This window comes from Oncorhynchus masou, chromosome 29 (assembly GCF_036934945.1).
Source record: "Oncorhynchus masou masou isolate Uvic2021 chromosome 29, UVic_Omas_1.1, whole genome shotgun sequence".
Classification (NCBI taxonomy): domain Eukaryota; kingdom Metazoa; phylum Chordata; class Actinopteri; order Salmoniformes; family Salmonidae; genus Oncorhynchus; species Oncorhynchus masou.
Window position 1 is genome coordinate 91200692 of NC_088240.1, and position 110000 is coordinate 91310691.

Sequence of the window (110000 nt, forward strand, 5' to 3'; positions counted from 1 at the left end):
GTGTAACTCTAGTCTGATCCTGAGGTATTGTGTAACTCTAGTCTGATCATGTAACTCTAGTCTGATCCTGGGGTATTGTGTAACTCTAGTCTGATCCTGAGGTATTGTGTAACTCTAGTCTGATCCTGAGGTATTGTGTAACTCTAGTCTGATTCTATAACTCTAGTCTGATTCTGAGGTATTGTGTAACTCTAGTCTGATCCTGGGGTATTGTGTAACTCTAGTCTGATCCTGAGGTATTGTGTAACTCTAGTCTGATCCTGGGGTATTGTGTAACTCTAGTCTGATCCTGAGGTATTGTGTAACTCTAGTCTGATTCTATAACTCTAGTCTGATTCTGAGGTATTGTGTAACTCTAGTCTGATCCTGGGGTATTGTGTAACTCTAGTCTGATTCTGAGGTATTGTGTAACTCTAGTCTGATCCTGGGGTATTGTGTAACTCTCATCTGATCCTGAGGTATTGTGTAACTCTAGTCTGATCCTGGGGTATTGTGTAACTCTAGTCTGATCCTGAGGTATTGTGTAACTCTAGTCTGATCCTGAGGTATTGTGTAACTCTAGTCTGATCCTGAGGTATTGTGTAACTCTAGTCTGATCCTGGGGTATTGTGTAACTCTAGTCTGATCCTGGGGTATTGTGTAACTCTCATCTGATCCTGAGGTATTGTGTAACTCTAATCTGATCCTGAGGTATTGTGTAACTCTAGTCTGATCCTGAGGTATTGTGTAACTCTAGTCTGATCCTGTAACTCTAGTCGGATCCTGAGGTATTGTGTAACTCTAGTCTGATCCTGAGGTATTGTGTAACTCTAGTCTGACCCTGATGTATTGTGTAACTCTAGTCTGATCCTGAGGTATTGTGTAACTCTAGTCTGATTCTGAGGTATTGTGTAACTCTAGTCTGATCCTGAGGTATTGTGTAACTCTAATCTGATCCTGAGGTATTGTGTAACTCTAGTCTGATCCTGAGGTATTGTGTAACTCTAGTCTGATCCTGGGGTATTGTGTAACTCTAGTCTGATCCTGAGGTATTGTGTAACTCTAGTCTGATCCTGGGGTATTGTGTAACTCTAGTCTGATCCTGGGGTATTGTGTAACTCTCATCTGATCCTGAGGTATTGTGTAACTCTAATCTGATCCTGAGGTATTGTGTAACTCTAGTCTGATCCTGAGGTATTGTGTAACTCTAGTCTGATCCTGTAACTCTAGTCGGATCCTGAGGTATTGTGTAACTCTAGTCTGATCCTGAGGTATTGTGTAACTCTAGTCTGACCCTGATGTATTGTGTAACTCTAGTCTGATCCTGAGGTATTGTGTAACTCTAGTCTGATCCTGGGGTATTGTGTAACTCTAGTCTGATCCTGAGGTATCGTGTAACTCTAGTCTGATCCTGGGGTATTGTGTAACTCTAGTCTGATCCTGGGGTATTGTGTAACTCTAGTCTGATCCTGAGGTATCGTGTAACTCTAGTCTGATTCTGAGGTATTGTGTAACTCTAGTCTGATCCTGAGGTATTGTGTAACTCTAGTCTGATCCTGAGGTATTGTGTAACTCTAGTCTGATCCTGGGGTATTGTGTAACTCTAGTCTGATCCTGAGGTATTGTGTAACTCTAGTCTGATCCTGAGGTATTGTGTAACTCTAGTCTGATCCTGAGGTATTGTGTAACTCTAGTCTGATTCTGAGGTATTGTGTAACTCTAGTCTGATCCTGTAACTCTAGTCGGATCCTGAGGTATTGTGTAACTCTAGTCGGATCCTGAGGTATTGTGTAACTCTAGTCTGATCCTGAGGTATTGTGTAACTCTAGTCTGATCCTGTAACTCTAGTCTGATTCTGAGGTATTGTGTAACTCTAGTCTGATCCTGGGGTATTGTGTAACTCTAGTCTGATCCAGAGGTATTGTGTAACTCTAGTCTGATCCTGAGGTATTGTGTAACTCTAGTCTGATTCTGAGGTATTGTGTAACTCTAGTCTGATTCTGAGGTATTGTGTAACTCTAGTCTGATCCTGAGGTATTGTGTAACTCTAGTCTGATTCTGAGGTATTGTGTAACTCTAGTCTGATCCTGAGGTATTGTGTAACTCTAGTCTGATTCTGAGGTATTGTGTAACTCTAGTCTGATCATGTAACTCTAGTCTGATTCTGAGGTATTGTGTAACTCTAGTCTGATCATGTAACTCTAGTCTGATCCTGTAACTCTAGTCTGATTCTGAGGTATTGTGTAACTCTAGTCTGATTCTGAGGTATTGTGTAACTCTAGTCTGATCATGTAACTCTAGTCTGATCATGTAACTCTAGTCTGATCCTGAGGTATTGTGTAACTCTAGTCTGATCATGTAACTCTAGTCTGATTCTGAGGTATTGTGTAACTCTAGTCTGATCCTGAGGTATTGTGTAACTCTAGTCTGATCATGTAACTCTAGTCTGATCCTGAGGTATTGTGTAACTCTAGTCTGATCCTGAGGTATTGTGTAACTCTAGTCTGATCATGTAACTCTAGTCTGATCCTGAGGTATTGTGTAACTCTAGTCTGATCATGTAACTCTAGTCTGATTCTGAGGTATTGTGTAACTCTAGTCTGATCCTGAGGTATTGTGTAACTCTAGTCTGATCCTGAGGTATTGTGTAACTCTAGTCTGATCCTGAGGTATTGTGTAACTCTAGTCTGATCCTGAGGTATTGTGTAACTCTAGTCTGATCCTGAGGTATTGTGTAACTCTAGTCTGATCCTGAGGTATTGTGTAACTCTAGTCTGATTCTGAGGTATTGTGTAACTCTAGTCTGATCCTGAGGTATTGTGTAACTCTAGTCTGATCCTGAGGTATTGTGTAACTCTAGTCTGATTCTGAGGTATTGTGTAACTCTAGTCTGATCCTGAGGTATTGTGTAACTCTAGTCAGATCCTGAGGTATTGTGTAACTCTAGTCTGATCCTGTAACTCTAGTCTGATTCTGAGGTATTGTGTAACTCTAGTCGGATCCTGAGGTATTGTGTAACTCTAGTCTGATCCAGAGGTATTGTGTAACTCTAGTCTGATTCTGAGGTATTGTGTAACTCTAGTCTGATCCTGAGGTATTGTGTAACTCTAGTCTGATCCAGAGGTATTGTGTAACTCTAGTCTGATCCTGAGGTATTGTGTAACTCTAGTCTGATCCCGTAACTCTAGTCTGATTCTGAGGTATTGTGTAACTCTAGTCTGATCCTGAGGTATTGTGTAACTCTAGTCTGATCATGTAACTCTAGTCTGATCCTGAGGTATTGTGTAACTCTAGTCTGATCCTGAGGTATTGTGTAACTCTAGTCTGATCCTGGGGTATTGTGTAACTCTAGTCTGATCCTGAGGTATTGTGTAACTCTAGTCTGATCCTGGGGTATTGTGTAACTCTAGTCTGATCCTGAGGTATTGTGTAACTCTAGTCTGATCCTGAGGTATTGTGTAACTCTAGTCTGATCCTGAGGTATTGTGTAACTCTAGTCTGATCCTGAGGTATTGTGTAACTCTAGTCTGATCCTGGGGTATTGTGTAACTCTAGTCTGATCATGTAACTCTAGTCTGATCCTGAGGTATTGTGTAACTCTAGTCTGATCCTGAGGTATTGTGTAACTCTAGTCTGATCCTGAGGTATTGTGTAACTCTAGTCTGATCCTGAGGTTTTGTGTAACTCTAGTCTGATCCTGAGGTATTGTGTAACTCTAGTCTGATCCTGAGGTATTGTGTAACTCTAGTCTGATCCTGAGGTATTGTGTAACTCTAGTCTGATCCTGAGGTATTGTGTAACTCTAGTCTGATCCCGTAACTCTAGTCTGATTCTGAGGTATTGTGTAACTCTAGTCTGATCCCGTAACTCTAGTCTGATTCTGAGGTATTGTGTAACTCTAGTCTGATTCTGAGGTATTGTGTAACTCTAGTCTGATTCTGAGGTATTGTGTAACTCTAGTCTGATCCAGAGGTATTATGTAACTCTAGTCTGATCCTGAGGTATTGTGTAACTCTAGTCTGATCCTGTAACTCTAGTCTGATCCTGAGGTATTGTGTAACTCTAGTCTGATCCTGAGGTATTGTGTAACTCTAGTCTGATCATGTAACTCTAGTCTGATTCTGAGGTATTGTGTAACTCTAGTCTGATCCTGAGGTATTGTGTAACTCTAGTCTGATCATGTAACTCTAGTCTGATTCTGAGGTATTGTGTAACTCTAGTCTGATCATGTAACTCTAGTCTGATCCTGAGGTATTGTGTAACTCTAGTCTGATCATGTAACTCTAGTCTGATCCTGAGGTATTGTGTAACTCTAGTCTGATCCTGAGGTATTGTGTAACTCTAGTCTGACCCTGAGGTATTGTGTAACTCTAGTCTGATCCTGGGGTATTGTGTAACTCTAGTCTGATCATGTAACTCTAGTCTGATCCTGAGGTATTGTGTAACTCTAGTCTGATCATGTAACTCTAGTCTGATCCTGAGGTATTGTGTAACTCTAGTCTGATCCTGAGGTATTGTGTAACTCTAGTCTGATCCTGAGGTATTGTGTAACTCTAGTCTGATCCTGGGGTATTGTGTAACTCTAGTCTGATTCTGAGGTATTGTGTAACTCTAGTCTGATCCTGAGGTATTGTGTAACTCTAGTCTGATCCTGAGGTATTGTGTAACTCTAGTCTGATCCTGAGGTATTGTGTAACTCTAGTCGGATCCTGAGGTATTGTGTAACTCTAGTCTGATCCTGAGGTATTGTGTAACTCTAGTCTGATCCTGGGGTATTGTGTAACTCTAGTCTGATCCTGGGGTATTGTGTAACTCTAGTCTGATCCTGAGGTATTGTGTAACTCTAGTCTGATCCTGAGGTATTGTGTAACTCTAGTCGGATCCTGAGGTATTGTGTAACTCTAGTCTGATCCTGAGGTATTGTGTAACTCTAGTCTGACCATGTAACTCTAGTCTGATCCTGAGGTATTGTGTAACTCTAGTCTGATCCTGAGGTATTGTGTAACTCTAGTCTGATTCTATAACTCTAGTCTGATCCTGGGGTATTGTGTAACTCTAGTCTGATCCTGAGGTATTGTGTAACTCTAGTCTGATCCTGAGGTATTGTGTAACTCTAGTCTGATCCTGAGGTATTGTGTAACTCTAGTCTGACCATGTAACTCTAGTCTGATCCTGAGGTATTGTGTAACTCTAGTCTTATCCTGAGGTATTGTGTAACTCTAGTCTGATCCTGAGGTATTGTGTAACTCTAGTCGGATCCTGAGGTATTGTGTAACTCTAGTCTGATCCTGAGGTATTGTGTAACTCTAGTCTGATCCTGAGGTATTGTGTAACTCTAGTCTGATCCTGAGGTATTGTGTAACTCTAGTCTGATCCTGTAACTCTAGTCTGATCCTGAGGTATTGTGTAACTCTAGTCTGATCATGTAACTCTAGTCTGATCCTGAGGTATTGTGTAACTCTAGTCTGATCCTGAGGTATTGTGTAACTCTAGTCTGATCCTGAGGTATTGTGTAACTCTAGTCTGATCATGTAACTCTAGTCTGATCCTGAGGTATTGTGTAACTCTAGTCTGATCCTGTAACTCTAGTCTGATCCTGAGGTATTGTGTAACTCTAGTCTGATCCTGGGGTATTGTGTAACTCTAGTCGGATCCTGAGGTATTGTGTAACTCTAGTCTGATCCTGAGGTATTGTGTAGCTCTAGTCTGATTCTGAGGTATTGTGTAACTCTAGTCTGATCCTGAGGTATTGTGTAACTCTAGTCTGATCCTGAGGTATTGTGTAACTCTAGTCTGATCCTGAGGTATTGTGTAACTCTAGTCTGATCCTGAGGTATTGTGTAACTCTAGTCTGATCCTGAGGTATTGTGTAACTCTAGTCTGATCCTGAGGTATTGTGTAACTCTAGTCTGATTCTGAGGTATTGTGTAACTCTAGTCTGATCATGTAACTCTAGTCTGATCCTGGGGTATTGTGTAACTCTAGTCTGATCCTAAGGTATTGTGTAACTCTAGTCTGATCCTGAGGTATTGTGTAACTCTAGTCTGATCCTGAGGTATTGTGTAACTCTAGTCTGATCCTGAGGTATTGTGTAACTCTAGTCTGATCATGAGGTATTGTGTAACTCTAGTCTGATCCTGAGGTATTGTGTAACTCTAGTCTGATCCTGAGGTATTGTGTAACTCTAGTCTGATCCTGGGGTATTGTGTAACTCTAGTCTGATCCTGGGGTATTGTGTAACTCTAGTCTGATCCTGGGGTATTGTGTAACTCTAGTCTGATTCTGAGGTATTGTGTAACTCTAGTCTGATCCTGAGGTATTGTGTAACTCTAGTCTGATCCTGAGGTATTGTGTAACTCTAGTCTGATCCTGGGGTATTGTGTAACTCTAGTCTGATCCTGGGGTATTGTGTAACTCTAGTCTGATCCTGAGGTATTGTATATATAATAATATATATCCCATTTAGCAGACGCTTTTGTCCAAAGCGACTTACAAGTCGGCTGGGGCCACTACTTTTACATATGGGTGGCCCCAGCGGGAATCGAACCCACGACGCTTGGCGTTGCAAGCGCCATGCTCTACCGACTGAGCCACACAGGACTTATTGTGTAACTCTAGTCTGATCATGAGGTATTGTGTAACTCTAGTCTGATCCTGGGGTATTGTGTAACTCTAGTCTGATCCTGAGGTATTGTGTAACTCTAGTCTGATCATGTAACTCTAGTCTGATCCTGAGGTATTGTGTAACTCTAGTCTGATCCTGAGGTATTGTGTAACTCTAGTCTGATCCCGTAACTCTAGTCTGATCCTGGGGTATTGTGTAACTCTAGTCTGATCCTGAGGTATTGTGTAACTCTAGTCTGATCCTGAGGTATTGTGTAACTCTAGTCTGATCCTGAGGTATTGTGTAACTCTAGTCTGATCCTGGGGTATTGTGTAACTCTAGTCTGATCATGTAACTCTAGTCGGATCCTGAGGTATTGTGTAACTCTAGTCGGATCATGTAACTCTAGTCGGATCCTGAGGTATTGTGTAACTCTAGTCGGATCCTGAGGTATTGTGTAACTCTAGTCGGATCCTGAGGTATTGTGTAACTCTAGTCTGATCATGTAACTCTAGTCGGATCCTGAGGTATTGTGTAACTCTAGTCGGATCATGTAACTCTAGTCGGATCCTGAGGTATTGTGTAACTCTAGTCGGATCCTGAGGTATTGTGTAACTCTAGTCGGATCCTGAGGTATTGTGTAACTCTAATCTGATCCTGAGGTATTGTGTAACTCTAGTCTGATACTGAGGTATTGTGTAACTCTAGTCTGATCATGATGTATTGTGTAACTCTAGTCTGATCCTGAGGTATTGTGTAACTCTAGTCTGATCATGTAACTCTAGTCTGATCCTGGGGTATTGTGTAACTCTAGTCTGATCCTGAGGTATTGTGTAACTCTAGTCTGATCATGATGTATTGTGTAACTCTAGTCTGATCCTGAGGTATTGTGTAACTCTAGTCTGATCCCGTAACTCTAGTCTGATCCAGAGGTATTGTGTAACTCTAGTCTGATCCTGAGGTATTGTGTAACTCTAGTCTGATCCTGAGGTATTGCGTAACTGCGGGCTGAAGGACAGCTGTATCAGCACGGGAGGACATCAAAGACAGAGAGGGCGAAACACACACACACACACACACACACACACACACACACACACACACACACACACACACACACACACACACACACACACACACACACACACACACACACAGAGACAGAGGCAGACGTATTGATTTGGAGGCCCCAGACAGAGGGCAGTCTAAGGGCCCCCCTATAATGGGTTTTACAGTAAAGACGTACCGTAAAACTTCAATTAATTGCCCAGGAATTTTTAAATCACCGAACACAACAGGCACTTATTAGAGACAGGCTTCTGTCTGAGCCAGGCGTCTATTAACTTTGCTCATTTAAGTAGTTAATTGTTTAATTCCAGCATTCACTTCCAGCATTAATATATTTCTTCATTTCCTGCACTAAAGTGTTATCGTTTACACACTGTGTCACAGATCTTTTGACTTAGTATGCCTCTGTTTAGATTTCTTTTAAACTTTTCCTTCACATAACAACTATTCTCCTCTTTGACTGTGCATTTGTCAGTTCTTACTTTCGCCACTAGAGGGCGATCAGACGATTTCTAGGGGTCTGTACTCCCAGTTTTTGTGCTTGCCAGTTTGCTAGCAGTTCTCAGCTGTTAGCAGCCAATGGCTAGTAGTTCTCAGCTGTTAGCAGCCAATGGCTAGCAGTTCTCAGCTGTTAGCAGCCAATGGCTAGCAGTTCTCAGCTGTTAGCAGTCAATGGCTAGCAGTTCTCAGCTGTTAGCAGCCAATGGCTGGCAGTTCTCAGCTGTCAGCAGCCAATGGCTAGCAATTTTCAGCTGTTAGCAGTCAATGGCTAGCAGTTTCTTACTGGTGATAAAATGGATGATTGCCATCAATTGTTTGAGTCATTACTGAATTATTAAATCTATCAAATCAAACATTAAACCTCAAAAATAATTAATGGTAATGCATGGTAACCTCATAAAGAATTAATGGTAATGCATGGTAACCTGGTAAACAATTAATGGTACTGCATGGTAACCTCATAAAGAATTAATGGTAATGCATGGTAACCTGGTAAACAATTAATGGTAATGCATGGTAACCTGGTAAACAATTAATGGTACTGCATGGTAACCTGGTAAACAATTAATGGTACTGCATGGTAACCTGGTAAACAATTAATGGTACTGCATGGTAACCTGGTAAACAATTAATGGTAATGCATGGTAATCTGGTAAACAATTAATGGTACTGCATGGTAACCTGGTAAACAATTAATGGTACTGCATGGTAACCTGGTAAACAATTAATGGTAATGCATGGTAATCTGGTAAACAATTAATGGTAATGCATGGTAACCTCATAAACAATTCATTTAGAGTCAGAGTATATTTGAATCAGGCTTTTATTTGCTGAAATGTGTGACGTTGCCCGGCTATTAAGTAGTACTTTATAGTATTTTTACTGAAGTACACTACTGGGGGGTTTTGGGGGGGGGGGGGGGGGGGGGTTGCCTGGCCACTGTGCCCAGGTTAATGAGGAAACAGTATTTGGGGAAGAACATGCGAAGGTAACCTTCTTTTTGAAGTGATTTGTTTGACAATCAGATGAAATCGTCATGACTGGTTGTGTTTATGGCACATTTCAAGGTAATACATTTTTACAGTTCAATTACCGTAAAACTTCAATTAAACACCGAATCTCACGATTCTCGCCTGTCCCTTTTAAGTAGTAACTACTTTGGCGTATCTGTACTCAACTATTTATATTTTTGACATCTTTTATTTCACTACATTTGTAAAGAAAATAATGTATTTTTTACTCCGTACATTTTCCCTGACACCCAAAAGTACTTGTTACATTTGGAGTGCTTAGCAGGACAGGACATGGTCCAATTCACACACTTATCAGCGATGAGCTGAGCAGCCCTTGACAGCGTAATCGTAGGTCCGCCACTGGAGATACAGAGACAGAGAGGCCTTGATTAACTCACATCCCCAAAAATAATACCATCACCTTGTTTCACCCTGCGGTGTGTCAACCTCCCTCTCCTCCCCACTCTGTCAACCTCCCCCTTCTCCCCCCTCCTCCCCTCTCTGTCAACCTCCCTCTCCTCCCCTCTCTGTCAACCTCCCCCTCCTCCCCCCTCCTCCCCTCTCTGTCAATCTCCCCCTCTTCCCCTCTCTGTCAACCTTCCCCTCCTCCCCTGTCTGTCAACCTTCCCCTCCTCCCCTCTCTGTCAACCTCCCCCTCCCCTCTGTCAACCCCCCCCTCCTCTCTGTCAACCTTCCCCTCCTCCCCTCTGTCAACCTCCCCCTCCTCCCCTCTCTGTCAACCTCCCCTCTCTGTCAACCTCCCCCTCCTCCCCTCTCTGTCATCCTCCCCCTCCTCCCCTCTCTGTCAACCTTCCCCTCCTCCCCTCTCTGTCAACCTCCCCCTCCTCCCCTCTCTGTCAACCTCCCCCTCCTCCCCTCTCTGTCAACCTCCCCCTCCTCTCCTCTCCGTCAACCTCCCCCTCCTCCTTCCCCAACACCAGCACAATGACCTCATGCCCAGAGTCATCCAGGCTGCTTGCATTGTTGGAAATCTGAAGAGTCATCTGAGACTGCATCCTTCATGTTTATTCATGGTTTGTGTAGCGTGAATGGGGCCCAGACACCAATAGGGTTGAATGACAGCTGACGAGGACCAAAGGGAGCAGCCGATGCTGGGTTCTTAACGAGCAGGGGGCGTGTTCTGGCAACCGCTGTGGGGTAGGAGGAGCTACAGATTCTAGAACTACTGCTTCGTAATAGGACATCCTGGAGGCTAAGGAGAAGCGGCACAAGAATACTTACGTTTACATTGATCCAATTTAATCCGATTTTCTGAGAGATAAATCAAAAAGCAACTGTATGTATATGACTTATTACTGGGTCTCTACTGCTCTGCTCTCCTCTCCCTGAGAATATCAGGCAGGCATATAGATGAACACCTGTCTGCTCTAGCCTGGCCCTGAAGGAGGCCCCTCCTCCTTGTGTGAGGGAGGAGACAAAGGGGGCCGAGGGGACTATGGAGGCATAGAAATTCTCCTTAATTAGTCCTCTGGACCATCCAATAACAGGGGCTAGGACAGTTATTTGAGACTTAAATTAGTAAAAAATAAATAAATTAAAGAGACGTTTCTACGTGCCTAAATAGTCTGAGGAAGGAACACAGATTAATGTGAGGCCAGGGAATCTTCTCTCTGTATCTGAGGAGATGTTGAAACGACAGTCAGTGAGGAAATGTTGGAGCCTGAAGGGGAGATGCTTGTTAAAATGACAGATTTCCTGTATTGAGTTATAAAAGTATTATTGTTCTGGGTAACAGAATAACAAAGAACCTTCATCTCCTTCTCTGGCAATACAAACACCCACCCATAAACTCTGTCTAGTAGTGCATGACCACACACACACACACACACACACACACACACACACACACACACACACACACACACACACACACACACACACACACACACACACACACACACACACATCCCCTCTGTGTGGGGGGCCCTCACGGATTACAGAAGAGGGTTGTGTGTATGTGTATGTGCGTGTGCGTGTGCGTGTGGTAGGGAGGTGTGAGAGGCATGCTCAGTTTAATTTAGAACCACGGGCCAGTGTACGGTTACCATGGAAACCTTTGTCTCCGTGAAGGAGGCGTGGGGCTGAGGAAGAAGGATGCTGATTGGTCCTTGGGGCCCCTGATCAGTGACATAAAGGAGTAGGTGACCTCCTGGACCACACGTCTATTAAACAGCTAGGCTGCATCCCCAATGGGACCCTATTCCCTAGAAGCACCCGTTGGGCTCTGGTCAAAAGTAGGGCACTATGTAGGGAATAGGCTGTCATTTGGAACACTCTTCTATTTCCTCACTGACTGCAGTGTCAACATCTCCTCAGATTCACAAGAAATTTTTCGCTAAACCCGCAATAACATCTGCTAAATATGTGTATGTGACCAATACACTTAGATTTTTACCCAAATGTTATACAATTAGGACTAACCCCTGACTGGTCACTGCTCTACACAGGTTAGATACTGGACTGGACTAGATAGGAGATAGAAACATGGTGGACATACAGGTTACATACTGGACTGTACTAGATAGGAGATAGAAACATGGTGAACATACAGGTTAGATACTGGACTGGATCAGATAGGAGATAGAAACATGGTGGACATACAGGTTAGATACTGGACTGGACTGGACTAGATAGGAGATAGAACCATGGTGAACATACAGGTTAGATACTGGACTGGACTAGATAGGAGATAGAAACATGGTGGACATACAGGTTAGATATTGACAAGTCTCTGGAGTGTAAACCCCATTCTTCTCTCGAGCTGAAGACTTTAAAACATTGTTCTGTTCTCATGACCACTACGCCCTCTGGTGTTCACTTGGAAGAATGACAAGGCACTCTACTCAGAATGACCACTACGCCCTCTGGTGTTCACTTGGAAGAATGACAAGGCACTCTACTCAGAATGACCAAGCCTCAACATGACCTCGGTCCAGAGAGCAGTGATGATTTACGCCCTCCATTCCTGTCCCCCGAGCAGTAATCAATTAAACAACAATAATGAAGTGATCGCAGACACACAATATCTGTTAAAATGGCTGAAGGAGAGACAACACATACTGTATGTACAGGCATTCTGTTTATTTGTATCTATGAGTTTTGAAACAAGTCATGATCATTTTGAAAAGAACGTGCAAGAGAAATATCTGCTCATCATTCAGTTGGGAACTTTTCCGCCCCCCCCCAAAAAAAGCACAAATGTACAAAAATCACACAGCGTTTAATATATACAACACGCAATCATATACAAATAAAAAAAGTTTCCAAGAACACTAAAACACAGACAAGCACTTTGCCATTCAGAAGAAGAAGAAAAAAAAATCTATTTATATTTAAGACAGGATCAATAAAATCAATAAAAAAACAAGAAATAACATCTTATTACATGGCGTGATACCATGGTTGAATTTGCTGCTCTAGAGTAGACTGTGTCGTGTTGTACACTACACGTGTCACGGTTAGGTAGAGCACACGGTCCTTCAGTAGCAGTATATACAGTACACTAACTAAACACATTGACCAGCTGATATTGCCTAAACAGCGAATCAAATCAATCCAGCAATCGATCATTCGATTTGATTGGTTGATAAAACAGTGTCTCCCAGTTGACTAGTTGTTTGATTTGCCCTGAAATTCCATAGCAGCGTCTTCACAGTTACTGTACGTCTACTTGGCTCTGCTCAACAGCTCCCCGTTCACTGAGTAAGACAACTAGTGATATTGTATGTGGAGGCAACCAGGACAGAACAGTGAAATAAAAAAACAAGAAAACATTTCGGACAAAATTCCACTGCCTCTAACCGAATGTCGCTTCTAGATTCCATTGTCTCTAACCGAATGTCGCTTCTAGATTCCACGGTCTCTAACTGAATGTCGCTTCTAGATTTCATTGTCTCTAACCTAATGTCTCTTCTAGATTCCACTGTCTCTTCTAGATTCCATTGTCTCTAACCGAATGTCGCTTCTAGATTCCATTGTCTCTAACCGAATGTTGCTTCTAGATTCCATTGTCTCTAACCGAATGTCGCTTCTAGATTCCACGGTCTCTAACCGAATGTCGCTTCTAGATTCCATTGTCTCTAACCGAATGTCGCTTCTAGATTCCATTGTCTCTAACCGAATGTCGCTTCTAGATTCCACTGTCTCTAACCTAATGTCGCTTCTAGATTCCATTGTCTCTAACCTAATGTCGCTTCTAGATTCCATTGTCTCTAACCTAATGTCGCTTCTAGATTCCACTGTCTCTTCTAGATTCCATTGTCTCTAACCTAATGTCTCTTCTAGATTCCACGGTCTCTAACCGAATGTTGCTTCTAGATTCCATTGTCTCTAACCTAATGTCGCTTCTAGATTCCATTGTCTCTAACCTAATGTCGCTTCTAGATTCCACTGTCTCTTCTAGATTCCATTGTCTCTAACCGAATGTCGCTTCTAGATTCCATTGTCTCTAACCGAATGTCGCTTCTAGATTCCATTGTCTCTAACCTAATGTCGCTTCTAGATTCCATTGTCTCTAACCTAATGTCTCTTCTAGATTCCATTGTCTCTAACCGAATGTCACTTCTAGATTCCACTGTTTCTAACTGAATGTCACTTCTAATAATAATGAGTGATGCTTTTTATTAGCATGTACAGTAAACAAGTCTAACTGGCCAAGTTGTAATTGGATAAAGCTTAGCTTGCATTTCAAGAGCTCCATTTTTTTTTTATGCAATCTCAATGTGTGGCTAGGATTGCCAACAGCTGAGTCTGTCTTATTGATAAAAAAATGAACCATTACAACATTTACGGGGCATGTAAACTGACCGATCTCTATCTCTCTCTCTGCTTATGGCTACAGTGTGAGTGGGCTGAAGAAGTCAATGGCCTACCTCACATAATATGAATCAAATCTGGACAAAGGACAAAAATGACAGTATGAGTAAGTCATATTCTTTAAAAGGCATATGCACACATTGAATGTTTAAACTACGTGTGTGTGTGTGGTGTGTTCCTGTCTCTAGATAGCAGTGTAACTGTTACCAGTGGGTTAGCTAGCTACAAACCAGTGAATCAGCTAGCTACAAACCAGTGGGTTAGCTAGCTACACCCCAGTGAGTTAGCTAGCTACACCCCAGTGGGTTAGCTAGCCACAAACCAATGGGTTAGCTAGCCACAAACCAGGAAATCGGCTAGCTATACACCAGTGAATCAGATAGCTACAAACTAGTGAATCAACAAGTTCGCTAGCTACAAAGCAGTGGGTTAGTTAGCTAAACACCAGCGAATCAGCTAACACCATTAAATCAGCTAGCTACAAACCAGTGAGTTAGCTAGCTACAAAGCAATAAATCAGCTAGCTACAAACCAGGGGGTTAGCTAGCTACAAACCAGGGGGTTAGCTAGCTACAAACCAGTGAGTTATCTAGCTACAAACCAGTGAATCAGCTAGCTACAAACTAGGGGGTTAGCTAGTTACAAACCAGTCGCTTAGCTAGTTACAAACCAGTCGCTTAGCTAGTTACAAACCAGTCGCTTAGCTAGCTACAAACCTCAACACTGCAGTACAGAGAGAGAACATGTTGATGTTGTTGTTTTCCAGACCAGAAACTACTGAACGTTGGATTAGTTGTAATGACGGTCAACTTGGACACGTCGCAACCTCTTACCAGGGTTGGGGTTATTTCCCTTTCAATTCAGCCGAACGCCGAAAGTTAACTGACATTCAAATTTTCCCCAATCAAAGCCAATGAGGAAAATTGGAAATTTTGAATGTCATTAGATTGACTGAATTGAAATGGAATAGACTCCAGCCTCTTACCACACCTTCACCTACAAGTCATGTTGCTGTATAGGGAATAGGGTGCTATGTGGGAGGTACAATAAGATCAAACAGCAAGGCCTGTTAGTGCCAGCCTCCTTCAGCCCTACACCCCTCTGTCTAATCCCTCTTGGCCCTCCCCTTCCTCTTTCTCCGTCCATTCCCGTTGTCCACCCCTGATGACCTCTCCTTTGCCTCCACCTTGCCCCCCACCACCACCACCCCCACCGCTCCGTTCCCCAGTCCCTTGGACAGCCCGTTGGAGACCCCGTTGTTAGACAGAGCCTTGGCGGCCTTGGGCTCCCTGGGTTGGCGTGGCGTGCGGCGGTACGTCTGGTAGTAGAAGTTACCGAACAGGGCGATGAAGGTGAGGGCGTAGCAGATAAGGGCATAGTGCATCCAGTGGGGAAACTCACAGTCCATGTAGAGGGACAGAGCAGTGTGGCCGATGGTAACATGGAACTGGACCTGAGGTAGAGACGGAGGGTGGGATCAGTTCAAACCTTATTATGTTACAGGGCCTTCGGGGAAAAGCATTCAGACCCCTCGACTTTTAACACATTTCGTTACGTTACAGCCTTATTCTAGAATGGATTAAATAACATATCCTCAAACAATACCCCACAATGACATCACAATACCCCACAATGACATCACAATACCCCACAATGACATCACAATACCCCACAATGACATCACAATACCCCACAATGACATCACAATACCCCACAATGACATCACAATACCCCACAATGACATCACAATACCCCACAATGACATCACAATACCCCACAATGACATCACAATACCCCACAATGACATCACAATACCCCACAATGACATCACAATACCCCACAATGACATCACAATAGCCCACAATGACATCACAATACCCCACAATGACATCACAATACCCCACAATGACATCACAATACCCCACAATGACATCACAATACCCCACAATGCCATCACAATACCCCACAATGCCATCACAATACCCCACAATGACATCACAATACCCCACAATGACATCACAATAGCCCACAATGACATCACAATACCCCACAATGACAAAGTGAAAACAGGTTAAGGAGTCCTGTTTCCATTGATAAAAGTAGAACAGGTGTCCATGTATTCTGTTAGGCCATGAAACCCCAGACTGTCCATTAATGCAGAGACGTGACGGTGTGCAGAGGTACAGTGCATTCAGAAAGAATTCAGGCCCTTTGACTCTTCTACATTTTGTTACGTTACAGCCTTATTCTAAAATGGATTAAATAAAAAAACATTTTCCTTATCAATCTACACACAATACCCCATAGTGACATACAGTATATGACAAAAGTGAGCACAGCCCCTCACATTTTTTGTAAATATTTGAGTATATCTTTTCATGTGACAACACTGAAGAAAGGACACTTTGCTACAATGTAAAGTAGTGAGTGTACAGCTTGTATAACAGTGTACATTTGTTGTCCCCTCAAAATAATTCAACACACAGCCATTAATGTCTAAACCTGCTGGCAACAAAAGTGAGTTCACCCCCTAAGTGAAACTGCCCTGCGGCCCAGTCTCCGATCCCTTTGTGATGTACTGTAAGTATTCAGACCCTTTGCTATGAGACTCAACATTGAGCTCAGGTGCATCCTGTTTCCATTGATCATCCTTGAGATACTTCTACAACTTGATTGGGAGTCCACCTGTGGAAAATTAAATTGATTGGACATGATTTGGGATGGCACACACCTGTCTATATAAGGTCTCACAGTTGACAGTGCATGTCAGAGCAAAAACCAAGTCATGAGGTTGAAGGAATTGTCCGTAGAGCTCAGAGACAGGATTGTGTTGAGGCACAGATCTGGGGAAGGGGACCAAAACAGTTCTGCAGCATTGAAGGTCCCCAAGGACACAATGGCCTCCATCATTCTTAAATGGAAGATGTTTGGAACCGCCAAGACTCTTCCTAGAACTGGCCACCCGGCGAGTCTTAGTCAGGGAAGTGACCAAGAACCCGATGGTCACTCTGACAGAGCTCCCTAGTTCCTCTATGGAGATGGGAGAAGCATCCAGAAGGTCAACAATCTCTACAGCAGTCCACCAATCAGGCCTTTATGGTAGAGTGGCCAGGTGGAAAACCACTCCTCAGTAAAAGGCACATGACAGCCCACTTGGAGTTTGCTAAAAGGCACCTAAAGGACTCTCAGACTATGAGAAACAAGATTCTCTGGTCTGATGAAACCAAGATTGAACTCCTTGGCCTGAATGCTAAGTGTCACGTCTGGAGCGAACCTGTCACTATCCCTACAGTGGTGACATGGTGGTGGCAGCATCATGATGTGGGGATGGTTTTCAGCAGCAGGGACTGGGAGACTAGTCAGGATCGAGATGAACGGAGCAAAGTACAGAGAGATCCTTGATGAAAACCTGGTCCAGAGCACTCAGGACCACAGACTGGGGTGAAGGTTCACCTTCCAACAGGACAATGTCCCTAACAGCCAAGACAATGCAGGAGTGGCTTCGAGACAAGTCTCTGAATGTCCTTGAGTGGCCCAACCAGAGCCCGGACTTGAATCCAATCGAACATCTATGGAGAGACCTGAAAATAGCTGTGCAGCGACGCTCCCCATCCAACCTGACAGAGCTTGAGAGGATCTGCAGAGAAGAATGGGAGAAACTCCCCCAAATACAGGTGTACCAAATTTCCGTTAAAAAAAAATATACATTTGCAAAAATGTCTAAAAACCTGTTTTTGCTTTGTCATCATGAGATATTGTGAATAGATTGATGAGTCGGGGAAAAAACGTTGTAACGTAACAAAATGTGGAATAAGTGGTCTGATATCTTCTCGAATGCTCTGGACAGGACAACAGGGCTATTCAACTGTGGACATGTAGAAGGCTATCTGAGGGAAGAAGGTGAAACACAACCTTTCTGGTTTTCATGAACTCTCCAGGTAGAGAAGATGACCAGCTGGTTTTCATGATCTCTCCAGGTAGAGAAGATGACCAGCTGGTTTTCATGATCTCTCCAGGTAGAGAAGATGACCAGCTGGTGTTCATGATCTCTCCAGGTAGAGAAGATGAGCAGCTGGTGTTCATGATCTCTCCAGGTAGAGAAGATGAGCAGCTGGTTTTCATGATCTCTCCAGGTAGAGAATATGACCAGCTGGTGTTCATGATCTCTCCAGGTAGAGAAGATGACCAGCTGGTTTTCATGATCTCTCCAGGTAGAGAAGATGACCAGCTGGTTTTCATGATCTCTCCTGGTAGAGAAGATGACCAGCTGGTGTTCATGATCTCTCCAGGTAGAGAATATGACCAGCTGGTGTTCATGATCTCTCCAGGTAGAGAAGATGAGCAGCTGGTGTTCATGATCTCTCCAGGTAGAGAAGATGACCAGCTGGTTTTCATGATCTCTCCTGGTAGAGAAGATGACCAGCTGGTTTTCATGATCTCTCCTGGTAGAGAAGATGACCAGCTGGTTTTCATGATCTCTCCTGGTAGAGAAGATGACCAGCTGGTTTTCATGATCTCTCCAGGTAGAGAAGATGACCAGCTGGTGTTCATGATCTCTCCAGGTAGAGAAGATGAACAGCTGGTTTTCATGATCTCTCCAGGTAGAGAAGATGAGCAGCTGGTTTTCATGATCTCTCCAGGTAGAGAAGATGAGCAGCTGGTTTTCATGATCCCTCCAGGTAGAGAAGATGACCAGCTGGTTTTCATGATCTCTCCTGGTAGAGAAGATGACCAGCTGGTATTCATGATCTCTCCAGGTAGAGAAGATGACCCAGCTGTACTACATGATCTCTCCAGGTAGAGAAGATGACCAGCTGGTTTTCATGATCTCTCCAGTTAGAGAAGATGATCAGCTGGTTTTCATGATCTCTCCAGGTAGAGAAGATGAACAGCTTCTGCCTTCGAGGTTCACTAACTGAATAGTCCAGCAACCCAGTAGTTATGATATGACATAATGCCATGACTGACTTTACTGTAAATCCATCAGAATCAAGTTAGACTGACTTTACTGTAAATCCATCTGAATCAAGTTAGACTGACTTTACTGTAAATCCATCTGAATCAAGTTAGACTGACCTTACTGTAAATCCATCTGAATCAAGTTAGACTGACCTTACTGTAAATCCATCTGAATCAAGTTAGACTGACTTTACTGTAAATCCATCAGAATCAAGTTAGACTGACTTTACTGTAAATCCATCAGAATCAAGTTACTGACTTTACTGTAAATCCATCAGAATCAAGTTACTGACTTTACTGTAAATCCATCAGAATCAAGTTAGACTGACTTTACTGTAAATCCATCTCAATCAAGTTAGACTGACTTTACTGTAAATCCATCAGAATCAAGTTAGACTGACTTTACTGTAAATCCATCTGAATCAAGTTAGACTGACTTTACTGTAAATCCATCTGAATCAAGTTAGACTAACTTTACTGTAAATCCATCTGAATCGAGTTAGACTGACTTTACTGTAAATCCATCTGAATCAAGTTAGACAGACTTTACTGTAAATCCATCAGAATCAAGTTACTGTAAACGGGATCTCTTACCATCTGGATGACAGTCAGGTACTTCTTCCACCACAGGTACTTCTGGATCTTGGGTCCAAAGGAGGCCAGCCCATAGTACAGATACATCAGGACATGGATGGCTGCGTTCATGTGTGCACCAAAGAATGCTGCAAAGGAGGGAGAAGGGGAACCCATCAGATAATGTGATGAGGTCCGTTACCAAATTACCAATAACGCAGGAATTTCTAATAAAAGGGAACGTAACACGTTACTGCATTGGGAAACAGTTCAACGTAGAAGAAGAGATTCATTTTTTCTAAAAAGGAAGTTGCTGGTTAAGTAAAACAGACGAGTAGAGGGGATACTCACACTGTCCGCCAGCGACCCAAAGGAAGTTGCTGGGTTAAGTAAAACAGACGAGTAGAGGGGATACTCACACTGTCCGCCAGCGACCCAAAGGAAGTTGCTGGGTTAAGTATTTTAAAAAACAGATAAGTAGAGGGGATACTCACACTGTCCGCCAGCGACCCAAAGGAAGTTGCTGGGTTAAGTAAAACAGACGAGTAGAGGGGATACTCACACTGTCCGCCAGCGACCCAAAGGAAGTTGCTGGGTTAAGTAAAACAGACGAGTAGAGGGGATACTCACACTGTCCTCCAACGACCCAAAGGAAGTTGCTGGTTAAGTAAAACAGACGAGTAGAGGGGATACTCACACTGTCCGCCAGCGACCCAAAGGAAGTTACTGGGTTAAATAAAACAGACGAGTAGAGGGGATACTCACACTGTCCGCCAGCGACCCAAAGGAAGTTGCTGGTTAAGTATTTAAAAAAACATATAAGTAGAGGGTATACTCACACTGTCCGCCAGCGACCCAAAGGAAGTTACTGGGTTAAGTAAAACAGACGAGTAGAGGGGATACTCACACTGTCCGCCAGCGACCCAAAGGAAGTTGCTGGTTAAGTATTTTAAAAAACATATAAGTAGAGGGTATACTCACACTGTCCGCCAGCGACCCAAAGGAAGTTGCTGGTTAAGTAAAACAGATGAGTAGAGGGGATACTCACACTGCCCGCCTGCGACCCAAAGGAAGTTGCTGGGTTAAGTAAAACAAACGAGTAGAGGGGATACTCACACTGTCCTCCAACGACCCAAAGGAAGTTACAGGGTTAAGTAAAACAGACAAGTAGAGGGGATACTCACACTGTCCTCCAACGACCCAAAGGAAGTTGCAGGGTTAAGTAAAACAGACAAGTAGAGGGGATACTCACACTGCCCGCCTGCGACCCAAAGGAAGTTGCTGGTTAAGTATTTTTCTAAACAGACGAGTAGAGGGGATACTCACACTGTCCTCCAGCGACCCAAAGGAAGTTGCTGGTTAAGTAAAACAGACGAGTAGAGGGGATACTCACACTGCCCGCCTGCGACCCAAAGGAAGTTGCTGGGTTAAGTAAAACAGACGAGTAGAGGGGATACTCACACTGTCCGCCAGCGACCCAAAGGAAGTTGCTGGGTTAAGTAAAACAAACGAGTAGAGGGGATACTCACACTGTCCTCCAACGACCCAAAGGAAGTTGCAGGGTTAAGTAAAACAGACGATTAGAGGGGATACTCACACTGTCCGCCAGCGACCCACTTGATGCCGATCCACCAGAGGGTGAACATGGAGCAGTGGTGGTAGACGTGTAGGAAGCTGACCTGGTTAAACTTCTTCCTCAGGATGAAGAACACCGTGTCCAGGTACTCGACTCCTTTAGAGACGAAATACCACCACAACGCTGCTGCTATCTGTGAAGGGGGCGGGGCGGGGGGCGGGGACATTAGTATCATCCAGGAAGATTTGGACAATTATCTCCAGACAGGTTATATTTCTTCCGGAGACACCTGAAACCCCACCTCTTTAAGGAATACCTAGGATAGGATAAAGTAATCCTTCTCACCCCCCCCCCCCTAAATGATTTAGATGCACTATTGTAAAGTGGCTGTTCCACTGGATGTCAGAAGGTGAATTCACCAATTTGTAAGTCGCTCTGGATAAGAGCGTCTGCCAAATGACTTAAATGTAAATGTAATGTAAATGTATTTCATAACTTAAGGGGGGAGGGGGGAGTTTTTATGCGGCTGCTAGAATCTGTCGACCAGACTATAGCCTGATATGATCCCTGGCCTTTGACCTTTCATCATCACCAACAATTGGACACAAAATGGTCGCTGACGACAGAGAGGAAGAGAGGAAGAGGCGAAGCGGAAGGGATAAACTGGGCCCAAAATGTGTCTCCTCTAGCAGGTGGGGTTTATTTATTATTGTTTTACTCAACGTTTCATTTGTGTTGAGGGGGGGGTCCCTCACCAAAAACTGTAATGGCTTATTTGATACATGAGGCTTGATTGGTCGAATAGAACACTCTATTCCTGTAGTTCACACGTATATCTGCCCTCTCATTGGCTAGATCGGTCCCACTTGATTGGTCGAATAGAACACTCTATTCCTGTAGTTCACACGTATATCTGCCCTCTCATTGGCTAGATCGGTCCCTCTTGATCTTGCCTCCTTCCGACGGCCTTCCATTTTTTGTTGAAGACATTTATTGTCATTGTTAGAGCGGCCATTTGAGTATCTGGTTAATATAATGGATCATCTGTATGGACGTGGCATGCTGCCTGGTGTAAACGTCATGGAGAAGTAGCTAGGTAAAACTGACCCCCCCCCCCCCCTGCTGGCCCCGTCTGTCTGATAGGAGGGTTTGATCAGATGGATAAAAGCCTGATCGTGTTTCTGAACGTCTCCCAGAGGTGAGGGAAAGAGAGAGCTGGTGTCTAATTTCATGATCCCAGTCGCTGCAAGGATCAAGGCCAGCCAGCATCTCCCAGTTACCGGTCATACCTGTACTATTGGTCACACTTGTACTACTGGTCATACCTGTACTACTGGTCATCACTGTACTATTGGGCATACCTGTACTACTGGTCACACCTGTATTACCGGTCATACCTGTACTACTGGTCATCACTGTACTATTGGGCATACCTGTACTACTGGTCATACCTGTACTACTGGTCATCACTGTACTATTGGGCATACCTGTACTACTGGTCATACCTGTACTACTGGTCATCACTGTACTATTGGGCATACCTGTACTACTGGTAACTACTGTACTACTGGTCATACCTGTACTACTGGTCACCACTGTACTACTGGTCACTTCTGTACTACTGGTCACACCTGTACTACTGGTCACACCTGTACTACTGGTCACACTGTACTATTGGGCATACCTGTACTACTGGTCATACCTGTACTACTGGTCATACCTGTACTACTGGTCACTACTGTACTACTGGTCATACCTGTACTACTGGTCATACCTGTACTACTGGTCACTACTGTACTACTGGTCATACCTGTACTACTGGTCATACCTGTACTACTGGTAACTACTGTACTACTGGTCATACCTGTACTACTGGTCACCACTGTACTACTGGTCACTTCTGTACTACTGGTCACACCTGTACTACTGGTCACACCTGTACTACTGGTCACACTGTACTATTGGGCATACCTGTACTACTGGTCATACCTGTACTACTGGTCATACCTGTACTACTGGTCACTACTGTACTACTGGTCATACCTGTACTACTGGTCATACCTGTACTACTGGTCACTACTGTACTACCGGTCATACCTGTACTACCGGTCATACCTGTACTACTGGTCACTACTGTACTACTGGTCACTACTGTACTACTGGTCACTACTGTACTACTGGTCACTACTGTACTAGGGGTCACTACTGTACTACTGGTCACTACTGCACTACTGGTCACTACTGTACTACTGGTCACCACTGTACTACTGGTCACTACTGTACTACTGGTCACTACTGTACTACTGGTCACTACTGTACTAGGGGTCACCACTGTACTACTGGTCACACCTGTACTACCGGTCATACCTGTACTACTGGTCATTACTGTACTACTGGTCACTACTGTACTACTGGTCACAACTGTACTACTGGTCACTACTGTACTACTGGTCATACCTGTACTACTGGTCACAACTGTACTACTGGTCACACTTGTACTAGGGGTCATACCTGTACTACTGGTCACTACTGTACTACTGGTCATCCCTGTACTACTGGTCACTACTGTACTACTGGTCACACTTGTACTAGGGGTCATACCTGTACTACTGGTCACTACTGTACTACTGGTCACACCTGTACTACTGGTCACACCTGTACTACTGGTCACTACTGTACTACTGGTCACACCTGTACTACTGGTCACACCTGTACTACTTGTCACTACTGTACTACTGGTCACCACTGTACTACTGGTCACCACTGTACTACTGGTCACCACTGTACTACTGTACTACTGGTCACCACTGTACTACTGGTCACCACTGTACTACTGGTCACTACTGTACTACTGGTCACCACTGTACTACTGGTCATACCTGTACTACTGGTCATCCATGTACTACTGGTCACTACTGTACTACTGGTCATACCTGTACTACTGGTCACACCTGTACTACTGGTCACACCTGTACTACTGGTCACTACTGTACTACTGGTCACTACTGTACTACTGGTCACTACTGTACTACTGGTCACACTTGTACTAGGGGTCATACCTGTACTACTGGTCACTACTGTACTACTGGTCACACTTGTACTAGGGGTCATACCTGTACTACTGGTCACTACTGTACTACTGGTCACACTTGTAATAGGGGTCATACCTGTACTACTGGTCACTACTGTACTACTGGTCACACTTGTACTAGGGGTCATACCTGTACTACTGGTCACTACTGTACTACTGGTCATCCCTGTACTACTGGTCACTACTGTACTACTTGTCACACTTGTACTAGGGGTCATACCTGTACTACTGGTCACTACTGTACTACTGGTCACACCTGTACTACTGGTCATACCTGTACTACTGGTCACACCTGTACTACTGGTCACACCTGTATTACTGGTCACACCTGTACTACTGGTCACACCTGTACAACTGGTCACACCTGTACTACTGGTCACACCTGTACTACTGGTCACCACTGTACTATTGGTCACACCTGTACTACTGGTCATACCTGTACTACTGGTCATACCTGTACTACTGGTCACTACTGTACTGTTGGTCACACCTGTACTGTTGGTCACACCTGTACTATTGGTCACTACTGTACTACTGGTCACTACTGTACTACTGGTCACTACTGTACTACTGGTCACCACTGTACTACTGGTCACCACTGTACTACTGGTCACCACTGTACTACTGTACTACTGGTCACCACTGTACTACTGGTCGCCACTGTACTACTGGTCACTACTGTACTACTGGTCACCACTGTACTACTGGTCATACCTGTACTACTGGTCATCCATGTACTACTGGTCACTACTGTACTACTGGTCATACCTGTACTACTGGTCACCACTGTACTACTGGTCACTACTGTACTACTGGTCACCACTGTACTACTGGTCACACCTGTACTACTGGTCACTACTGTACTACTGGTCACACCTGTACTACTGGTCACACTGTACTACTGGTCACACTTGTACTAGGGGTCACTACTGTACTACTGGTCACTACTGTACTACTGGTCACTACTGTACTACTGGTCACCACTGTACTACCAGTCATACCTGTACTACTGGTCACTACTGTACTACCGGTCATACCTGTACTACCAGTCATACCTGTACTACTGGTCACTACTGTACTACTGGTCACTACTGTACTACTGGTCACACCTGTACTACTGGTCACACCTGTACTACTGGTCACACCTGTATTACTGGTCACACCTGTACTACTGGTCACACCTGTACTACTGGTCACCACTGTACTATTGGTCACACCTGTACTACTGGTCATACCTGTACTACTGGTCATACCTGTACTACTGGTCACTACTGTACTGTTGGTCATACCTGTACTGTTGGTCACACCTGTACTACTGGTCACTACTGTACTACTGGTCACTACTGTACTACTGGTCACTACTGTACTACTGGTCACCACTGTACTACTGGTCACTACTGTACTACTGGTCACACCTGTACTACTTGTCACACTGTACTACTGGTCACACTTGTACTAGGGGTCACTACTGTACTACTGGTCACTACTGTACTACTGGTCACCACTGTACTACCAGTCATACCTGTACTACTGGTCACTACTGTACTACCGGTCATACCTGTACTACTGGTCATACCTGTACTACTGGTCACCACTGTACTACTGGTCACTACTGTACTACTGGTCACTACTGTACTACTGGTCACCACTGTACTACTGGTCACTACTGTACTACTGGTCACACTTGTACTAGGGGTCACTACTGTACTACTGGTCACACTTGTACTAGGGGTCACTACTGTACTACTGGTCACTACTGTACTACTGGTCACCACTGTACTACCAGTCATACCTGTACTACTGGTCACTACTGTACTACCGGTCATACCTGTACTACTGGTCATACCTGTACTACTGGTCACACCTGTACTACTGGTCACCACTGTACTATTGGTCACACCTGTACTACTGGTCATACCTGTACTACTGGTCATACCTGTACTACTGGTCACTACTGTACTGTTGGTCACACCTGTACTGTTGGTCACACCTGTACTACTGGTCACTACTGTACTACTGGTCACTACTGTACTACTGGTCACTACTGTACTACTGGTCACCACTGTACTACTGGTCACCACTGTACTACTGGTCACCACTGTACTACTGTACTACTGGTCACCACTGTACTACTGGTCGCCACTGTACTACTGGTCACTACTGTACTACTGGTCACCACTGTACTACTGGTCATACCTGTACTACTGGTCATCCATGTACTACTGGTCACTACTGTACTACTGGTCATACCTGTACTACTGGTCACCACTGTACTACTGGTCACTACTGTACTACTGGTCACCACTGTACTACTGGTCACTACTGTACTACTGGTCACACCTGTACTACTTGTCACACTGTACTACTGGTCACACTTGTACTAGGGGTCACTACTGTACTACTGGTCACTACTGTACTACTGGTCACCACTGTACTACTGGTCACTACTGTACTACCGGTCATACCTGTACTACTGGTCATACCTGTACTACTGGTCACTACTGTACTACTGGTCACTACTGTACTACTGGTCATCCCTGTACTACTGGTCACCACTGTACTACTGGTCACTACTGTACTACTGGTCACTACTGTACTACTGGTCACACCTGTACTACTGGTCATACCTGTACTACTGGTCACTACTGTACTACTGGTCACTACTGTACTACTGGTCATCCCTGTACTACTGGTCACCACTGTACTACTGGTCACTACTGTACTACTGGTCACACCTGTACTACTGGTCATACCTGTACTACTGGTCACACCTGTACTACTGGTCACTACTGTACTACTGGTCACTACTGTACTACTGGTCATCCCTGTACTACTGGTCATCCCTGTACTACTGGTCATCCCTGTACTACTGGTCATCCCTGTACTACTGGTCACACCTGTACTACTGATTATACAGGCGTCCGACTGAGTTTAAATACTACCGTTTGCTTTATCCTGTCTATAATGCCAGATGAGTGGATGTTTGCAATTTTGTGAATATTCTATATGATGCCTGTCCATTGCATCAAGCCACACGAAAGATTTTGAAATTATTTCAAATACTACTTGAACCCAGGTCCCGGGTCGTTTCTGGGTGAACTCACCCGGACTTCATTGGGGTCGTCTGAGTAGTCAACAGACTGGCAGATGTAGCTGTAGCCGGCCGCCCGAGCCGCCAGGAAGAGCTGAGAATAGAAGAGATCACCACACACTTTACTGAGAGAGAGGGGAGGAGAGAGACAGAGAGAGACAGAGAGAGAGACAGACAGAGACAGAGAGAGAGAGAGACAGAGAGAGAGAGAGAGAGAGAGACAGAGAGAGGTGAGACAGAGAGAGAGAGAGAGAGAGAGAGAGAGAGAGAGAGAGGGGAGGAGTGGAACTAAGAGCAGACAGATTTCAACTAAATGGAAACAGGGAATCTAAGTAGTCTTACACAACTAAATTACACTTTGAAATGTTTTATGAACGCTAAAAAAAAAGGTGAAAGTGAAATAAAATATTCAACAACTCTTGGAGGACAGTGAAAGTCAGCTTAAATTAGTCTCAAGTCTCTAGTGATTAAATGGAGAAACTGGCCAGACCAGCAAATACACACAGTATTTGGTTCTGGGTCGTGTGATGAGATGAGATGAGACAAATGAAAGATGAAGCGTCCACCTCTTTGCAGATGAAGAAGTTGAAGATGACCATGCTGAAGTTATAGAAGATGAGTGTCTTCTTGAGCTGGAAGGGTTCTCTGTTCTCCATGTACTTGGGCCCCAGCCACAGGAACAGCAGGTAGGAGGAACTGATGACCAACGTTGGGATGGGGTTGTCCATCAGAGGCCATTTCTCCACTCGCTTGTCTTGGTGGACAGTACAATTACACTCAGTATTACTGGCATGATAAAAGGTGAGAAATACAAAACATCTGACATTTCTTCCTCTACACTGAACAAAAATAGAAACGCAACATGTAAAGTGTTGGTTCCATGTTTCATGAGTTGAAATTTTTAAAAAAGTCACCAAATATAAAGTAATCCTTCTCACCCCCCCCCCCCTCCTTAAATGATTTAGATGCACTATTGTAAAGTGGCTGTTCCACTAGATGTCAGAAGGTGAATTCACCAATTTGTAAGTCGCTCTGGATAAGAGCGTCTGCTAAATGACTTAAATGTAAATGTAAAATGTTCCATACGCACAAAAAAAACATATTTATCTCAAATTTTCTGCACAAATTTGTACACATCCCTGGTAGTGAGCATTTCTCCTTTGCCAAGATAATCCATCCACCAGACAGGTGTGGCATATCAGGATGCTGATTAAACAGCATGATATTTTACACAGGTGCACCTTGTGCTGGTTGGACAATAAAAAGGTCACTCTGAAATGTGCAGTTTTTTGTCACCCAACACAATGACACACAGATGTCTCAAGTGTTGAAGGAGCGTGCAATTGGCATGCTGATTACAGGAATGTCCACCACAAGTTTGTTGCCAGAGAATTGAATGTACATTTCTCTACCATAAGCCGCCTACAACGTTGTTTTAGAGAATTTGGCAGAACGTTCAACCAGCCACACAACCGCAGACCAGGTGTAACCACGCCAACCCAGGACCACCACATCCGTCTTCTTCACCTGCGGGATCGTCTGGGGGGGGCTTTTCTGGGGGACAACTCATTCTGATTGGCTGGGACTGATTTCCTTCTATAAACTGTAACTCAGTAAAATCGTTGAAATTGTGGCCTGTTGCGTTTTATATTTCTGTTCAGTATAGAAAGAGACTTGTCATCTGAGTTTGAGATTCTCGCAAACCAAGATCAAGATCAATATGAAACCTCAATGACTGACACACACACACACACAAACAATGACTGACACACACACACAAACAATGACTGACACACACACACACACACACACACACACAAACAATGACTGACACACACACACACACAGACTGGCACTGAATGACACAGACACACACACACACAGAGACAATGACTGACACACACTGGCACTGACTGACACAGATATACACACATACGGGAGAGTGTGAGGATTACCTGCGATGGTAAGGGCCCATTTATATAAATTAATGGTATCATTTATCAGATGTGTGGTGAGCTCCATCTTTGCAGACCAGTATCTGAGTTCCCCTGGCAGAAAGACACAGAGAGAAGACAGCAGTAGAGCTCAATAACACATCCTCAGGTGTCTAACAGTTGCCCTGGCAGAAAGACACAGAGAGAAGACAGCAGTAGAGCTCAATAACACATCCTCAGGTGTCTAACAGTTACCCTGGCAGAAAGACACAGAGAGAAGACAGCAGTAGAGCTCAATAACACATCCTCAGGTGTCTAACAGCAGTAGAGCTCAATAACACATCCTCAGGTGTCTAACAGTTGCCCTGGCAGAAAGACACAGAGAGAAGACAGCAGTAGAGCTCAATAACACATCATCAGGTGTCTAACAGCAGTAGAGCTCAATAACACATCCTCAGGTGTCTAACAGTTGCCCTGGCAGAAAGACACAGAGAGAAGACAGCAGTAGAGCTCAATAACACATCCTCAGGTGTCTAACAGTTGCCCTGGCAGAAAGACACAGAGAGAAGACAGCAGTAGAGCTCAATAACACACCCTCAGGTGTCTAACAGTTGCCCTGGCAGAAAGACACAGAGAGAAGACAGCAGTAGAGCTCAATAACACACCCTCAGGTGTCTAACAGTTGCCCTGGCAGAAAGACACAGAGAGAAGACAGCAGTAGAGCTCAGTAACACATCGTCAGGTGTCTAACAACATCCAGCTATCACTGAACACTACCACGCCCCCCCCCCCCCCTAGAGCGCGTGGATAACGCCGTGTGATTTAATGATCTCTGAACGGAAGCCTAAATATGACGCCCCCCCCCCCAATCTGTTGAGGAGGTCATCCTCTCTGACAGCTTCTACAGTATTACCAGGATGAAATAGGAGCTATAGAGCCTCTTGGAATAACTCAGGGCTTCATTCAGTCAATTAAGCCATTTAATTTAGGCTATTCTTATTCAACAACATTTCTCAACACAAGTTAAAAAAAAAGCTGAATCTTACAGTCCTTCCGCACATTCTGATGTAAAGTAAACAAATAGACCTCCATCAATATCTATCCGTTCCTGACAGACCACCGGGGGGAGAGAGGATGTAGGGGGGCGACACTGCGCTGCACTGTTCTGTTCTGCTCCGTGACGTGAACGTTGAATGGTCCTCTATTCTAGCGACGCACAAAACCCGTGAGCATGTTTTTTGACTCCATCGGTCTGACTGTCCGCACCGCCCGTTAACCGGAATCCAATCTGTAGTCCGATGCTATTTCCTTCAAAACTACAATTAGATGTTACATTCGACACGTTTTATATCCAACCAGGTCATTGCACGGTGCGCAAGCAGAGTAGTAATAATATAGTATATTGGCCAAGAGCGCGTGGATAACGCCGTGTGAGTTAATGATCTCTGAACGGAAGCCTAAATATGACGCCCCCCCCCCCTCCTTCTGACTCGCAACCAGGCAGCATCTGCACGAACCCAAACCGTATTCAATCTGATGGGAATAAAGCATTATGACCAATTAAAATATAGGCATATTACAAAATAATATATGTCTGGATATTTGAGTAGGGTAGAATAGGCTATATAGATGATTAGCATATCCCACTGGCCCTCCACGTCACTGTGATAACACGGCAATGTGCTATTCATTGATCATACACCGACCATTTCCCCCATCCTATAATTTGATCCATAAAATAAAGAAAAACTAGCAAGCTAGCTAATTGTATCCAGTAAAATAAGTCAAATCTACCGAAGCTCTGCGCACTAGTATTTGATGAGATTGAAGATTCCTGTCATCTTACCGTGTCGACAGATTGGGCTATATACGGTCCTTTTATTGCGACATTCAGTACAAGGTCATGTAATCTAACAGATCCACAGTTTCGGCTACTAAAAACCCTAATATATATGTTTTTATATCCGTGGTTATGTTCCTATAGAAGACTAGTTAACATAACGGCGGAACAGAGAAATCCGTAATAGAGGCAACATAATGACCGCAACCCTTTTCACTGCAGCTGGAAACGGTTCTCCGGTGCGACTCGTTGGACTGATGACGGACACTGTTTGATGGTGCGCATGCGTAGATCTGTAGTCGAATGCAGCAGTAGTGGAGACAGGGAATATGTAACCGGTATTTTTTTTACCGACCTCTCCGTTGTGATCTTGGCTGTACTTCACAGGCTACCTGAGCATTTCCTCATCCTCGATCTGTGTGCGCTATGAACCGCGTATGTGGATATCTTGCTCAGTGTTTTATAGCCTTATACGCACCGGCCTAGTTGAGTCGTAACGAAACGACAAAAGACCTGAAGTCCCTTTTATTTGTGATGATCGTTTCTATTTGTTGTCTATGGACCGGATCCACCATACAATGATAGGCACGGAGGATATGTCCCGGTAGAAAATGGGCCTGTAACGAACCGATATTTCTAACGTTCTCCTTATAAGGAGAAGGACAGAGAAAACGGAAAAATGAAGATCTGGAGTACTGAACATGTTTTCAGGTTAGTCGGCCAAGAGTCTCTAAACCGAGCACATCGATAGGCTAGTTTACCGCTACCGTTAAATGCAGTGTTGCTTGTTTGTACAACCGTGGTCTTTTATTTGAATTAGTTGAATCTCTATCGTTCCAAATGTTAGTCTACATTAAGAGGCTTGTCGAAATGAGCGCAGAGCAGCGATGCGATCCTACATGGTTCCCTCGCCCATTGGGCATGTGAGGGATACGGTGTTACTATTGAGGTCCCGGTGTTGTGCCGAAAATCTCCCCACCTGACAGAATTTGAACCCAGTGTTTTTTGAAAGTGTCAGGCTAATAATTCAGCCATAGTTGTTCTGAAATGTTTATTGCTTGCCAGCATTTTACTCCCTCCTCTATGTTTAATATAACACACATTGAATTATTAATTGCGGTTGCCTATCCTAACGTGAAGTTTGTTCTGTAGAAAGTATTTGACTCTAGCCACAAAAGTAAGGAAATTATAAGGGGTGGAGGGGGTGAGAATTCTGTCAGGGGGGTGATTTTCGGCACAACACCAGTTTTACAAAGTATCACTGTCACACAAACGTTTGAACACGTTGTTCTACAATGTGTCAGTTGTGTGAAACGAGGAGCCAAACGTTTATGATTAAAGGGATAGTGGCCAAACGTTTATGATTAAAAGGATAGGGGCCAAACGTTTATGATTAAAGGGATAGGGGCCAAACGTTTATGATTAAAGGGATAGCGGCCAAACGTTTATGATTAAAGGGATAGTGGCCAAACGTTTATGATTAAAGGGATAGTGGCCAAACATTTATGATTAAAGGGATAGGGGCCAAACGTTTATGATTAAAGGGATAGTGGCCAAGGGATAGTGGCCAAACTTTTATGATTAAAGGGATAGGGGCCAAACGTTTATGATTAAAGGGATAGTGGCCAAACGTTTATGATTAAAGGGATAGCGGCCAAACGTTTATGATTAAAGGGATAGGGGCCAAACGTTTATGATTAAAGGGATAGCGGCCAAACGTTTATGATTAAAGGGATAGCGGCCAAACGTTTATGATTAAAGGGATAGGGGCCAAACGTTTATGATTAAAGGGATAGTGGCCAAACGTTTATGATTAAAGGGATAGTGGCCAAACGTTTATGATTAAAGGGATAGTTCATTCAAAATCACACACTATGCTCTAACACCAAACTTAATTGAGCCTCACGGTGGTCCTGTGTAGTTCAGTTGGTAGCACATGGCACTTAGAAAGCCAGGATAATGGGTTTGATTCCCGGGACCCATCTATATGTAGCATGACTGCCAGTTGCTTTGGATAATAACATTTGCTAAATGGCATAAATTATTGAAACAACCCATTTTGAAGATAACTACAGGTCTAATGATTATGACCATTTCATCTGGTTTAGTGACCTGGCTGTTATTCTGCTTTAGTGATTGGGCCATATTCACAATGTTTAACCTGGCTGTTATTCTGCTTTAGTGATTGGGCCATATTCACAATGTTTAACCTGGCTGTTATTCTGCTTTAGTGATTGGGCCATATTCACAATGTTTAGTAACCTGGCTGTTATTCTGCTTTAGTAATTGGGCCATATTCACAATGTTTAACCTGGCTGTTATTCTGCTTTAGTGATTGGGCCATATTCACAATGTTTAACCTGGCTGTTATTCTGCTTTAGTGATTGGGCCATATTCACAATGTTTAACCTGGCTGTTATTCTGCTTTAGTGATTGGGCCATATTCACAATGTTTAACCTGGCTGTTATTCTGCTTTAGTGATTGGGCCATATTCACAATGTTTAACCTGGCTGTTATTATGCTTTAGTAATTGGGCCATATTCACAATGTTTAACCTGGTGTGTCAAAGGATCATATTACCATGTTTAGAGACCTGACTGATTTTCCTGTACTTAGAGACTGTGCTCAAGGCAGCGATGAGAAAATACCCTAACAGTCGTCCTCCTCTCTCTCTCTCTCTCTCTCTGTATCTCTCTCTGTCTCCGTCTCTGTCTCTGTCTCTATCTCTGTCTCTATCTCTGTCTCTCTCTCTGTCTCTCTCTCTCTGTCTCTCTCTCTCTGTCTCTCTGTGTCTCTCTCTCTGTCTCTCTCTGTCTCTCTCTGTCTCTCTCTCTGTCTCTCTGTCTCTCTCTGTGTCTCTCTCTGTGTCTCTCTTTGTGTCTCTCTTTGTGTCTCTCTCTGTCTCTCTCTCTGTCTCTCTCTCTGTCTCTCTCTCTGTCTCTCTCTGTCTCTCTCTCTCACTCTGTCTCTGTCTCTCTCTCTGTCTCTCTCTCTGTCTCTCTCTCTGTCTCTCTCTCTGCCTCTCTGACTGTAGCTACCCGTGGGAGACGGTGATCAAGGCAGCGATGAGGAAGTACCCTAACCCCATGAACCCTAATGTGGTGGGAGTGGATGTGTTGGACAGGAACCTGGATACCGACGGACGGCTCCACAGCCACCGACTCCTCAGCACCGAGTGGGGCCTGCCAGGCATCGTACGAGCGGTCAGTAAGCTGTCTGTCTGTCTGTCTCTCTCTCACTCTGTGTCTCTCTCTCTCTCCTAGTCTGGTGTCTCTCTCTCTCCTAGTCTGGTGTCTCTCTCTCTCTCTCTCTCCTAGTCTGGTCTCTCACTCTGTGTCTCGCTCTCTCCTAGTCTGGTGTCTCTCTCTCACTCTGTGTCTCTCTCTCTCTCCTAGTCTGGTGTCTCTCTCTCTCCTAGTCTGGTCTCTCTCTCTCTCTCTCTCTCTCTCTCTCTCTCTCTCTCTCTCTCTCCTAGTCTGGTGTCTCTCTCTCTCCTAGTCTGGTGTCTCTCTCTCTCCTAGTCTGGTCTCTCTCTCTCTCTCTCTCTCTCTAGTCTGGTCTCTCTCTCTCTCCTAGTCTGGTCTCTCTCTCTCTCTCCTAGTCTGGTGTCTCTCTCTCTCTCTCTCCTAGTCTGGTGTCTCTCTCTCTCTCTCACTCTGTCTCTCTCTCTCTCTCTCCTAGTCTGGTGTCTCTCTCTCTCTCTCTCCTAGTCTGGTGTCTCTCTCTCTCTCTCTCCTAGTCTGGTGTCTCTCTCTCTCTCTCTCCTAGTCTAGTGTCTCTCTCTCTCTCCTAGTCTAGTGTGTCTCTCTCTCTCTCGCTCTCCTAGTCTGGTGTCTCTCTCTCGCTCTCCTAGTCTGGTGTCTCTCTCTCGCTCTCCTAGTCTGGCGTCTCTCTCTCTCTCTCCTAGTCTAGTGTCTCTCTCTCTCTCTCTCCTAGTCTAGTGTCTCTCTCTCTCTCTCTCCTAGTCTGGTGTCTCTCTCTCTCTCTCTCTCTCCTTCTCTCTCTCCTAGTCTGGTCTCTCTCTCTCTCCTAGTCTGGTCTCTCTCTCTCTCTCTCCCCTAGTCTGGTCTCTCTCTCTCTCTCCCCTAGTCTGGTCTCTCTCTCTCTCTCTCTCCTAGTCTGGTCTCTCTCTCTCTCTCTCCTAGTCTGGTCTCTCTCTCTCTCTCTCCCCTAGTCTGGTCTCTCTCTCTCTCTCTCTCTCTCTCTCCCCTAGTCTGGTCTCTCTCTCTCTCCTAGTCTGGTCTCTCTCTCTCTCTCTCTCTCCTAGTCTGGTCTCTCTCTCTCTCTCCTAGTCTGGTCTCTCTCTCTCTCTCCTAGTCTGGTCTCTCTCTCTCTCCTAGTCTGGTCTCTCTCTCTCTCTCTCTCCTAGTCTGGTCTCTCTCTCTCTCTCTCTCTCTCTCTCTCCTAGTCTGGTGTCTCTCTCTCTCTCTCTCTCTCTTAGTCTGGTGTCTCTCCCTCTCTCTCTCTCTCTCTCTCTCTCTCTCTCTAGTCTGGTGGTACAGTCTGTTTTAGCCAATGAAACAGAGGTTGTTCTTAGACCTGGACACTTGGGTTAGCTCTTCAAGCTAATACCTGGGCTTCGGCTCAGTGCACAAACACAGTCTTGCGTGCTGCTGCCTCTAACCCTATTTATTTCTAGTCTTGTTAGACTCACCGGGCAGTTTATTAGGTACACCCATTGAGTACCTGGTCGGACCCCCCCTTTGCCTCCAGAACAGCCTGAATTCTTCAGGGCGTGAATTCTACAAGCTGTCCGAAATGTTGAAACGTTCAATTAGGGACCTAACGTGTGCCAGAAAAAAACATTCTCCATACCTTCACACCACTGTACCGTTGACACCAGGCAGGATGGGGCCCAATCCTGACTCTGCCATCAGCAGGACGCAACAGGAACCGGGACTGGTTGGACGAGGTGATGTTTTTCCACTCCTCAGTTGTCCTGATGATCACGCGTCCACTGGAGCCTCTTCTTGTTGTTTCTATCTGATAGGAACCCGGTGTGGTCGTCTGCTGCTACAAGGACCTACCAGTTGGGCATTCCCAAGATGCAGTTCTGCACACCACTGTTGTACTGCGCCGTTATTTGCCTGTTAGCTTGCCCGATTCTTGCCCTTTTCCTTCCACCTCTCATCAATGAGCTGTTGTCACCCACAGGACTGCCGACCTCTCATTAATGAGCTGTTGTCAATCACAGGACTGCCGACCTCTCATCAATGAGCTGTTTCACCCACAAGACTGCCGACCTCTCATCAATGAGCTGTTTTCACCCACAAGACTGGCGACCTCTCATCAATGAGCTGTTTCACCCACAGGACTGCCGACCTCTCATCAATGAGCTGTTTTCACCCACAGGACTGCCGACCTGTCATCAATGAGCTGTTTTCACCCACAGGACTGCCGACCTCTCATCAATGAGCTGTTTTCACCCACAAGACTGCCGACCTCTCACCAATGAGCTGTTTCACCCACAGGACTGCCGACCTCTCATCAATGAGCTGTTGTCACCCACAGGACTGCCGACCTCTCATTAATGAGCTGTTGTCACCCACAAGACTGCCGACCTCTCATCAATGAGCTGTTTCACCCACAAGACTGCCGACCTCTCATCAATGAGCTGTTGTCACCCACAAGACTGCCGACCTCTCATCAATGAGCTGTTTCACCCATAAGACTGCCGACCTCTCATCAATGAGCTGTTTCACCCACAGGACTGCCGACCTCTCATCAATGAGCTGTTGTCACCCACAGGACTGCCGACCTCTCATCAATGAGCTGTTGTCACCCACAGGACTGCCGACCTCTCATCAATGAGCTGTTGTCACCCACAGCACTGCCGACCTCTCATCAATGAGCTGTTGTCACCCACAGGGCTGCCGACCTCTCATTAATGAGCTGTTGTCACTCACAGGACTGCCGACCTCTCATCAATGAGCTGTTGTCATCCACAGGACTGCCGACCTCTCATCAATGAGCTGTTGTCATCCACAGGACTGCCGACCTCTCATCAATGAGCTGTTGTCATCCACAGGACTGTCGACCTCTCGTCAATGAGCTGTTTTCAACCACAGGACTGCCGACCTCTCCTCAATGAGCTGTTTCACCCACAAGACTGCCGACCTCTCATCAATGAGCTGTTTTCACCCACAAGACTGCCGACCTCTCATCAATGAGCTGTTTCACCCACAGGACTGCCGACCTCTCATCAATGAGCTGTTTTCACCCACAGGACTGCCGACCTTTCATCAATGAGCTGTTTCACCCACAGGACTGCCGACCTCTCATCAATGAGCTGTTTTCACCCACAGGACTGCCGACCTCTCATCAATGAGCTGTTTCACCCACAGGACTGCCGACCTCTCATCAATGAGCTGTTGTCACCCACAGGACTGCCGACTTCTCATCAACGAGCTGTTGTCACCCACAGGACTGCCGACCTCTCATTAATGAGCTGTTTTCACCCACAGGACTGCCGACCTCTCATTAATGAGCTGTTGTAACCCACAGGACTGCCGACCTCTCATTAATGAGCTGTTGTCACCCACAGGACTGCCGACCTCTCATCAATGAGCTGTTTCACCCACAGGACTGCCGACCTCTCATCAATGAGCTGTTTCACCCACAGGACTGCCGACCTCTCATCAATGAGCTGTTTTCAACCACAGGACTGCCGACCTCTCATCAATGAGCTGTTTTCACCCACAGGACTGCCGACCTCTCATCAATGAGCTGTTTCACCCACAGGACTGCCGACCTCTCATCAATGAGCTGTTTTCACCCACAGGACTGCCGACCTCTCATCAATGAGCTGTTTCACCCACAGGACTGCCGACCTCTCATCAATGAGCTGTTTTCACCCACAGGACTGCCGACCTCTCATCAATGAGCTGTTTTCACCCACAGGACTGCCGACCTCTCATCAATGAGCTGTTGGACTCACCCATCAATGAGCTGTTGTCACCCACAGGACTGCCGACCTCTCATCAATGAGCTGTTTTCACCCACAGGACTGCCGACCTCTCATCAATGAGCTGTTGTCACCCACAAGACTGCCGACCTCTCATCAATGAGCTGTTTTCATCCACAAGACTGCCGACCTCTCATCAATGAGCTGTTTTCATCCACAAGACTGCCGACCTCTCATCAATGAGCTGTTTCACCCACAGGACTGCCGACCTCTCATCAATGAGCTGTTTTCATCCACAAGACTGCCGACCTCTCATCAATGAGCTGTTGTCACCCACAAGACTGCCGACCTCTCATCAATGAGCTGTTTCACCCACAGGACTGCCGACCTCTCATCAATGAGCTGTTTCACCCACAGGACTGTCGACCTCTCATCAATGAGCTGTTTCACCCACAGAACTGCCGACCTCTCATCAATGAGCTGTTTTCACCCACAAGACTGCCGACCTCTCATCAATGAGCTGTTTTCACCCACAAGACTGCCGACCTCTCATCAATGAGCTGTTTTCACCCACAAGACTGCCGACCTCTCATCAATGAGCTGTTTCACCCACAGGACTGCCGACCTCTCATCAATGAGCTGTTTCACCCACAGGACTGTCGACCTCTCATCAATGAGCTGTTTTCATCCACAAGACTGCCGACCTCTCATCAATGAGCTGTTTTCACCCACAGGACTGCCGACCTCTCATCAATGAGCTGTTTCACCCAAAGGACTGCCGACCTCTCATCAATGAGCTGTTTCACCCACAGGACTGCCGACCTCTCATCAATGAGCTGTTTCACCCACAGGACTGCCGACCTCTCATCAATGAGCTGTTTTCACCCACAGGACTGCCCCTGACTGGTTGTATTTTATTAGTCTCCCTATTCTCGGTAAATCCCTTAACACTGTCGTGCCTGTAAAACCCCATGATGCCGTCCGTTTCTGAGATACCGAAACCCGGCGGGGCCCGGCACCGACGCTCATCCCACGCTCATCCCACGATCATCCCACGTTCATCCCACGCTCATCCCACGCTCATCCCACACTCATCCCACGCTCTTCCCACGCTCATCCCACGCTCATCCCACGATCATCCCACGCTCAGAGTTGTTGAGGTCCCTCGTTTTGCCCCATTCTAACGTTCGATCAAACAGTAACTGAATGCCTCGACGATCGCCGGCCGCCTGCTTTATAAAACAAGCCACGGCCACGTGACTCACTGTCTGGAGGAGCGAACCATTTCTGTGAACGGGGTGTTATACCTTATAAACTGGTCTCTGAGTATGTCTATACACTACCGTTCAAATGGTTTAGGGTCACTTAGAAATGTCCTTGTTTTCCATGAAAATTATACATGAAATGAGTTGACAAGATTATAAATAATGATTTTTAATTGAAATAATAATTGTGTCCTTCAAACTTTGCTTTTCGTTAAAGAATCCTCCATTTGCAGCAATTACAGCCTTGCAGACCTTTGGTATTCTAGTTGTCAATTGGTTGAGGTAATCTGAAGAGATTTCACCCCATGCTTCCTGAAGCACCTCCCACAAGTTGGATTGGCTTGATGGTTACTTCTTATGTACCATTCGGTCAAGCTGCTCCCACAACAGCTCAATAGGGTTGAGATCCGGTGACTCTGCGGGCCACTTCCTTATAGACAGAATATCAGCTGACTGCTTGTTCCCTAAATAGTTCTTACATAGTTTGGAGCTGTGCTTTGGGTCATTGTCCTGTTGTAGGTGTAAATTAGCTCCAATTAAGTGCCGTCCACAGGGTATGGCGTTGCAAAATGGAGTGATAGTCTACCTTCTTCACGATCCCTTTTACCCTGTACACATCTCCCACTTTACCACCACCAAAAGCCCCCCCCCCTCCAGACCATCACATTGCCTCCACCATGCTTGACAGATGGCGTCAAGCACTTCTCCAGCATCTTTTCATTTTTTTCTGCGTCTCACGAATGTTCTTCTTTGTAAACCAAACACCTCAAACATAGATTAATCTGTCCATAACACTTTTTTCCAATCTTCATCTGTTCAGTGTCTGTCTTCTTTTGCCCATCTGAATATTTTATTTTTATTGGCCAGTCTGAGATATGGCTTTTTCTTTGCAACTCTGCCAAGAAGGCCAGCATCCCCGGAGTCGCCTCTTCACTGTTGACTAGTGAGACGGGTGTTTTGCAGGTAATATTTAATGAAGCTGCCCGTTGAGGACTTGTGAAGCGTCTGCTTCTCAAACTAGACACTCTAATGTACTTATCCTCTTGCTCAGTTGTGCACCGGGGCCTCCCACTCCTCTTTCTATTCTGGTTAGAGCCAGTTTGCGCTGTTCTGTGAAGGAAGTAGTGCACAGCGTTGTACGAGATTTTCAGTTTCTTGGCAATTTCTCGCATGGAATAGCCTTCATTTCTTATAACAAGAATAGACTGACAAGTTTCAGAAGAAAGGTCTTTGTTTATGGACATTTTGAGTCTGTAATCGAATCCACAAATGCTGATGCTCCAGATACTCAACTAGTCTAAAGATGGACAGTTTTATTGCTTCTTTAATCAGGACAACAGTTTTCAGCTCTGCTAACATAATTGCAAAAGGGTTTTCTAATGATCAATTAGCCTTTTAAAATGAACAACTTGTATTAGCTAACACAACGTGCCATTGGAACACAGGAGTGATGGTTGCTGATAATGGGCCTCTGTACATATTCCATTAAAAACCAGCCGTATTCCAGCTACAATAGTCATTTACAACATTAGCAATGTCTACACTGTATTTCTGATCAATTTGATGTTATTTTAATGGACAAAAAAAAAGAAGTTTGCTTTTCTTTCAAAAACAAGGACTTTTCTTCAGTGCTTTGCGAAAGTATTCGGCCCCCTTGAACTTTGCGACCTTTTGTCACATTTCAGGCTTCAATCATAAAGATATAAAACTGTATTTTTTTCTTTAGAATCAACAACAAGTGGGACACAATCATGAAGTGGAACGGCATTTATTGGATATTTAAAACTTTTTTAACAAATCAAAAACTGAAAAATTGGGCATGCAAAATTATTCAGCCCCTTTACTTTCAGTGCAGCAAACTCTCTCCAGAAGTTCAGTGAGGATCTCTGAATGATCCAATGTTGACCTAAATGACTAATGATGATAAATACAATCCACCTGTGTGTAATCAAGTCTCCGTATAAATGCACTGTAAGTGACCCCAAACTTTTTGAACGGTAGTGAGTGTTTTTTTATATATATAGACTGACCTGAATGTTTCTCTTGTAGATCTTGGGGACCGGTCATACCCAGACATACGTCAAGGAGCACTCCATAGTGGATCCCGAGGAGAAAACGATGGAGCTTTATTCAACTAATGTGAGTGGAAAGCGGTCCCCTTCTCTTGTATAATTAAGTTTCTGTTGTTGTTGGTATCCCCATGAACGTTTAATACAAATTCTTGTCTTCTTCTTCGTCCCGCAGATAACTCTAACCAATCTGGTGTCAGTGGATGAAAGACTGGTTTACAGTCCTCATCCAGACAACCCAGAGGTGTAAGTAGAAACAAAGCCCCAACCTAGCAGGATAACACATTACAACCTAGCAAGATAACACATTACAACCTAGCAGGATAACACATTACAACCTAGCAAACAATTACAACCTAGCCACATTACAACCTAGCAGGATAACACATTACAACCTAGCAAGATAACACATTACAACCTAGCAGGATAACACATTACAACCTAGCATGGTAACACATTACAACCTAGCAGGATAACACATTACAACCTAGCAGGATAACACATGACAACCTAGCATGGTAACACATTACAACCTAGCAGGATAACACATGACAACCTAGCATGGTAACACATTACAACCTAGCAGGATAACACAACCTAGCAGGATACAATTACAACCTAGCAGGATAACACATTACAACCTAACACATTACAACCTAGCAGGAGAACACATTACAACCTAGCAGGATAACACATTACAACCTAGCAGGATAACACATTACAACCTAGCAGGATAACACATTACAACCTAGCAGGATAACACATTACAACCTAGCATGAGAACACATTACAACCTAGCAGGATAACACATTACAACCTAGCAGGATAACACATTACAACCTAGCAGGATAACACATTACAACCTAGCAGGATAACACATTACAACCTAGCAGGATAACACATTACAACCTAGCAGGATAACACATAACACATACAACCTAGCAGGAACACATACAACCTAGCATTAACACATTACAACCTAGCAGGATAACACATTACAACCTAGCAGGATAACACATTACAACCTAGCAGGATAACACATTACAACCTAGCAGGATAACACATTACAACCTAGCATGATAACACATTACAACCTAACACATAGAGAACACATTACAACCTAGCAGGATAACACATTACAACCTAGCAGGATAACACATTACAACCTAGCAGGATAACACATTACAACCTAGCAGGATAACACATTACAACCTAGCAGGATAACACATTACAACCTAGCAGGATAACACATTACAACCTAGCAGGAGAACACATTACAACCTAGCAGGATAACACATTACAACCTAGCAGGATAACACATTACAACCTAGCAGGATAACACATGATAACACATTACAACCTAGCAGGATAACACATTACAACCTAGCAGGATAACACATTACAACCTAGCAGGATAACACATTACAACCTAGCAGGATAACACATTACAACCTAGCATGATAACACATTACAACCTAGCAGGATAACACATTACAACCTAGCAGGATAACACATTACAACCTAGCAGGATAACACATTACAACCTAGCAGGATAACACATTACAACCTAGCAGGATAACACATTACAACCTAGCAGGATAACACATGACAACCTAGCATGGTAACACATGACAACCTAGCATGATAACACATTACAACCTAGCAGGATAACACATGACAACCTAGCATGGTAACACATTACAACCTAGCAGGATAACACATTACAACCTAGCAGGATAACACATTACAACCTAGCAGGATAACACATTACAACCTAGCAGGATAACACATTACAACCTAGCATGATAACAGATGGTAACACATTACAACCTAGCAGTGATAACACATGTTCTACACTATCTTGTTCCCAGGAGAACACATTACAACCTAGCAGGATAACCATTACAACCTAGCAGGATAACACATCTGTAACACATTACAACCTAGCAGGATAACAGTGCTGTTCTAACTATAACTTACAACCTAGTAACACATCCCCCTAGCAGGATAACACAACCCAGGATAACCATTACTGTCCCTCTTACAGTGCTGTTCTAACTATCTTGTTCCCCCATCCACCCATTACAACCTCCTCTGTCCCTCTGTGCTGTTCTAACTGTTCTCTTCTTGTTCCCCCTCCACCCCTCCTCTGTCCCTCTGTGCTGTTCTAACTCTCTTGTTCCCCCCTCCACCCTCCTCTGTCCCTCTCAGTGCTGTTCTAACTATCTTGTTCCACCCGTCCTCTGTCCCTCTCAGTGCTGTTCTAACTATCTTGTTCCCCCTGCACCCCTACTGTCCCTCTCTGTGCTGTTCTAACTATCTTGTTCCCCCCTCCACCCCTCCTCTGTCCCTCTCTGTGCTGTTCTAACTTGGTTGTTCCACCCCTCCTCTGTCCCTCTCAGTGCTGTTCTAACTATCTTGTTCCACCCCTCCTGTCCTCTCAGTGCTGTTCTAACTATCTTGTTCCCCCCTCCACCCCTCTGTCCCTCTCAGTGCTGTTCTAACTTGGTTGTTCCACCCCTCCTCTGTCCCTCTCAGTGCTGTTCTAACTATCTTGTTCCACCCCTCCTCTGTCCCTCTCAGTGCTGTTCTAACTATCTTGTTCCCCCCTCCACCCCTCCTCTCTCCCTCTCAGTGCTGTTCTAACTATCTTGTTCCCCCCCTCCACCCCTCCTCTGTCCCTCTCAGTGCTGTTCTAACTATCTTGTTCCCCCCTCCTCTGTCCCTCTCAGTACTGTTCTGACCCAGGAGGCCATCATCACAGTAAAAGGAGTCAGTTTGAGCAGTTACCTGGAGGGAATGATGGCCCTCAGAATGTCAGCTAATGCCAGAAAGGTGCTGTTGTAACCCTAACCCCATACAGTATAACCATACCTCAGAATGTCAGCTAACTCCAGACAGGTGCTGTTGTAACCCTAACCCCATACAGTATAATCACACCTCAGAATGTCAGCTAACTCAGAATGTCAACCCCATATAGTATCACCATAACTTGCCAGACAGGTGCTGTTGTAACCCTAACCCCAACCCCCTCAGAATGTCAGCTAACTCCAGACAGGTATAATCACACCTCAGAATGTCAGCTAACTCCAGACAGGTGCTGTTGTAACCCTAACCCCATATAGTATCACCATACCTCAGAATGTCATGCTAACTCCAGACAGGTGCTGTTGTAACCCCCCATAACCCCATAATGTCAGTAACTCCAGACAGGTCAACCATAACCCCATCAGAATGTCAGCTAACTCCAGACAGGTGCTGTTGTAACCCTAACCCCATACAGTATCACCATACCTCAGAATGTCAGCTAACTCAGAATGTCAACCCCATATAGCTAACTCCAGACAGGTGCTGTTGTAACCCTAACCCCATACAGTATAATCACACCTCAGAATGTCAGCTAACTCCAGACAGGTGCTGTTGTAACCCTAACCCCATACAGTATAATCACACCTCAGAATGTCAGCTAACTCCAGACAGGTGCTGTTGTAACCCCAACCCCATACAGTATAATCATACCTCAGAATGTCAGCTAACTCCAGACAGGTGCTGTTGTAATAAGTTACTCTACAGAATCTCCTTAAGCGATACTGATGTTACAATCCCTGAGCGTGTTCTGCATGCAACGTTTAGCCTTTATGCTTTCCTGACTGTGAAGAGAGACGGTCCACGGACCAAATTATCATTAAACGTCTCTGTGTGGCTGACCTCGACCATGTTTTCTCTGAAATGGGTTGGGATGCTCTATCTAAGATCTTCTCTGTGTGTTACTGTCTCTATAGGGTTGGGATGCTCTATCTAAGATCTTCTCTGTGTGTTACTGTCTCTATAGGGTTGGGATGCTCTATCTAAGATCTTCTCTGTGTGTTACTGTCTCTATAGGGTTGGGATGCTCTATCTAAGATCTTCTCTGTGTGTTACTGTCTCTATAGGGTTGGGATGCTCTATCTAAGATCTTCTCTGTGTGTTACTGTCTCTATAGGGTTGGGATGCTCTATCTAAGATCTTCTCTGTGTGTTACTGTCTCTATAGGGTTGGGATGCTATTGAGTGGATCATTCAGAACTCTGAAAGGGAGAACGTTCCTCTTGTGTGAGCTGTACTGACTCTGGTAACTACTCTTTCCTGGCTGAGCCGAGCAGCACCTGACTGGTAACTACTCTTCCCTGGCCGAGCTTAGCAGCACCTGACTGGTAACTACTCTTCCCTGGCCGAGCTTAGCAGCAGCTGACTGGTAACTACTCTTCCCTGGCTGAGCTTAGCAGCACCTGACTGGTAACTACTCTTCTCTGGCTGAGCTTAGCAGCAGCTGACTGGTAACTACTCTTCTCTGGCCTAGCTTAGCAGCACCTGACTGGTAACTACTCTTCCCTGGCTGAGCTTAGCAGCACCTGACTGGTAACTACTCTTCCCTGGCCGAGCTTAGCAGCACCTGACTGGTAACTACTCTTCCCTGGCCGAGCTTAGCAGCACCTGACTGGTAACTACTCTTCCCTGGCCGAGCTTAGCAGCACCTGACTGGTAACTACTCTTTCCTGGCTGAGCTTAGCAGCACCTGACTGGTAACTACTCTTCCCTGGCCTAGCTTAGCAGCACCTGACTGGTAACTACTCTTCCCTGGCCGAGCTTAGCAGCACCTGGCTAGTAACTACTCTTCCCTGGCCTAGCTTAGCAGCACCTGACTGGTAACTACTCTTCCCTGGCTGAGCCGAGCAGCACCTGATTGGTAACTACTCTTCCCTGGCTGAGCTTAGCAGCACCTGACTGGTAACTACTCTTCCCTGGCCTAGCTTAGCAGCACCTGACTGGTAACTACTCTTCCCTGGCCTAGTTTAGCAGCACCTGACTGGTAACTACTCTTCCCTGGCTGAGCTTAGCAGCACCTGACTGGTAACTACTCTTCCCTGGCCTAGCTTAGCAGCACCTGACTGGTAACTACTCTTCTCTGGCTGAGCTTAGCAGCACCTGACTGGTAACTACTCTTCCCTGGCCGAGCTTAGCAGCAGCTGACTGGTAACTACTCTTCCCTGGCTGAGCCGAGCAGCACCTGACTGGTAACTACTCTTCCCTGGCCTAGCTTAGCAGCACCTGACTGGTAACTACTCTTCCCTGGCCTAGCTTAGCAGCACCTGACTGGTAACTACTCTTCCCTGGCCGAGCTTAGCAGCACCTGACTGGTAACTACTCTTCCCTGGCCTAGCTTAGCAGCACCTGACTGGTAACTACTCTTCCCTGGCCTAGCTTAGCAGCACCTGACTGGTAACTACTCTTCCCTGGCCTAGCTTAGCAGCACCTGACTGGTAACTACTCTTCTCTGGCCGAGCTTAGCAGCACCTGACTGGTAACTACTCTTCCCTGGCCGAGCTTAGCAGCAGCTGACTGGTAACTACTCTTCCCTGGCCTAGCTTAGCAGCACCTGACTGGTAACTACTCTTCCCTGGCCGAGCTTAGCAGCAGCTGACTGGTAACTACTCTTCCCTGGCCTAGCTTAGCAGCACCTGACTGGTAACTACTCTTCCCTGGCCGAGCTTAGCAGCACCTGACTGGTAACTACTCTTCCCTGGCTGAGCTTAGCAGCACCTGACTGGTAACTACTCTTCCCTGGCTGAGCTTAGCAGCACCTGACTGGTAACTACTCTTCCCTGGCCGAGCTTAGCAGCACCTGACTGGTAACTACTCTTCCCTGGCTGAGCTTAGCAGCACCTGACTGGTAACTACTCTTCCCTGGCTGAGCTTAGCAGCACCTGACTGGTAACTACTCTTCCCTGGCTGAGCTTAGCAGCACCTGACTGGTAACTACTCTTCCCTGGCTGAGCTTAGCAGCACCTGACTGGTAACTACTCTTCCCTGGCCTAGCTTAGCAGCACCTGACTGGTAACTACTCTTCCCTGGCTGAGCTTAGCAGCACCTGACTGGTAACTACTCTTCCCTGGCTAGCTTAGCAGCACCTGCCTGCATGCTGCTGTAATGGTTCATTTAGACAATGGCCATTATCCTGCTACTTTCCCGTTTTCCATTCATGTTCTTCTATCTTGATAGTTAGAACCAGACAAGATCCAATACTTTCAGCAATGAAATGGGGAAAAACCTGAAAGCGCCTGTCAACTTTCTGTCAATAACACTTCTGCTGTTGTTGCCTGCAGGAAGAGCCAATCAGAGGACAGTGTCGACTACATGATCAGGGACTATATCATCCTACACCAAGCAGCCCAGACAAACCTCCCACATGGCAGCCAGCCAAGGCAAACCTCCCACATGGCAGCCAGCCAAGGCAAACCTCCCACATGGCAGCCAGCCAAGGCAAACCTCCCACATGGCAGCCAGCCCAGACAAACCTCCCACATGGCAGCCAGCCAAGGCAAACCTCCCACATGGCAGCCAGCCAAGGCAAACCTCCCACATGGCAGCCAGCCCAGACAAACCTCCCACATGGCAGCTGGGAATCACAACCCTCCCTGGTGACCAGGCTCCATAGAGGGCATCACAACCCTCCCTGGTGACCAGGCTTCATAGAGGGCATCACAACCCTCCGTGGTGATCAGGCTCCATAGAGGGCATCACAACCCTCCCTGGTGACCAGGCTTCATAGAGGGCATCACAACCCTCCCTGGTGACCAGGCTTCATAGAGGGCATCACAACCCTCCGTGGTGATCAGGCTCCATAGAGGGCATCACAACCCTCCCTGGTGACCAGGCTTCATAGAGGGCATCACAACCCTCCCTGGTGACCAGGCTCCATAGAGGGCATCACAACCCTCCCTGGTGACCAGGCTCTATAGAGGGCATCACAACCCTCCCTGGTGACCAGGCTCCATAGAGGGCATCACAACCCTCCCTGGTGACCAGGCTCCATAGAGGGCATCACAACCCTCCCTGGTGACCAGGCTTCATAGAGGGCATCACAACCCTCCGTGGTGACCAGGCTCCATAGAGGGCATCACAACCCTCCCTGGTGACCAGGCTTCATAGAGGGCATCACAACCCTCCCTGGTGACCAGGCTCCATAGAGGGCATCACAACCCTCCCTGGTGACAAGGCTCCATAGAGGGCATCACAGCCCTCCCTGGTGACCAGGCTCCATAGAGGGCATCACAACCCTCCCTGGTGACCAGGCTCCATAGAGGGCATCACAACCCTCCCTGGTGACCAGGCTCCATAGAGGGCATCACAACCCTCCCTGGTGACCAGGCTCCATAGAGGGCCTCCCAACCCTCCGTGGTGACCAGGCTCTATAGAGGGTATCACAACCCTCCTCACAACCCTCCCTGATGACCATAAAGAATGTTGCTGCTGTCAAGTGGACGATCAATAGAAACACAAGGGTTGTTACTATATCATCAGAAAGACTGCAATCATTGATGCTTCCACAGAAGATCTCCCTACTGAGGGATCGAGGCCAACGTTGGTGTCCAGGAGGATATTGATTGGATACAAAGGTCTATGATAGATGTAGGTTGCGTGCTATTTAGGATGACATTTAGGATGCTATTCAGGATGACATTTAGGATGCTATTTAGGATGCTATTTAGGATGCTATTCAGGATGACATTTAGGATGCTATTTAGGATGCTATTTAGGATGACATTTAGGATGCTATTTAGGATGACATTTAGGATGCTATATAGGATGCTATTTAGGATGCTATTTAGGATGCTATTCAGGATGACATTTAGGATGCTATTTAGGATGCTATTTAGGATGCTATTTAGGATGCTATTTAGGATGCTATTCAGGATGACATTTAGGATGCTATTTAGGATGACATTTAGGATGCTATTTAGGATGCTATTCAGGATGACATTTAGGATGCTATTTAGGATGCTATTTAGGATGCTATTCAGGATGACATTTAGGATGCTATTTAGGATGACATTTAGGATGCTATTTAGGATGCTATTCAGGATGACATTTAGGATGCTATTTAGGATGACATTTAGTGTGAATTACATATCAAAGCTACAAAACGTCATTCTCCATATGAAAAGCAGATGGTATATGCTATGGAAATGATCTGCTGCTATACACTGTATGAAGTATGCATTCAGCATTCTCATATGGAAGGTTCTCTAGGAATCTGTCACAGCATTCTCATATGGAAGGTTCTCTAGGAATCTGTCACAGCATTCTCTTATGGAAGGTTCTCTAGGAATCTGTCACAGCATTCTCTTATGGAAGGTTCTCTAGGAATCTGTCACAGCATTCTCTTATGGAAGGTTCTCCAGGAGTCTGTCACAGCATTCTCTTATGGAAGTTTCTCTAGGAATCTGTCACAGCATTCTCTTATGGACGGTTCTCTAGGAATCTGTCACAGCATTCTCTTATGGAAGGTTCTCTAGGAATCTGTCACAGCATTCTCTTATGGAAGGTTCTCTAGGAATCTGTCACAGCATTCTCTTATGGAAGGTTCTCTAGGAATCTGTCACAGCATTCTCTTATGGAAGGTTCTCTAGGAATCTGTCACAGCATTCTCATATGGAAGGTTCTCTAGGAATCTGTCACAGCATTCTCATATGGGAGGTTCCTCTAGGAATCTGTCACAGCATTCTCATATGGGAGGTTCTCTAGGACTCTGTCACAGCATTCTCATATGGGAGGTTCATCTAGGAATCTGTCACAGCATTCTCATATGGGAGGTTCTCTAGGACTCTGTCACAGCATTCTCATATGGGAGGTTCATCTAGGAATCTGTCACAGCATTCTCTTATGGGAGGTTCATCTAGGAATCTGTCACAGCATTCTCATATGGGAGGTTCATCTAGGAATCTGTCACAGCATTCTCATATGGAAGGTTATCCAGGAGTCTGTCACAGCATTCTCTTATGGAAGGTTCTCTAGGAATCTGTTACAGCATTCTCTTATGGAAGGTTCTCTAGGAATCTATCATAACATTCTCTAATGGAAGGTTGTCCAGGAATCTATCACAAATGTGAATGGTGTTTCATATGTAAACAAGAGTTTATTTGACGTTTTTAAACACAATGGATTTTTCTTTGCACATAGAGAGTCTAGGATTATGAAGGTATATACATTAAATTAATGTACAGTGACCTCACATAGATAGGAAAACTACAGTAGAGCTAACAATGCAGTAAAAATATATCTAAATATATAGCTAACAATTATTGGTAGCTGCTGCTGTCATTAACAACACTGGACCTGTGTCTAAAATGGCATTCCTATTCCCTATGTAGTGCACTACTTTAGACCAGATCCCTATATAGTGCACTACTTTAGACCAGAGTCCTATGGCCAACTAAGACACTTTACTGACTGGTGTTTATTTATTTATAGCGTCTTCATATACTCGAGTTATCACAGTTGATTTAATTGAATGTTAGAAATATATTTATTTATTTTTGTTTTAACATTGTGAAAATTGATTTTTTTTAATTTTAATTTAGTTTTTACTTCAGTTCATTTTAGTAAATACTTTCATAACTTATTTTTCTTTAAATTGTACATGTTGTGTTCGGCGCATGTGACAAATAAAATTAGATTTTGATTTGAAACCTGCTGTGGACTAGTTACTCTCTCTTTACATACATGCAAATTAGTTGGAAATATGCAAAAATGGCCTATTTTGTCAACAGTCACTGGCCAATGAATAGAGGACCATTCTGCAGCACCATCACTGACCAGCCAATAGGACAGAAGATCAAGCTGCAGTAAAACCAAGTGGTCAGTCGATGGCGCAATTGAGCCATGACTGACAGAATGCTGGACAACAAACAAAATGTTGAAATGTTTTGGATCATAATTGTCTGTGTGAACCCAGTATATAGAAAAAAAGAGATTATAGATTCTGGATGACACGGGTTGCAACTTGATCATCGTCTAGTTAAATAAAACATAAACCTCGGGATGATCACAGCTAGAATAGAAGAACATATTCATTAGTGCATTTAATTCATATTCTAATAACGTAGGACAAATGACTGAATATTCATGGAGAGACAGCTAAAACAAAAACAACAACAATCAGAAGGATTTTCAGTTTATTTATTGAACAGAAACATGGACATAGAAAACACTGCATGTATTAGACATTACTCTACTGCGTAGGCAGTATGAATAGGGGTCGAAAGACTACATCCCAAATGGAATACTAGCACTTTTGACCAGGGCTCATATAGTGCACTATATAGGGAGGGGGTAGGGTCCCATTTGGGACGTACCAGAGTCAAGATTGCACCACTCAACAGGCTGTTCCATCATGCTTCCTCTACCCATCCACACAGGCTGTTCCATCATGCTTCCTCTACCCATCACAGGCTGTTCCATCATGCTTCCTCTACCCATCAACACAGGCTGTTCCATCATGCTTCCTCTACCCATCAACACAGGCTGTTCCATCATGCTTCCTCTACCCATCAACACAGGCTGTTCCATCATGCTTCCTCTACCCATCAACACAGGCTGTTCCATCATGCTTCCTCTACCCATCAACACAGGCTGTTCCATCATGCTTCCTCTACCCACCAACACAGGCTGTTCCATCATGCTTCCTCTACCCACCAACACAGGCTGTTCCATCATGCTTCCTCTACCTACCAACACAGGCGGTTCCATCATGCTTCCTCTACCCATCAACACAGGCTGTTCCATCATGCTTCCTCTACCCACCAACACAGGCTGTTCCATCATGCTTCCTCTACCCACCAACACAGGCTGTTCCATCATGCTTCCTCTACCCACCAACACAGGCTGTGCCATCATGCTTCCTCTACCCACCAACACAGGCTGTGCCATCATGCTTCCTCTACCCACCAACACAGGCTGTGCCATCATGCTTCCTCTACCCACCAACACAGGCTGTTCCATCATGCTTCCTATTCCCACCAACACAGGCTGTTCCATCATGCTTCCTATACCCACCAACACAGGTTATTCAATATGTCAGACACACAAATCATTTAGAAAAACATCTGGGTATTTAAAAAAAAGCATAATCATGCAGGAAGCCATAAATAAACAAGTTATGAATTATTAAATAAAAAGAAGTCCTTCAAGCTTTTAAAATATATTGGTTTTCAAAGCTGCTCCTTCAGTACCATGTCAAGTTCTTCTTGTAAATAGATGTCTCCTAGATTAAAAAGTTAAAAACACAAGAATCTGAAAACATCCCACTTTTGTTCTTAACCAGCTGCTCTTGGGCAAACCACCATAGCGATTATTATCATTATTATTATTCAGTGTGTTTGTAATATCGTTGGTAAAGCATTGGCAGCTAGTGACGACACACAAGCAAAATACAAAAACCTTTGTAAATATCAAATATATAAAAGTGAAAAAGGGGATGGGGTTGTGTTTAGAAAATATATGCAGTCAACATATCAAAGAATATCATACCAGTCAACTTTGGTGAAAAACACCTTAGTAAAAAAAAATAACATTCTCCCAAAATGTGTCCCCCCCCCCCGGATTCTCTTACCTTTTCCCAGATTACCAAAAAAGTCACATACATAAAAATGTTGAAAATGTTTTTGTCCTTGAAATTGAACCAAACTACTTACAAACTTCAAATCAGTTAATATATTCCCCTACCTTTTAGAAAATGAAAGCCATTATGTTTTAAAACTAGGGCTGTCAAAGTTAACTCGTTAAATAACGCGTGACATTTGTAATTCCGTAAAAACAAAATTGGACACCGCTAAATCTCCATTTCTTCATCACACGGGACCTCTCTGAGGGCTCGTTTCCGCACGGACCGTTTTAAGCGCAACACACAACACGCTCTGTGCCTGGTCACGCCTCCCAGTCAGTGTGACCTCGGTCTCAGTAGCGCCGTCGGGCTCTTGTGGTGCACGACGCGCACAGCTTTGAACAACAGTTAAAAGGATAACTGACATGAAGTTCAACCATAAACACATTCCCAGGCGTTTCTTTAGAGAACAGCAAAAACATCATTTGTACAAAAGCGGTTAGCTTAGTTATGCTAACGCTAGCTAGCTAACCCAACTAAACTGTTTACAATGCCATGCCTGATTGCATCTTGAATCAACTAGCTAGCTAACTTCCCACAAAAACAGTAAATCCATTCCATTTACCTAACGTTACTGTTTTAGTTCCCAGGTTAAGTTCAGAAAAGTATTCTAGTAACAGCTTGTGACTAGTTGGTGTTGAAGAACATAGATCAGTATCCTAGGCTAGATCTAATAGTTGTATTATATTTGACATGACCTCAGACCGGTCTGATCGGTTGTTAATTGGACAGGTTAATTAACATTGGACAGGTTTAAAAGCTCTTTGTCTCCATGGATACAGTTCTATTTTCCTTATAGTCAACCCTCCAATCAGAAATGGGCAGAACACTCATTTAGAATGCCTGAAGCCTTCAGGACGTGAGTGTGTGTGGCAAATGAGAAAGTGTTAAACTTCAAGAACATTGATAAGAGGGAGTAGAGGCCTACTGAAACATTGGGAGCGTTAACATCTATGTTCACAGTGACTTTTGTGCCGTTTATAGTTTAAAATGCCATTAAAAACATTCATACAGATGATTGTCTCTTTCCCTTGCAATCCGACCATAGTATGTCTATAACACAATGCACTGCTTTTTAAAATGATCCATTTTTTTTAGGTCCAAATTTAATAAAAAAAAAAATAATAAAAAAATACTACTAATGCTATTAACTCTTAATTATTTGAATCGTTTGACAGCCCTATTTAAAAACTAAACAAATTCACTTTTGCAAATGATTTCCTTTCTGGAAAATGTTTCCACTTAGTATGCTGTTATGGTAGCCATGCAATAACTGCACTCAGGAAGAGAAGTGCACTTAATTTGAATTTACATTTTTAAAAAGGACCAAACTTATTTAATAAACTTCAGAGTACTCTGTTCCACCTCATCCCCCTCTTCTTGTTCCACCTGTCTTTGATCAGTTTGTCAAGTTCACTTGTTCTCAGCTGTAGAATTCCAGCTCCCAGAATCCTCAGCTCTCCAGAAACCACCAGCACCACTATACACATACTAAGGGCCTGTTTGAATCCATTTGATCGCACTATAAAACAGTTCTGTACCGTATGTACAAAAGTCAGGCTCCGTGTGGCTCAGAACTTGAAGAGGTTGATAAAGCCTTGTGGAGAAACAGGCTTACAGCAGCTCTCTGTGTTGTTGGCTGTACAAGGGTGGTTTGTATCCTGAAACCACACAGAGAGAGAGAGAGAGAGAATTTAGTATAGTAAATTCATTCTAAAGAAACAGAAATAACTGTCTAATTACTACTATGTAATAAGAAAGTGTCACTTGTATTTGAATAGAGAGAGACACAGAGACAGAGAGAGAGAGAGAGAGACAGAGACAGAGAGGGTGATGATGGAATAAGAGATGTTGAAGTGTTCCCAACGCTACCTTCCAGAAGAGGATGTGACAGTGTGTGACACAGAGAGAGACAGAGAGGGTGTGATGGAATGAGAGATGTTGAAGTGTTCCCAACGCTACCTTCCAGAAGAGGATGTGACAGTGTGTGCAGAACTGCAGGGTTTCACTGTATTGCTCTCTGACAGGGTAGCAGCGACACAGCTTAAAGTACATCTTCTTCCACTCCAACTGGCCCTTGTCTGACACCATCAGACGCTTACGGATCTGCACAGAGAACACACACACACACACACACACACGTTTAACTCCAAATGCTTGCAGCTTTTGAGATCTGCACTGCAACAAAATAAAAACACACACGCACAAAAAGAGATGCATTCAGCTTGTTTTGCTTGTTAACTATGTGTGGTGCAGAGCTGGGTTCAATGAGGCTTCATAACAGTCCAGTAAAACAGGTATCCATTTATTCTGTTAGGCCATGAAACCCCAGACTGTCCATTAATGCAGAGACGTGACGGTGTGCAGAGGTACAGCGCATTCAGAAAGAATTCAGGCCCTTTGACTCTTCTACATTTTGTTACGTTACAGCCTTATTCTAAAATGGATTAAATAAAATATATCCTCAATCTACAAACAATACCCCACAATGACATCACAATACCCCACAATGACATCACAATACCCCACAATGACATCACAATACCCCACAATGACATCACAATACCCCACAATGACATCACAATACCCCACAATGACATCACAATACCCCACAATGACATCACAATACCCCACAATGACATCACAATACCCCACAATGACATCACAATACCCCACAATGACAAAGTGAAAACAGGTTAAGGAATCCTGTTTCCATTGATCATCCTTGAGATTTTTCTACAACTTGGAGTCCACCTGTGCTAAATTCAATTGATTGAATATGATTTGGAAAAGGCACACACCTGTCTATAAAAACGGTCCCGCAGTTGACGTTGCATGTCAGAGCAAAAACCAAGCCACGAGGTCGAAGGAAATGTCCGTAGACAGGATTGTGTCGATCCACAGATTTGGGGAAGGGTACAAAAACATTTCTGCAGCATTGAAGGTCCCCCCCCCCAAAAAAACTTTCTTAATTGGAAGAAGTTTGTAACCAACAAGACTCTTCCTAGAGCTGGCCACCCATCCAAGCTGAGCAATCGGGGGAGAAGGACCCTGGTCAGGGAGGTGACCAAGAACCCAGTGGTCACTCTGAAAGAGCTTCATCTGTGGAGATTGGAGAACCTTCCAGAAGGACAACCATCTCTGCAGCACTCCACCAACCAGGCCTTTATGGTAGAGTGGCCAGACGAAAGCCAATCCACAGTTAAAGGCACATGACAACCCGCTTGGAGTTTGCCAAAATACCCATAAAGACTCTCAGACCATGAGAAACAAGATTCTGTCTGATGAAACCAAGAACTCTTTGTCCTGAATGCCAAGCGTCACGTCTGGAGGAAACCTGGCACCATGCCTACAGTGAAGCATGGTGGTGGCAGCATCATGATGTTTTTCAGCAGCAGGGACTGGGAGACTAGTCAGGATCGAGATGAACGGAGCAAAGTACAGAGAGATCCTTGATGAAAACCTGCTCTAGAGTGCTCAGGACCTCAGACTGGGGCGAAGGTTCACCTTCCAACAGGACAATGACCCGAAGCACACAGCCAAGACAACGCGCAGGAGTGGCTTCGGGAGAAGTCTCTAAAATGTCCTTGAGTGGCCCAGCCAGAGCCCGGACTTGAGCCCAATCGAACATCTCTGGAGAGACCTGAAAATAGCTGTGCAGCGACGCTCCCCATCCAATCTGACAGAGCTTGAGAGGATCTGCAGAGAAGAATGGGAGAAACTCCCCAAATACAGGTGTGCCAAGCTTGTCCCGTCATACCCAAGAAGACTGGAGGCTGTAATCGCTGCCAAAGGTGCTTCAACACAGTCCTGAGTAAAGAGTCTGAATACTTATGTAAATGGGATATAGCCCGTTTGTATTTTTGTGTGTAGATTAAGGGGGGAAAAACGATTTAAATCAATTTTAGAATAAGGCTGTAACGTAACAAAATTTGGAAAAAGTCAAAGGGTCTGAATACTCAAAGCACTGTGTGTGTGTGTGTGTGTGTGTGTGTGTGTGTGTGTGTACATGTGTTTCACTATACTTGTGGGGACCAGAAGTCCCTAAAAATTTTACCAACTGAGGGACATTTTGTTAGTCCCCACAAGGTCAAATACTATTTCTAGGGGATTTAGGGTTAAGGTTAGAATTAGGTTAAGGGTTAGGAGCTAGGGTTAGAGTTTTAGGGTTAAGGTGAGAATTAGGAGCTAGGGTTAGAGTTTTAGGGTTAAGGAAAATAAGATTTTATATGAGACTGAATTGTGTGTCCCCACAAAGTTAGTTATACAAGACTGTGTGTGTGTGTGTGTGTGTGTGTGTGTGTGTGTATATATATAAATACAAGTCTGTACCTGTCTGTCAGTGAAGTGGTACTGGCAGAGCCTCTTCCACAGCAGCCTGTCCTCAGTGAGTTGTCCCAGGTCTGGAGTCACCTGTCCCAAACTGACCAGGTCCCTGCCATCTGACAGGCGCTCCATGATGTTCAGCTGCAGGCTGGCAGGCAGGTCTGTCAGGGTCATACCCTTAGACACAGGCTGGAGGGGGAGTGGGGGGAGACAGTGGGTTAACTGCCTGTTCAGGGGCAGAATGACAGATTTGTACCTTGTCAGCTCGGGGGTTTGAACTTGCAACCTTCCGGTTACTAGTCCAACGCTCTAACCACTAGGCTACCCTGCCGCCTCTACACTCTAACCACTAGGCTACCCTGCCGCTTCTACACATAAGGTGGAAGCTTTTGGGTCGGCTTCCTTTCTACCTTCAGCAACAATATATTCCTTATATCCATTCTTATTAAAGGGGAAGGCATCTCTAGTCCTGGGGGGTGTCAATATCAGTGATGGGATGAATTAGTCCTGGGGGGTGTCAATATCAGTGATTGGCTGAATTAGTCCTGGGGGGTGTCAATATCAGTGATTGGCTGAATTAGTCCTGGGGGGTGTCAATATCAGTGATTGGCTGAATTAGTCCTGGGGGTGTCAATATCAGTGATTGGCTGAATTAGTCCTGGGGGTGTCAATATCAGTGATTGGCTGAATTAGTCCTGGGGGGTGTCAATATCAGTGATTGGCTGAATTAGTCCTGGGGGGTGTCAATATCAGTGATGGGCTGAATTCCAACTAGCTGGGTCTCACTGGTCTAAAACAACGAAGGTAAATACAGAAACGGGGAGATGCCTGCAGGATCCCGGGACCAGAGTGGCCCTCCTCCATTCTATTATAGTCTTTCATTTCCTTGACGGATTCCTTATGATCCTGGAAACGTTTGGGGGCTCAACCCTGTTGATCTGAATGTTGTCCAACTGTTGTTCCCACTGCGGGATGTTCTCCATGCTAACTAGCTAACTAACTAGCTAACTAACTAGCTAACTAACTAGCTGTGCCTGTCCTACTCACCCTGTTGATCTGAATGTTGTCCAGGTGTTGTTGCCACTGCAGGATGTTCTCCATGCTAACTAGCTAACTAACTAGCTAACTAACTAGCTGTGCCTGTCCTCCTCACCCTGTTGATCTGAATGTTGTCCAGCTGTTGTTGCCACTGCAGGATGTTCTCCATGCTAACTAGCTAACTAACTAGCTGTGCCTGTCCTCCTCACCCTGTTGATCTGAATGTTGTCCAGGTGTTGTTGCCACTGCAGGATGTTCTCCATGCTAACTAGCTAACTAACTAGCTAACTAACTAGCTGTGCCTGTCCTCCTCACCCTGTTGATCTGAATGTTGTCCAGGTGTTGTTGCCACTGCAGGATGTTCTCCATGCTAACTAGCTAACTAACTAGCTAACTAACTAGCTGTGCCTGTCCTCCTCACCCTGTTGATCTGAATGTTGTCCAGGTGTTGTTGCCACTGCAGGATGTTCTCCATGCTAACTAGCTAACTAACTAGCTAACTAACTAGCTGTGCCTGTCCTCCTCACCCTGTTGATCTGAATGTTGTCCAGCTGTTGTTGCCACTGCAGGATGTTCTCCATGCTAACTAGCTAACTAACTAGCTAACTAACTAGCTGTGCCTGTCCTCCTCACCCTGTTGATCTGAATGTTGTCCAGGTGTTGTTGCCACTGCAGGATGTTCTCCATGCTAACTAGCTAGCTAACTAACTAGCTGTGCCTGTCCTCCTCACCCTGTTGATCTGAATGTTGTCCAGCTGTTGTTGCCACTGCAGGATGTTCTCCATGCTAACTAGCTAACTAACTAGCTAACTAACTAGCTGTGCCTGTCCTCCTCACCCTGTTGATCTGAATGTTGTCCAGCTGTTGTTGCCACTGCAGGATGTTCTCCATGCTAACTAGCTAACTAACTAGCTAACTAACTAGCTGTGCCTGTCCTACTCACCCTGTTGATCTGAATGTTGTCCAGCTGTTGTTGCCACTGCAGGATGTTCTCCATGCGATGGACCCAACAGTTGATGTTCCCCACCAGAACAGACTTCCCCATATCCTGCACCAGGCCACACAGAGACACGTACAGGGTCTGAAGGAGCTCCTTGATGGGCCGAACATTCTGCTGGTCACCGAGGACTGTGGAGGGTAGAGGACAGGAGAAACATTTTTCAGCAACTCTCAGGAAGACAAATGGAAGTAGATTTCATTAGTACTTCTAAACGTTGTATTATGAATGTGTTATTTGATTTAAAAAAAAGACACATCGTGTCAGTGCAGTTAATATACATGGTGTCCCTTGGGTAGTGCTATTTACACCACCCTGAGCAGTTAATACACATGGTGTTCTGTGTCCCTTGGTAGTGCTATTTACACCACCCAGAGCAGTTAATACACATGGTGTCCTGTGTCCCTTGGCAGTGCCATTTACACCACCCTGATCAGTTAATACACATGGTGTTCTGTGTCCCTTGGTAGTGCTATTTACACCACCCAGAGCAGTTAATACACATGGTTTCCTGTGTCCCTTGGCAGTGCCATTTACACCACCCTGATCAGTTAATACACAGTGTCCCCTTGGCAGTGCCATTTACACCACCCTGATCAGTTAATACACATGGTGTTTCCTTGGGTAGTGCTATTTACACCACCCTGATCAGTTAATACACATGGTGTTTCCTTGGGTAGTGCTATTTACACCACCCTGATCAGTTAATACACATGGTGTCCATTGGTAGTGCTATTTACACCACCCTGATCAGTTAATACACATGGTGTCCATTGGTAGTGCTATTTACACCACCCTGATCAGTTAATAAACATGGTGTCCCTTGGTAGTGCTATTTACACCACCCTGATCAGTTAATACACATGGTGTCCCTTGGCAGTGCTATTTACACCACCCAGATCAGTTAATACACATGGTGTCCTGTGTCCCTTGGTAGTGCTATTTACACCACCCTGATCAGTTAATACACATGGTGTCCCTTGGCAGTGCTATTTACACCACCCAGAGCAGTTAATACACATGGTGTTGTGTCCCTTGGCAGTGCCATTTACACCACCCTGATCAGTTAATACACATGGTGTCCCCTGGTAGTGCTATTTACACCACCCAGAGCAGTTAATACACATGGTGTCCCTTGGTAGTGCTATTTACACCACCCAGAGCAGTTAATACACATGGTGTTCTGTGTCCCTTGGCAGTGCCATTTACACCACCCTGATCAGTTAATACACATGGTGTCCCTTGGTAGTGCTATTTACACCACCCTGAGCAGTTAATAAACATGGTGTTCTGTGTCCCCTTGGCAGTGCTATTTACACCACCCAGAGCAGTAAATACACATGGTGTTCCCTTGGCAGTGCCATTTACACCAGCCATTCTAGATCTACCAATGGGTTCATAACATTACCTAAACAACATGAACCTTTGTTTAGCCTGAAGGAACATCTAGTTTACACAGGAGGACTGTGTGTTGACTGTTATCATTTCCACTGGAGAACCATTATGTAGCGGCCATGATTCATTACACCTTCTATCATGAAAACACGCCGGTCAGCGAGCTGATGGTTCAATGGGTTTTGATGACATTTACATGACCCGGTCTCTTGAGCATGATAAGAGGAAGTATGGAGGTCGTAGTGCTCCCCAGACCTGGTTGTTGACATGATAAGAGGAAGTATGGAGGTCGTAGTGCTCCCCAGACCTGGTTGTTGACATGATTAGAGGAAGTGATTTGAGATTCAAGCAGAAAGAGAGCTCACCTTTCTGCACCACTCTCTCCAGGATGTTCATGTAATTCTTCTGAGCCACTCCGCTGAGCGAAGGCAGCTGGGACTTGGCAATGAGCTCCAGCAGCTAGAGAGAGAGAGAGAGGGAGACAGAGAGACAGGGAGACAGACAGACAGACAGACAGACAGACAGACAGACAGACAGACAGACAGACAGACAGACAGACAGAGAGAGAGAGAGAGAGAGAGAGAGAGGGAGACAGAGGGACAGAGAGAGTGGGAGACAGAGACAGGGAGAGAGAGAGAGGGAGAGAGAGGGAGACAGACAGACAGAGAGAGAGACAGAGAGAGAGGGAGACAGACAGACAGACAGAGACAAAACAGACATAAATATCAGCAGGCCTACTGTCAGACTCACAGACTCGCCCTGTTCCCCCATTACTTATTGTTTGCTATGCTTGTCTGTCTCCGAGTCACAAATAGCAAGGCTCTGGTCAGAAGCAGTGCACTACAAAGGGAATCGGGTGCCATTTGGGACTCAAGCTGTTCTTCCATGACTGACTGCTTATTATGGGTTCTCTCTGTAGAAAGACAGACGGAGCTCATTTCAAAACAACAATCTCCTGGTCTCTAACTATCAGCAGACTGTTGGAACAGAGGAGGTGTCTCCTGGTCTCTAACTATCAGCAGACTGTTGGAACAGAGGAGGTGTCTCCTGGTCTCTAACTATCAGCAGACTGTTGGAACAGAGGAGGTGTCTCCTGGTCTCTAACTATCAGCAGACTGTTGGAACAGAGGAGGTGTCTCCTGGTCTCTAACTATCAGCAGACTGTTGGAACAGAGGAGGTGTCTCCACGTCTCTAACTATCAGCAGACTGTTGGAACAGAGGAGGTGTCTCCTGGTCTCTAACTATCAGCAGACTGTTGGAACAGAGGAGGTGTCTCCTGGTCTCTAACTATCAGCAGACTGTTGGAACAGAGGAGGTGTCTCCTGGTCTCTAACTATCAGCAGACTGTTGGAACAGAGGAGGTGTCTCCTGGTCTCTAACTATCAGCAGACTGTTGGAACAGAGGAGGTGTCTCCACGTCTCTAACTATCAGCAGACTGTTGGAACAGAGGAGGTGTCTCCTGGTCTCTATCAGCAGACTGTTGGAACAGAGGAGGTGTCTCCTGGTCTCTATCAGCAGACTGTTGGAACAGAGGAGGTGTCTCCTGGTCTCTAACTAACAGAGGAGGTGTCTCCATGTCTCTAACTATCAGCAGACTGTTGGAACAGAGGAGGTGTCTCCTGGTCTCTAACTAACAGAGGAGGTGTCTCCTGGTCTCTATCAGCAGACTGTTGGAACAGAGGAGGTGTCTCCTGGTCTCTAACTATCAGCAGACTGTTGGAACAGAGGAGGTGTCTCCTGGTCTCTATCAGCAGACTGTTGGAACAGAGGAGGTGTCTCCTGGTCTCTAACTATCAGCAGACTGTTGGAACAGAGGAGGTGTCTCCTGGTCTCTAACTAACAGCAGACTGTTGGAACAGAGGAGGTGTCTCCTGGTCTCTATCAGCAGACTGTTGGAACAGAGGAGGTGTCTCCTGGTCTCTATCTATCAGCAGACTGTTGGAACAGAGGAGGTGTCTCCTGGTCTCTAACTATCAGCAGACTGTTGGAACAGAGGAGGTGTCTCCTGGTCTCTAACTATCAGCAGACTGTTGGAACAGAGGAGGTGTCTCCTGGTCTCTATAAGCAGACTGTTGGAACAGAGGAGGTGTCTCCTGGTCTCTAACTAACAGCAGACTGTTGGAACAGAGGAGGTGTCTCCTGGTCTCTAACTAACAGCAGACTGTTGGAACAGAGGAGGTGTCTCCTGGTCTCTAACTATCAGCAGACTGTTGGAACAGAGGAGGTGTCTCCACGTCTCTAACTATCAGCAGACTGTTGGAACAGAGGAGGTGTCTCCTGGTCTCTAACTATCAGCAGACTGTTGGAACAGAGGAGGTGTCTCCTGGTCTCTAACTATCAGCAGACTGTTGGAACAGAGGAGGTGTCTCCACGTCTCTAACTATCAGCAGACTGTTGGAACAGAGGAGGTGTCTCCACGTCTCTAACTATCAGCAGACTGTTGGAACAGAGGAGGTGTCTCCTGGTCTCTAACTATCAGCAGACTGTTGGAACAGAGGAGGTGTCTCCTGGTCTCTAACTATCAGCAGACTGTTGGAACAGAGGAGGTGTCTCCTGGTCTCTAACTATCAGCAGACTGTTGGAACAGAGGAGGTGTCTCCTGGTCTCTATCAGCAGACTGTTGGAACAGAGGAGGTGTCTCCACGTCTCTAACTATCAGCAGACTGTTGGAACAGAGGAGGTGTCTCCTGGTCTCTATCAGCAGACTGTTGGAACAGAGGAGGTGTCTCCACATCTCTAACTATCAGCAGACTGTTGGAAAAGAGGAGGTGTCTCCTGGTCTCTAACTATCAGCAGACTGTTGGAACAGAGGAGGTGTCTCCTGGTCTCTAACTATCAGCAGACTGTTGGAACAGAGGAGGTGTCTCCTGGTCTCTATCATCAGACTGTTGGAACAGAGGAGGTGTCTCCACGTCTCTAACTATCAGCAGACTGTTGGAACAGAGGAGGTGTCTCCACGTCTCTAACTATCAGCAGACTGTTGGAACAGAGGAGGTGTCTCCTGGTCTCTAACTATCAGCAGACTGTTGGAACAGAGGAGGTGTCTCCACGTCTCTAACTATCAGCAGACTGTTGGAACAGAGGAGGTGTCTCCTGGTCTCTATCAGCAGACTGTTGGAACAGAGGAGGTGTCTCCTGGTCTCTAACTATCAGCAGACTGTTGGAACAGAGGAGGTGTCTCCTGGTCTCTAACTAACAGCAGACTGTTGGAACAGAGGAGGTGTCTCCTGGTCTCTAACTATCAGCAGACTGTTGGAACAGAGGAGGTGTCTCCTGGTCTCTAACTATCAGCAGACTGTTGGAACAGAGGAGGTGTCTCCTGGTCTCTATCAGCAGACTGTTGGAACAGAGGAGGTGTCTCCTGGTCTCTAACTAACAGAGGAGGTGTCTCCTGGTCTCTAACTATCAGCAGACTGTTGGAACAGAGGAGGTGTCTCCTGGTCTCTAACTAACAGCAGACTGTTGGAACAGAGGAGGTGTCTCCACGTCTCTAACTATCAGCAGACTGTTGGAACAGAGGAGGTGTCTCCTGGTCTCTAACTAACAGCAGACTGTTGGAACAGAGGAGGTGTCTCCACGTCTCTATCAGCAGACTGTTGGAACAGAGGAGGTGTCTCCACGTCTCTAACTATCAGCAGACTGTTGGAACAGAGGAGGTGTCTCCACGTCTCTAACTATCAGCAGACTGTTGGAACAGAGGAGGTGTCTCCTGGTCTCTAACTATCAGCAGACTGTTGGAACAGAGGAGGTGTCTCCACGTCTCTAACTATCAGCAGACTGTTGGAACAGAGGAGGTGTCTCCACGTCTCTAACTATCAGCAGACTGTTGGAACAGAGGAGGTGTCTCCTGGTCTCTATCAGCAGACTGTTGGAACAGAGGAGGTGTCTCCTGGTCTCTAACTATCAGCAGACTGTTGGAACAGAGGAGGTGTCTCCTGGTCTCTATCAGCAGACTGTTGGAACAGAGGAGGTGTCTCCTGGTCTCTATCATCAGACTGTTGGAACAGAGGAGGTGTCTCCTGGTCTCTAACTATCAGCAGACTGTTGGAACAGAGGAGGTGTCTCCACGTCTCTAACTATCAGCAGACTGTTGGAACAGAGGAGGTGTCTCCTGGTCTCTATCAGCAGACTGTTGGAACAGAGGAGGTGTCTCCTGGTCTCTAACTAACAGCAGACTGTTGGAACAGAGGAGGTGTCTCCTGGTCTCTATCAGCAGACTGTTGGAACAGAGGAGGTGTCTCCTGGTCTCTAACTATCAGCAGACTGTTGGAACAGAGGAGGTGTCTCCACGTCTCTATCAGCAGACTGTTGGAACAGAGGAGGTGTCTCCTGGTCTCTATCTATCAGCAGACTGTTGGAACAGAGGAGGTGTCTCCTGGTCTCTATCAGCAGACTGTTGGAACAGAGGAGGTGTCTCCACATCTCTAACTAACAGAGGAGGTGTCTCCACGTCTCTAACTAACAGCAGACTGTTGGAACAGAGGAGGTGTCTCCTGGTCTCTAACTAACAGCAGACTGTTGGAACAGAGGAGGTGTCTCCACATCTCTAACTAACAGAGGAGGTGTCTCCTGGTCTCTAACTATCAGCAGACTGTTGGAACAGAGGAGGTGTCTCCACGTCTCTAACTAACAGAGGAGGTGTCTCCTGGTCTCTATCTATCAGCAGACTGTTGGAACAGAGGAGGTGTCTCCTGGTCTCTAACTATCAGCAGACTGTTGGAACAGAGGAGGTGTCTCCACGTCTCTAACTAACAGCAGACTGTTGGAACAGAGGAGGTGTCTCCTGGTCTCTAACTATCAGCAGACTGTTGGAACAGAGGAGGTGTCTCCTGGTCTCTAACTATCAGCAGACTGTTGGAACAGAGGAGGTGTCTCCTGGTCTCTAACTAACAGCAGACTGTTGGAACAGAGGAGGTGTCTCCTGGTCTCTAACTATCAGCAGACTGTTGGAACAGAGGAGGTGTCTCCTGGTCTCTAACTATCAGCAGACTGTTGGAACAGAGGAGGTGTCTCCTGGTCTCTATCATCAGACTGTTGGAACAGAGGAGGTGTCTCCTGGTCTCTAACTATCATCAGACTGTTGGAACAGAGGAGGTGTCTCCTGGTCTCTAACTATCAGCAGACTGTTGGAACAGAGGAGGTGTCTCCTGGTCTCTATCAGCAGACTGTTGGAACAGAGGAGGTGTCTCCACGTCTCTAACTATCAGCAGACTGTTGGAACAGAGGAGGTGTCTCCTGGTCTCTAACTATCAGCAGACTGTTGGAACAGAGGAGGTGTCTCCACGTCTCTAACTATCATCAGACTGTTGGAACAGAGGAGGTGTCTCCACGTCTCTAACTATCAGCAGACTGTTGGAACAGAGGAGGTGTCTCCTGGTCTCTAACTATCAGCAGACTGTTGGAACAGAGGAGGTGTCTCCTGGTCTCTATCTATTAGCAGACTGTTGGAACAGAGGAGGTGTCTCCTGGTCTCTATCTATTAGCAGACTGTTGGAACAGAGGAGGTGTCTCCTGGTCTCTATCTATCAGCAGACTGTTGGAACAGAGGAGGTGTCTCCTGGTCTCTAACTAACAGAGGAGGTGTCTCCTGGTCTCTAACTATCAGCAGACTGTTGGAACAGAGGAGGTGTCTCCACGTCTCTAACTATCAGCAGACTGTTGGAACAGAGGAGGTGTCTCCTGGTCTCTAACTAACAGAGGAGGTGTCTCCACGTCTCTATCAGCAGACTGTTGGAACAGAGGAGGTGTCTCCACGTCTCTAACTATCAGCAGACTGTTGGAACAGAGGAGGTGTCTCCTGGTCTCTAACTATCAGCAGACTGTTGGAACAGAGGAGGTGTCTCCTGGTCTCTAACTAACAGCAGACTGTTGGAACGGAGGAGGTGTTTGGAAACTCTGCACCTGGCTAGAACTCTCCCCGTCATGACTCAGTGGATACACAGACACATTAATGAAAGGGAACATCTATGCATGAATCCTAAAGGGGCTTGAGAGCGTGCTCGTGCTCGTGTGTGGCTCCCCCTGTGTGTTTACATGCCTACAGTATCCCTGTCACTTTAAAGAAGCCACTAGAACACTGTTCCCACTGGCTGGGGCAGGTTGTCTTGCCCAGGCGCTGGCTGGGGCAGGTTGTCTTGCCCAGGCGCTGGCTGGGGCAGGTTGTCTTGCCCAGGCGCTGGCTGGGGCAGGTTGTCTTGCCCAGGCCCTGGCTGGGGCAGGTTGTCTTTCCCAGGCCCTGGCTGGGGCAGGTTGTCTTGCCCAGGCGCTGGCTGGGGCAGGTTGTCTCTAGGCCAACACAGTGAACACCACGGCCAGGACAGGGGTGGCATGCAACAGACACAGCTACTGACACCATGGAGAAACTGGTCCTTACACAACTCTGGACAGGACATGTGACCATTGTCAGCACCCCCCCCCCAAACAAAACAACTCAGCCGGAGCCTCAGTCGACGCCCCTTCGCCAGTGATTGGTCAACAGTAGGAGTTCTTCAGTTGAAGGGTTTGTTTTCATTCGACGAATATCAAAATCGTTTTCATGCACATTTTTTTTCCACTTGAAAAATATTTAAAAAAAAACATCTTTGTTCGATTGTAAAATTATACAACTAAGATCTCTGTAAAAATGAATGACAGATTGGGGACGGATCTCGAATGGCGCAGCGGTTTAAGGCATCACTCCAGACCCGGGTTCGTTCCCAATGCGGTGTCACAACCGGTCGAGATCGGGAGTACCATTGGGCGGCGCACAATTGGCACAGCGTCGTGCGGGTTCGGGGAGGGGCTTTACTTGGCTCATCGCGCTCTAGCGTCTCCTTGTGGCGGGCCGGGCGCCTGCAGACTGACTCGGTCGCCAGTTGAACGGTGTTTCCTCCGAAACGTCGGTGCGGCTTCCGGGTTAAGCGGGCGGGGTGTTGTGAAGTGCGGTTTTGGCGGGTCATGTTTCAGAGGACGCATGACTCGACCTTCGCCTCCCGAGCACGTAGGGGAGTTGCAGCGATGAGACAAGATCATAATTAAGAAAAAAAAGGAGGTCAAATAAAACAAATATAATAAATTTAAATTTAAATTAATGACAGATTTATTGAGTTATCTGCGATTAATTCTGACTATTTTTAGGAAGTGTATCATGGCTGCAGCATCTCAAAATGGACGCATTTTTCTAGTTTTTCAAGCGAATGTCTTTTATTAAGTTCGGCTAGGCGCCAGCCAAACTGAAGCATGCGGAAGGCTTTACCCTCCCCACAAGTGGCAGTGTGCCTCTCCTCTCCCCTCCCTCCACCCCCCTACCTCTTCACAGCCCCAACAAGAGTATGTGCGTGGAGGAATGGCAGCAGTAGGTCAGGACATTGTGTGTGTGTGTGTGTGTGTGTGTGTGTGTGTGTGTGTGTGTGGAGGAATGGCAGCAGTAGGTCAGGACATTGTGTATGTGTGTGTGTGTGCCTATAGCCTCCACTCTACACTCACTAACCGTCAACGTAGGTTGTCGGTCTCCATTTCCACTAACCCAGAGAGTATTGCCTAATAGATCAACACGTAGCTGTGTTTCCATGATCGTTGTTGTGTCACCCTATGGGCCCTGCTTAAAAAGTAGTGCACTACATTATATAGGGAATACTGTGGCATTTGGGGTCCTGGACAAAGTAGTGCACTACATTATATAGGGAATACTGTGGTATTTGGGGTCCTGGACAAAGTAGTGCACTACATTATATAGGGAATCATTTTGAAATGGAAGGAGTATCAGACCACTGCAAATCTACCAAGACCTGGTCGTCCCTCTAAACTTTCAGCTCATACAAGGAGAAGACTGATCAGAGATGCAGCCAAGAGGCTCATGATCACTCTGGATGAACTGCAGAGATCTACAGCTGAGGTGGGAGACTCTGTCCATAGGACAACAATCAGTCGTATATTGCACAAATCTGGCCTTTATGGAAGAGTGGCAAGAAGAAAGCCATTACTTAAAGATATCCATAAAAAGTGTTGTTTAAAGTTTGCCACAAGCCACCTGGGAGACACACCAAACATGTGGAAGAAGGTGCTCTGGTCAGATGAAACCAAAATGGAACTTTTTGGCAACAATGCAAAACGTTATGTTTGGCGTAAAAGCAACACAGCTCATCACCCTGAACACACCATCCCCACTGTCAAACATGGTGGTGGCAGCATCATGGTTTGGGCCTGCTTTTCTTCAGCAGGGACAGGGAAGATGGTTAAAATTGATGGGAAAATGGATGGAGACAAATACAGGACCATTCTGCAAAAGACCTGAGACTGGGACGGAGATTTGTCTTCCAACAAGACAATGATCCAAAACATAAAGCAAAATCTACAATGGAATGGTTCAAAAATAAACATATCCTGGTGTTAGAATGGCCAAGTCAAAGTCCAGACCTGAATCCAATCGAGAATCTGTGGAAAGAACTGAAAACTGCTGTTCACAAATGCTCTCCATCCAACCTCACTGAGCTCAAGCTGTTTTGCATGGAGGAATGGGAAAAAATTTCAGTCTCTCGATGTGCAAAACTGATAGACACATACCCCAAGCGACTTACAGCTGTAATCGCAGCAAAAGGTGGCGCTACAAAGTATTAACTTAAGGGGGCTGAATAATTTTGCACGCCCAATTTCTCAGCTTTTGATTTGTTAAAAAAAGTTTGAAATATCCAATAAATGTCGTTCCACTTCATGATTGTGTCCCACTTGTTGTTGATTCTTCACACAAAAAAAATACAGTTTTACATCTTTATGTTTGAATCCTGAAATGTGGCAAAAGGTCGCAAAGTCCAAGGGGGCCGAATACTTTCGCAAGGCACTGTATACACACACACACACACACACACACACACACACACACACACACACACACACACACACACACACACACACACGCCACTACTACCGTTACCTAAGATATTATTCTGATGATCGTCTGTACTTACTGTTCAGAATAGTCTAGTTCTCTTTTAAATCAACAGAGAGAGAGAGGTGTTCAAAGCAGACCACCAAACACACACCGTATCTCTCTCTCCCTCACAGAGTCTCTCTCGCTCCCTCACAGGCCGCTGTGAGTTAAGAGAATATCTCCAAAGAGCCTCTTGTCTGGAGAGAAGTGATAAGGCCCAGAGAGAGAGAGAGAGGGAGACAGCAGAGAGAGACACAGCAGAGAGAGAGAGACACAGCAGAGAGAGAGAGAGAGAGACAGCAGAGAGAGAGAGAGAGACAGCAGAGAGAGAGAGAGAGAGCAGAGAGAGAGAGAGACAGCAGAGAGAGAGAGAGACAGCAGAGAGAGAGAGAGACAGCAGAGAGAGAGAGACAGCAGAGAGAGAGAGAGACAGCAGAGAGAGAGAGAGACAGCAGAGAGAGAGAGAGACAGCAGAGAGAGAGAGAGACAGCAGAGAGAGAGAGAGACAGCAGAGAGAGAGAGGTGAAGCAAGGAAGAGAAGAGAGCGAGCAAGAGACCTTTAAACACCCCTCAGTTCTGTGTCTGAGGTTAACCCTTTAAAGGTCAAAACCCCTACTCTCTATGGTAACACCCTTTAATGTTCAACAATACATTAGTATGAATGCACAATGTGATATTTGTCATTTTCCTAAGGTGACACCGAAGGACAATTCACATCCTCAGATGGACAATAAAGTTATGTTCCTATCTCATGGTAATCCCCCGATGGACAATAAAGTTATGTTCTCATCTCATGGGAATCCTCAGATGGACAATACAGTTATGTTCCCATCTCATGGGAATCCTCAGATGGACAATAAAGTTATGTTCCCATCTCATGGGAATCCTCAGATGGACAATACAGTTATGTTCCTATCTCATGGTAATCCCCCGATGGACAATAAAATTATGTTCCCATCTCATGGGAATCCTCAGATGGACAATACAGTTATGTTCCTATCTCATGGGAATCCTCAGATGGACAATAAAGTTATGTTCCTATCTCATGGGAATCCTCAGATAGGAACATAACTTTATTGTCCATCTCGTAGGAATCCCTTCATGATGATTTAACACAGAAGTAGAAGGGAGAAGTCAACCCACCCGTACGACATAGTTGAACCTCCGGTTGTCCTTGATGGCACTGCAGAAGTCCAGCCGGTTGAACGCTTCTCCCAGAGTGCAGTAACCATGACGCTGGGATAATTAGGACGATCAGGTATTAGTGTCTGGTTCACGGGCAACAGGGTGTACAGTAATTGTTTATGTTTAGAATTACTATGTTAATAGACAGTCCTTCCTTCCTTTCCTTACCTCTTTAGTGCTTCCTTTGTGAACATAAATCCATTTCTCTTTGTAGAAATCTGTAGGAAAAAGGAGAGTGTGTTATTGAGGACGTTCATGGTAAAAAAAAAAAATAATAATTTAAAAAAAGACTGAGCATCACCGTGGAGACGACCATTTCCTGTGTAAAAATGTCTTTATAATGTCATTGGCCAGTACTGTAATACTGTAGGTTAAACTTACAGGGAATCTTTGCGTTGTTGTTCATGAAGTCTTTCCTTCTCTTCTTAGCTGCCATGTCGTATATAACTGACAGCCGCAGATTCTCCTGGAAGCATTCGTCCTCTGTTTTACAATAGCTGGAAGACAGACCATACATCTAGTTTAGCAACAGCTGGAAGACAGATCATACATCTTGTTTAGCAATAGCTGGAAGACAGACCATACATCTTGTTAGCAATAGCTGGAAGACAGACCATTCATCTAGTTTAGCAATAGCTGGAAGACAGACCATACATCTAGTTTAGCAATAGCTGGAAGACAGACCATATATCTAGTTTAGCAATAGCTGGAAGACAGACCATACATGCTGTTAGCAATAGCTGGAAGACAGACCATACATCTAGTTTAGCAACAGCTGGAAGACAGACCATACATCTAGTTTAGCAACAGCTGGAAGACAGACCATACATCTAGTTTAGCAACAGCTGGAAGACAGACCATACATCTAGTTTAGCAACAGCTGGAAGACAGACCATACATCTAGTTTAGCAACAGCTGGAAGACAGACCATACATCTAGTTTAGCAACAGCTGGAAGACAGACCATACATCTAGTTTAGCAACAGCTGGAAGACAGACCATACACCCAGTTACACATCTGGTGTACAAAAAGCTACATTTATGCACTTTAAACAAAAAAAAACAAAAATGGTTGAGTTTTATCATTGTATGAAATGTTTTTAAAAATGGCTCATTTGAGATGATACAGTGGTTTTCCAAACAGGTAGACATATAGTTGGCTTCAAACTACCTGGAGTCAGGATATACTAATTCCAACAGACGTCTTCTAATCCCATCACTTGCACAGCAGTTATTTATAGCACAATGATTAACGAGTAAGAACACAGGCTCAAAACACACAACAACAACAATAGCCGTCTCCTGCTTAGCCGTAGTTTAACAGCGAGAGCGAATAGCGTATTGTGAGTAACGTCACATTAGGTTTCTATCACTTATTTTAGAGGTAGACTGGATGTCAAATTGTCAATATGTATATATTTTTTCTCCTTCTCTGCCCCCTGCCCCCATCTCTCAATTCAAGGGGATTTATTGGTATGGGAAACATATGTTAACATTGCCAACGCAAGTGAACTAGATAATAAACTAAAGCGTCTCTCTCTCTCTATCGCTCTTAGAGCATTTCATGGGAAAACTCCTTGGATAACTTGATGGCGCACTTCGGTTGTTCTCGATGTCACTAACTGGTGTCGATGCTGCTCAAGACAAAATGTAATCAGGAAGCACAAACACAACAACAAATAAACTCAGTTTCCGATACTGACCTCACGTCTGAGTCATTGCTGTTTTTATCGTCTAAAGAATAGTTTTTCCATCCTTCTTCAGTTTTAACCCAGCTCTGACCCGGGGACCGCCAATCCTGTCCTAGAAAAGGCATTCTCGACCGTTTAAAAATCAACAACGCCGAAAGAAAATGATAGTTCTGACTTTATGTTGACGAACGTTAAATGTTGTAAAATACAGGTTTGTTTTTGTCTCCCGTCTGGTCTTCAATAAACTGTCTGATGTGTTGTCTAGTATTGTGATTGCGCAGCGGCCCTTTTTATTCTCCAGTGAACAATCCGGAAAGTCAACACTTGAGCTCCTCCCCCTTTTGGAAACTGTGCGGCAACACGTGGCTTTGTTTATCTTCTTCACTATTGCAAAACGACCCAGGGAAGGAATACTGTCAACCACAGTGGGGGTTTAGGGGGCAAATGGCCTGTGCTGGAAGATGCATTAACCGTGTTATACTGCTGAATCAGAGCGTTTTCATTTGACCAAGCCACAACAAAAGCCTTTCTTGACGAAGTCCTTAAAATAATCTTATCCGTTTCTGTAAAATTCCACTGACTCATCCCTGGAAGTTAAAAATGAAGTCTCTTCTCAGGATTCTGCTAGAGTACAGGGTTACATTGGGGGGGGAACAAGATGTATAAGGGGGGGGAGTGGGGGGGGGGGGTTGAGCCGCCCTCTAGGAAAAAATACACCAAATTAAATAATTCCACCAAATATTTAGGAAGAGGTCATCATTTCATGGAGTCTGTGGAGGTAGAAACCACCTGGAAAAAGTGGTAAGCAAGTAAGTTATGTGCATCGATTTTCACCAAGTCAGATGAATGTATTAGGCTGGAGGTTTCCTTGTAGCTGTGTGGGCTAGTAGTTTGCCTTGGGGTAAGTTTAGCCAATGGCCTTGGAGTATCCAATGGTTGAGCCAATGGCCTTGGAGTATCCAATGGTTGAGCCAATGGCCTTGGAGTATCCAATGGTTGAGCCAATGGCCTTGGAGTATCCAATGGTTGAGCCAATGGCCTTGGAGTATCCAATGGTTGAGCCAATGGCCTTGGGGTATCCAATGGTTGAGTTGAGGAAATGTAGGTATTTTCTTCCCAGGTATAATGCAAAGCATTAGAACAGACTGGGTATCTGGAGTCTCAGTAGAATAGACTGGGTAACTGGAGTCTCAGTAGAACAGACTGGGTAACTGGAGTCTCAGTAGAACAGACTGGAGTCTCAGTAGAACAGACTGGGTAACTGGAGTCCCAGTAGAACAGACTGGGTAACTGGAGTCTCAGTAGAACAGACTGGGTAACTGGAGTCTCAGTAGAACAGACGGGGTAACTGGAGTCTCAGTAGAACAGACTGGGTAACTGGAGTCTCAGTAGAACAGACTGGGTAACTGGAGTCTCAGTAGAACAGACTGGGTAACTGGAGTCTCAGTAGAACAGACTGGGTAACTGGAGTCTCAGTAGGACAGACTGGGTAACTGGAGTCTCAGTAGAACAGACTGGGTAACTGGAGTCTCAGTAGAACAGACTGGAGTCTCAGTAGAACAGACTGAGTAACTGGAGTCTCAGTAGAACAGACTGGGTAACTGGAGTCTCAGTAGAACAGACTGGGTAACTGGAGTCTCAGTAGAACAGACTGGGTAACTGGAGTCTCAGTAGAACAGACTGGGTAACTGGAGTCTCAGTAGAACAGACTGGGTAACTGGAGTCTCAGTAGAACAGACTGGGTAACTGGAGTCTCAGTAGAACAGACTGGGTAACTGGAGTCTCAGTAGAACAGACTGGGTAACTGGAGTCCCAGTAGAACAGACTGGGTAACTGGTGTCTCAGTAGAACAGACTGGGTAACTGGAGTCTCAGTAGAACAGACTGGGTAACTGGAGTCTCAGTAGAACAGACTGGGTAACTGGAGTCTCAGTAGAACAGACTGGGTAACTGGAGTCTCAGTAGAACAGACTGGGTAACTGGAGTCTCAGTAGAACAGACTGGGTAACTGGAGTCCCAGTAGAACAGACTGGGTAACTGGAGTCTCAGTAGAACAGACTGGGTAACTGGAGTCTCAGTAGAACAGCCTGGAGTCTCAGTAGAACAGCCTGGAGTCTCAGTAGAACAGACTGGGTAACTGGAGTCTCAGTAGAACAGACTGGGTAACTGGAGTCTCAGTAGAACAGACTGGGTAACTGGAGTCTCAGTAGAACAGACTGGGTAACCGGAGTCTCAGTAGAACAGACTGGGTAACTGGAGTCCCAGTAGAACAGACTGGGTAACTGGTGTCTCAGTAGAACAGACTGGGTAACTGGAGTCTCAGTAGAACAGACTGGGTAACTAGAGTCTCAGTAGAACATACTGGGTAACTGGAGTCTCAGTAGAACAGACTGGGTAACTGGAGTCCCAGTAGAACAGACTGGGTAACTGGAGTCCCAGTAGAACAGACTGGGTAACTGGAGTCTCAGTAGAACAGACTGGGTAACTGGAGTCTCAGTAGAACATACTGGGTAACTGGAGTCTCAGTAGAACAGACTGGGTAACTGGAGTCTCAGTAGAACAGACTGGAGTCTCAGTAGAACAGACTGGGTAACTGGAGTCTCAGTAGAACAGACTGAATAACTGGAGTCTCAGTAGAACAGACTGGGTAACTGGAGTCTCAGTAGAACAGACTGGAGTCTCAGTAGAACAGACTGGGTAACTGGAGTCTCAGTAGAACAGACTGAATAACTGGAGTCTCAGTAGAACAGACTGGGTAACTGGAGTCTCAGTAGAACAGACTGGAGTCTCAGTAGAACAGACTGGGTAACTGGAGTCTCAGTAGAACAGACTGGGTAACTGGAGTCTCAGTAGAACAGACTGGAGTCTCAGTAGAACAGACTGGGTAACTGGAGTCTCAGTAGAACAGACTGGAGTCTCAGTAGAACAGACTGGGTAACTGGAGTCTCAGTAGAACAGACTGGGTAACTGGAGTCTCAGTAGAACAGACTGGAGTCTCAGTAGAACAGACTGGGTAACTGGAGTCCCAGTAGAACAGACTGGGTAACTGGAGTCTCAGTAGAACAGACTGGGTAACTGGAGTCTCAGTAGAACAGACTGGGTAACTGGAGTCTCAGTAGAACAGACTGGGTAACTGGAGTCTCAGTAGAACAGACTGGGTAACTGGTGTCTCAGTAGAACAGACTGGGTAACTGGAGTCTCAGTAGAACAGACTGGGTAACTGGAGTCTCAGTAGAACAGACTGGGTAACTGGAGTCTCAGAGCAGGTGTCTCAGCCTGTTTGACTGGTCCGGCCTGGATTGTCCTGTTATACACAAATGGTCAGAGGTCACACTCAGACCACAGCCTAGAAACATCAACAACACCAGACGAGACCAGATGAGACCAGATGAGAAAAGAGGAGACCAGATGAGACCAGAGGAGACCAGATGAGACCAGACGAGACCAGAGGAGACCAGATGAGAAAAGAGGAGACCAGATGAGACCAGAGGAGACCAGATGAGACCAGACGAGACCAGAGGAGACCAGATGAGACCAGATGAGACCAGAGGAGACCAGATGAGACCAGACAAGACCAGACGAGAGCAGAGGAGACCAGATGAGACCAGAGGAGACCAGACGAGACCAGACGAGACCAGAGGAGACCAGAGGAGACCAGACGAGAGCAGACGAGACCAGAGGAGACCAGATGAGACCAGAGGAGACCAGATGAGACCAGATGAGACCAGATGAGACCAGAGGAGACCAGACGAGACGAGATGAGACCAGAGGAGACCAGAGGAGACCAGATGAGACCAGAGGAGACGGGGGGACACCAGAGGAGACCAGATGAGACCAGATGAGACCAGAGGAGACCAGACGAGACCGAAGGAGACCAAAGGATACGAGATGAGACCAGAGGAGACCACATGAGACCAGATGAGTCCAGACGAGACCAGATGAGACCAGATGAGACCAGAGGAGACCAGATGAGACCAGATGAGACCAAAGGAGACCAGAGGAAATGAGATGAGACCAGAGGAGACCAGAGGAGACGAGATGAGACCAGACGAGACCAAAGGATACCAGAGGAAATGAGATGAGACCAGAGGAGACCAGATGAGACCAGATGAGACCAGACGAGACCAGACGAGACCAGAGGAGACCAGAGGAGACAAGATGAGACCAGAGGAGACCAGATGACACCAGAGGAGACCAGAGGATACGAGATGAGACCAGAGGAGACGAGATGAGACCAGAGGAGACTGCATGTGATGTGATGTTTTATGATGTGGTGTGTTTTGATATGATTAGATATTATGTTTTATGATGTAATATGATATGATGTGTTATGATATTTTGTGCACACACAAATGCACACTTCCAGTCGGATGCACACTCTGAAACGCTAACTATACATTCATAATGTTCTGTTTCTTTGTAACGTTGAGCAACGTGACAGTTGTTCTTCTCCCAAAATATCCCCCCCCCCCCTACAAAGTTACGCCCGGCACCAGATGCAACCAGAGCAGGGGCTTTCCTAGAGGTCCATGTGGATGACATTTCCCCTGTTGGAACAGGACAACATTACAGAAACACCAGGCTGGTGTGGCGTGACCAAGCACATCCAAACATTCAATCATAATAGAATAATACAACACAACATGTATATATATTATTGGTTGGTAATCAACTGTCTGATTTCTCTCTCTCTCTCTCTCTCTGCTCTCTTTCTTTCTCTCTGTTGCCCTCTCTCTCTTTCTCTCTATCTCTCTCTCGCTCTCCCTCTCTCTGTCAGTGTTTGAGTTGTGGCTGTCAGATAGCACCCGACCCTCTCTCTCTCTCTCTCTCTCTCTCTCTCTCTCTCTCCCCCTCTCTCTCTCTCTCTCTCTCTCTCTCTCTCTCTCTCTCTCTCTCTCTCTCTCTCTCTCTCTCTCTCTCTCTCTCTCTCTCTCTCTCTCTCTCTCTCTCTCTCTCTCTCTCTCTCTCTCTCTCTCTCTCTCTCTCCCTCTCTCTCTCTCTCTCTCTCTCTCTCTCCCCTCTCTCTCTCTCCCTCCCTCTCTCTCTCTCTCTCTCTCTCTCTCTGTCTCTCTCTCTCTGTCTCTCTCTCTCTCTCTCTGTCTCTCTCTCTGTCTGTGTTTGTGTTGTGGCAGACAGACAGCACCTGACCCTCCCGTCTCTCTCTCTCCTCTCCACCTGTTGTTGTCCCTCTTCAGTTGAATCAGTTTCATCATCTCTCAGGTGGTCTTGTGAAACTGTTCCTCCCTGTGGGCTGCAGGCTGTCACATCTGCCTGTCATGAAGCCAGTGTAGCAGCCGGCAGTCCACACGACTCACGTGGTGTAATGTTTCCCCCTCTCCTGTTTGTTTACTAAAATAAGCCCAGATCATCTATACTTTCCAGCACCCCTCCTGCCCCCTCTCACCCCTCCATCCCTCCATCCTTCACTCGTCTATCCCCTCACCCCTCCATCCCTCCATCCTTCACTCGTCTATCCCCTCACCCCTCCATCCCTCCATCCTTCACTCGTCTATCCCCTCACCCCTCCATCCCTCCATCCTTCACTCGTCTATCCCCTCACCCCTCCATCCCTCCATCCTTCACTCGTCTATCCCCTCACCCCTCCATCCCTCCATCCTTCACTCGTCTATCCCCTCACCCCTCCATCCCTCCATCCTTCACTCGTCTATCCCCTCACCCCTCCATCCCTCCATCCTTCACTCGTCTATCCCCTCACCCCTCCATCCCTCCATCCTTCACTCATCTATCCCCTCACCCCTCCATCCCTCCATCCTTCACTCGTCTATCCCCTCACCCCTCCATCCCTCCATCCTTCACTCGTCTATCCCCTCACCCCTCCATCCCTCCATCCTTCACTCGTCTATCCCCTCACCCCTCCATCCCTCCATCCTTCACTCGTCTATCCCCTCACCCCTCCATTCCTCCATCCTTCACTCGTCTATCCCCTCACCCCTCCATCCCTCCATCCTTCACTCGTCTATCCCCTCACCCCTCCATCCCTCCATCCTTCACTCGTCTATCCCCTCACCCCTCCATCCCTCCATCCTTCACTCGTCTATCCCCTCACCCCTCCATCCCTCCATCCCTCCATCCTTCACTCGTCTATCCTCTCACCCCTCCAACCCTCCATCCTTCACTCGTCTATCCTCTCACCCCTCCAACCCTCCATCCTTCACTCGTCTATCCCCTCACCCCTCCATCCCTCCATCCTTCACTCGTCTATCCCCTCACCCCTCCATCCCTCCATCCTTCACTCGTCTATCCTCTCACCCCTCCATCCCTCCATCCTTCACTTGTCTATCCCCTCACCCCTCACCCTTTACTGGTTGGCACGGAACAATCTGGTTTTCAAAGACATGTCAGTTGAGATCCGATAATAACTACTACCTGCGTATATACTGTACATGAATGGAGGGGTTGTATAACACTCACCTTTTTCCACCACTCATGACGTTGGGCTGTCACGAGACTGTCATTTACTCAGCATAGACGGTTGGGCTGTCACGAGACTGTCATTTACTCAGCATAGATGGTTGGGCTGTCACGAGACTGTCATTTACTCAGCATAGACGGTTGGGCTGTCACGAGACTGTCATTTACTCAGCATAGATGTTGGGCTGTCACGAGACTGTCATTTACTCAGCATAGATGTTGGGCTGTCACGAGACTGTCATTTACTCAGCATAGACGTTGGGCTGTCACGAGACTGTCATTTACTCAGCATAGACGGTTGGGCTGTCACGAGACTGTCATTTACTCAGCATAGACGGTTGGGCTGTCACGAGACTGTCATTTACTCAGCATAGACGGTTGGGCTGTCACGAGACTGTCATTTACTCAGCATAGACGGTTGGGCTGTCACGAGACTGTCATTTACTCAGCATAGATGTTGGGCTGTCACGAGACTGTCATTTACTCAGCATAGACGTTGGGCTGTCACGAGACTGTCATTTACTCAGCATAGACGGTTGGGCTGTCACGAGACTGTCATTTACTCAGCATAGACGGTTGGGCTGTCACGAGACTGTCATTTACTCAGCATAGACGGTTGGGCTGTCACGAGACTGTCATTTACTCAGCATAGACGTTGGGCAGTCACAAGACTGTCATTTACTCAGCATAGACGGTTGGGCTGTCACGAGACTGTCATTTACTCAGTATAGACGGTTGGACTGTCACGAGACTGTCATTTACTCAGCATAGACATTGGGCTGTCACGAGACTGTCATTTACTCAGCATAGACGGTTGGGCTGTCACAAGACTGTCATTTACTCAGCATAGATGTTGGGCTGTCACGAGACTGTCATTTACTCAGCATAGACGGTTGGGCTGTCACAAGACTGTCATTTACTCAGCATAGACGGTTGGACTGTCACGAGACTGTCATTTACTCAGCATAGACGTTGGGCTGTCACGAGACTGTCATTTACTCAGCATAGACGTTGGGCTGTCACGAGACTGTCATTTACTCAGCATAGACGGTTGGGCTGTCACGAGACTGTCATTTACTCAGCACAGACGGTTGGGCTGTCACGAGACTGTCATTTACTCAGCATAGACGGTTGGGCTGTCACGAGACTGTCATTTACTCAGCATAGACGGTTGGGCTGTCACGAGACTGTCATTTACTCAGCATAGACGTTGGGCTGTCACGAGACTGTCATTTACTCAGCATAGATGTTGGGCTGTCACGAGACTGTAATTTACTCAGCACAGATGGTTGGGCTGTCACGAGACTGTCATTTACTCAGCATAGACGTTGGGCTGTCACGAGACTGTCATTTACTCAGCACAGACGTTGGGCTGTCACGAGACTGTCATTTACTCAGCACATTTGTTGGGCTGTCACGTGACTGTCATTTACTCAGCATAGACGGTTGGGCTGTCACGAGACTGTCATTTACTCAGCATAGACGGTTGGGCTGTCAAGAGACTGTCATCTACTAAGCATAGACGTTGGGCTGTCACGAGACTGTCATTTACTCAGCATAGACGGTTGGGCTGTCACGAGACTGTCATTTACTCAGCATAGACGTTGGGCTGTCACGAGACTGTCATTTACTCAGCATAGACGTTGGGCTGTCACGAGACTGTCATTTACTCAGCATAGACGGTTGGGCTGTCACGAGACTGTCATTTACTCAGCATAGACGTTGGGCTGTCACGAGACTGTAATTTACTCAGCATAGACGTTGGGCTGTCACGAGACTGTCATTTACTCAGCATAGACGGTTGGGCTGTCACGAGACTGTCATTTACTCAGCATAGACGGTTGGGCTGTCACGAGACTGTCATTTACTCAGCATAGACGTTGGGCTGTCACGAGACTGTCATTTACTCAGCATAGACGGTTGGACTGCCACGAGACTGTCATTTACTCGGCATAGACGGTTGGACTGTCACGAGACTGTCATTTACTCAGCATAGATGGTTGGGCTGTCACGAGACTGTCATTTACTCAGCATAGATGGTTGGGCTGTCACGAGACTGTCATTTACTCAGCATAGACGGTTGGGCTGTCACGAGACTGTCATTTACTCAGCATAGACGGTTGGGCTGTCACGAGACTGTCATTTATTCAGCACAGACGTTGGGCTGCCACGAGACTGTCATTTACTCGGCATAGACGGTTGGACTGTCACGAGACTGTCATTTACTCAGCATAGATGGTTGGGCTGTCACGAGACTGTCATTTACTCAGCATAGATGGTTGGGCTGTCACGAGACTGTCATTTACTCAGCATAGACGGTTGGGCTGTCACGAGACTGTCATTTACTCAGCATAGACGGTTGGGCTGTCACGAGACTGTCATTTATTCAGCACAGACGTTGGGCTGTCACGAGACTGTCATTTACTCAGCATAGACGGTTGGGCTGTCACGAGACTGTCATTAACTCAGCATAGACGGTTGGGCTGTCACGAGACTGTCATTTATTCAGCACAGACGTTGGGCTGTCACGAGACTGTCATTAACTCAGCATAGACGGTTGGGCTGTCACGAGACTGTCATTTACTCAGCACAGACGTTGGGCTGTCACGAGACTGTCATTTACTCAGCATAGACGGTTGGGCTGTCACGAGACATTCATTTACTCAGCATAGACGGTTGGGCTGTCACGAGACTGTCATTTACTCAGCATAGACGTTGGGCTGTCACGAGACTGTCATTTACTCAGCATAGACGGTTGGGCTGTCACGAGACTGTCATTTACTCAGCATAGACGGTTGGGCTGTCACGAGACTGTCATTTACTCAGCATAGACGGTTGGACTGCCACGAGACTGTCATTTACTCGGCATAGACGGTTGGGCTGTCACGAGACTGTCATTAACTCAGCATAGACGGTTGGGCTGTCACGAGACTGTCATTTATTCAGCACAGACGTTGGGCTGTCACGAGACTGTCATTTACTCAGCATAGACGGTTGGGCTGTCACGAGACTGTCATTTACTCAGCACAGACGTTGGGCTGTCACGAGACTGTCATTTACTCAGCATAGACGGTTGGGCTGTCACGAGACTGTCATTTACTCAGCATAGACGGTTGGGCTGTCACGAGACTTTCATTTACTCAGCATAGACGGTTGGGCTGTCACGAGACTGTCATTTACTCAGCATAGACGTTGGGCTGTCACGAGACTGTCATTTACTCAGCATAGATGGTTGGGCTGTCACGAGACTGTCATTTACTCAGCATAGACGGTTGGGCTGTCACGAGACTGTCATTTACTCAGCATAGACGGTTGGACTGCCACGAGACTGTCATTTACTCGGCATAGACGGTTGGACTGTCACGAGACTGTCATTTACTCAGCATAGATGGTTGGGCTGTCACGAGACTGTCATTTACTCAGCATAGATGGTTGGGCTGTCACGAGACTGTCATTTACTCAGCATAGACGGTTGGGCTGTCACGAGACTGTCATTTACTCAGCATAGATGGTTGGGCTGTCACGAGACTGTCATTTATTCAGCACAGACGTTGGGCTGTCACGAGACTGTCATTTACTCAGCATAGACGGTTGGGCTGTCACGAGACTGTCATTTACTCAGCATAGACGGTTGGGCTGTCACGAGACTGTCATTTATTCAGCACAGACATTGGGCTGTCACGAGACTGTCATTTACTCAGCATAGACGGTTGGGCTGTCACGAGACTGTCATTTACTCAGCACAGACGTTGGGCTGTCACGAGACTGTCATTTACTCAGCATAGACGGTTGGGCTGTCACGAGACTGTCATTTACTCAGCATAGACGTTGGGCTGTCACGAGACTGTCATTTACTCAGCATAGACGTTGGGCTGTCACGAGACTGTCATTTACTCAGCATAGACGGTTGGGCTGTCACGAGACTGTCATTTATTCAGCACAGACGTTGGGCTGTCACGAGACTGTCATTTACTCAGCATAGACGGTTGGGCTGTCACGAGACTGTCATTTACTCAGCACAGACGTTGGGCTGTCACAAGACTGTCATTTACTCAGCATAGACGGTTGGGCTGTCACGAGACTGTCATTTACTCAGCATAGACGTTGGGCTGTCACGAGACTGTCATTTACTCAGCATAGACGTTGGGCTGTCACGAGACTGTCATTTACTCAGCATAGACGGTTGGACTTCCACGAGACTGTCATTTACTCGGCATAGACGGTTGGACTGTCACGAGACTGTCATTTACTCAGCATAGATGGTTGGGCTGTCACGAGACTGTCATTTACTCAGCATAGACGTTGGGCTGTCACGAGACTGTCATTTACTCAACATAGACGTTGGGCTGTCACGAGACTGTCATTTACTCAGCATAGACGTTGGGCTGTCACGAGACTGTCATTTACTCAGCATAGACGTTGGGCTGTCACGAGACTGTCATTTACTCAGCATAGACGGTTGGGCTGTCACGAGACTGTCATTTACTCAGCACAGAGACAATGAAGAGGCTCAGAAAGGAGTGTTGGCAGAGACGGAGTCATGATGTTTCAGAAATCATCAGTAACGATTATTATTAAATCATTAATGAATCAATGAAGTGAGAGTAAGGTGTTGTATAATCTTAGTCTACTACTACAGGGGATATGATATGCTATGTGTCTTGTAATATGAGATAGATTGTGATGTACTGTAAGGGATTTATTTAAATGTTGAAATCGGAAATACTGTCGTAAGAGATGCCTCTTCATGTCTAGAGAACAGATGTAACCTGAGCAGCCCATCTATCTCGCATGTAAAGTCTATGGCCCCAGTTCAGCTGGTCTCGCTGGCCGCGCTGGTCCTCACAGTGGGACTGAGACCTCACAGTGGGACTGAGACTTCACATTGAGACTGAGACCTCACAGTGGGACTGAAACTTCACAGTGGGCCTGAGACCTCACAGTGGGACTGAGACATCACAAAGTGACTGAGACTTCACAGTGAGACTGAGACCTCACAGTGAGACTGAGACCTCACAGTGGGACTGAAACTTCACAGTGGGACTGAAACCTCACAGTGGGACTGAAACCTCACAGTGGGACTGAAACTTCACAGTGGGACTGAGACCTCACAGTGGGACTGAGACTTCACATTGAGACTGAGACCTCACAGTGGGACTCAGACTTCACAGTGGGACAGAGACCTCACAGTGGGACTGAGACTTCACATTGAGACTGAGATTTCACAGTGGGACTGAGACCTCACAGTGGGACTGAGACTTCACAGTGAGACTGAGACCTCACAGTGGGACTGATACATCACAAAGGGACTGAGACTTCACAGTGAGACTGAGACCTCACAGTGGGACTGAAACTTCACAGTGGGACTGAGACTTCACAGTGGGACTGAAACCTCACAGTGGGACTGAGACCTCACAGTGGGACTGAGACCTCACAGTGGGACTGAGACCTCACATTGAGACTGAGACCTCACAGTGGGACTGAGACCTCACAGTGGGACTGAGACCTCACAGTGGGACTGAGACCTCACAGTGGGACTGAGACTTCACATTGAGACTGAGACCTCACAGTGGGACTGAAACCTCCCAGTGGGACTGAGACCTCACAGTGGGACTGAGACCTCACAGTGGGACTGAAACCTCCCAGTGGGACTGAAACCTCACAGTGGGACTGAGACCTCACAGTGGGACTGAGACCTCACAGTGGGACTGAGACTTCACAGTGAGACTGAGATCTCACAGTGGGACTGAAACCTCACAGTGGGACTGAAACCTGTTGTGGAATAATCAGAATTAGTTGGTAACAAAGGTAAGATGTTTTATATTCATCACATGTTTGTAAGTTACTTCTCATCAGATTGTTGTTTTTGTATAATACTGTGGCGGGGTTGCAGTATCTGTTCTATGTCAAGACTAAGTTGCTTGGGCCGGAGAGAGGGGAGAGGTCAAGCGTGTATCTCTTGGCTCCACAATGTCTGTGTGCCAGTCAGTGTGTCTCTGTGATCTTGTCAAGATCGGATGGATTTGATATATGCCTGTTGATATGGAGGATTGGTTTATGTTTCTGAGTTTGAGAAAGGAGACAAAGCTGAACGATGAATTATGCCGATGCTGTCTTATCCTGTGTGTGTCTTTGCTATAAAGGTTCTCAGTTGAAATGTAGAAGGGACTCTCAGAGAATTCATTGATAGACACTGAATTGGTCTGAGAGTCACAGGGTTTGTGATGGAGCTCATATAATTAAAGATGGACTTTGATAACTAACTCTGACTTGTGTGTGGTTTGCTCTCATGATTTGGTAAATAGAGGAAATTTCCACGACAAACCTCACAGTGGGACTGAGACCTCACAGTGGGACTGAAACCTCACAGTGGGACTGAGACCTCACAGTGGGACTGAAACCTCACAGTGGGACTGAAACCTCACAGTGGGACTGAGACCTCACAGTGGGACTGAAACCTCACAGTGGGACTGAGACCTCACAGTGGGACTGAGACTTCACAGTGGGACTGAAACCTCACAGAGGGACTGAGACCTCTTTATAGAGCGGCTCTTTATAGAGAGTTCCCGAATAATTTTTTATGAAATTGACTGTCACAGTCTTTGTGATAACATTTCATTATTTTTTATTAATAAACAACATTACAAAAACAAACACGAATATTAAAATCACTCCAAATAAAGGCGATTTGCATAGATCCTTTGCATAAACCATTTGTACAGTGTCACCTCACACAGTTAGAAGAAACACATAAAACAGACTGAGCCCTCTGACTCTTCAAATGTGACTACGCCGGCCTTCTTACAATGTGCATAAGGTATTGTTAAATCTTATGTCCGTTCACTTGGTTATAAACTCTCACTGACATATGACTAGTTCCATCCACGTCGCCTCAGGGGAACGCTACATTTACATTACATTTAAGTCATTTAGCAGACGCTCTTATCCAGAGCGACTTACAAATTGGTGAATTCACCTTCTGACATCATCAACGCTATTTATGAATATACACTGAGCGGACAAAACATTAAGAACACCTGCTCTTTCCGTGACTTAGACTGACCAGGTGAATCCAGGTGAAAGATATGATCCCTTACTGATGCCAGTTGTTAAATCCACTTCAATCAGTGTAGATGAAGGGGAGGAGACGGGGTTAAGAAAGATTTAAGCCTTGAGACAATTGAGACATGGATTGTGTCTGTGTGCCATTCAGAGGGTGAATGGGCAAGACAGAAGATTTAAGAGCGAGGTTTGGTAGTAGATGCCAGACGCACCAGTTTGTGTCAAGAACTGCAAAGCTGCTGGGTTTTTCACGCTCAACAGTTTCTCGTGTGTATCAAGAATGGTCCACCACCCAAAGGACATCTAGACAACTTGACACAACTGAAGGAAGCATTGGAGTCAACATGGGCCAGCATCTCTGTGGAATGCTTTCTACACCTTGTAGAGTCCATGTTCTGACGAAATTCTTAATGTTTTGTACGCTCATTATAGTGTTCCTAATGTTTTGAACGCTCAGTATAAAGTGTTCCTAATGTTTTAAACGTTCAGTATAAAGTGTTCCTAATGTTTTGCACACTCAGTATAAAGTGTTCCTAATGTTTTGTATGCTCAGTATAAAGTGGTCCTAATGTTTTGTATGTCTAGTATAAAGTGGTCCTAATGTTTTGTACACTCAGTATAAAGTGTTCCTAATGTTTTGTATGCTCAGTATAAAGTGGTCCTAATGTTTTGTATGCTCAGTATAAAGTGTTCCTAATGTTTTGTATGCTCAGTATAAAGTGGTCCTAATGTTTTGTATGTCTAGTATAAAGTGGTCCTAATGTTTTGTACACTCAGTATAAAGTGTTCCTAATGTTTTGTATGTCTAGTATAAAGTGGTCCTAATGTTTTGTACACTCAGTATAAAGTGTTCCTAATGTTTTGTATGCTCAGTATAAAGTGGTCCTAATGTTTTGTACACTCAGTATAAAGTGTTCCTAATGTTTTGTATGCTCAGTATAAAGTGGTCCTAATGTTTTGTACACTCAGTATAAAGTGTTCCTAATGTCTTGTATGCTCAGTATAAAGTGTTCCTAATGTTTTGTACGCTCAGTATACAGTGTTCTCAAACAACAGTCACTGAATCATGTTGGCACACTACCCTGGGTTTGTGATGATGCTCAGTATAATACAGGGAACGTCCTTGCTGTCTCATTCATCTCGGAACCCAGAACCAAATCTTGCGTGCGCTGGCTAGCTACAGTCTGTTACCAGAGACGACTGTCTCACATCATGTTTGGCCTACCGTAGGGTCTGGTATTGTGCAGTGATGAGTAGTGACTGGAGTTTTTTCCTCAAAGATGTACCCAGAGAAAACTCTGGACCCACTGGGAACAGACATCACTTCAAACGTCGAGTTTTGATTTGGTTTCAGATGTTAACTAACGTGAATTCAACGTGAAATCAACAAAACATTTCACCATATCGTTGGATTTATGCTAAAAAAGTTGCGTGAAAACAGAACCGGTTTTCCACGTTGATTCAACGTCATCAAGATTGAATTTCTTTTGGGTTGAAATGACGTAGAAACAACCCTGTTGCAACCAGTTTTTGCCCAGTGGGTAGTAATGTCATCCGGTCTGTTGGTAACGTGTGTTTGGACTGGTGACTAAACAGTTGGTCATCATGTCGTGTCGTCTTCATGTAGTCTACAGTACTGTATACACCTATAGCCTTCAGTTCCACACAACAAGTAACTGCCCAGGGCCTCCGTTCCACACAACAAGTAACTGCCCAGGGCTTCAGTTCCACACAACAAGTAACTGCCCAGGGCTTCAGTTCCACACAACAAGTAACTGCCTCGGGCTTCAGTTCCACACAACAAGTAACTGCCCAGGGCTTCAGTTCCACACAACAAGTAACTGCCCAGGGCTTCAGTTCCACACGACAAGTAACTGCCCAGGGCTTCAGTTCCACACGACAAGTAACTGTCCAGGGCTTCAGTTCCACACGACAAGTAACTGCCCAGGGCTTCAGTTCCACACAACAATTAACTGCCCAGGGCTTCAGTTCCACACAACAAGTAACTGCCCAGGGCTTCAGTTCCACACGACAAGTAACTGCCCAGGGCTTCAGTTCCACACAACAAGTAACTGCCCAGGGCTTCAGTTCCACACAACAAGTAACTGCCCAGGGCTTCAGTTCCACACAACAATTAACTGCCCAGGGCTTCAGTTCCACACAACAAGTAACTGCCCAGGGCTTCAGTTCCACACAACAAGTAACTGCCCAGGGCTTCAGTTCCACACAACAAGTAACTGCCCAGGGCTTCAGTTCCACACAACAAGTAACTGCCCAGGGCTTCAGTTCCACACAACAATTAACTGCCCAGGGCTTCAGTTCCACACAACAAGTAACTGCCCAGGGCTTCAGTTCCACACAACAAGTAACTGCCCAGGGCTTCAGTTCCACACAACAAGTAACTGCCCAGGGCTTCAGTTCCACACAACAAGTAACTGCCCAGGGCTTCAGTTCCACACAACAAGTAACTGCCCAGGGCTTCAGTTCCACACAACAAGTAACTGCCCAGGGCTTCAGTTCCACACAACAAGTAACTGCCCAGGGCTTCAGTTCCACACGACAAGTAACTGCCCAGGGCTTCAGTTCCACACAACAAGTAACTGCCCAGGGCTTCCGTTCCACACAACAAGTAACTGCCCAGGGCTTCAGTTCCACACAACAATTAACTGCCCAGGGCTTCAGTTCCACACAACAAGTAACTGCCCAGGGCTTCAGTTCCACACAACAAGTAACTGCCCAGGGCTTCAGTTCCACACAACAAGTAACTGCCCAGGGCTTCAGTTCCACACAACAATTAACTGCCCAGGGCTTCAGTTCCACACAACAAGTAACTGCCCAGGGCTTCAGTTCCACACAACAAGTAACTGCCCAGGGCTTCAGTTCCACACAACAAGTAACTGCCCAGGGCTTCAGTTCCACACGACAAGTAACTGCCCAGGGCTTCAGTTCCACACAACAAGTAACTGCCCAGGGCTTCAGTTCCACACAACAATTAACTGCCCAGGGCTTCAGTTCCACACAACAAGTAACTGCCCAGGGCTTCAGTTCCACACAACAAGTAACTGCCCAGGGCTTCAGTTCCACACAACAAGTAACTGCCCAGGGCTTCAGTTCCACACAACAAGTAACTGCCCAGGGCTTCAGTTCCACACAACAAGTAACTGCCCAGGGCTTCAGTTCCACACAACAAGTAACTGCCCAGGGCTTCAGTTCCACACAACAAGTAACTGCCCAGGGCTTCAGTTCCACACAACAAGTAACTGCCCAGGGCTTCAGTTCCACACGACAAGTAACTGCCCAGGGCTTCAGTTCCACACAACAAGTAACTGCCCAGGGCTTCAGTTCCACACAACAAGTAACTGCCCAGGGCTTCAGTTCCACACAACAAGTAACTGCCCAGGGCTTCAGTTCCACACGACAAGTAACTGCCTCGGGCTTCAGTTCCACACAACAAGTAACTGCCCAGGGATTCAGTTCCACACAACAAGTAACTGCCCAGGGCTTCAGTTCCACACAACAAGTAACTGCCTCGGGCTTCAGTTCCACACAACAAGTAACTGCCCAGGTCTTCAATTCCACACAACAAGTAACTGCCTCGGGCTTCAGTTCCACACGACAAGTCAAATCTCAAAAAAATATCTCATTTGATTTAAGATTCGCTGCTGGAACAAGTGTCACCCATGGAGGGAATGTGTGGGACAGGAAATGACATCAGAGATGTTCTTTGCAACATCTGTGTCGGTCAGCGTCACATCCGAGCAGCAACATATGCATAGACAGTATTGCCCTGCCATTGCAAAAAGGCAATAACTGCTCATTTGGTCCAAAATGAGTTCATGTCAATTTTTTTGCTACATTAAATACATGCTTAATCATGTGGACAAGTATCCTGCCTCGGGTGTATTGTGTTCAGGAGAAAATGGGGGGATCATGTTAGCCAGTAACTGTATGAAGATACTGTGACACCAAGATAAATTCAAGGTATTTTTCTCAGTTCCACGCTATGAGCAGTTCATGTCTTTTTGCTTGGTCGGACAGAGTATCATCTGAAGGGAACACACACATCCACAACACACACTCAGGGAGGCTTGGATTTGTTGGAGACACACACCAGGGACAGAGAACCGTGGTCAAACAGCCTGTACGGCAACGTCCCCTTCGTCGTCCACGCGTCAGTCTTCGGGTCGTAGCACTCGAAGCTGTCGGAGTCCTCTATGACGTCATGTCCGTTGATGAAGCGTCCTCCGGTCGCGTACAGTTTGTCGTCGAGCACCGTGACGGCGTGATGCATCCTCCTCTGCTTCAGGTTCTCACACTTCGTAAAGCGGTTGGCTTTGGTGTCGTACGCGATCATTCTTCTGGTGTAGCCTGTAAAAAAAAGGACATTAGGGGGGACAGTTAGGGAACAGTTAGGGTGACAGTTAGGGGACAGTTAGGGGAAGGAGTTGCTAATGAAGTTGTCTTGACAAAGACAGAGGAGATGTCGAAGATCTCAAAGTCCTAAGTAGACCAAATAAAGTTGTATTTAATTGAAATGTTAGATTGTCCTTTTTTCCCCCCTGAATAAAGCAACAGACCCAGTCTTCACCTACCTCCGATAATGTAGATCTTGTCATCGACAGACCCAGTCTTCACCTACCTCCGATAATGTAGATCTTGTCATCGACAGACCCAGTCTTCACCTACCTCCGATAATGTAGGTCTTGTCATCGACAGACCCAGTCTTCACCTACCTCCGATAATGTAGATCTTGTCATCGACAGACCCAGTCTTCACCTACCTCCGATAATGTAGATCTTGTCATCGACAGACCCAGTCTTCACCTACCTCCGATAATGTAGGTCTTGTCATCGACAGACCCAGTCTTCAGCTACCTCCGATAATGTAGATCTTGTCATCGACAGCCCCAGTCTTCACCTACCTCCGATAATGTAGATCTTGTCATCGACAGACCCAGTCTTCACCTACCTCCGATAATGTAGATCTTGTCATCGACAGACCCAGTCTTCACCTACCTCCGATAATGTAGATCTTGTCATCGACAGACCCAGTCTTCACCTACCTCCGATAATGTAGATCTTGTCATCGACAGACCCAGTCTTCACCTACCTCCGATAATGTAGATCTTGTCATCGACAGACCCAGTCTTCACCTACCTCCGATAATGTAGATCTTGTCATCGACAGACCCAGTCTTCACCTACCTCCGATAATGTAGATCTTGTCATCGACAGACCCAGTCTTCACCTACCTCCGATAATGTAGATCTTGTCATCGACAGACCCAGTCTTCACCTACCTCCGATAATGTAGATCTTGTCATCGACAGACCCAGTCTTCACCTACCTCCGATAATGTAGATCTTGTCATCGACAGACCCAGTCTTCACCTACCTCCGATAATGTAGATCTTGTCATCGACAGACCCAGTCTTCACCTACCTCCGATAATGTAGGTCTTGTCATCGACAGACCCAGTCTTCACCTACCTCCGATAATGTAGGTCTTGTCATCGACAGACCCAGTCTTCACCTACCTCCGATAATGTAGATCTTGTCATCGACAGACCCAGTCTTCACCTATCTCCGATAATGTAGATCTTGTCATCGACAGACCCAGTCTTCACCTACCTCCGATAATGTAGATCTTGTCATCGACAGACCCAGTCTTCACCTACCTCCGATAATGTAGATCTTGTCATCGACAGATCCAGTCTTCACCTACCTCCGATAATGTAGATCTTGTCATCGACAGCCCCAGTCTTCACCTACCTCCGATAATGTAGATCTTGTCATCGACAGACCCAGTCTTCACCTACCTCCGATAATGTAGATCTTGTCATCGACAGCCCCAGTCTTCACCTACCTCCGATAATGTAGATCTTGTCATCGACAGACCCAGTCTTCACCTACCTCCGATAATGTAGATCTTGTCATCGACAGACCCAGTCTTCACCTACCTCCGATAATGTAGATCTTGTCATCGACAGACCCAGTCTTCACCTACCTCCGATAATGTAGATCTTGTCATCGACAGACCCAGTCTTCACCTACCTCCGATAATGTAGGTCTTGTCATCGACAGACCCAGTCTTCACCTACCTCCGATAATGTAGATCTTGTCATCGACAGACCCAGTCTTCACCTACCTCCGATAATGTAGATCTTGTCATCGACAGACCCAGTCTTTACCTACCTCCGATAATGTAGATCTTGTCATCGACAGACCCAGTCTTCACCTACCTCCGATAATGTAGATCTTGTCATCGACAGACCCAGTCTTCACCTACCTCCGATAATGTAGGTCTTGTCATCGACAGACCCAGTCTTCAGCTACCTCCGATAATGTAGATCTTGTCATCGACAGACCCAGTCTTCACCTACCTCCGATAATGTAGATCTTGTCATCGACAGATCCAGTCTTCAGCTACCTCCGATAATGTAGATCTTGTCATCGACAGACCCAGTCTTCACCTACCTCCGATAATGTAGATCTTGTCATCGACAGACCCAGTCTTCACCTACCTCCGATAATGTAGATCTTGTCATCGACAGACCCAGTCTTCACCTACCTCCGATAATGTAGATCTTGTCATCGACAGACCCAGTCTTCACCTACCTCCGATAATGTAGGTCTTGTCATCGACAGACCCAGTCTTCACCTACCTCCGATAATGTAGATCTTGTCATCGACAGACCCAGTCTTCACCTACCTCCGATAATGTAGATCTTGTCATCGACAGACCCAGTCTTCACCTACCTCCGATAATGTAGATCTTGTCATCGACAGACCCAGTCTTCACCTATCTCCGACAATGTAGATCTTGTCATCGACAGACCCAGTCTTCACCTACCTCCGATAATGTAGATCTTGTCATCGACAGCCCCAGTCTTCAGCTACCTCCGATAATGTAGATCTTGTCATCGACAGACCCAGTCTTCACCTACCTCCGATAATGTAGATCTTGTCATCGACAGACCCAGTCTTCACCTACCTCCGACAATGTAGATCTTGTCATCGACAGACCCAGTCTTCACCTACCTCCGACAATGTAGACCTTGTCATCGACAGATCCAGTCTTCACCTACCTCCGATAATGTAGATCTTGTCATCGACAGATCCAGTCTTCACCTACCTCCGATAATGTAGATCTTGTCATCGACAGACCCAGTCTTCACCTACCTCCGATAATGTAGATCTTGTCATCGACAGACCCAGTCTTCACCTACCTCCGATAATGTAGATCTTGTCATCGACAGACCCAGTCTTCACCTACCTCCGATAATGTAGATCTTGTCATCGACAGACCCAGTCTTCAGCTACCTCCGATAATGTAGATCTTGTCATCGACAGACCCAGTCTTCACCTACCTCCGATAATGTAGATCTTGTCATCGACAGACCCAGTCTTCACCTACCTCCGATAATGTAGATCTTGTCATCGACAGACCCAGTCTTCACCTACCTCCGATAATGTAGATCTTGTCATCGACAGACCCAGTCTTCACCTACCTCCGATAATGTAGATCTTGTCATCGACAGACCCAGTCTTCACCTACCTCCGATAATGTAGATCTTGTCATCGACAGACCCAGTCTTCACCTACCTCCGATAATGTAGATCTTGTCATCGACAGACCCAGTCTTCACCTACCTCCGATAATGTAGATCTTGTCATCGACAGACCCAGTCTTCACCTACCTCCGACAATGTAGATCTTGTCATCGACAGACCCAGTCTTCACCTACCTCCGATAATGTAGATCTTGTCATCGACAGCCCCAGTCTTCAGCTACCTCCGATAATGTAGATCTTGTCATCGACAGACCCAGTCTTCACCTATCTCCGACAATGTAGATCTTGTCATCGACAGACCCAGTCTTCACCTACCTCCGATAATGTAGATCTTGTCATCGACAGCCCCAGTCTTCAGCTACCTCCGATAATGTAGATCTTGTCATCGACAGACCCAGTCTTCACCTACCTCCGATAATGTAGATCTTGTCATCGACAGACCCAGTCTTCACCTACCTCCGACAATGTAGATCTTGTCATCGACAGACCCAGTCTTCACCTACCTCCGACAATGTAGACCTTGTCATCGACAGATCCAGTCTTCACCTACCTCCGATAATGTAGATCTTGTCATCGACAGATCCAGTCTTCACCTACCTCCGATAATGTAGATCTTGTCATCGACAGACCCAGTCTTCACCTACCTCCGATAATGTAGATCTTGTCATCGACAGACCCAGTCTTCACCTACCTCCGATAATGTAGATCTTGTCATCGACAGACCCAGTCTTCACCTACCTCCGATAATGTAGATCTTGTCATCGACAGACCCAGTCTTCAGCTACCTCCGATAATGTAGATCTTGTCATCGACAGACCCAGTCTTCACCTACCTCCGATAATGTAGATCTTGTCATCGACAGACCCAGTCTTCACCTACCTCCGATAATGTAGATCTTGTCATCGACAGACCCAGTCTTCACCTACCTCCGATAATGTAGATCTTGTCATCGACAGACCCAGTCTTCACCTACCTCCGATAATGTAGATCTTGTCATCGACAGACCCAGTCTTCACCTACCTCCGATAATGTAGATCTTGTCATCGACAGACCCAGTCTTCACCTACCTCCGATAATGTAGATCTTGTCATCGACAGACCCAGTCTTCACCTACCTCCGATAATGTAGATCTTGTCATCGACAGACCCAGTCTTCACCTACCTCCGACAATGTAGATCTTGTCATCGACAGACCCAGTCTTCACCTACCTCCGATAATGTAGATCTTGTCATCGACAGCCCCAGTCTTCAGCTACCTCCGATAATGTAGATCTTGTCATCGACAGACCCAGTCTTCACCTACCTCCGATAATGTAGATCTTGTCATCGACAGACCCAGTCTTCACCTACCTCCGATAATGTAGATCTTGTCATCGACAGCCCCAGTCTTCAGCTACCTCCGATAATGTAGACCTTGTCATCGACAGACCCAGTCTTCACCTACCTCCGATAATGTAGATCTTGTCATCGATGACAGCTGCTGGTGCAGAAACGTTCTTCACTGTCCTGGTCTCCATCATAGACCACATATTCCTGCCAATGTGATACACCTGGAGAAAGAGGATTGGTTTAGAAGAGTTTAGTGTTTCTGTGCAGATTTGTTCCCCCCAAAAAAGTTTCAAGAATTAACAGCAAACTCCAAATTTTCAGTAATGAAACACCCCGAGACTTCAAATCTTCTGTAATTCAACACCCCGAGACTTCAAATCTTCAGTAATTAAACACCCCGAGACTTCAAATCTTCAGTAATTCAACACCCCGAGACTTCAAATCTTCAGTAATTAAACACCCCGAGACTTCAAATCTTCTGTAATTCAACACCCCGAGACTTCAAATCTTCAGTAATTAAACACCCCGAGACTTCAAATCTTCAGTAATTCAACACCCAAAGACTTCAAATCTTAAGTAATTCAACACCCGAGACTTCAAGACTTCAGTAATTAAACACCCCGAGACTTCAAATCTTCAGTAATTAAACACCCAGCGACTTCAAATCTTCAGTAATTCAACACCCCGAGACTTCAAATGTTCAGTAATTAAACACCCGAGACTTCAAATCTTCAGTAATTAAACACCCCGAGACTTCAAATCTTCAGTAATTAAACACCCCGAGACTTCAAATCTTCAGTAATTAAACACCAGAGACTTCAAATCTTCAGTAATTCAACACCCCGAGACTTCAAATCTTCAGTAATTCAACACCCCGAGACTTCAAATCTTCAGTAATTCAACACCCCGAGACTTCAAATCTTCAGTAATTCAACACCCCGAGACTTCAGGACTTCAGTAATTCAACACCCCGAGACTTCAAATCTTCAGTAATTAAACACCCGAGACTTCAAATCTTCAGTAATTAAACACCCCGAGACTTCAAATCTTCAGTAATTAAACACCCCGAGACTTCAAATCTTCAGTAATTCAACACCCCGAGACTTCAAATCTTCAGTAATTAAACACCCCGCGACTTCAAATCTTCAGTAATTCAACACCCCGGGACTTCAAATCTTCAGTAATTCAACACCCCGAGACTTCAGGACTTCAAGTTCACCACACAACAGCAACCTCAACAGAAGGATGTTCTGCCTACCTGTATCATCCTGACAGGGTTCTGCATCGCATCTTCTCCCCCGAACATGTAGATTCTTTGATCGTTAGCGGCAACCGCCGGGTGTAGCACAGCCGTCGGCATGGGAACCATAGCCTCCCATTGGTTGAACATACTATTGTACCTTTCCACCGTGTCGCACACCTGCTTCTCCGGCCCCAGGCCCCCCAGGACGAAGATAAAGTGCAGGTAGGAGACAGACTGGTGGGCGAAGCGAGGCTGGATCATGGGCTCAGTCGTCCTCCACTGGTTGGTCTTCAGAGACAACGTATAGACAGTGGTGCTAACCACTCTGTGCTTGGTGTTCATGGTGAGGCCTCCCAGGACATACAGGATACTGTGGATACAGACGTAGGAGGCCTTATAGAGTCGCAAGGGCAGCTTGGCCAGCCACTGCCAGCGCTGAGTCCTCTCGTCGAACAGGAGTGCTTCGCGGGACGTCTGTTCGTTGTTCTTGCGGCCGCCAACGAGAACCAGGGTCTCCCGGCAGGTGAAGCGCCGCGGGGTCACCCACAGGGGCTTGAGGTCCGACCCACACTTAGTAGTGATGGAGAACATGAGGCGTCGGACGGACTCGATGACCTCGGTGCACAGGGTGGAGGACTGGACGAGGGGGTCGCTGGCGATGAACTGGAACAGGTAGGTGGGGTGGATGTAGCGCAGGCGCACCTTCCTGAAGAGGTCGGAGATGGCGCCGCGCCGGGAGAACGGGTCGTGGTGGATCCACGCCAGTAACGTCTCGAACACCTGGTTTTTTTTAAATAAAAAAGCTGTTTTAATTTCAACGCTTAGTTCTTAAACATCCATTGATAGTTTTAACTTTGTTGATGATGCGCTGTTGCTTTTAGTGGCCGTTGTTGTTGAATTGGGGTGTTTATTTTTAGTATTACCTTACCTGCTCCTCCTCAGCACAGAGCCAGTCATCCTCCAAGTAACCCATCAGCTCAGGTAAGGAGAGCTCACACAGGTCCTCAGAGGTAGAGACGTCAGAGAAGCTCTGTACTGCCATCTCCCTGGCCTGGAATCAATCAATGAATGAATGAATGCTATTGACGATACACATGGGCTGAGTCCGAAATAGTACCCTTTTCCCTAATTCCTTTTAGTACACTACTTTTAACCAGGGCTCCTAGGCTGCCAAGTGAACTATCTACACCAGGGCCCATAGGCTGCCAAGTGAACTAATTACACCCTACACCAGGGTCCCTAGGCTGCCAAGTGAACTAACTACACCAGGGCCCCTAGGCTGCCAAGTGAACCAACTAAACCAGGGTCCCTAGGCTGCCAAGTGAACCAACAATACATACTTAAAACTAAATAAATTCTACTGACCTTCTCCTTCAGGCTGTTGCAGTGCAATATATCAGACAGCCGAATCATGCTGAGGCAGTTGTCTGGGCTCAGCTGCTCCTGAAATATACGACATGTAAAAATGTAAATGTATTTCCCCCAGGGACAAAACACACATTATTAATCCTATTCAAGTTTCAACATCAATGTGAAAGTGCCAGAGTTTAGCGCCAGGAAGCTAATTCATCTGTGGTCACCTGCAGGAAAGAGGAGCAGGCCTCGAACAGCCTGGTGTACTGGAGCATGGAGGAAGCCTGCATAAGGGGCAGTACTATCTCCATGGTGATGGTGATCACCCCTGTGTAGACGTAGTCGACGATGTCACTCAGGATGCTGGAGGTGATCCCCTTCAACAATAATAACAACAACAACATCAATAATAATAATAACAACAATAATAACAATATTAATAACAACAACAACAATAATAATGACAATAATAACAATATTAATAATAACAACAACAATAATAATAATAATAATGACAATAATAACAACAACAATAATAATAATAATAATAATAACAATATGAATAACAATAACAATAATAACAATAACAATAATAATAATAACAATAATAATAATAACAATAATAATAATAATAACAATAATAATAATGATAATAATATGAATAACAATAACAATAATAACAATAACAATAATAATAATAATACTGATAATAACAATAATAATAATAATAATAATAATAACAACAATAATAACAATATTAATAACAACAACAACAATAATAATGACAATAATAACAATATTAATAATAACAACAACAATAACAATAATAATAATAATACTGATAATAACAATAATAATAATAATAACAATAATAATAATAATAATAATAACAATAATAATACTACTAACACTAATAATAATACAATATTAATAACAATAATAATAATAATAATAATAATGAATATATAATAATAATAATAATAACACTAATAATAATACAATACTAATAACAATAATAATAATAATAACAATATTAATAACAATAATAATAATAACAATAATAATACAATACTAATAACAATAATAATAACAATAACAATATTAATAACAATAACAATAATAATTTGAAAGATTATATTTGATTTGTACAGCGCCTTTCGTTGACAGGCAGAAACCACACAGGACTTTACATAAAAGCCTTCTCCTGTTTCAGTAGAGTGAGGCAGGACACTAGTCTAGTTTTACAACAAAAAAAACAAAAACATTTTGCTTATTTAAAAAAAAAAAGGCAGAAATACAAACAAAAAAGTGAAACAAGCCGACCTTCAGATCCACCTTCTCCTGGTTGGTCTCTCTGAAGTGGTGACAGAACATGGCCGTGAAGTAAGGACTGCTGGAGGCCAGGACGTTACGGTGGCAGGGGATCTGTGTGTTATCTGAACAGAGGAGCACGTCGGTAAGGATCCTTCCCTGTCTCAGATGGTTCAGCTGCAGTAGGAGGTAGGAGGACTGTTCCTCGTTCCTGTAGTGGAACACGTCTACGTGTGGCTTTGATTGGTCCATTCTGGAAAAGAAAGGACATGTTTTGATTTGGGAGGAAATGGATTCAATTTGGGGTTTTTTTTTGGTTGATTTTTCTCTGTAGAGGTGAGTGTGTATAGCTTGGTCAAGTCAGTGACATGAATGATTAGAAATCCTCGGTAGACAATTTTTCGCTAATATTTGAATGTTTTCTCCATCACACACCTATTTCCTGCAGGATCCAAGGCTTAGGGGTTTCCCACCTCCGACTCCAACACGATCATAAATACCTCAAATTGCATTTAGAATTCGTATCTTCAGTAGCACGCTGTTTTCTGCACGATGAACTCCCAATGCAGATAGCGTGAGGCTCGTGATCAACATTCACATATTATAGTAGTAGTCCTGTCATAACCCAGCTTGGGGTCTAGCACCACGTCCTGGACTCTACCAGCATTGGGACACGACACATTCACGAGAGCTGTTATCAGCCCCTGGTTAGGATGGTCTGATGACCCTGGAGTCAGATACCATCCCCATTTAGTCTCACGGATCAAGACACACCGACAATAACTGTCACGTTCTGACCATCGTTCTTGTGTTTTCCTTGTTTTAGTGTTGGTCAGGACGTGAGCTGGTTGGGCATTCTATGTTTGGCCTGATATGGTTCTCAATCAGAGGCAGGTGTTAGTTATTGTCTCTGATTGGGAACCATATTTAGGTAGCCTGTTTTGTGTTGGGTTTTGTGGGTGATTGTTCCTGTCTTTGTGTTTGTGGCACCAGATAGGACTGTTTTGGTTTTTTCACATTTCTTGTTTTGTAGATTGTTGTACTTTCATCTTTATTAAAGATGCACAAAACTAACGACGCTGCATTTTGGTCCGCCTCTCTTTCCCCAGAAGAAAACCATTACAATAACGCTATTGTTGTGTCCGTTGTCGGAATGAGACCAAAGCTTAGGTGGAAAACAGGCTCCCGAAGTATGATTCCCAATCAAAAGACAATGATAGACAGCTGCCTCTGACAGATGCCCACCCAGACCCTCCCCTATAGGTTTAGGTTTTGCGGCCGGAGACCGCACCTTTGGAGGAGGGGGTACTGTCACGCCCTGACCGCACCTTTGGGGGAGGGGGTACTGTCACACCCTGACCGCACCTTTGGGGGAGGGGGTACTGTCACACCCTGACCGCACTTTTGGGGGAGGGGGTACTGTCACGGCCTGATCGCACCTTTGGGGGAGGGGGTACTGTCACGCCCTGACCGCACATTTGGGGGAGGGGGTACTGTCACACCCTGACCGCACCTTTGGGGGAGGGGGTACTGTCACGCCCTGACCGCACCTTTGGGGGAGGGGGTACTGTCACGCCCTGACCTTAGAGATCCTTTAATGTGTCTGTTTAGAGCACTTTGTTTGTGAGCACTATCTAACACTATGTGTAGTGTTTATTGTTTTTGTTTGGCGTCATTTTGCTTAAAATAAAGAAAATGTACGCTCGCCACGCTGCACCTTGGTCCTCATCCTTCAACAGCCCGTGACAATAATATTTCTATCCGTTTGATATGACTGTTTACACACGGGCAAACATGCCAAGTATCCATGGTAATAACCTCAACCTGACCTATAGCAGAATGTAGGTCAACAAGCGCTCCGCAAATCAATGAATAAACTGTTTTAAATGAGAATCATTAGCTTGATATAATAGTTACAGTACAGTACATTATTCAAACACAGATTACTACGTTTGATATCAACTTGTTATTGTTTGCTCCTAACCTAAGACATTGAACGCAGGTTGATTAATTAATCAGCAGCTAGTCAGATTATAACATTTGATATCAACTTGTTATTGTTTGCTCCAAACCTAAGACATTGAAAGCAGGTTGATTAATCAATCAGCAGCTAGTCAGAGTACAACACTGGATCATTCACCATTCACAGCCAACAGAATGTTAGAATAACTCTGGTTGTTTTTTTTCCATCTGATTTATGGGTAAAACAAACTGATGCAGATCATTATCCATGTTACAGTCAGCTCCGTTCAGCAGGTCAACCTCTACACCTCAGTACGACACACCTCCCCTCCCCCCTTACCTCGTCTCAGTCTTCTAACGCGTCTGAGGTAGGTGTCCTTTCACTCAGCTCTGCTATCAGCAACATTCACCCAGACATCTCTCTCTCTCTCGCTCCCCCCCCCCTCTCTCTCTCCTACTGGTGGTTCTCTATAAGTGAAGGAGGGGCTGTTTGTAGAGAAACTGTTCTGTGTTTGTTGTTATGGTCTCTTTCCATGAGGTCTCTGGCTCTGTGTACATTCCTGTTTAAATATAGACCCCACTCTTTAGCAACACCCCAGCAGCCTCGCATGTGACTGCCCTTCTCTCTCTCTCTGTCTCTCTGTCTCTCTGTCTCTCTGTCTCTCTCTCCCTCTCTCTCTCTCTCTCTCTCTCTTTCTCTCTCTCTCTCTCTCTCTCTCTCTCTCTCTCTCTTCCTCCTCCTGTCTGCCTTACACAACCCATGCTCCTGTATGTTTACATCCGTGATAAACAGAGATGATCTGGGACAGTCACAGGAGAGGAGTCTGTGGCCAGGTACTGGGACAGGTACAGGAGAGGAGGCTGTGGCCAGATACTGGGACAGGTACAGGAGAGGAGTCTGTGGCCAGGTGCTAGGACAGGTACAGGAGAGGAGGCTGTTTACCAGGTGCTGGGACAGGTACAGGACAGGAGTCTGTGGCCAGGTGCTGGGACAGGTACAGGAGAGGAGGCTGTTTGCCAGGTGCTGGGACAGGTACAGGACAGGAGTCTGTGGCCAGGTGCTGGGACAGGTACAGGAGAGGAGGCTGTTTGCCAGGTACTGGGACAGTTAGAGGAGAGGAGACTGTTTGCCAGGTGCTGGGACAGGTACAGGAGAGGAGGCTGTGGCCAGGTACTGGGACAGTTAGAGGAGAGGAGACTGTTTGCCAGGTGCTGGGACAGGTACAGGAGAGGAGGCTGTGGCCAGGTACTGGGACAGGTACAGGAGAGGAGTCTGTTTGCCAGGCACTGGGACAGTTAGAGGAGAGGAGGCTGTTTGCCAGGTACTGGGACAGGTACACGAGAGGAGGATGTTTGCCAGGTACTGGGACAGGTACAGGAGAGGAGGCTGTTTGCCAGGTACTGGGACAGTTAGAGGAGAGGAGGCTGTTTGCCAGGTACTGGGACAGGTACAGGAGAGGAGGCTGTTTGCCAGGTACTGGGACAGGTACAGGAGAGGAGTCTGTGGCCAGGTACTGGGACAGTTAAAGGAGAGGAGACTGTTTGCCAGGTACTGGGACAGTTAAAGGAGAGGAGGCTGTTTGCGAGGTGCTGGCTGGTCTCAACACAGGGACCTGGGTAGTGTTACCTTGACAACCATGTAAACACACAGAGACACAGCCTATGTCTCAAATGGCACCCTATTCCCTATATAGTGCACTACTTTTGACAAGGGCCCATAGGGAATAGGGTGCCATTTTGAACGCAGACAGAGAGATAGTAATGGCACCCTATTCCCTATATAGTGCACTACTTTTGACCAGGGCCCATAGGGAATAGGGTGCCATTTTGAACCCAGACAGAGAGATGGTAATGGCAGGGACAGCTGAATGTAAGACCAGGGTCACAACAACATGGATTAGCAATGGCCTGTCTATGAACGCCGAAAAATAGCTGTTTGTTAAAGCTGTTATAACAACTCATAAGACTGTTATAACTGGTCCGTGACTGACAGGCCTGGCGTTCTGTTCAGAATAACACCGAGGTCAGGTTCAGTCCAGAAGGGGGGGGTTACCTGTTCAGAATAACACCGAGGTCAGGTTCAGTCCAGAAGGGGGGGGTTCTGTTCAGAATAACACCGAGGTCAGGTTCAGTCCAGAAGGGGGGGGTTCTGTTCAGAATAACACCGCGGTCAGGTTCAGTCCAGAAGGGGGGGGTTCTGTTCAGAATAACACCGAGGTCAGGTTCAGTCCAGAAGGGGGGGGTTCTGTTCAGAATAACACCGAGGTCAGGTTCAGTCCAGAAGGGGGGGCGTTCTGTTCAGAATAACACCGAGGTCAGGTTCAGTCCAGAAGGGGGGGGGGTTCTGTTCAGAATAACACCGAGGTCAGGTTCAGTCCAGAAGGGGGGGGTTCTGTTCAGAATAACACCGAGGTCAGGTTCAGTCCAGAAGGGGGGGGTTCTGTTCAGAATAACACCGCGGTCAGGTTCAGTCCAGAAGGGGGGGGTTCTGTTCAGAATAACACCGAGGTCAGGTTCAGTCCAGAAGGGGGGGTTCTGTTCAGAATAACACCGAGGTCAGGTTCAGTCCAGAAGGGGGGGGGGTTCTGTTCAGAATAACACAGAGGTCAGGTTCAGTCCAGAAGGGGGGGGGGGGGTTCTGTTCAGAATAACACCGAGGTCAGGTTCAGTCCAGAAGGGGGGGGGGGGTTCTGTTCAGAATAACACCGAGGTCAGGTTCAGTCCAGAAGGGGGGGGGGGTTCTGTTCAGAATAACACCGAGGTCAGGTTCAGTCCAGAAGGGGGGGGGCGTTCTGTTCAGAATAACACCGAGGTCAGGTTCAGTCCAGAAGGGGGGGGTTCTGTTCAGAATAACACCGAGGTCAGGTTCAGTCCAGAAGGGGGGGTTCTGTTCAGAATAACACCGAGGTCAGGTTCAGTCCAGAAGGGGGGGGTTCTGTTCAGAATAACACCGAGGTCAGGTTCAGTCCAGAAGGGGGGGCGTTCTGTTCAGAATAACACTGAGGTCAGGTTCAGTCCAGAAGGGGGGGGGGTTCTGTTCAGAATAACACCGAGGTCAGGTTCAGTCCAGAAGGGGGGGGGGCGTTCTGTTCAGAATAACACCGAGGTCAGGTTCAGTCCAGAAGGGGGGTTCTGTTCAGAATAACACCGAGGTCAGGTTCAGTCCAGAAGGGGGGGGGGGGGGTTCTGTTCAGAATAACACCGAGGTCAGGTTCAGTCCAGAAGGGGGGCGTTCTGTTCAGAATAACACCGAGGTCAGGTTCAGTCCAGAAGGGGGGTTCTGTTCAGAATAACACCGAGGTCAGGTTCAGTCCAGAAGGGGGGGGTTCTGTTCAGAATAACACCGAGGTCAGGTTCAGTCCAGAAGGGGGGGGGGGGGTTCTGTTCAGAATAACACCGAGGTCAGGTTCAGTCCAGAAGGGGGGGGGGTTCTGTTCAGAATAACACCGAGGTCAGGTTCAGTCCAGAAGGGGGGTTCTGTTCAGAATAACACCGAGGTCAGGTTCAGTCCAGAAGGGGGGTTCTGTTCAGAATAACACCGAGGTCAGGTTCAGTCCAGAAGGGGGGGCGTTCTGTTCAGAATAACACCGAGGTCAGGTTCAGTCCAGAAGGGGGGGGTTCTGTTCAGAATAACACCGAGGTCAGGTTCAGTCCAGAAGGGGGGGGTTCTGTTCAGAATAACACCGAGGTCAGGTTCAGTCCAGAAGGGGGGGGGGGGGGGGGGTTCTGTTCAGAATAACACCGAGGTCGGGTTCAGTCCAGAAGGGGGGGGGGTTCTGTTCAGAATAACACCGAGGTCAGGTTCAGTCCAGAGTGGGGGGGGGGGGGGGGGGGGGGGGGTTCTGTTCAGAATAACACCGAGGTCAGGTTCAGTCCAGAGTGGGGGGGGGGGGGGGGGGTTCTGTTCAGAATAACACCGAGGTCAGGTTCAGTCCAGAGGGGGGGGGGTTCTGTTCAGAATAACACCGAGGTCGGGTTCAGTCCAGAAGGGGGGTTCTGTTCAGAATAACACCGAGGTCAGGTTCAGTCCAGAAGGGGGGGGTTCTGTTCAGAATAACACCGAGGTCAGGTTCAGTCCAGAAGGGGGGGGGGGGGGTTCTGTTCAGAATAACACCGAGGTCGGGTTCAGTCCAGAAGGGGGGGTTCTGTTCAGAATAACACCGAGGTCAGGTTCAGTCCAGAGTGGGGGGGGGGGGGGGGGTTCTGTTCAGAATAACACCGAGGTCAGGTTCAGTCCAGAGTGGGGGGGGGGGGGGGGGTTCTGTTCAGAATAACACCGAGGTCAGGTTCAGTCCAGAGGGGGGGGGGGGGGTTCTGTTCAGAATAACACCGAGGTCGGGTTCAGTCCAGAAGGGGGGGGGGTTCTGTTCAGAATAACACCGAGGTCAGGTTCAGTCCAGAAGGGGGGGGGGGGGGGGTTCTGTTCAGAATAACACCGAGGTCAGGTTCAGTCCAGAGTGGGGCGTGGAAAGTAAATGTCATGTACACTGAACTAAAAATATATAACCCAAACATGCAACAATTTCAACGATTTTCATATTAGGAAATCAGTCAATTGAAATAAATTCATTAGGTCCGAATCGATGGATTTCACACGTGTGAGCAGGGGCACAGCCATGGGTGGGCCTTGGAGGGCATAGGCCCACCCACTTGGGAGTCAGGCCCAGCCAATCAGTATTTGTTTTTCCCCCCACAAAAGGTCTTTATTACAGAAATACTCAGAAATACAGTTTCACCAGCTGTCCAGGTGGCTGGTCAGACGATCCCGCAGGTGAAGAAGCCGGATGTGGAGGTCCTGGGTTGGCATGGTTACACATGGTCTGTGGTTGGGAGGCCGATTGGACGCACTGCCAAATTCTCTAAAATTATGTTGGAGGCAGCTTATGGTAGAGAAATTAACATAAAAATTACCTGGCAACAGCTCTCTGGTGGACATTCCTGCAGTCAGCATGCCAATTGTACACTCCCTCAAAACTTGAGGCATCTGTGGCATTGTGTTTTGTGACAAATCTGCAATATTTTTATAGAGTGGCCTTTTATTGTCCTCAGCACGAGGTGCACCTGTGTAATGATCATGCTGTTTAATCAACTTATTGATATGCCACACCTGTCAGGTTGATGGATTAGCTTGACAAAGGAGAAATGCTCACTGACAGGGATGTAAACAAATCTGTGCATACATGTATAAATATAAATGAATAAATAACATTTTTTGGGTGGAGAAAAAAGCTTGTTGTGCGTATAGAGGAATTCTGGGACGTTTTAATTGAGTTCATGAAACATCATGGGATCATGTTGCGCTTCTATGTTTTGTTCAGTATATATATATATATATATATATATATATATATATATATATATATATATATATATATATATATATATATATATATATATATATATACTCATATGACTGTTATATATATGTATATGAATATATATATGCACACAGCAAACGCATGTGGTTCACCTAAACCTTTTTAAACAGGTTTCATCATCCTACATTCAGTTGGCATTGATCCTAAGTTTTATATCGTAGGTCAGACGACCCCTGGTTATTTAACGTGTTGATCCCGGTTCACTTTCATCCAGTGAAATACTCCAGCGCCATCTAGTGGTGATGTCCTGCTAGCAGCCGTGTCGGGGGGGGGGGGCAAGAGGATTTCTCCTTCCTCCTTGTCTAATGAATAACTAACACCTTGTCACAACATGTCTTCATTTCCTGTTCCTGTTAAATAAACAGCTGAGATTTCACACTGAACTGCCCCTTTTACTACTCCTTACAGTATAGGACTTGTTTATTGTTTATTGTTTATTGTTTACTCCACGTGTAACTCTGTGTTGTTGTCTGTTCACACTGCTATGCTTTTACTACTCTTTACAGTATAGGACTTGTTTATTGTTTATTGTTTACTCCATGTGTAACTCTGTGTTGTTGTCTGTTCACACTGCTATGCTTTTACTACTCCTTACAGTATAGGACGTGTTTATTGTTTATTGTTTATTGTTTACTCCATGTGTAACTCTGTGTTGTTGTCTGTTCACACTGCTATGCTTTTACTACTCCTTACAGTATAGGACGTGTTTATTGTTTATTGTTTATTGTTTACTCCATGTGTAACTCTGTGTTGTTGTCTGTTCACGCTGCTATGCTTTTACTACTCCTTACAGTATAGGACTTGTTTATTGTTTATTGTTTACTCTACGTGTAACTCTGTGTTGTTGTCCGTTCACACGGTCGCAGTTGTAAATGAGAACTTGTTCTCAACTAGCCCACCTGGTTAAATAAAAGTGAAAATAAAATATATATTTTTTTTAAATAGTGCCCTACTTCTGGTAGAGAAATTAGAGGGAACAAGGGTTCCATTTGGGAGACACCTTAGAACAAGTGTCTTATTTTTAAATAAGAAACAACAACACGTGAGCAGATCAAAGCGTCTGTCCTCTGCTTTGCTAAACGCCGTCTCACCGTCAGGAGAAGATTCATCTTCCAAGAAGAGCCTTAAGTCAAAATGTCTGCTTCTACAGTCTATTATCACTACCCTCTGGCCAGAATGATAAGAGTTGAGGTAGAGTACAGCATCTTCACGTATTACACCATCACTACCCTCTGGCCAGAATGATAAGAGTTGAGGTAGAGTACAGCATCTTCACGTATTACACCATCACTACCCTCTGGCCAGAATGATAAGAGTTGAGGTAGAGTACAGCATCTTCACGTATTACACCATCACTACCCTCTGGCCAGAAATACCATCTAATAAGGAGACGTCACGGGACTGATGATATGATAAGAGTTATATTATTGAATAAGGAGACTGATGTTATGATAATAGTTATATTATTTAATAAGGAGACTGATGTTATGATAAGAGTTATATTATTGAATAAGGAGACTGATGTTATGATAAGAGTTATATTATTGAATAAGGAGACTGATGTTATGATAAGAGTTATATTATTTAATAAGGAGACTGATGTTATGATAAGAGTTATATTATTTAATAAGGAGACTGATGTTATGATAAGAGTTATATTATTGAATAAGGAGACGTCACGGGACTGATGATATGATAAGAGTTATATTATTGAATAAGGAGACGTCATGATAAAAGTTGAGGTAGAGTAAAGCATCTTCACGTATTACACCATCACCCAGCCCATGGGACAGTGGATGTGTCCCAGCACACAGTCTCTATAGTGTTAAACCATGACCGTATATGGAAGCAGATGATATGCTGCTGTAATAGAGACGTCTCTGTCATTGAGGGAAAAGGCTGACCGTGGGTATGGGATGGTCCTAGAGCCATAGACAGACTACACGTCTATACGGACAGGGAGGATGCATCCCCAAGGACAGAGAGTTTGTCTCCGCTATAGAGACGTCTCTGTCATTGAGGGAAAAGGCTAACTGTGGTTATGGGATGGTCCTAGAGCCATAGACAGACTACACGTCTATACGGACAGGGAGGATGCATCCCCAAGGCCGGAGAGTTTGTCTCCGCTATAGAGACGTCTCTGTCATTGAGAGAAAAGGCTAACTGTGGGTATGGGATGGTCCTAGAGCCATAGACAGACTACACGTCTATACGGACAGGGAGGATGCATCCCCAAGGACGGAGAGTTTGTCTCCGCTATAGAGACGTCTCTGTCATTGAGGGAAAAGGCTAACCGTGGGTATGGGATGGTCCTAGAGCCATAGACAGACTACATGTCTATACGGACAGGGAGGATGCATCCCCAAGGACGGAGAGTTTGTCTCCGCTATAGAGACGTTCCTCCTGGCTGATTATTAAAGTAACACTAACACTGGTAATTGTAAATATGGAAGGAAAGGGACAGAATAGGAAATACCATCGTCGTTCTATTTCTAATGGGGCAGAGGCATGTCCTTTTGTCAAGTCCTCTTATAGATCTGAGCTGCTGGATTCGAAAGATATCATTTATAATTCTGGATTTGGGATTCGAAAGCTATAATTTGTTCAACTTTTTTTTTCATTTTTACACATCGCTGTTTTTTTTCGGGGGGGGGAGTTCATCCAGGCGTTATGTATTATATAATGTTATCATCCCACAACCCATATTTGAAGGACCTGGTAGCACTCTGGACACAGTGAATACTCCTTGTTCAAATCAACCAGCCTCTGTAAGCAACAGTGAAGAGGAGACTCCGGGGATGCTGGCCTTCTAGGCAGAGTTGCAAAGAAAACACCAGTCTCACTAGTCAACAGTGAAGAGGAGACTCGGGGGATGCTGGCCTTCTAGGCAGAGTTGCAAAGAAAACACCTGTCTCACTAGTCAACAGTGAAGAGGAGACTCGGGGATGCTGGCCTTCTAGGCAGAGTTGCAAAGAAAACACCCGTCTCACTAGTCAACAGTGAAGAGGAGACTCCGGGGATGCTGGCCTTCTATGCAGAGTTGCAAAGAAAACACCTGTCTCACTAGTCAACAAGTGAAGAGGAGACTCCGGGGATGCTGGCCTTCTAGGCAGAGTTGCAAAGAAAACACCAGTCTCACTAGTCAACAGTGAAGAGGAGACTCCGGGATGCTGGCCTTCTAGGCAGAGTTGCAAAGAAAACACCCGTCTCACTAGTCAACAGTGAAGAGGAGACTCGGGGATGCTGGCCTTCTAGGCAGAGTTGCAAAGAAAACACCCGTCTCACTAGTCAACAGTGAAGAGGAGACTCTGGGATGCTGACCTTCTAGGCAGAGTTGCAAAGAAGAAAAAGCCATATCTCAGACTGGCCAATAAAAATAAAAGATTAAAGACGGGCGAAAGAACACAGACACTGGACAGAGATGTGGCTTTTTCTTTGCAACTCTGTCTAGAAGGCCGGGAGTCGCCTCTTCACTGTTGACAAGTGAGACTGGTGGTTTTTTTTGCGGGTACTATTTCATGAAGCTGCCAGTTGAGGACTTGTGAGGCGTCTGTTTCACAAACTAGACACTCTAATGTACTTGTCCTCTTGCTCAGTTGTGCACCGGGGCCTCCCACTCCTCTTTCTTTTCTGGTTAGAGCCAGTTTGTGCTGTTCTGTGAAGGAAGTAGTGCACAGCGTTGTACGAGATATTCAGTTCCTTGGCAATTTCTCGCATGGAATAGCCTTCATTTCTTATAACAAGAATAGACTGACAAGTTTCAGAAGAAAGGTCTTTGTTTCTGGACATTTTGAGTCTGTAATTGAACCCATAAATGCTGAAGCTCTAGATACTCAACTAGTCTAAAGAAGGCCAGTTTTATTGCTTCTTTAAGCAGAACAACAGTTGTCAGCTGTGCTAACATAATTGCAAAAGGGTTTTCTAATGATCAATTAGCCTTTTAAAATGATTGTTAATAGAATTAAAGGATTAGAACGATTAGAATATTACCCTCTGAGACCATAACTCTGAAACCATACGATAGTATGAAATCGATTAGAAT

General features: G+C 45.8%; 4 protein-coding genes across 6 annotated transcripts; 1 reads left to right on the forward strand and 3 right to left on the reverse strand.

Moving 5' to 3' along the window:
• Positions 1-12246: 12246 nt before the first annotated feature.
• On the reverse strand, positions 12247-31367 carry elovl4a (ELOVL fatty acid elongase 4a). Its single transcript, XM_064946860.1, has 7 exons — positions 31072-31367; positions 29247-29339; positions 27858-28045; positions 27305-27385; positions 21131-21302; positions 19555-19682; positions 12247-15454 (listed from the first exon to the last, which is right to left on the reverse strand). Exons 2-7 carry the CDS (start codon positions 29311-29313, stop codon positions 15107-15109), a joined length of 984 nt encoding a protein of 327 aa, XP_064802932.1. The 5' UTR covers positions 29314-29339; positions 31072-31367; the 3' UTR covers positions 12247-15106.
• A 9-nt stretch (positions 31368-31376) lies between these two features.
• prelid3a (PRELI domain containing 3A) lies at positions 31377-50812 on the forward strand. Of its 3 annotated transcripts, none has more exons than XM_064946862.1 (7): positions 31377-31776; positions 34101-34269; positions 41285-41374; positions 41480-41550; positions 44037-44139; positions 45337-45414; positions 47447-47532. In XM_064946862.1, exons 1-6 carry the CDS (start codon positions 31745-31747, stop codon positions 45397-45399), a joined length of 528 nt encoding a protein of 175 aa, XP_064802934.1. In that variant the 5' UTR covers positions 31377-31744; the 3' UTR covers positions 45400-45414; positions 47447-47532. The 3 variants fall into 3 exon arrangements, 2 of the variants coding, with proteins under 2 accessions (XP_064802934.1, XP_064802933.1); XR_010452469.1 differs by having other exon boundaries at positions 31378-31776; positions 45337-45455; positions 47447-47516; XM_064946861.1 differs by lacking the exon at positions 45337-45414 and having other exon boundaries at positions 47447-50812.
• Positions 50813-51287: 475 nt separating this feature from the next.
• Positions 51288-72653, reverse strand: fbxo32 (F-box protein 32). Its single transcript, XM_064946863.1, has 9 exons — positions 72336-72653; positions 71015-71130; positions 70802-70851; positions 70592-70684; positions 60907-61000; positions 59093-59277; positions 57118-57300; positions 54748-54891; positions 51288-54446 (listed from the first exon to the last, which is right to left on the reverse strand). Exons 1-9 carry the CDS (start codon positions 72446-72448, stop codon positions 54357-54359), a joined length of 1068 nt encoding a protein of 355 aa, XP_064802935.1. The 5' UTR covers positions 72449-72653; the 3' UTR covers positions 51288-54356.
• Positions 72654-89367: 16714 nt separating this feature from the next.
• klhl38b (kelch-like family member 38b) lies at positions 89368-101009 on the reverse strand. The gene is made up of 8 exons (XM_064947278.1): positions 100921-101009; positions 98631-98871; positions 97535-97684; positions 97320-97397; positions 96883-97005; positions 95970-96734; positions 94827-94932; positions 89368-90184 (listed from the first exon to the last, which is right to left on the reverse strand). Exons 2-8 carry the CDS (start codon positions 98868-98870, stop codon positions 89895-89897), a joined length of 1752 nt encoding a protein of 583 aa, XP_064803350.1. The 5' UTR covers position 98871; positions 100921-101009; the 3' UTR covers positions 89368-89894.
• Between the last annotated feature and the right edge of the window lie 8991 nt (positions 101010-110000).

Coding starts and splice junctions, on each gene's coding strand:
- elovl4a (XM_064946860.1), bottom strand. CDS start 29,313: ATGGAGCTCACCACACATCTGATAAATGATACCATTAATTTATATAAA. Junction 21,303..27,304: donor ACGACCCCAATGAAGTCCGG/GTGAGTTCACCC, acceptor CCCCCTTCACAG/ATAGCAGCAGCGTTGTGGTG. Junction 15,455..19,554: donor ACCTGACTGTCATCCAGATG/GTAAGAGATCCC, acceptor TCTCTACCTCAG/GTCCAGTTCCATGTTACCAT.
- prelid3a (XM_064946861.1), top strand. CDS start 31,745: ATGAAGATCTGGAGTACTGAACATGTTTTCAG. Junction 31,777..34,100: donor AGTACTGAACATGTTTTCAG/GTTAGTCGGCCA, acceptor CTCTGACTGTAG/CTACCCGTGGGAGACGGTGA. Junction 34,270..41,284: donor TGCCAGGCATCGTACGAGCG/GTCAGTAAGCTG, acceptor TTTCTCTTGTAG/ATCTTGGGGACCGGTCATAC.
- fbxo32 (XM_064946863.1), bottom strand. CDS start 72,448: ATGCCTTTTCTAGGACAGGATTGGCGGTCCCCGGGTCAGAGCTGGGTT. Junction 70,685..70,801: donor ACAAAGGAAGCACTAAAGAG/GTAAGGAAAGGA, acceptor TAATTATCCCAG/CGTCATGGTTACTGCACTCT. Junction 59,278..60,906: donor GGAGAGAGTGGTGCAGAAAG/GTGAGCTCTCTT, acceptor TACCCTCCACAG/TCCTCGGTGACCAGCAGAAT.
- klhl38b (XM_064947278.1), bottom strand. CDS start 98,870: ATGGACCAATCAAAGCCACACGTAGACGTGTTCCACTACAGGAACGAG. Junction 97,685..98,630: donor AGGAGAAGGTGGATCTGAAG/GTCGGCTTGTTT, acceptor TTATTGTTGAAG/GGGATCACCTCCAGCATCCT. Junction 97,398..97,534: donor CCTGCTCCTCTTTCCTGCAG/GTGACCACAGAT, acceptor CGTATATTTCAG/GAGCAGCTGAGCCCAGACAA.